Source organism: Semicossyphus pulcher, unplaced genomic scaffold (assembly GCF_022749685.1).
Source record: "Semicossyphus pulcher isolate SPU_LCO1_2020_fin unplaced genomic scaffold, fSemPul1.0.p SCAF_21, whole genome shotgun sequence".
In the NCBI taxonomy this organism is placed as follows: Eukaryota; Metazoa; Chordata; class Actinopteri; order Labriformes; family Labridae; genus Semicossyphus; species Semicossyphus pulcher.
Genome location: NW_027211695.1, coordinates 10,306,982 through 10,451,160, shown reverse-complemented (window position 1 = coordinate 10,451,160; position 144,179 = coordinate 10,306,982). Strand labels below are relative to the sequence as shown.

The 144,179-nt window shown below is 40.7% G+C and overlaps 2 protein-coding genes across 5 annotated transcripts; one reads left to right on the top strand and one right to left on the bottom strand.

The window, feature by feature from the left end:
• The first annotated feature begins 36,578 nt into the window (after positions 1-36,578).
• On the top strand, positions 36,579-105,661 carry LOC138600408 (protein O-GlcNAcase). 4 transcript variants are annotated; one of them, XM_069671826.1, is made up of 17 exons: positions 36,579-36,783; positions 45,934-45,985; positions 64,980-65,077; positions 66,933-67,063; positions 67,169-67,340; positions 67,433-67,531; positions 67,718-67,987; positions 68,361-68,447; positions 68,761-69,131; positions 69,240-69,414; positions 92,191-92,247; positions 92,589-92,674; positions 92,848-92,952; positions 93,487-93,578; positions 93,705-93,894; positions 99,302-99,461; positions 103,183-105,661. In XM_069671826.1, the coding sequence occupies exons 1-17, from the start codon at positions 36,744-36,746 to the stop codon at positions 103,317-103,319; spliced, it is 2,322 nt and encodes a 773-aa protein (XP_069527927.1). In that variant the 5' UTR covers positions 36,579-36,743; the 3' UTR covers positions 103,320-105,661. The 4 variants fall into 4 exon arrangements, with proteins under 4 accessions (XP_069527927.1, XP_069527926.1, XP_069527928.1 ...); XM_069671825.1 differs by having other exon boundaries at positions 68,668-69,131; XM_069671827.1 differs by lacking the exon at positions 92,848-92,952 and having other exon boundaries at positions 68,668-69,131.
• A 1,248-nt stretch (positions 105,662-106,909) lies between these two features.
• LOC138601140 (urea transporter 1) lies at positions 106,910-136,341 on the bottom strand. Its single transcript, XM_069672722.1, has 8 exons — positions 136,215-136,341; positions 135,536-135,725; positions 134,755-134,883; positions 133,252-133,441; positions 119,569-119,716; positions 108,940-109,074; positions 107,973-108,022; positions 106,910-107,175 (listed from the first exon to the last, which is right to left on the bottom strand). The coding sequence occupies exons 1-8, from the start codon at positions 136,339-136,341 to the stop codon at positions 106,993-106,995; spliced, it is 1,152 nt and encodes a 383-aa protein (XP_069528823.1). The 3' UTR covers positions 106,910-106,992.
• Between the last annotated feature and the right edge of the window lie 7,838 nt (positions 136,342-144,179).

Here is a 144,179-nt window from a genome sequence, read left to right as displayed (position 1 = left end):
AATTGAAGGCTCTACCTCCAACACTACTCTTAGAGACTTTAGGTACCACAAGCAGGCCTGCATCCTGGGAGCGCAAGAGGGGTAATAGGGCACTATGAGCTCTTTAAGATATGATGGTGCCTGACCATTAAGAGCTTTGTAAGTAAGAAGAAGGATTTTAAATTCAATTCTAGATTTTACAGGAAGCCAGTGCAGAGAGGCTAATACAGGAGCGACGTCATCTCTCTTTCTAGTTCTTGTCAGCACATGTGCTGCAGCATTTTGTACCAGCTGAAGAGTTTTTAGTGACTTATTAGGGCAGCCTGATAGTAACGAGTTACAATATTCCAACCTGGAAGTAACAAATGCATGGACTAGTTTTTCTGCATTGTTTTGAGACAAGGTGTGTTTGATTTTTGCTATGTTGCAAAGATGAAAGAAGGCTGTCCTTGATATTTGTTTTATGTGGGAGATGAAGGACATATCCTGATCAAATAGAACTCCCAGATTAGTAGTGCTGGATGCCAGGCTGATGCCATCTAGGGCAGTTATATCATTAGAGAAAGAATCCCTAAGGTGTTTTGGGCCGAGCACAATGACTTCAGTTTTGTCTGAATTAAGTAGCAGAAAGTTTCTAGTCATCCAGATCTTTATGTCCTTAAGGCATGCTTCTCGTTTAGATAGATGATTGGTTTCGTCTGGCTTCATTGATAAGTATAATTGAGTATCATCTGCGTAACAATGGAAATGAATGGAGTGTTTCCTCATGATATTACCCAGAGGAAGCATATATAGGGCAAAAAGAATATGTCCGAGCACAGAACCCTGTGGAACTCCATGACTAACTTTGGTGTGCATAGAGGACACATCATGAACACTAACAAACTGAGATCGATCTGATAAATAAGATTTAAACCAACTTAACGCAGATCCTGTAATGCCAATTAAATGTTCTAGTCTCTGTAACAGGATGTGATGGTCTATCATGTCGAAAGCAGCACAAAGATCTAACAGGACGAGTACAGAGAGGAAGTCCTCTGTCTGAAGCAATAAGTAAATCATTTAAAGCTCGCGCAAGGGCTGTCTCAGTGCTATGGTGGACTCTAAATCCTGACTGAAAGTCAAACTGTTGTTAAGAAGAAAGTCACATAATTGATTAGCGGCTGCTTTCTCGAGGATCTTTGAAATAAAAGGAAGGTTAGATACAGGTCTATAGTTAGTTAAGGTGCCTGAATCTAGGGTCGGCTTTTTAAGAAGTGGCTTAATTACAGCTAGTTTAAAAGACTGTGGTACATAGCCAGTCAGTAAATACATATTGATCATATCTAGTAAATAAGTGCCAATTGAGGGAAAGACTTCCTTAAGCAGCTTGGTTGGAATCGGGTCTAAAAGACAGGTTGATAGTTTAGACAAAGATTTCAGAGAATTTAGCTCAGGAAGGTCAATTGGAGAAAAACAGTCTAGGTAAACATCAGGTTTTTGAGCAGTTTCCAAAGATACATCTGCACCAGTTAACGGCAGGAGGTGAAAAATTTTGTCTCTTATCTTTAGGACTTTGGCATTAAAGAAGCTCATGAAATCATCACTGCTGAGCGCTATAGGAATACATGGCTCAGTGGAGCTCTGACTCTCTGTCAGACTGGCTACAGTGCTGAAAAGGTACCTGGGATTGTTTTTATTTTCTTCTATAAGGGAGGAGTAGTAGACACCTCGAGCATGCCATAGGGCCTTCCTGTATTTATTTAGACTATTTTGCCAGAGTAAACGAGACTCTTCTGTTTTGATGGAGCACCACATTCTTTCAAATTTATGCAACATTTGCTTCAGGTTACAAGTTTCTGAGTAATACCATGGAGATAGCCTCTGTTGTTTAATAATCTTCTTTTTTAAGGGGGCAATCGAATCTAGAGTATTCAGCAAACCTGCAGTACTATCAACAAACTGATCAAGCTGAGAGGGACTAACATTAGCATAATTGCTTTCTGTAGTAAAGAGATGTGGTGAAGAATTAAAAGCAGCTGGAATTACTTCCTTAAATTTAGATACATAACATCTTGTGAGTACATTTTTGTTAACTGGAGAGTAGACGGTTAATAGGACATCGAATGTTACTAAATGGTGATCTGATAAAAGAGAATTTTGTGAAAAGACAATTAAGTTTTCGGTATCAAGGCCGTAAGCTAGAACGAGGTTGAGGGTGTGGTTAAAGCGGTGAATAGGCTGGTTTACACTTTGAGTGAAACCAATAGAGTCCAAAAGGGACAAAAATGCCATGCAAAGACTATCGTTATCAACATCTACATGAATATTGAAGTCCCCTACAATAATTATTTTATCTGTACTCAGGACTAAATCTGATAAAAACTCTGAGAATTCAGTTAGAAAATCAGAGCATGGGCCAGGAGGGCGGTATACTATCACAAATAAAACAGGCTGTAAAGTTTTCCAGGCTGGGTGTGAAACTCAGAACAAGGCTTTCAAAAGAGCTGAAACTAAGTTTTGGTCTAGGGTTGATTAGGAGACTGGAACTGAAAATAGCTGCCACTCCACCATCTCGACCAGTTTCTCGAGGAATATGAGTATGAAAATGACGATGAGTGGATTCATTTAAGCTAAAATATTCAAGGCAGACACAGTTTCTATAACATTAACATTGAGACTGGAAAACTGCTCACAGGGAAGCGCAGAGGAGTGTGTAGGACTACAGCTCTGCCTCCTGGCCTGAACCAGGGTTGCCAGGTCCGCGGTTTTCCCACTGAATTGGGCCACTTTCTAAGTGTTGCTGGGGATGGACATTTTTGTCCGCTGGTTGGGTAGACCTGTTTTCGAGCAAATTACATAAATAATAGGCTATCTATAAATAGAAATCCTTAATTTTTAGTATTATTTTAGATTAAATAATTTATTTATACCCAAACCCTACCAAACAGACTCCAGGGGTCCGTTTCACAAAGCAGGTTTATTGAAAACTCTGAGTCTGTTAACCCTGAAATGAGGGAAACTCTGAGTTTTCCGTTTCACAAAGGGAGGTAACTCAAACCAGAGAAAGAGGGGTAACTCTAGCCTGTTTCACAGAGAGAGGTAACTTAAGCTCTCGGTCAGTTACTGTAGTAACAGACTCTATGAACCTAACCTGGTCGTGAGCAGGTTTTCTTCAGGAAACTCAGAGTTTCGCTCTGTCTCCTCCCTCTAGAATATAAAACCCTCATTCGACTTCCTCATTCATTCAGCCCGTCTCACGCGTGTGTTTGAGCGGTTACCGAATTAAAAGAAGAAAAGTTGCGTCTCTGTGCTGCTCTGACCGCTTTGCAAAAGTCTTTTATATTTATGATAAAAAAAATCAAAAGACAAATCTATGTCAAAGTCATCATTTTTAGATTTTCCACCACCACTGCCGAGAGCGCTCAAATAAGACGCCGTTAGTTATTGGATTTTTTTTTTTTGAAACTAACACATTCAGTTTAATCAACATGAATTATAATGTATGTGAAGTCAGCATCATGTTAGGGATAAAGCTGATGCACATTAAAACAGCCACTGAATGATATTTAATCTGTTTAATATTTAAAATATGATTGAAGTGCTTCCATTTACGTTTTTCTCCCGCTGGATTGCTCCTAAATTAATATAAATTTTAGCTTCCGGTCGTGATTAAGTATTAAATAAATAGACCAGTTCAAACTTGCAAATTTACTCGAGCAGCAGTTTCTTCCCACGCCGCTTCTCTCTCTTTTGCAGCTGCAGCCGTGTTACTTTATTTTTCTAAAAACATGCTCGTATTCGTTGAACGTCCGCATGAGGATTTCGAGCTCCGCTGGTGTGACGTACGAGGACCTCTTTTTGTGTACCGTTGCCATGGTGAATCGTGGTGTCAGGGCTCCATTAATGCTGGCTTTTTACAGTCAGCGTGCACGCACTTAACTCCGGGTGAACCTACTCAGAGTTGATTGAACTAACTCTGATCAGCTGTTCTGGAACCGAAAACTCAGAGTTTCCTATCTCAGAGTAGATCAACTCAGAGTCCAGGGTTAGACTCAGAGTTTGTTGAACCTTCTTTGTGAAACGGACCCCAGATCATTCAGCACTACACTTAATGGACATGGGACATGCATGCCCACATAACACAGACTCTACTTTGCCTGACACAGTTAGCGAACTTAAACTTCACACAGTCCGCATCCGTTCGGTGCACTGTGTGCAGTCAGCTAGCCAGCTATTGTCAGCAGTGACACCTGCAGCGGAATCCGTGAACACGCCGGACAATCCAAGCTAGCAACTCCGGCCGGGGAGAAACATGAAGAAATACACAAGAAACTGGTAAAGAGAAAACGGAATCAAAGAATGGATAGGACTTGTGGCTGGAGATAATACAAAAGCTTTTTGTCGGTACTGTAAAACCGAGATCGCAGGGGATGAGAGGAGTTGTCAGTGATGGATGCCAGCTTTGATAGCATCCTCCTCTCACCCACCTCTATGACCGTCTGAGTTTAATTAATCTGTGTATTTTATAATGCATTTGGCAATGATAGCAATGCTGTTAGACTTTAGAAGCAGTGTATATGGTTTGACATGGGGTACATTTTGAGTTCTAGTAATGGGCTGGTTTTTGGGCTGGTTTTAGGGCTGGTTTTATTGGCCATTGGGCTGGTTTTGTCACACAGACCTGGCAACCCTGGTCTGAACTCTGGTTTGTCAGGTTTTACAACTAACAAACTTGGCCATATTACGAGACAAAAGAGCTGCACCATCCAAAGTGGGATGAATTCCATCTCTTCCGATCAGACCAGGCTTTCCCCAGAATGTCGTTTGCTGGGCACCACCTCGACAGCTGGCGGTTGAATGATGACATGCGGCTATACATGTCATCACTTGTCAGATTAGGCAGGGGTCCAGAGAAAACTATGAGTCCGACATCGTATTTGTAAATGCACACACCGACTCAACATTAATTTAAGTGACTTCCGATTGGCGTAACCAAGAGTCATTAACACCGACATGAATTACAATCTTATCAAATTTACGATTATCCATTATCAGCAGTTTTAAATTGGACTCGAGAGAGCAGGAAGTAGGCGGAGACACGAGAGTGACGAGTGCGGTAGGAGTGAAAATTGTTTGGCGGATTGCATAAACTGTACTTTGACTGTAGCATCATGTCTACTACTTAGTGACAGGGAAATGGAGTGGATGTTTCCTCGGTCTGTGAGGCTGAAAAGGCGCATTGAGAAAGACGGGAGAGAGCGAGAAGTTGGTCTGATGAGAGTGAGGCTAGACCTTGCACTTACAAGAAATTAAGGAATAGCCCGAGAATGGGTATGCAAATGAATCAAATACAGACGTATGAATGGAAAGTAATGATTGAGTATAATCGTGATGGTGGACACTATCACCCGATCAAACTGACAAAAGCAATTGAGGATGACATTGGGAAAATCAAGTTTGCAAGGTTTATGAGCAACAAACCAGTGCTTATCCATGCAGTTAGCCAACAGCAACAGGAGAAGATTCACCAGATGGCATCACTGTTAGGGGAGAGAATGAAAGCTTATGTCCCTGGGACATTAGCTAAGCTCAGAGGAGTTATCTCAGGAATACCCCTGAGTATGTCCATGGAAGACGTAAAGAACGTAGTTGAAGGTGGTAAAGTAATTGAGACCACCAGCATTAAGAGCAGACGAGATGGAGTTCTAAAAGACACACAGTTAGTAATTCTACTGTTTCAGAAATCTCTCCCTAAATCAGTACAGGTGGGATACATGAACTACACTGTAAGAGAATTCATCCCCAAACCACTTAGGTGCTATGCATGCCAAAGAATGGGGCACACTGCCAAACAATGCAAAGGAAATCTAGATGCGCAAGATGTGGAGGTCAGCATGAGTATGGAAAATGTTGAAAAGATGCTAAGGTGAAATGCTGTAACTGCGGGGGTGAACACAGTGCTGCATTTGGAGGTTGTGTAGTGCAGAAAGAAGCCAGAGAAGCCCATAGAATCAAAATAATGGAAAAAGTCTCATATGCTGATGCTTTAAAGAAAGTAAGAGGAGAGGGAGCAAATAGCAGAAATGACAGGGAAAGGATTCAAAGAAATACAGTGCAGAAGGAAAATAATGCAAGAAAATCAGGCCCAAATCCATATGGATCCTGCTACCATGACCAGTGCCTGTACACACATATGCAAAATTGATGATAGAATAATGATAGTAAAGAAAGTGAACTTTGTGGCTTTTATCTGCCATACCATGAATGTCGCTGCACAGATGACAAAGAAAAGTGGTAAAATTAAGACAATAGTGGAGGCAGCTGGAAAGTTCCTTGACATGAAAGACATTAAAGCAGATCAGATTCATGATCTGCTGACAACAACTGGAGTCGGAGGAAATATTCAAGATGAGGATTGAAGTATTAATCATGATTTTGCACATACTCCAGTGGAACGCTAGGAGCCTCATAGCCAATGGTCAAGAACTTAAAAAGAATATTTTTGAGCTAGTAGTTCCTAATGTGATCTGTGTGCAGGAAACTTGGTTGCGTCCTCATTTAGATTTTATAATCCCTGGGTTCAGCTCAATAAGACATGACAAAGTAAATAAGCACATTGGAGGGGGATGTGCCACATTCATCAAAGACGGGCTGTCGTATAGGGAGATTTCCTCCCCTGAAGAGGTAGAGTGTGTTATTGTTGAGCTCTGTAGTCCAGAGAAAGATGGTAACATTAAGGTTATCAATTTTTATAACCCGTGTAAAAACCTAACCAGCGACATGTTAAAGGAAACAGCAGAGACAGAATATAGAAGAGAAATATGGTGTGGGGATTTTAATGCGCATGACAGCTTATGGGGCAGCAATCACACTGAAAGTGATGGGAATGTTGTTGAGGATATGATGGATGATAATTCATTAGTCTGCCTTAATGATGGACAGGGTACACGAATGAATGTAAATAGAAACACAGTATCCTGTATAGATCTTACACTGGTGTCAGATAATTTAGCAAACGCTTGAGAATGGTCTGTCAAAGGGGACTATACTCTAGGTAGTGATCATTTCCCAGTAGTCACTATCATAAATAAAAATGTATACAAAGAGGAGGGTCACACATTTACAAGATGGTGTTTTAATACAGTTGACTGGCAGAAATTTAGGACGTGTAGTGAGGAGACAACACATCTGATAACAATAGAGGGTAGTGTAGAGGAATGTACAGTCGAATAACTGAACATATTTTAAATGCTGCAAATCAGAGTATCCCAAAAAGAACAACTAAGGGGGATAAGAAGGTGGTTCCTTGGTGGAGTGGAGCAAAGTTATTAAAGAACGAAACAAGGCTTTCAGAGAACTACGGAAAATTATGACACCTGAGAATCTTATAGATTATCAAAGGAAAAGGGCAGTGGCTCATAGAACAATTAAAGAAACAAAAAAGAGGGCTGGGAGAGAATTCTGCTCAACCATAGGTAGAGAAGTTAAATTGAAAGATGTTTGGTCCATGTTCAAGCAAATGAGTGGGAAAAGGAAGTCAATTAAAATGCCAGCACTAATTAGTGGACAAAACATAGTTGTGTTAAATAAAGATAAGGCAGCCGTGAATAGTGGTGAGCATATTGACATCCCTCATAGACAGCAAAAGGAGCGGGTTCTCAGAGAGAATGTAGATGTTAGGGAGAAGAGGAAAGTCTTAACATCAACACTAGATACCAAGCTAACAATGGAAGAATTTAAAATAGCCTTAAAAGGTACTGGATATACAGCCCCAGGAGAGGATCAGTTATGTTATGCCATGTTCCGGCAGCTCCCAGATGCAACATTGAACAAAATATTAGAACTCTTTAATAAAATCTGGAGAGATGGGGTCATACCAAGCTGTTGGAAAAGAGCAATCATATCACCATTCAAAAAGCCAGGGAAGGATCCTACTAATCCTAATAATTATAGACCCATAGACCTGACATCTCAAATGTGTAAGTGGATGGAGAAAATAATATTTAACAGATTGACATATATATTAGAACAGAAAGGGATGGTTAGTAACTATCAGTGTGGATTTCGGAAAGGTCGATCGACAGTGGATGCTCTAGTCAGAGTTAGTAATGAGGTTGAACTGAAAATGAAAGAGTTAATGGCAATTGTGTTTTTTGAAAAGGCATATGATTCAAAGTGGAGGGAGGGGGTGCATATTAAGCTAAAGCAAATGGGTGTTGGTGGAAGGATGTACAACTGGATAATGGATTTTTTGACTGATAGGAAAATAAGAGTTAAGGTTGGAACAGATATCTCGAAAGATTTTTGGGTGGAAAATGGCATCCCACAGGGGAGTGCAATCAGTCCAGTGTTGTTCAATGTTATGATAAATGATATATTTACAAATTTGGACAGTTGCATTAAATCTGCATTATATGCAGATGATGGGGCCATATGGATGAGGGGTTGAAGAAATGTGTCACATGTGATAAAAACATAAAGAAAGCCATAATTAAAGTAGAAAAATGGTCGTATGAATGGGGGTTCAAACTAACAAGTCATGCTACATGATGTTCACAAATAAATGTAAGGAAAACACAGAGAAGCTTACATTGTACGGACAGCCGATGGAGATGGTGTCAGAATTTAAGTATCTTGGACTATGGCTAGATTGCAAATATACATGGAAAATACACATTGAACACATGGAAACAAAATGTAAAAAAGTTATACATTTACTAAGAGCTGTGGCCGGATGTGACTGGGGCGGCAGATACACAGTCATTAGTGGACATCTACAGAGCACTTATGAGATCAACTTTAGATTATGGGTGTATAGTTTATGGAGCAGCAGCTAAAACAACATTACAAAAAGTGGACAGATTACAGTACAGAGCACTGCGCATATGCACAGGAGCCATGAAGACAACCTCAGTGAATGCACTCTGAATAGAAGCAGATGAGATACCTCTTGAGCTAAGGAGAGAAAAACTTGCATTGGCATATTGGGTCAAGCTTAAAGAAAGTGGGGAAGAAAATCCAGCTTAAGTGGTTGGTGGTGAACCGTGTTCTTCGTCTTGCAGCTATGCTTACTTCTGAGAGTAACCCAGCCACTGCATCCCAGCTGCTCGGGGGTTGTCGGAGAAGAAGCTACGCTAGGTCGGCCCACCCCGGCTACTGGGTCTGGGGGCTTGCTGCTAACTACAGCAGCTAGCGATGCTTGGTTTTCCAAGGTGCGGAGCCACGTCTCCAATTCCGTGATCCTCGCCTCCATATCCAAAAATACCAAATTTAACACAAGTACCCTTATCCATAAAGGAGGTCGAGGTAGAAGTAAACATCTGACACATCGAATAGGGCAGATCAGGAGAGCAAGAGGGAGAAGGAGAGGCCATTTCAATGGATTAAGCTAGCTGCTAGGCTAATGGCTAAGAAAGTATAAAGTTAAGGGTTTAGCAGATATGTCGCTAATGCAACAACGAGAATGCTTAATGAAAACTAGTGTTTGATTCAGTACACAGCCGCTGAATAACCGCAGTGATGACAATTACAGCAGATTAATCGGTTTACCTCGAGCTCTAGCAACAGCACAGGACAACACAGTAGCAGCGAGAAAACAGGAAATAACGCAATAGGAGACATGAGACGTCCTTTCCGATGAAGCGTCATGTGCTGCGACGTCCGTTTGTGATGATCGCGTCAGCTGATCACCGCTGGATCAGCTGTAAGTCTGCTATAACAGCTGTTTGTGTCTGTACACATGTGCACTGTATTAATTCTAATAAAACACACAGTAACAGCGTTTTCTCTCTGTAACCTGTTACCTGTGTAACAAACACCTGCACATGAAGAACAGGCTGCAATCTGTGTTCCTGCTGCAGAGCCATATGGACATTTCTTACCAGCACTATGCCTTTATATTATTTGTTCATTATTTACATTTTTGATCACAGATAATCTGATCTGAATTAATTATTTAATAAGCCCAAATACTGTCTGTTCATGAACTATGAAAATGATTTATTAGGCTCAAAGTTTCAGGATAAATAGAAATCACGTCACGCTGATCAAACCCGACCTCATTGATAATCAGTCTCACACGAAGTGTTACCTGCTGACAGAGAGACTCTCCTGCTCCCTCTGAATTCATTCATAATGAAAGTTGAATCAATAAAAGTTAGCAGGGGAATAACTGATCATGACAAGAGGTATTTTTTTAGATTAAATTTAATAGAAATTAATCTGTTTGTGCTACTTTTGATTTTTAGACCAGTGGTTCTCAACTGGCCTGGCTTCGGGACCCACCATCACCCCTTAATGACAAGCCGCGACCCAAATCAAGGAAAATTTTCAACTTCTCAAATTTATTTAACTTAACATAACATAACACTTCAGTAACTGTATTATTAAACTATTCAGTCACTTATTCAGGCAATAAAAAATACATTTAAAAATAAATTAAAAAGTGCAACTATGACAACCAACACTGCACTATGGAATAAATTCAATTTCTTCAGTTTTGATCCACAAACTCAAAATAAACAAAAAGTGCAATTCAAAAAGATTCAAGTATACAAAATTAACTTTTCTTCTGATTACCTTATCAGTATGTAAATACTGAAAAAGCAGCACTAACTTACTGACATCATAGACCTGAGTTTGGAGGAGTTAATGGGAGAACTGGGGATGTTTTTTGCTCCTGACAAGAGTCTCAAAGTCTGGAGTTATAGTCGACAAAGCAACTCTGAGGTCATGCTCAATGTCCAGTCTGTTTCTGTGTTTTGTCTTCAGCTGAACCAGAGCTGAGAAGCCACACTCACAAAGATAGGTAGTGCTGAATGGTAGGAGGATTTTTACTGCTCGAGTGGCAAGGGAAGGATACTCGCTCATCACAGTGCTGCACCAGAAATGGGAGAGGTTTACCTCCGTGAATTGTTTTTTCAGCGTGCAGTCACATGACAGCTCCACCAGCTGACTCTCTTCGTTGCTTGGCAACGTGACGCTTTCCATGTCGATTTCAAAGGGGTCACGTATCCAGTCGTCATCTCTCTGTTTCTCGGGAAAATAATCATTAAACCGCTCCAGAAGTTTATTCAGATGTGTCTTGATCGTTTTCCTCATTACATCTTTTCCTGCCGTGTACAGTTGCTGTCCCTCATGACAGGCATTGGGGAACATGTCGAGTCGGTTTTTAGAAACATGGCATGCCCACACGGAGATCTTTTCTTTTCGATTTTGTCACATTGTTCAAAAATGTTGTGCCCCCTCCCCTGCATAGACACATTTAACGTGTTTAATTGTTCAAACACATCAGCGAGTTAGGCAACGTGTGCGAGCCACACGCTGTTGCTAAACAGGTCTGCAAGAGGCGAATTGTTCTGGGCAAGAAAGGCTGCGATTTCATCTCGTAGTTCATAAAAACGGGACAGTACCTTTCCCCTCGAAAGCCAGCGTACAACGGCATGATACAACACCTGTACGTGGTCACTTCCAAGATCTTGGCACAGTTTTTGAAAACATTGGGTGTTCTTTGCACTCCTTTTAATGTAGTTTACCACTTGGACGACATCTCTTAATGTTTCATGAAGCACTGGTACCATATCCTTTGCTGCCAGGGCCTCCCGATGCAAAAAACAATGCTTCCAAGTTGCATTCGGAGCTCTGTCAAGTATTCTCCTCACGACCCTCGAGTTTTTTCTTGTCATGGAGGCAGCACCATCAGTTGTGATACCGACGCACATGTCCGAGCTTAGGCCCACTGAACTTAAATACAAGTCCACGGAGCTGAAAATGTCCTCTGCAGTTGTAGTAGTAAGGAGCTCTCTTGTGCAGAGAAATTGTTCCTGTAAGTCCCTGTCCCACACATGTCTCACGTACACTAGTAAAACTGCTTTGTTTGTTATGTCTGTAGATTCGTCCATTTGTAATGCAAAATGACCACCAGGGGTCCACTCCCTGTCTAAAAATCATAAAGTCATGAATGAAGCTTAATTTAAATATAATCTAATGGCAAATGGATCGTTCCTCCAACATGAAAAATGCTTAGGTAGGCTACTAGGCCTGTTACAGAGCTCTCGTCAAGGAGGCCTAATTAAAGCAGAGAAAAACACAGTCATACTATGATACCCTCGCCACAGGAGGAGAAAAAAATGGTGCCAGTATATACGCAATATCTGCTCAGACACTTAATAATGCCTGTAATAGGCTGAAAAAAAGCAGTATTTCAATATGTCAAAGGATTATGACTACCAGAAATAAAAAGGTATATTGACAAAATCAATATTAGAGCTGCACAATATTGAAAAAAAAAATGAACATAGCAATTTATTATTTTTCTGCGATTATAGATACAGATACTTTTTTTTGTAATGTCTTTGTTCAGTATTTCTTACAATTTGGCCATAACTATCCCTGTGAGAGTAACATTTTAAAACCCCAGTGAGCGAAAAACTCCAGTAAGCCAGATGACTTCTGGCCGCTTGCACTGACATCACACATGATGAAGACTATGGAAGGGTTGCTGCTCCATCTCCTCAGACCCCAGGTCCATTATACATAAGATCCTCTGCAGTTGGCATACCAGGCGAAGGTGGGCGCGGACAACGTCATCCTGCTTCACAGGGCTTACTCTCACCTGGACATGGGAAGTGGCGCGGTGCTTCAACAACTTCAAGAAACTGCCGCTGATGTTTTACCAGGCTGTGGTGGCCAGTGTTCTCTTCTATGCTATGGTGTGTTGGGGAGAAAGCAGCAAGAAGAGGGACGCCACGTGGCTGGACAGACTGGTGAGGAGGGCGGGCTCTGTAGTGGGCACAGAGCTGGACTCCCTGGTGACAGTGGCAGAGAAAAGGACCCTGGATAAACTCTTATCCACCCTGGAAAATGGCCACCACCCTATGCACAGCGCATTCATCAGGTAGAGGAGGGTATTCAGCAGCAAGACTGCTGTCCCAGTCCTGCTCCACAGACAGACTCAGGAACTTTTGTCCCCCTGGCCATAAGACTGCCAGGGGTGATAGGTTGACATATGTGATTTCATATCTCTTGTAAGCTACTGGATGCCTACATTTGCCTCCGGATCAATAAAGTATCTATCTGTCTGTCTGTCTACATTAGACACAGAATCCTAAGGCATATGTTGGCTGCAGACCCATGTAGTAACACACTGAAAATGCATAGGAAGAGAAGCAAAAAGGTTCCCCTTTACTGCTGAATCGGACTCTTAATACAGCATTGTGCTAGCTAGCTGAGTTTGTGCAATCTTGATGTAAATTGTTGAAATGTCATGTCAAAGAGTCAATTGCATAGCATCTCGTAGGTGCATGCAATATTCATTTTTCCTAGTAGATGTCAGTAGCAGCTTTGATATATTATCAAATGGTGCTGTAGCCCACTCCCAGATAAACAAGGAGTGAGTCCAGTCGTAAAGCACAAGACAGTCGGGTTAGCAACAAAACAAGTTGATTTTTATACAAGTCTTTCTGCTATGTTTGCAGTTGCAGTGGCTGTGTATATAGACATATATTATTTGGAACCATATTGTCATCATTCAGTGTGTGTCACACTATACAGTTATCATTATTACATATTGAAAAAATGGTATTAAAAACATACCATTCAGGATGACTGTATATTAAAATGAATGTTACAATGGTCATGACACAATGTATTACAAAAAAATCACCTCCGATTAATCCTATGACCCCTGACTTGGACCCCTGTGTCTGTGGAGGCCTCAGAGGAGGTGTCAGTGGGATTGCAAGAGGAGATGTTAGGAAAGGTCTGACCATAGGAAAGGTGGTGTCCCAGGAGGCCTTGCTGAAGGCCTCACAAATTTTGACACAGAGGTCTGAGGTACTGCTGCAGATAAAGTTTCATCACCAATTTAATTCACTCATGGCTATAGTGTAAAAATAATTCATTTAAACTTGAGGGTGCTAGAATGTATAGAAATACAGTACTGTGCAAAAGTTTTAGGCAGGTGTGAAAAAATGCTATAAAATAAGAATGCTTTCAAAAATGAAAGTGTTAATAGTTTATTTTCACCAATTAACAAAATGCAGTGAATGAACAGAAGAGAAATCTAAATCAAATCAATATTTGGTGTGACCACCCTTCGCCTTCAAAACAGCATCAATACTTCTAGGAACACTTGCACACAGTTTTTGACGGAACTTGGCTGGTACATTGTTCCAAACATCTTGGAGAAATAACCACAGATCTTCTGTGGATGTAGGCTTCCTTAAATCCTTCCGTCTCTTCATGTTATCCCAGACAGACTCGATGATGTTGAGATCAGGGTTCTGTGGGGGCCATACCATCACTTCCAGGACTTCTTGTTCTTTACGCTGAAGATAGTTCTTAATGACATTGGCTGTATGTTTGGGGTCGTTGTCCTGCTGCAGAATAAATTTGGTGCCAATCATACGCCTCCCTGATGGTATTGCATGATGGATAAGTATCTGCCTGTATTTCTCAGCATTAAGGACACCATTAATCCTGACCAAATCTCCAACTCCATTTGCAGAAATGCAGCCCCAAACTTGCAACCTCCACCATGCTTCACTATTGCCTGCAGACACTCATTATTGTACTGCTCTCCAGCCCTTCAGCAAACAAACTGCCTTCTGCTACAGCCAAATATTTCAAATTTTGACTCATCAGTCCAGAGCACCTGCTGCCATTTTTCTGCACCCCAGTTCTTATGTTTTCTTGCATAGTTGAGTCGCTTGGCCTTGTTTCCATGTCAGAGGAATGGCTTTTTGGCTGCAACTCTTCCATGAAGACCACTTATGGTGACTTCTCCAGACAGTAGATGGGTGTACCTGAGTCCCACTGGTTTCTGCCAGTTCTTAGCTGATGACACTGATGGTCAACTTCAAAGGGAAATAAGCTTGATGTGTTTTTCATCTGCTGCACTAAGTTACCTTGGCTGACCACTGCGTCTATGATGCACAACGTTGCCCGTTTCTTTGTGCTTCTTCAAAAGAGCTTGAACAGCACATCTTGACACACCTTGCTGATGCAGTCAATCAATTAAATTTTATTTGTATAGTGCCAAATCATAACCAAACTTATCTCGAGACACTTTACAAAAGGAGCAGGGGTCCATTTCAGAAAGCGGGTTTAGTGAAAACTCCGAGTTTGTTAACCCTGAAATGAGGGAAACCTCGGGTTTGCCGTTTCAGAAAGAGAGGTAACTTTAACTCTGAGTTGGTTACTATGGTAACTGAGTCTGTGAACCTAACCTGGTCGCGAGCAGGTTTTCTTCAGGAAACTCATAGTTTCGCTCTGTCTCCTCCCTCTAGGCTTTAAAACCCTCATTCGACTTCCTCATTCATTCAGCCCGTAGCACACGCGTCTTAGAGTGATTACTGGAAAATTAAAAAAAACGTTTGTCTCTGTGACAAAGAAGATATTTGCGACCATGGCATGTCCATTTGTCGACGACATAGTTGACAAGGGGGCTGCACTTCTCCGCAGGGAGTTCAACCATCGTCAGGACAGGATGATAAGACCCTGATTAGATGTCTTTTCATTTCCAAACCACTTTTTATTTGAGCGTTACCGTTTTTCTTTACAGTCACTGCGTTATATGCACACTCTTCTGCAGCCGCACATCACAAATATCACCCACCGTGGACAAGCACTCACATCTGAGCAAATTCTTTGTGTTGCCTTACGTTTTTTTTGCGAATGGAAGTTTCTTTTATAATATTGGGGATGCAGAGCACCTCAGCAAAGCCACTGTCTGCAGGGCAGTGAGGAAAGTGTGTCTGGCTCTGAGACGTTTTTGCACATTTTTGTTAACTTCCCTGGCCACAAACCTCTGCGAGCCATGAAGGAGGAATTCCACAGGATTGCAGGTAAACGATGTACAAATCTGTTTTAAAGAATGATAATGTATTGTGTACTGTTAATGACATGTTGCTGTGACCTCAGACTATGATTACAAATTTCAGTTTATTCTAGGATTTCCCAATGTGATTGGGTGTGTCGATGGAACCCATATTCCCATCAGGGCTCCCTCTGAAAATGAGGGAGACTATGTAAATAGAAAGTCCATCCACAGCATTAATGTGCAGGTAGATATGACCACTGTGTCAAAATGTAAAAGACTGCATCATAACATAATGCGACATAATTGTGGCATGTGTTGTTCTCCATAATATTGCCACAATTAGAGGAGAGCAACACCCTGCCCTACAAATAGAGGCTGATGAAGACCCCATCCCTGCAGCTGACATGCAGGATGGAAGGGCAGTCAGAGATGTCATCTGCCACAATCATTTCGCTGTCTAAGACACGTTTTTTTTTACCTTACCTTATTTAGATCATTCATACTTTAAAGTCTTAGTTATACTTCTTAACTTCCAACTGCTTAGCCATTGTTCATATGTATGACCTTTGACCCATTTACGCAGTGCTTCTCAGATGAGGCCTGGGTAGTTTTCTACTTTCTGAAGCCCAAGGACACTGAGTACTCCTATCTCTATAAAATGCCTGTGTATTCACTAATTTCTTTATCATTTTTATTAGGCTCTCTTTGGTTGCCTCTCTGTTATGCTCTGACCCTTTGCAAAAGTCTTTTATTTTTTTTAAACAATATGTTTATTTCCTTTTAACAACATAGTTATAAGACATATCATATGAATGATATGAATGATATGAATTTCCCAGAGGGAGTCATCCCAAAGGGATCAATAAAGTTGAGTCTAAGTCTAAGTCTATATAAATAAGATATACCTTACACAAACTTAATATCAACAGCGTAAATAATAGGCATAGAAAGGACAAAACAACAAATAAGGATAATAATAATGACAAAAACATAAAAACTGGAAAAGAAGGTGAAGAAACAAACAGACAAACAAAAATAAATCAAATTAAATTAAAACCAAAAAAACAACAATTTTGGGGCAGGGACAACAATTTCCCAGACAACGCATATAATCACATCCCTAGAGGTGATCGGACCACAGACGATCACCGGCAGAATGGATCTGTTCCATTTATTCATTTTTAAATTTAAATTTATTTGCTTATTGTTCATTGTTTATCAAAAATTCAAAATCTTTGCCATATCTGGGGTAGAGCAAAGGGAACGAAAAGTCAATGATCATGTGCAGTCCCCCACAGTTGTTGACCAGATCTCTCATGGATTCACAGTGACATCCCTTTGTAGCAGACCTGACACACTAACATTCCCCAGTAGATGGGTGAAAGGGCCCCACATTTTTTCAAAGGTTTCACCTTTCCTTTTCAGGATATAAGTTATCTTCTCCATAGCATAACAATTACTCATTTCTCTGAGCCACTGGCCCACCTGTGGCCTTTGAGTATTCTTCAAGGATAAGGCAATTGAACGTTTTGCTTGGAGTAAACACATATTCATAAGAATTTGTTTATTTATTGAAATGACTAGGGTGGGAGGATATAACCCTAAAATAAACATTTAAGGATCAAGGGGTAGCTTTACAGCTAACATTTTATGTATTATTTGTGAAATCTCACACCAAAAAGTTGCAATCTCTTTGCAATCCCACATGCAGTGAAATAGTGTGCCTTTAAACTGTTTGCATTTAACACAAATATCTGGAATATTATTATTGAACTAATGTAATTTGGCAGGCGTTAGGTAGGATCGCATTAGCCAATTATATTGTAGTAATCTTAATCTCGTGTTTGCCGTTTGTCTATGTGCGTTAGTACATATCACACCCCAGTCATACAAGGCGATATCCTCCTGAATATCTTTCTTCCAGGCTTCTAGCCGGTCAGTAGAGGATTCAGGTGAGTTAGAGACCAACATATCATACAACACTGAAATACACCCTTTGCTATGACAATTCTCAGAGATCAAACGTTCCATTTCAGAAAGAGGTGGAGGAGTTAATAACTGATTACGGAAAGCGGTTATAAAGATTCTTACCTGCAAATATTTGAAAAAGTGGTTATTCAAAAGGTCATATTTAGTGCGTGGCTGTTCAAATGACATCAAATTTCCGTCTTGAAACATATCTCCTATTTTAGTAAGACCTTTTGTGGCCCAAAGACGAAAGCCTTGGTCCGCTTTTTACCCCAAATTGGACTAAAATGGGATATTAAGGAGTTTTCTCCAAGGAGCTCTCTAACATTGTACCAAACATTGATCATATTCAACACAAATGGGTTAGTTGTTTGTTCCCTAAGCTTTTTAATACTTGCAGAGTACATGTATGCGTTAAGTGTTAGTTTAGGTGTAAGTGAAAATGATTCAATGTCTACCCATGCTGGGGCTGACTCTGAGAAGAGGTAATACATTATAGTGCACAACTGCGCGGCCCAATAATACCACTGGAAGTTTGGAAGTTTGAGTCCCCCCCTGTCATTTGGCAAATATAATAATGTCAAACGTAGCCAGTGTTGTCTGTTATTCCAAATAAAATTCAAACATGTTTTCCTTAATTTAGAGAAGTAGGATAGTGGCAGGGGTAGAGGTATATTTTGAAACAGGTACAATAGTTTTGGTAGGACATTCATTTTTTCCGTTTATTCGCCCTATTAAAGAAATCGGCATATTAGAGCATCTTTCTATTGATTTATAAATTGACTCCAGAGTAGGATTATAAGTGGTTTGGACAATTTTCCCCACATCAGGAACTATGTGTACACCAAGATAGGTAAAATTATCTGTAGAGCTAAATGAGGAAATATAATCCATAGGGTTGCGCCTTTCTACTTCATTCAATAACATTATAGAGGACTTTGTATTATTGACCTTAAATCCTGAGAATAATCCAAATGTCTTAATTACATCTAATAAGGCCAGGATTGAGTTTGACAGATCCGTAAGGAACAGAATGACATCATCTGCAAAGAGAGCTATTCGATGATCTAACTGTCCTAGTCTGATCCCAGATATATTCTCGTGTGCTCTAATTGCCATGGCGAAGGGCTCTATAGCTAATGTAAATAAGAGGGGTGACAAGGGGCACCCTCTGTTGATATTAAATGGTTGAGAAATAACATTGTTAGCCAGAATTTCAGCAGTGGGACGAGTGTACAGTATCTTTACCCATTTACTGAAAGCTGACCCAAATCCAAACCGGTCCAGAGCTGCAAACAGAAAAGGCCATTCAATTCTATCAAACGCCTTTTCGGCATCGACTGAAAGCAAAGCTGTATTGGGGGCATCCTTTTTTCCATGTAGTATATTTAACACCCTACATACGTTCTGAAAACCTTGTCTCCCTTTAATAAACCCATTTTGATCCATCTCTATAATATTTGGGAGTACAGACTCTAATCTACGTGCTAAAACCTTGCAAAGAATTTTTATGTCCGAGTTCAAAAGGTAGATTGGGCGGTAAGATTGACATTTATGGGCCAGTTTGTTCGGTTTTAAAAGTAGAGTGATCATTGCTCCTCTCAATGAAGGAGGGAGTGAATCGTTGTTATAGGATTCCTGAAACATTTCCATAATTGGAGTTATAAGTTTATTTTTAAACTTTTTATAAATGTCAACTGGCAAGCCATCAGGGCCAGCTGCCTTACCGGTATTCATGGCATCAATTGCTTCTATAATTTCATTCATTGTCAAGTTAGAATCTAGATTGGTTTTTGCTTCTTTTGAGATGTTTGGAAATTTCAAACTGTCTAAAAAAAATGTCTGTGTGTCCGAGTTAGGTGGGTATTCTGAGTGGTATAGAGATTCATAGAACTCGCTAAAGGTGTCATTTATCTCTTTAGGGTCCACAGTCATTTCGCCCCTGATATTTTCAATTGCATTAATCGCTCTTTCCGATTGTAATTTCTTAATTTGCCAGGCTAGGAGCTTCCCTGGTTTCTCTCCTTGGTCATAAAAAGTCTGTTTCAGTCTCTGCAAGCTATTTGCAGCTCCCTCTGCAGATATTTTGTTGTATTCAGTCTTAAGTAGTAATAGTTCCTGATGTGGGTCTGCTGAACCATCTAAAAACTCATCCTTCTCTAATGATTTGATTTTAGAATCTAGCTGTTCTAGTTTTAGACGGGTGTGCCCTCAATTTTATATCTAATCTGTGTCGAGATTAAAAAGTAATCTATTCGCGGATACGTTTTGTGTGTGCCAGAGTGACAAGAATATTCTATAATGTTTGGGTTCAGTTCACGCCAAATTTCAGATAAGCTTAGATCTGTCATGAAATTCAATATAGATTTTCTTGCTCTAGTGTGAGATGTATGGGAACCTGTAGACTTGTCTTTTAGTTGGTCTAGGGTGACATTGAAATCACCCCCTATGATGAAATTCCCTGGGAGCGTTGACAGGGTCAGAAATAGATTATCAAAAGATGCAGGGTCATCCTCATTGGGACCATATACATTCACTAAGTTAAGTTTCTCGTACACTAAGATGCCCTGGAGAATAATGTATCTACCCTTGGAGTCAATTATTGAGTTTACTACCTGAAATGGAATTGTTTTATGGATTCAAATTAAGACGCCACGGGCGTGGGAGCTATAGGAGGCCGAATACACTTGTCCCTGCCACCTTTTTTTTATTTTAGATACATCACATATCATCATATGAGATTCCTGAAGAAAAACTATGTTTGAGTGTTTTTGTTTCAATCTACTGAGTACCTGTTTCACTTTAGTCAATTTTCCTAAACCCCTGCAGTTCCACGATGTCACCTTCATAGAACCAGACATACCTCGATCTCACAAAGCTTTTTGTCCACATTGTCGTCCTGTGACTGTGCACTATTTATAACGATATTCATTACTGCCCTCACAAAACACAAGTAAAAGTAGAAAGACACATATACTGACATACACATAGATCCCGCAACCTCTAACATGCATTTCCCCCTGAGAACTACATCTCCCCACCCTTGTAACACCTCCGACATGGCCAACCGACCACAAGTGAGGGACCATCTTATCACCTCCTGTATCACCCCCACAGCAGGCTACATACTCCCCTTAGTAGCTTAACAATTAAAGAACCCAGTTATCCCCACATATATCAACACCCCCCCCCCCCCCCCCCCCCTTCTCTATCACACTGTTTCCCAAAAGTCTATACAATAATATAACTTAACCAATCCTAATGCAAAAGTCTTTTATAGTTATAATAAAATAATCAAAAGACAAATCTGTGTCAAAGTCATCATTTGTAGATTTTCGTCCACCACTGCAGAGAGGACTCAAATAAGACAAATGAGTCACATTTTATTTGGTCCTCTTTATTTCCTACGAATACAAAAGCAGACGTTAATTAATGGAACAATATTTAAAAAATAAAATAACACAATTCACCTGTGACTATGCACCCACCTCTAACTTGTGTTGCAATATTTCAATATTTCGACTTTTTAATCTGGAGGTCCAGGAACAACATTTCTTTGTTGGTTTTTTCTATTTTTTTTTTTTAAAAGATGTCTCCTGTACAGTTCCTTTACAGGTAACTGGGAATACATAAGGATGACATTAAATCCTGCAGTTCATGCAGAATTAACCTCTGGCATTTAGTGACTGTGTTCAACTGTGCTGTTGACTCTGATGGACCCTCTGTTAAAAAGGATAAGAATGTATGTTCATACTTTAATGTAGGCTACATGCCACAATATTCCACACAAGAACTTCAAAGAGCAGTGAATGGGAAGATAACGCCAGATATCAGTGACATATCTTACCGTACTCTTTATTTCTTACATCTTATGAAAGAAATTGTGTCCTGGGTGGTGACAGGCTCAGATGAGCTCCCCCCAGGGATTCCCCCTGCCACTGGCCTCCCCGTGTTTTGGCTCAGGGCCAGCTCCTCTGCCTCAGTCTGTAAATTCTAACTAGTTCAGTTTACTTAAAAAAAGTCGGGAAACCGATTGTCTCACTTTTTTTAAGTACATTTCGAAGCCAAATTAAAGTTAAACTAATAAACAACTAAAAGTTAGGTGAACAGATTGTTTTCAAGTAGGTTTACTTAGATTTCAAGTAAGCTTACTGATTGACTGCAAGTAAGTTTACTCATAGATTTCAGGTAAGCTCACTGAATGACTGCAAGTACATTTACTCTTAGATTTCATGTAAGCTTACTGAATGACTGCAAGTAAGTTTACTCTTAGATTTCAAATAACATTACTGAATGACTGCAAGTAAGTTTACTCTTAGACCTTCATTTATCTTACTAAAGACAAGCTATGGTTACTTGGATAAAGTGAGGCAATCAGTTTCCTAACTTTTTTCAAGTAAACTGAATATGTTAGAATAAGTAGCCACAATTACCTTCAACTTTCAGTGGGTAAGCAGTCACAAAGTACAACCTTGAACTTTTACAAGAGTTTATTAACAAACCCATATGCGTAAACAGATGCATATGTGAACAACCTGTGCAGTGCTGTAGCCAGTAGAGTATATCAGGATAAAAGTCCGATCACAGTAAAATTCAAAGAAATAACTGTCTCTCAATGTATCTTATAAAATAGTGAAGTAGATAAAACATACAAATAGTTTTTTTTTTTTTTCTAGATCCGTATACAAAAAGGATCAAATGCAGGTACCGTTTCAAGAAGTTTCAATGCAAAAGTACTGGGTTACTTCAGTTGATACCTTAAAAAAAAGGTATTGACTACCATGTTATTGGTAAAAAAAAAATTGAGCATCCTTACTTTGGGTGTGTTCATAAATTCAATCTGAAATGGTCAGAGCAGCATCTGAGCTGTCATTCAGAAATGTATTCTTAGAGTGCTCAGAGAGGGCAGATTTAGTGATTTGGGGGGCTGCAATCGAAGTCTGTCTTGCTTTATTTCCACCCTAACTCTCACTGAATGTGGGTATTGGCAGTGGTAGAGGGAGCTTTTAATTGTTATACACTACCAGTCAAAAGTTTGGGGTCACTTTGAAATGTCCTTATTTTCATGAGAAAAATGTGGCGAATGACTATTATAGCTGGAAAAGGCTGATTTTTAAATTTTTCTTAATGGAATATCTACATAGGTGTACAGAGGCCCATTTTCAGAAACGATAACTCCTGAGTACCAGTGGCACAAACCCTTACACAATTATGTTATTGCTATAGAGGGCACTCCACATGCATATTTTCAACAAAACGTAGATTTTAAAGTGTTTGCACTAAAACGTCAAGATTTTGACCTGAATCAATGAAAAACACTACTAAATACCCAAATACGATGGTTTTCAGCTGTAAAAAAAAAAAAGGGTTCAGCTACTGTAATTGGTTTTGTTTGTTTTCTCTTAAAAAAGTTTTTTAAGTCAATAAGCAGTATCAGTACATAGGACTAGTTCTAGGCGCTATGACTTCAAATCAATATCACGATTATTTAAATTTTTTATTTTTTTTTGGTCACTGAAATTGTTTTTCTGCAGTGTTTACATTTGACTTTTCGATCTTTGTCATCTTCACTGAAGCCAAAATGTGTCCAAACCACAAACATAGGATTTTTTTTAGCTATCAGCTTGTCCCATTGAGGCTTATTTGTTAGCTCTGTTTGTGCTCATGTCATCAATGCCACCCACCTCCACTTTGAGTGAATGAGGGCTAGTTGGACGGAGCAGAGGTAGAACACATACATATTGAGGAAAGTATTAACCAGTTAACCTAGATGAGCAAGAACAAGTCGGTGAGAGGTTCTAAGTTTCGGCTTCAATACATTTTCAGTTTATTGCCCAACCCTAAGTAGTACCATTAAATTCTTAACGATACCTGCCCCTATCATTTAAAAATGAGATCGCATAGACGTATGTATTGAAGTTAATCATACTACTACAACCACAACTCTTTTCAAAATGACAACTTTCTTCTTTTATGCCCTGACTTCAAAACTAAGTCATACAAATAACTGTTTGTGAATTACACTAATATGAATGACACTAATGAAATAACATGACTTACAAAGCATGCCCGGAAAAACTGTTCTGGGTCATCCCCAAGAAGGACTGGAAGGCCACGGAGAACCGCTGTGCGCTGTTCTGTTACATCAGATGTCTAAGAGGGAGGGAGAGAGAGACTGTGGGGTGAGTGTGGATAAAGAGAGCAAGACAGACAGACAGTGTCATTTTCGGGCAAGGTCTTTAATGGTATTTGTAGTAGATAAGAAATGCATAACTCAAGCCTTCAAGAAAAACATTCAACTTTAACATCTTCTTCCTATATCTTAAACTGTTCAGAAGTTATTATATTACAAACATTTTGTGGAATAACAATAATAATTATGGAGAAGTAAATGAGTGCCAGACTTTTGAGCCGGTTTGTCCCAAGAATTCGTGTAGAATTTTCCCCTGTGCACCACCTTTACACCGGAATAACTCCAGGAAGCGTGCTGTGTGGAGATCAAGGGCTGTGTAGAATTCTTGCTTTAGATTTTTCGCAGAAATTCGGCAAAGCAAAAATCTAAGCACAAACATTATTTTTATTAACAATCTAGAAACCAATTCATAAAAGTTCTTTGGATTGTAACACTATCAAATTATAAAATTTGAGTGGGAAAGACTACCTGGTTCTCTGTGAAGAGCCCTGGCCACCTCTCCAAGATCTCACCGACAGGTGGCTCGGAGTGGACCAGCTCCTTCCTCCTCATAGCAAACGTGTAGCTCATTCGCTGCTCAATCATGGTCAGGTTTGGAAACTTTTTTTTCATTTCTTCAACAGCTTCCACTCTCTTTGACTCTAGACTGTCTTCATTCTCACCTTCTGGGAAATTTGGCAAGAAATTTAACTCACATCTCTTTGGTTTTTTAATGCCTCTGTTGTACTGTAGACACTTTTGCCTGATGATTCTCCCCCTCGTTTTAATGCCATGTCACTGCAGCCATGCTTCCTCATTTTGGTCCTGTAGTTTGCCATCTTAAATTTTATACTGTTCTTCCAGCCAATCCAGCCAGTTGAGGAGCCTGGTTCTGTTAAGCAGGGATGAGTCTTGATCAAGGCTTCAGCAACTTGACTGAAGTTGTCCTAGCTGGAATATTCCTTGTATGTGTACATTGTTCCAGCTAGTCCTTCCAGAATGTCATGCTTCAAATCTCTCCCCACGTCTAGACGTTTCCATCGCTCAGGAAGGCAGCATTCCCTTGACGGAGCCGGTGTTCCACGTTAACAGAGAATCTTGGTATTTCTTGGTAAGTTCTCTGGCCATTCTTTTTTAAGTTCTGTTGACGATGATTGATCAGATAATTGATCAGAATGCACCGATTCTCCCTGACTGGAGCTAGGTATAGGAACAGGCGACATAAGAACGGGGAATATCTTCAGTGTTGCTCTCTCGGGTAAATCACTGATGTCAGTAAGGTTACACAAGGCATTATTGAAGTCAGGGTCTTCATATTGGATGGTGAATTTATATTTAAGTTCCAGACGCTCTTCCAACAGCTTTATCAGTGTGTCAATGTCATCTGGCTTTTCAGGAAGAGTGATTTTTCGTATATCACTATCTTGGACAATTACTCGAATGATCATCACCATGGTTACAAGATATTCTGTAAAAAAACAAGAAAATAAATGAAAAGGGTTATAATGAGAGTTTCAGGATATTTACTTCATTCACGTATAAGGCCTCACCATTTAGCAGTTGATATAGTGCTTCAAAGTGACAAGTAACCTACCCTGGATTTGGTAAGGTGCTAAAGGGAACGGATCATTCAGTTCAGAGGGCTGAACAACTGACAGAGAGTGCAACCTGCCGCACAATTCAAAAGAGCGCAATGCTCAATTTACCATGCAGTCTGAGGTCTGCAGAGAAACAGAATGTCTGAATTTACTGTCAAAATCTTCAAGATTTGCATGAAGTCTGGGAGACCTGAACACAATCCAACCGATACGATCATGTTTGGGCAGTACTGGATGCCATCAATGTGAACATTAGATGCAACAAGCACAGTACTACATCCAGTGCTCTTCAGACGTAGATGTTCCTGAATATCGTCAGGGAATGATGTGATGAGTGAACTGCTGACCCTGTCCATTTGGACCTTTGGCTTGAAAAATGAGCTGGCATCCATGTGATAGGCTATCATCCTTTGATGCTTGTTTGCCAGTGTTAAGGGGACATTTTTGAAGTTCTGAGCATCTCTGATCACTTTCTTAAAGAATCTGTGATTGCATTCAAATCGGATTGTCCACATATTTCTGACTGGTCCATACATCCTTATCAACTGAGGATAGTGTTCTATGTAATGGTGTTTTGGACGCAGTTTAAAGTTTGGAAAAACTTCTCTAAGCAAAGCCCTGTGTTCTGAAATCTTGCAATCCAAAAACTGAATTGAGTCCTCAGTAAACTGGAAAGACACCGCCTTGTCTTTCAGTAGCATTAAGATTTCCCATGTCTTGTCATTCTCTACAACACAATCACCTATCAAGAGTGGAAGTGGAAGAAGGAGTCTCAGGAGGGTCCAATTTTCGTGACTATTTCCCCCTATGGTTCCCTTGGTTGCATAGGATTTTGGGATAGGCTGTGGCTTATCAGTCCTGTCAGAAAATGTGTACTTGAATTTTTTGATTGCACTGTTGAAGGACTCCAAGGAAAAGTAACCTTTTGATATCAAATCCTTCAAACATATAGCCATCTCCACAGGAACAATGCCCTCCAACAGATCATGCAATAGATCTGGAGGGAAACCACCAGCTACATGAAAGTGGTCCAAATGATCACTCAATGTACAGCTGCTCTTCACACCATACTGCCTCACTAATGCACTGTCCTGCAGAACCTCTTGAACTTGCTGGTCATGATTTTCTTTTGTCCTGTGTTCAAATGAGCCTGATCGAACCCCCTCGATTTGAATGTCCTCCCTTGTGGCCATACAAAATCGGCAAGGCAGATTTACATTAAAACTTTCTTGAAAACCTGCGAGTGAATGAGCACCCAAATTATCTGCCAAGACACGTAGCACAGTTCCTTTTACACTTGCTCCTAACTGTTGGACATATACTCCTTGCTGCTCAAGATTTTTCAGATCCTGAATCAGTGGGTGAAGCACTTTTGAGTAGTAGTGTTCCTTGACCACATTAGTTTTGCACAGAAGAGCTAACTGAATAGCATGCAAAGATGATGTGTGTTTTGCTGGCAGGTTGGCAAGAACCCAGTAGATGGCACAAATCTTGTGTTTGTTCCGAGATGTCCCGAGTGGATTAGCCACTTCAAAATTATCAATGTAAAGGTTAAGAGCTATTCTACATTCGTCTTCCAGGAAAAATGAGTTTTCTTTGTAATGCGTGCCATCCTTGTAACTCTTGTATTGCCCTGAGGGATCATCTGATGTCAGCACCTTGTCCAGAATTTCTGGTTTATTCAACAATTTCTGTAGCATCTGAAGAATTGGGACATAAACACAGGACTGATCATCTCCATCTATCTTATATTCAACAGGCATGACAACTGGAGATTCTGTCAAAAAATATGATGCTCTCCTACTGACAGTTGAAAGAGGCCCATCGTCTTTGGTACAATGAACTAGCACATTGTTGCCAGCAACTGCTTTGACGAGCTCTTTTACCAATGTGCTGTCTACATCCATTGAGTGCTCACTGAATATCTTCTGTATAGCCCCACATATCACAGAAAGCAAATGAATTTGATTCAACTGCTGGACTATTTCTTGTGTTGCACTGCCTGAAATATGCATGACTGTCTGCATTTCAGGAAAAGAGAAGCCAAGTTGTGTTCTAGCTGATGTTTTAACTCATCCAAGTTGTCTTTTCCTTCTTCACTTCCAAGTTCATCTTCACTGCCTGAACTGTCATTGAAGACAATACTCTCCTGTGTGCCTTCATTCACATCATTATTGTTAATATTTGAAACAATTCCTGATCTAAATTGCTCACTCCATTGCTGTTGATGCATCTTACTTTTATGCGCATTAAAAGTTGAATAGACATTTGTCTCAAAAGAATAGTCTTAGAAGGGACACTGAACTTTCTGGTTAGCCTTCAAGTGTTTACGCAAATGTGAAAAATAATCTGCCTCTGTGCATGGCTCAATAAAGTCACAAAGATGGCACTGGTAAGATAATTGAGCTTGCGCAGGTGTACTTGATTCACCACCCTGTTGTGAATGAGTTCTACTTAAGTGCACTTTCAATGCATTGAAAGACTTAAAAGTGCAAAGATATTCTGAATGGAGGCATGGTATAGGCGCAATCCGTGAGTATGTTCCATGACTTAGACGATAATGTTTGAAAAGCTGTGCTCTCTTGTCAGAAGAAAATGAGCAAAACTTACATTTCCACTGCATGGCACCACATCCATAGAAAGGTGACTCTGCATAACAGAAAGCACATCAAATTATCATGTTTGTGCAAATCATATCAATGGCTTGAAATAAATAATGCACTATTATGCAAGCAGTGGCTACCACAAGAAGGAACGAGCTGAAGATATAAAGTGTTCTCACACTCAGGGCAAAGCCCTACGGCGTGCCTCAAAACCATTTAACACACACCTAACAGTTAATGGTTGACTAACCCTTACATAAAACATTTTCAGAAACATATTTTAGCTCACTGTTTAACCAAAAATGAGAAGGTTTGTAACCATCCCCGTCAATTTTGTTTTGGTCTACTCCCTTTTTGCACCTTTAAGTTCAACCAAATAAGTACTGTTACATTCAATAAAGTCCTTATTTTTACAATGAATCAACTTGATATTGTCATGTCAATTATGTTAAATTAATTTAATTTCAATGCATAAATAGTTCACTGAAATGTTAGATTACTTTTAAACCATACAGTTGCATGGAACCACAATTGACATAACTTTCTTGAGTAAACTCACACTTAACACAACATTCTGAAGTAACAGAGTTAAATTTGTTCTACTAAAAATCCCTTCTCTGTTAAACAGGAAAAATATAAGTCTGCATTTATTTAACAGTGTCCATTACAGTGTCCAAAAATATGTATTTAATAACTATCCTGAAACACAAGTTGCTATCGCACAATTTTGCTACCTTCAACATCAAATCTTTACTTTACTGAATGCACTTAATACTCCTTTGAAAGTTAACCCTCTTAACCCTGCAATTAAACTAAATCCGCCTTGATTTATTTTGCTTTTTATGGTTGTAGAATTGACAGAATTGTGCAATGAGTGAGTGCTTTTGCTCATTTTTACAATAAAACTTCAACTTTCAATACCTGGCAGTTATTCAATATTTTCTATGTCTTTTGACTGTGTAATAACAGATAAAAGCAAAAACGAAATTGGAATTTTCAATTTTATAACAACATAGGAACTCTGAAATGACATGAACAAACAATTTGAAATGAACAGTTTGAACTTTGAACTATTTTACATATGTACAAAGCATTGTGTCAGTCCTGGGCTTTCAGAAGTCCCTTTTTCAGCCTGCTATCACAAACATTGTCCAGGCTTATTTTATGCAGTTTATGATAGTCCTTGAAACAGTTCCTCTCTAACTGCAAACAAAGGCCAACATTGCAGACCAGACACTGCCAGAATATGCTCCTGTTGCACAGAGCACACTGCCTGGTCCCCATGCTGGCTCTCTGTGCCTCCTCCTGCTCCCTGCTGGTTGGAGTGGGAAGTGAGCGGGGGGTCCTGTGGCCTGCCGGCCAGTGGGACACCGCAATGACTGGTGTATCCGGTGTATCCCATCGGAAAGCTCCGGTTCTCTGCTCTCAGAAACCGTCGTAATTTTTTCGATTGCATCATTGGTTCAGGAGTTACGGTACTAAAAAGCTCATATTACAAACATGTGACACACCGGGGAATCTTCTGTGATTGGACGGTCGAAGTGTCAGTAGTCCTACATGTTACCGTAATGGCACTGTATATAGGGGCAGAGCTCCGGTTTCTCCGGTTTCAGACACTTTTTAAAGTTTCTGAAAATCATAAACGGTCACGGAGATATCGTTATGTAAAGTAGGCATGCCGGATCCTGTCGGCGCCAACATCGTCGGTGTAACAGGATGACCACATGCTCAATTCTTTTCAAATAACTTAACTAGTTCCATTTTTCTTGAAAAAAAAACTTCATCAAGTATATCAGACAAAAGAGGATCATTTAAGATTAGCAACAATTAGATTCATTTTTAGAATTAAAACAATTTCCTTGTCCTGTTCGCGCTCAAAAATGTTGTTTCCTCCTCTTCGACAATGCAAGCTGTGCATGGGCTGTGTGTGTGAGTGGAAAATATTGCAGTTCAAACGTGAAGACGAAGCTACTTCTCCTGCGCCTTCTTTAACTGAGATTTACCTCCATGATGGGTATTATCGCCACCTACTGTTCATTATTCCAACTGACAACTCAGACTCTGAGTAAGTTAACTTGAATAATACCATTTCTGTGAGCTAGTGCCACCTTTATGTTTACAACACTTAACCACTGATAGTAAACTCAACATTGTGGTTAAAATCTAGTAAACTTACTTTTTTATTTCTAGTAAGGTATACTATTTGCTTTCACAGTGAGAGGTGGTGGTGCTGGTCCTCCACCCGTTTTGCGGGCCTCTGCCTTCTTTCTGTTGGCTGAGCAGAATTTAAATGTATTGAGGCCTAATAAATTAAATGTATGTGAAATCAGCATTATGTTAGGGATAAAGCGGCACAAAAACTGCCACTGAATGATATTTACTTTTATATTTTAAATATGATTGAAGTAAGGTTCAGACATGAGCCCATTTTTCCTAAGGCTTACCTGTTTGAATGATGTTCTTATGCTTCATTTTTAGCTGCTTCCATGTGCGTTTTGGTCCCGCTGGATTGCACCTACATTAATATAAATTTTAGCTTCTATTCCGTGAGATTCCGCAAATAAATTAGCGAGAGAAGAATAGTAATGATAACAGGCTTATAATAATGAATTTGCAAGAACAGCATAGTAATGATAAAGGCTGTAGTAATGGTAATTGTAACAGTTGGAGTTAACAGGTCTACTATTAGCATCAGCATTACACAACCTCACCTTGGTAGCAGAGTTTGGCTGTTCCTCACCCAGTTCCTCCCGACACAGCTGTTGCAGTTTCAGTTAATGACTGTGTTTCAACCTACATGTGAAATTGATGATCATTAGCACCTGTTTAGTATAACTGGTTGATCATACACCTGACTATAATCCTACAAAATCCCTGACTTTGTGCAAGTGTATCTATAAGAATTGATGCTGGTTTGAAAGCAAAGGGTAGTAACACCAAATACTGATTTGAATTCGATTTTTCTTTTGTTCGCTCACTTATCATTTTGTAAATTGATAAAATAAATAATAATAATTTATATTTTTGAAAGCATTCTTAGTTTATAGCATTATAGCATTATTTTTTCACACCTGCCTAAAACTTTTGCACAGTAATGTATATTTATATAATCCCTGTTAAAAAGCAGGATGGGGTTACTTGATACATCTTGCCCAATGACAGAGTCTCGCAGTGAAGGAACATTTTGCTCTTCATCATTGTTGTCCTTTCTGTTTAAAGCCTTGAAGTTGTCAGACTTTGTTTCCCTCTGCCTCTTTTTCCTTCTTCAGATAAATTATTTAAACAGTGCGCCCTCACGAATGTGTTGACCATCAACTCCGCCTTTTCGTTATTCGTTACTGCAGTGTCATTACCTTCACTCAGAGCTGGGTAACCTCACTCCCTCCTGTCTCCTCCCAACTTTTTTTTGTCATCCCCCACACCTCCCCTTCCTAAGTTGTATTACCAATTGTATCACAGTACCAATTGTACCCCCCTCTTTCCCTCCCTCATAGTCTGCTATGTGCATTAAAATCACCACACCACACAATGTTGCAACTGTTCTGCCCTTCTATCGCCTCAAGCTTGTTTAACTAGTCTTCAGCCCACACCTTCACTACTACATATTCTTGTTCACTTCCTACGGCTCATACTCTACAAGGGATGCCTTGCTTTCAAAAAGTGACACATCCTCCTCCTCTCTCCTCTTCCCCATCTTTCTCACTGCCACATACCCATATAAACAAAATCCAGGTTAGATTTTAACCAAGTCTACTGCCCCAAGGCCTCCAGCTCCCTTTTTATAAATGTTGGGTGATACCAAGAGTCAACAATCTTCATTTTAAAATCAATTAACTATGACGAGATGAATATGCAGTCTGCTAGCTAAACATATGAAATAAAAATACAAACATACAAAACACATTTCAGGTAAATACCTATTCAAAATGTAATTTAAAATACAATTCTTTTTTTAACAATACTAAACACCCCCCACCTCTACCAAACATGGAGCCTTCCAATGGGAACATCCCCTTTAAAGCCAATGGTAGGCTTCCCCTCTGTTTTGCAGTTTCTGGTCTGAACAGTGTTGTAAGCATGACAGAGGGGGAACGGGTAACAAGGCTCCAGTAAAGGCTTGGGATTTGCTGTTCTAATGGATACAGCGTTAAGTGTATTTAATGTTAGTATTTAGTATAGTAATACATAATGTAAAAAGTGCTATTTCAAAAATGAAGGGCTATGGAAGGGACAGAACTGAGAAAGTAGCATGGTTTGGAATGATGTTTTCCAAACCATGCTTTTTTTTAAAAAACTGTCTAGTTCTGTTTTGAGTCTAACACGCCTATTTCCCATAGAGTGTTTAAGAAACTAGCCCATTTGAACACTGCCCTGGTAGAATTGGAGCCTAGACGCTCTGATCGAGTCCTTTTAGGGTTGATGTATGGAACTTTGTCCCCAGTGCCATAACCCTGAAAACCCCTGCTCATTAACACAATGACGGGGCTATGGCAACTTTGGTATATCGTAGTGCTAATTGAGGAGAAGATAGAAGAGACTATAGTTCACAACGCTTTACCAGGCATTGCGGCTTGCTCATTGTGGGAATTGCACTGTCTATGATCAAAATATTATAGGATGCCCCCTCACCTGTTTCATAAGTATGTACCACGCAAAGTGCAATAAAGGTCTTTAAAGGTTTAAAGGTCTAAAGCAGGGTCTCCAATGCAGTGCCTGAGGTTCTCACGCAGCATGTTCTAAAAATCAGCTTGATCTTAGTCTTAAACACTTTTTTCTAACCTGCCTGTTAAAAGGAAGTTTTTCTGCCAATGTGCCGAATATTGCTAAGTGCTACTCACGGTGATTCATGTTGGGCCTCTCTTTAAATAACATAACAAAGAGTCGGTCTAGACCTGCTCTTTTTGTAAAGTGTCCCGAGATAACTCTGGTTATGATTTGGCGCTATACAAATAAAATGTTATCGATTTGAGTGTACAAATTTCCCTTATGTAATTTGCATATATTACTGAAATATATTTAAGTATTAAAAAATATATTGAAACTAGCCTTATATGTCCTCAGTTGAAACCATGCTTCCTAAGTCTACCATTGTGCACTTGCTTGGCATTATCTAAGTCCCAAATGGTGGCCGAAGCTCTACTATCAGTTGTATTGGTTGAAAATAATAACTCATAAATACACAGTGCATTCAGGGAGGAAGATATAAGGAGTGTAGGGGCTTTAAGGGATCAAGCTCACATTGGGCTGTGAGTTGAAAATTAATATTAAAATAAAAAAGAAACTCAAATTAATAACATAAATTAGATAAAAAAATGTAAACAAAAAGATATCAAAGGATACATGTAAATATATTAAATGATAATAATTATCTCTCTAATTGCTGTATCTCTCTCTATCTCCCCTCTGTCTTTTCTCTCTACCCAACCGGTCAAGATGGTATTGATAGAAATTACTGCCAGTTTCACTGAGCCAGATCCTTAGACTACCTCTGCAATAAGAGCCGTCTCTTTTGGCTTCCAAATGGCTCTCCATTAAGTACCACTTAGGGATTTTATACTTACTCAAATTTAGCAATTTTCTGACCTTTGATTGGTATGGGTGCACATTAATCACTTAAAATATTGAATCTATATTAATATTTACTGAGCCTTGTTATTTGCAGAATACCATGATTTTGTATTATGTTTGGCATAAAAACTTAAATGAAAAATATGAAATATTATTAAATATATTTATTGATTCATAACTTTTTTGTATTTGTTGCAGGAAATAAATATCTAAGATAAAGAAGTCATAAAGTTGATTAAAAAATGAGAAAGGTCAAATATAATATTGTAATGTTATATTTGACCTTTCCCATTTTTTAATGGAGGATTGTGCTTTAATAATATACAAGAAAGAGTACACAACTCTGTATAGACATATATACAGCAGTATACTGCACATATACTGTATATATAGAGAGATATATCTATATCTATATATATATGCTGAAAATATGTCTGTACAGAGTTGTGTAATTTTTTCTTGCAATTAAATTTGTTTTTCCAAAAAGTACACCTCACCATACTTGGATAAGAATGTTATATATGAAGTGAGATGTTTCTAGATAATCTTTAATAACTATATTATAGAATCACCCGTTAATTATGCCTTGTATCAATTTATACAAAGGGGGAAAAAATGCCCTCAGATGTGTGCCGGCCCCCCTTATTACTATAAACGAACTGGCTCTTAAAGCCAACTCATTCACGACCAAAACTCAAGGATTTTTTTCTGTTAAAAGGAAATTTGTCCTTACCGTTGTTGCCATGTAGCCTACTTGCTTATGTTGAATTTAGATTTTCAATTGTCTTTTGTTCTGTTACATTTGCATTAAAGACTGATATTCTTCTCTTGAAGAAAATAAAAACGTATGACTAATAAACTAGACTAATAAAGAGTCTGCTTAATGAAAATTAAATTGTAACATTGTAATTAAGTCTCCTATGAGTGCCAGAAAAAAATTCCTGTTTGCATATCAAAAGCAAAACTCTTTTCAGCTCAATACATATCACAGTTTCTATATTCCAACCTACAGGTCTTTTTCGCTTTACTCCAAATGCAGCATAAACACACAAATAAAAAAAACTTTTTTATGCAAGAATGTATAATTCTTGTAAATAGTTTACCACAGTTATTTAGACTAATCTGTATTCACAACAGAAAGACATTGTGTAAGCATCTGAGATAAATTTCAAGAGACAATAAATAAATAAATATGAAATCAAACTACAGTTAGTTGACTAACCTAACCTTGTACTATCCAATCGACCAATCAGAGAGCCGCCGAACATGAATGCAAGGCAGAGAAATGTAAACACTAAAGGTTAAGAGCATTAGCTTGGGCTTACCAGAGCTACACTGAATGTAGCCTTCAGTACTCTATCGAAACTTTAAGTACTTTAAACAGTGCACAATAACATTCATAAGCGAGATGCACTATCCCATTGGTGAAAGAGGGTTGGAGCAATGTCTTTATACTATACATGATGTGTGCTGAAGAAGGAAATTCGGTTGTTTCTGCAGAACTCACACAATTCTTTTTTAATAAAGATCTTCAACTTCAACCTTTTTCTCTTTGGCCTTTTTTGTTTGCAACATTTGCTACTACATGTGTTTCCCAGTGTCTGCAGCATATCCCACTTTTCTATAACTCACACCCTCACTTTCAAATATGAACTGTCCAGACTACTACTGCACATGCATGACCTTCCCTCAAGGGGGAGATAGCAGTGTAAATGGACAGCAGAGCAAGAGCTGTGTTCTGTAAAAGCTATTGAGGAAAAACATAATAAGAGGACATTGCCTCTGAGGATCTTTAACTAAAATGTCTAATATTTGTAAAATTATGAAGGACCATGCACGAAATACATTCCAATATCTCATCTAGTTAGAATATGCTTATGCAAGTGGCTTAAACATGTGATAAAATGTCAGAATTTCTGCTGTATTCCCCAGCTTTGGCATGGGCTAGGTTTTGTTAACTACCTCTGTAATCGCATATTTATCAAAAATCAAAAAATAGGGGATATGCAGAAGTTTCCTTAACAGATTATACATTTTGGCAGTTTCCACTATAGTATAAGTGTCATGCACTGCACACATTTAAATAGTTTTTAAACTTATACTTGTGTGCTTTTTAAAACTTGAATCTATTTTTGACTGTTACACTAATCAGGTTTACCAAATTAACCTGATTTGTGGCATGGAAAACTCAGAGACAAATATATTTGTAAGGCTACAGACACATATTACAAATCAGGTGACATTTGACTAAGAAAAATGTAGCGTGGCCACGAGATAGTAATAGCAATGTATGACCACGCGTTATGTCTCATATAAACAGCTCCCACATGCGTTGAGTGCGCATCGATGTAGGCCCATCCGCTCGTCACCTGAATGTACCCTCACTAATGTGACACAATGTTAAGCCTCGGACAGCCCCGTACTGACAACAAAAAACATCCACAACAATTCCGCCTCTGGAAGACCTTAAACTAAATTGTCAATTAATACAGTGTGTAAATATTACTTTGACATTACTATTATTGTTATAATCCCGGGTTAAATGTAGGCTACAGGGCTGTCCAAGCCTTAACCCCGGCACAAACAGGTACATTTGCACCACCAGACGGATAGAGCAGAGACGCCAACAAGGGCAGCTCGTCCAGATAAACACTCGCGTCGCGCGTAACAGCATGCGCGCTCACAGAAAAAAAGGGGTGTTTTACGCGCATATTAGTACAGAAGTCAAAGTACGAAAGGCTTATCCCTATAATATTTTTGTTTAAAAAAAACGTGATATACACTTTTTTTTTGCAGGGTGTTAGTATTCAGCTTGCCTTTTTTTAAAAATGTGCATTGGGTGCTCGAAGGTTGGAGTTTTCGCTGAGCTCCTGAACGCAGCAGAGAGCTCCAGCGATGTAGAGGGAAGCTGAGGGAAAGGAGGAGCTCGAGGCAGATCGAGGAGAAACATGAAGAGTATCCCGTTATCTAAGCTGACGCAGTGAGCATATCATCTTCCCTCGCTCGTTAGGGGTCGACTGGAAGCGAAGAGGGGCAGCCGGGCTGGGGTCCGGATGGAGGAGAAGAAGCAGTTTCTTTGTGGGGTGGTGGAAGGTAAGAGCGGCCCACTTCATCACTGACCTCCTGTCGGATCACGTGATTTTCGTCTTACGTCGGTGAGATAATTTTGAACAGACCACCGTTTGATCTATATTTTTGTCACCTAGCCTACTGTTGGTGAGAAGGTTGTGGTGGAGAAGTAATATGTTTAAGTGCAATGACGTGGTAGGATGAAAAGGTCTTTATGCTCAGTGATGCCGATCAGCCAGACATGAAGTGGAGATCGAAAGGCAGGCGGTAAAAAGTATTCAACAATGTCTAGTTCAAAGGCTGCAGCCTTTGGGAAGAAAAATAGGTAACTCTGGTTAATGACTTGAGGTAATGATGATGGGGGAGATCATGATGCTAATTATACAAACGGAGACGAATGTGATGACGACGACGACAATGATTGAGAAAATGACGATGATATGATGATATTGTTGGATGGTATGACAGTATATGATGCTGATGGAGATGGTGAGAGGATAAGGGCAAAACCACAACACAAGGGCTAACAGCTACAAGTTACACAAACATACATACAAATATATGTAAGCATTGAAGGGTGGATGACTTGACATGGTCTTTTTGTGGTTCCAGGCATCAAACATAAATAAATAAAAAAAAGAAAAGTTATCAAAATTGTTTTTTAATTGTTCATAACATTGTGCTGAATGTGAACATACATTTGTGCAATCCCTTTTTAACTTTTTCACAATTTTTAACCAACATGGAAGAGCTTTGGGGGGGGCTGTGTCTCAGTGGTTGAGTCAGTCGTCTCTCAATTGGAAGGTTTGGGGTTTGATCCCTGACTGCTACAGTCTACATGTCGAAGTGTCCTTGGGCAAGACACTGAACCCCAAATTGTGCCCGCTGGCATAGCCATTGGGTATGAATGCACAGAATTTAATTAGAAAATTAAACTGTAAATGCAAAAGTAATGCAGCCCTACTCTTCAAAGGACAGCAAGAACACTGATGTCTACTTGTCAGTCTTTGAGTTTCAAAGTCTCGGTACAGTATTTGTGTCAGCTCTGATCAAAAAGAAATTGCCCCCAAAATATGGTGTGACACAATATTGTGATATTTTAATAGGCAATTGTTCTGTGACCTTTGGGGAGGAGGTCCCCATGTTAGGCCACATAGTACAGAAAACAAGTTCCCTCTGTGTCCTTTGGTGTAATGCTTTTTACTAGGGCTGTCAATCGAAATATTTAATCGCGACTAATCGCATGGTTGTCCATAGTTAACTCGTGATTAATCGCACGTTTTTTACCTGTTATAAATTTACCTTAAAGAGATATTTTTAAGTTTTTAATCCTTTTATCAACAAGAGAATGGACAACTATGCTTCCTTTATGCAAATGTATGTTTATTATTATTGCAACATTCCAAAACAATGACAAATACCGCCAGAATATTCTACAGAATAACCTCAAAGGTACTGCATGCTCAAAAAATATGCTGATAGCATAACATGGCAATCATCGTATATATCAATGATTTCTGTGAGAAGCACATCACATGTAGACTTACTCAGTCTGGATTACCCTCTTTCTAGGTGCTTATTTCTTCCTTCCACAGTTCAATTGAACTCTCTTCTTCACCTTCAGTCACGTTTCAATTCACAATCTACTTTAATCTGATCACTTTGCTTTGCTTCAGTCCCCCCAAGACACCTGCACCTCTGGTCTCTGCATAGCTTCTGGCCCCGCCCCCTCTTTCTGTCCGTCTCTGTCTGCTTAGTTGACTGTCTTCATCAGCAGTTGATTTAATTAAGTCACAAAAGTTACATATTTTCTCCCGCAATTCAGTTCTCACTGCACGTGAGCCGCGTGTACACGAGGGACGTTATTAATGACGTATATGATCGAACGTGACCGAATGACATCTGCACCTTTTATAAGCTTTATAAACAACGACAATCAATGCATTTACAATAGGGACATACAGAGATACACAGTAGGAATGTTCACATTGCGTTACAGAACTGCATATGATTGTGTGTGGACAATGAGCATCCTGATGTCCTGTGATTCCTGCTCTTCCTCAACAAGGAGAGCGGGCGAACAACCGTTCATTTGGAGCGTAGTCGTTTAATTGCACAGAAACCTGAAGCAGCGGCGGTGCCGCGGCAAAATGTATGTAGCGTAACCCCTGCTGGTGGTAACTCAGTTCACATTGCCAGTAAAAACAAATAACTTTTCTCTTGTCCAGAGAACCATCTAGCAGAGTTTTGAGGCTGAATTTGCCATTTCTGCATGCTATCCACAACATTGCTGCTGCATCGCTTCCTGATTTCTCAAACTATAGGGCGGGCGGAGGGTCATAATGATAGAACCACGTGCATTAATCGCGCGTAAAAATAATTAGTGGCATTAAAGGGAATGTGCGTTAATGTGTTGACTTTGACCGTAATGTTCTGTGTAACCTGTTTGTTTGTTTTAATTTGATCTGTGTTCACTTCCTGTTTTATTTTATATCCTGGTGCTTGTGTATCATGTCTAGTGTTACTTCCTGCCTTTGTTCAGTTTCCCGCCAGTTTATTTCCCTACACCTGTATCCCATTGGTAATTAGTCCAGCCTGTATATATACCCCTGTGTTTCCACTCACCCTCTGCCAGATTGTCATTGTCACCCTCGTGTGTTCATGTTTTCCAGCCGGTTTTTGAACCCTGTTTGGATTTTTGGATTTTGGTTTTTGTGGATTGCCCGTTTTTGATTGTTCTGCCCTCGCTGATGGATTTTCTGTGTATAACCTATGAACGTTTTCAGTAAAGTAGTTTTCCTGCTACTGGATTTTTGTGTTCTGGATTTTTTCTCTGCATTTGAGTATCCTTGGTTTAGGATTGTTACAGTACAATCTGGCCATGACAGACTCAGCAGAGGAAGACACTGTTCGCTTGGCTCTAAGTGCTCAAGGGAAAAGACTTCATGATCATGAGCAGCAGCTGTCCTCTCTCGTGGGTGGCGTGCATGAACTACATGTGCGACAAGACACTTTTCAAGTTGCCATGACAAACCAGTTTCAGGAGCTTTCCGTTCAGATGCAGCAGATGCTCACCCTCCTGAGACCCTCTACGCCTGCTCCCCCTGCTCAGCCTTCTCCTTTGCCCCAGGCAGCTCAGCCATCTTTTCGACCTGAGCCCCGTCTTCCCAACATTGAGAGGTATGATGGTAATCCCTCTACCTGTCGCTCCTTCCTGTCTCTGTGCTCAATGACTTTTGAACTGCAACCTAACTCTTATCCCTCGGAGAGTTCACGTGTAGCCTTCATTATAACTCACCTCACAGGAAGAGCTAGAGAGTGGGCTACAGCGGAGCGGGATAAGCAATCCCTGTCATGCAGTACTGTTAGGAATTTTTCTGATGCCCTTCGCAAAGTTTTTGACCACCGCACTCCTGGCAGAGAGGCAGCTCGGGGGCTGCTGGCCCTGCGTCAAGGAAATAGTCGAGTTGCGGATCATTCTATTCACTTCCGCACCTTGGCAGCAGAGAGCGAGTGGGATGAGAATTCTCTATCAAATACATTCCTACATAGTTTGTCTGAGGACGTTAAGGGTCACCTGGCTCCACCAGATCTGCCCCCTGACTTTGACTCTTTGGTGGCCCTAGCAATAAAGATCGACAACCGACTTCATGAGAGGAGACTGGAGAAGGCTCGAGCTGTCCGGAGACCACCAGACCGCTGGGAGCGGTCTACACTCTCATCCGTTCCTGCTCCTCTCTCTGTTCCTGCTATGCCACAGAACAATGCTACAGTGCCTCCCGGTGGACGGGAGGAGCCCATGCAGCTGGGACGCACTCGTCTCTCCCCAGAGGAACGTCAGCGCCGTCTTAAGGAGGGAAGGTGCATCTACTGTGGCCAGTTGGGTCACTTCTTGGCTGTGTGTCCAGTAAAAGACAGGGCTCATTAATAGAGCGGGGGTTATTGGTGAGTCAAACCTCAACTTCTTTAAATCCCTCCAGACCTTCATCTCATGCTTGTTTGACCATTTCTGGGTGTTCTCTGGAGCTAGCGGTTTTTGTTGATTCAGGAGCTGACGAAAGCTTTATGGACAGGGGACCAGCTAAACAGCTTCAGTTGACCCTGGAACCTCTGCCTTGTCCTCGGGAGGCCAACGCCCTGAATGGACGACGACTCTGCTGTATTACCCACCGCACTCCCGCTTTGAGTCTAACCATGTCAGGTAATCACTCAGAGATGCTCTCATTTTTAATAATTGACTCACCTGAATGTCCACTGGTTCTGGGTCATCCTTGGTTAAAAAGACACAATCCACACATTGACTGGACAACTGGACAAATTTTGGGGTGGAACAAGTTTTGCCACTCATCCTGCCTTGTTTCTGCTTCACCTAGTATCTCTAGTAAGAGCTCTGACCCCTCAGACTTTCCAGATCTCTCCTGTGTCCCTCCCATCTATCTGGATTTAAAGGAAGTCTTTAACAAGTCCCGTGCTACCTCCTTACCTCCGCATCGGCCTTACGACTGCGCCATTGACCTCCTCCCTGGGGCCTCTCCTCCGAAGGGTCGTCTCTACTCCCTGTCTGCCCCGGAGAGGGAGGCAATGAACAAGTACATCCAGAGTTCCCTGGCTGCAGGTATAATTCGTCCCTCCTCCTCTCCTGCTGGAGCAGGTTTCTTTTTTGTGGATAAGAAGGACAAGTCGTTACGCCCCTGCATAGACTACAGAGGCCTGAATAATGTCACGGTCAAGAACAGGTACCCTCTTCCACTCATATCCTCATTTGAACTCTTACAAGGAGCTACCATTTTCTCTAAATTGGATTTAAGGAATGCTTATCATCTAGTTCGCATACGAGAGGGGGATGAATGGAAAACTGCATTTAGCACTCCAAGTGGCCACTATGAATATCTTGTCATGCCATTCGGTTTCACTAATGCTCCAGCAGTTTTTCAGGCCCTGGTTAATGACATTCTAAGAGACATGTTAAACACATTTGTTTTTGTTTATCTTGATGACATTTTGATTTTTTCAAAGTCTGAGGAGGAGCACGTGCAACACGTCCAGCGGGTTCTTCAGCGATTGCTGGAGAATAAACTATTTGTCAAGGCAGAAAAATGCGAGTTCCACCAACGCTCTGTTTCTTTCTTGGGGTTCATTGTGGCACCTGACAGTTTCAAGATGGACCCTGATAAGGTTAGTGCTGTCACTGATTGGCCTGTCCCCACTGATAGAAAGCAGCTGCAGAGATTTTTGGGCTTTGCTAACTTCTATAGATGCTTTATTAGGAGCTATAGTTCTGTTGCAGCCCCTCTCCATGTTCTCTCGTCCCCAAAGATCAGGTTCGCATGGAACCCTCAAGCTGAGGAGGCTTTTCAATCCCTCAAGCGGCGGTTCTGCTCTGCTCCCATACTCACCCTGCCAGATCCCAAGCTCCAGTTCATCGTCGAGGTTGATGCCTCTGATGTGGGAGTGGGGGCGGTCCTCTCCCAACGCTTCCCCAAGGACAACAAGGTTCACCCCTGTGCTTTCTTTTCTAGAAAACTTTCCCCTGCTGAACAGAACTATGATGTGGGCAACCGGGAGCTACTGGCCGTCAAGCTGGCTCTGAAAGAGTGGAGGCACTGGCTGGAGGGGGCTGAGCAGCCATTTCTGGTGTGCACTGACCACAAAAACCTGGAATACATTAAGACTGCTAAAAGATTGAACTCTCGTCAAGCAAGGTGGGCACTGTTTTTCAATCGATTTGATTTCACCCTGTCTTACCGTCCTGGTTCTAGAAACGTCAAGCCAGATGCCCTGTCCCGGCAGTTTCAGCGAGAGGAAACCCCTGAAACTCCTGCCACCATTCTTCCACCCTCCTGTGTCATCGGAGCAGTGACGTGGGGCATAGTTGACGAGGTCACCCAGGCGCTGGAGGGGGAGGAGATTCCTGAAACCTGCCCTGAAAATCGGCTTTATGTCCTGCCCGCCCTCCGTCCACGGGTCCTGCAGTGGGGGCACTCCTCTAACCTTAGCTGTCACCCGGGGGTCGCTCGCTCCATCAGTTTCCTTCAACAGCGTTTCTGGTGGCCAACGCTGGAGGAGGATGTCCAGGAGTTTATAGCTGCCTACCCTGTCTGTGCCCAGAATAAGACCTCCCACCTGCGGCCTCCTGGTTTGCTCCATGTTTCCAAGGTCAAGCCCGTCAGAACCAGTCCTCTGGTTCCCTCCTCCAGACCCCCTCCACCCCCCCGGGTTATTGATGGGGGGCCTGTTTACACTGTAAAGCGCCTGCTGGCAGTCCGCCGCAGGGGCCGTGGACTTCAGTACCTTGGTGACTGGGAGGGATATGGACCTGAGGAGAGGTCTTGGGTCCCTTCAAGAGACATTATTGATGAGACACTTATCAGAGACTTTAAACGGCATCACCCTGATCAACCTGGGACGTCTGGAGCCGTCCCTTGAGGGGGGGGTACTGTAATGTTCTGTGTAACCTGTTTGTTTGTTTTAATTTGATCTGTGTTCACTTCCTGTTTTATTTTATATCCTGGTGCTTGTGTATCATGTCTAGTGTTACTTCCTGCCTTTGTTCAGTTTCCCGCCAGTTTATTTCCCTACACCTGTATCCCATTGGTAATTAGTCCAGCCTGTATATATACCCCTGTGTTTCCACTCACCCTCTGCCAGATTGTCATTGTCACCCTTGTGTGTTCATGTTTTCCAGCCGGTTTTTGAACCCTGTTTGGATTTTTGGATTTTGGTTTTTGTGGATTGCCCGTTTTTGATTGTTCTGCCCTTGCTGATGGATTTTCTGTGTATAACCTATGAACGTTTTCAGTAAAGTAGTTTTCCTGCTACTGGATTTTTGTGTTCTGGATTTTTTCTCTGCATTTGAGTATCCTTGGTTTAGGATTGTTACATTGACAGCCCTACCTTTTACATAAAAATGAAAATTCTAATGACTTCTTTGTTTTTATAATATGTAAACCTATGTTATCATGTTGCTGTAGGTATGCTGTTAGCAAAATTGTTCTGAAACCAAAAACTCAGAGTTTCCTATCTCAGAGCAGATCAACTCAGTGTTCAGGGTAAGACTCAGAGTTTGTTGAACCTGCTTTGTGAAACGGACCCCGGGGGCTGTTCCAGAACAGCTGATGAGTTAGTTCAATCAACTCTGAGTAGGTTCACCCGGAGTTAAGTGCGTGCATGCTGACTATAAAAAGCCAGCATTAATGGAACCCCGATACCACGAGTCACCATGGCAACGGTACACAAAAAGAGGTCCTCCTACGTCACACCAGTGGAGCTCGAAATCCTCATGCGGACGTTCAGCGAATACGAGCATGTTTTTAGAAAAATAAAGTAACACGGCTGCAGCTGCAAAAGAGAGAGAAGCGGCGTAGGAAGAAACTGCTGCTCGAGTAAATGCGCAAGTTTGAACTGGTCTATTTATTTTATACTTAATCACGACCGGAAGCTAAAATTTATGTTAATTTAGGAGCAATCCAGCGGGAGAAAAAAACATACATGGAAGCACTTCAATCATATTTTAAATATTAAACTAATTAAATATCATTCAGTGGCTGTTTTAATGTGCATTAGCTTTATCCCTAACATGATGCTGACTTCACATACATTATAATTCATGTTGATTAAACTGAATGTGTTAGTTTCAAAAAAAAAAAATCCAATAACTTACGGCGTCTTATTTGAGTGCTCTCGGCAGTGGTGGTGGAAAATCTAAAAATGATGACTTTGACATAGATTTGTCTCTTGATTTTTTTAATCATAATTATAAAAGACTTTTGCAAAGGGGTCAGAGCAGCACAGAGACGCAAGGGCTGAGGTAATCGTAATTGTAACAGTTGAAGTCAACAGGTCTACTATTCCTATTACTCGTTATACTCGACACTTTATCCACAAAAATGTTCATGTCACACCATATGACAACATGAGGCACTTATGTAACATTGTGCTGAATTAATTGAGAATCTAAAAAAATCTTTTAAAGACCACATATATTTTTGGAAATCTAAGAGTCAGATCTCAATAATTGCCATGCCTAATATTTGAACTTTAAAAAAAACTTTTTTTCAGGCTTATATGTCACCCACCCTGAACCAGAAAATTCAACAAAAATAGTGTTAACTGCGTTGTAAAATCACAACAAAAACACACTCAATATATCTATAATACAGATTACAAACTAGTGGTTAGAAACCAAATATTGGGTCACCTCTGAATATGAAGGTTATCAAAAGGCATCTGTGAAATGACAGAAAGTTACCAGAGTTACCAAAGGTGTCACTTTTAAATGCTTTTTGTCAACACCAGTCAAAAACACCAAACTTTAGGAGTTAGTAATCGAGTTGGCTTACTGTGAAGCACTCTCTGTTGTACACACATGCACACAGGTAGATGTCATTCCCATGCACACCAAAATTCAAGTATTCACAGGCAGGAAGCAGTTTGTTGTAGTGAATCTTATTTACCTCACAATGACCCATTTACTGTACACACATTCACACAGATCCAAACCAAAAAATACTACAGAAAGCCATATGCAATGGAATTACTATATAAACAATGCTTTTTGAACATGGAAAGTATTGGTAGTTACACTGACTTTATGAGCTTACACAGTTGAACTTATATGTATTACACACAGTAATGATCAATAAAAAAGAAATGTACTATATAAAAAGGATTTCCACCAACCATAAAAGCACATTATTATAGACAGATCAGTTATATAAGTGTGCATGGCCTCCTGCATGGCCTTATGCATGTAAGAATACTTTAAGTATTTAATTATTTCAGGGGTGCTGCACAGTGGTGCAATGGTTAGCGCTGTTGCCTCACAGCTAGAAGGTTCATGTGCATGCGTGGTTTCTCTCTGGGTACTCCGGCATCCACCCACCCCTAAGACATGCTCGTTAGGTTAATTGGTGACCCCAAAATTGCACGTAGGTGTGAATGTGCATGAAAGGTTGTCTGTCTCTTTGTGTCAGCCCTATGATTGACTGGCGATCAGTCCAGGGTGTACCTCGCCTCTCGCCCAAATACAGTTGGGATTGGCTCCAGCCCCCCTGCAACCCTGAACTGGATAAGCTGTATAGATAATTGATGGATGGATATTATTTCAGGGAACTAATATATGTAAAGGTGTACATTTCTACTATCCACTACTTTCCTTTTATTTTTACTTTGCAGGTTTCTATGGGAGGCCTTGGTCTATGGATCAGAGGAAAGTTCTCTTTCAATGGTAAGTCTATCACCACTTTCACAGTAATTTAGAATAAACCTGGTGTCTGCAAGATTGCATGTACTGTGCTGTAAATACATTACCACAGGTGTCACATATGTGTTACTAACTTCGTCAGTGAGGATGTGGATAGTGTGAGGTCAGAAGAAAAGGATCTGATTCCTGTGGGCTGAACCCAGTTGTATGCCTGTATTTTAGTGTCAGGCAGTCTCATCCTCACTTCTGAGGCTCAGCCAGAGATGACGGGGGGCGCGATGGAGCAGATGCTGCATTTTGTTACATGCAAATCCAGGGAATTACTGGAAATTGACAAGCCACCATTACTGCGGTGGCGTCAAGATGTCCTAAGAAGTGAACAATTTCCTTACTGTTGATAATGATCTAAAGGACATTGGGAAGAACCTGTGGATTTCTCAGCTGCTCCAACAGTTGTGACAAGCCTTTACGTCATGAAGAGTCACCTTGTATGAGACATTTCCTGACATTATCTGGGTGGCCTGCATGTGTGAATGCAAACAGCCGATTTTTTTACCCCGACTTTACCCCGACTTTCTCCTGCCAGCGACCTAGTATCATGTCGGGAGAAATGGTGAGCAAGTGACGGGGGGTATAGCAGCGAACAATACATCACCCTATTTAAAGAAAGTTATATCGTATTTCCATTATAACTGTGCTTCATTCTTCTCTACCATATATAAGTGTTTGTTCACAAAACTACTTTAACCTGCTCACCTTGCTTCTCTTCAGTTTTTTCTCCCCACACACCTTCTGCTGTAACTGCACACAGAGGCTCTTTCTACATATCTCTTCCGACATGTATCTGCTCTGTTTACATCCATCAGGAGCTGTACGCTTTACAAAGTTACCCCAAAAAGTTTTTCACCTGGGATCTCATTTTCACAGCAGCAGGTGAGCTGCGCATGAAGGAGGCTTGTTATTACGTGTCAAAAAGATCCAACCTGACTAATGACCGACACTACACAGCTGCACCTAAAATCTTTTAAAACAGAATAAAGAGGTCAGTATTTAACAGAAAACGTCACACCTCAATCAGTGCATTTACAGGAGGGACCAGCGAATGTCAGTATGTATGTGTGTGTGTCCAGTAAGTTTATCGATCGTGGATGACAATCTTTTTGACAGATAAAAAAAAGATACATGACAGAATTACTCGCCAAATAAACTTTATTTCCTGTTTTGATAAAAATGACACAAATAGACTTAATTTCGATCATAAAAGTAACATGAGCGAGGTAAAACAGTTTTGTGAAGATCGGTGTGCTTCTATATGAATGTAAGTAGTTACCAGTTGCATGTGTATCATTTGTCAATTGGTTCAAACTATCTACTGTTATTTTGGCACTTTCAAACTGTTGTAGTATGCTAAGCAATTCAGCTAATATCGTGCCAAGCTTAAGCTAATGCTACAAACACATCCAGTGAACACTAGCATATCAGTGCTGCCCTGTGTCTGTTTACTGCATCTAGCTGTTGGTATTTCAGTTGTTTGTTAGACATTATTCAGTGCGGATTAATACTTTAAAGCTTTAAGTTTGCATGTAAAGTCTGTATTAGCGTAATACCTGGCTAACAGGTGGTATCCAATGTAAAGTTTATAGACATGCTCCAGTCCTTATGTTGGAGTTTCACTTTGTAAAATGATTATAGTACTGCAGCTAAATTCTGTTGCTCAATTCTGCCCACCTTTAATGTGGATTTTAAGTGATTGGCGGTTAGCCCATTCTGAATAAGTATATTTAGACAGCTCCATTTAATTTTGTGGTATTTTTTGTATACTTTACATCCTGGTAATATTCTGTTGTATTTTACTTCTTATTGCAGAACCACACCATTATATTCACAACAAACATACATCTACAGTTCCATGGTAGTATAAAATAAAGAATGTTGCCCACGTATTCCTTCTGACCGAGGAAGAGTCAGATGTTGCACTTCCACCAGCAATTAGACGCACCCTGTGCTTTACAAAGTGGTCCTTCGAGCCGGATTTGCTTCACCTGTATTCAGACAACATGACTGCATCCAGAGATTGGAATTAACCACAAAGTCCCCGTCCCAGCCGGATCCGTCAAATCCCCAGACATCTGGAAGACTATGAGTTTTTCCATCCAACACGTCGTCACACACCACCACCTACCATGCATAAGGAACACGGTTCAGAATTGTTGGATCCCAACTTCACCAAGCAGCAGGACATGAGTGAATTTGGCTGCCAAAGGATGGAGGAATGCTGGAAAGGCATTCAATATCAGATGAGGGAGCTCCAATTGACTGTGGGAGAGTTACTCAAACTCAAAAAACGAGTGCAGCATCTGTAGCAGATCACTTCTCCCTGGCATGAAGTATCCATCCAACCTTATGCAGAGTGAAACCAAACAGACTCAGGACCTCATGTTGGCATAATCATTGAGCGCTTAATCCCACAGAGCTGCTAGCATGACTGCAGATTGCAGTATCTTGATTTAGTTACATCACCTCCTACTCCTCTAAAGCGTCTTGATTGGAGATTGCCATGGGTCAAACCCAAAATTTAACATATCGGTACCATCTCTTAAAGTAATGAACTACTGTCATTCAAAATCAGGAAAGTGCCTTCACTTGAAATCATCTTTCTTTCTTTATATCCACTCCCCGGACTGCTGGCCATCTATAGATACTTGTAATAAGCTCCTCAGTACTTTTTGAAGTAACAATATCTAATACACAGATATTTAAGCTACCTTTACAGGTCTGAATCAGTGCAATGTATTTTCTAATCATGGATACTTTCTCACAAATCATTATTCTTTTTCCTAATACCTTATTTTATTTTTGTACAGCCAAAACATTTTGCTTTAAAGTGAAAAAAAGCTAATTTGTTTGTTATATTTTTATTGCTAATTGAGTTACTTTAATAGTTCAGTCAGACAACTCACATTGTTATAGTTTGAAATGTTTATTGCTGCAGCATAGCTTTTGTGTAGCGTCTAGGCTCTGACCTCATCACTCCTCGCTGATTTATTTTCCATGCAGAAATTGAGGAGTGATGAGCTAATATCTTAACGCCCCCATTCGGGGCCTGCAGGTGGATGCTGTGGTGGTGGTGGGTCTGAAAGTAAGAGCGCAGTACTTGTGCAGGGCAGTGATGGCAATGACAGAGCAGAGGGAGAGACAGGAAATCTTGCAGCTTAAATAGACCCCCAATTGGGAGGAAGTTTTTGTCAAGTTAAGTGGAAGTGACGTATATCAGTTATTAAATCAGTGCAGCTTGAGTTGTCTGCCTGAACTAGCTCGCAGGGCGCCCCATTTAACACATGTATTGTTTGTTACAGGCCATCCAAAATTGTTTGGGTTGAGATATATACTGCCTGTCAGCTGCCCTATTCACAGCAGTCACTAGCTAGGCTAGCTCTGAATTTGATTGAACATAAGATACTTGTGTCCTAATGATAAAGATAAGCGCTCAGTGAAGAAACCCTTCCCCTTGTGCCCTCATCCCAATACTTATAATTAACCTACCACATGGCCCTTAGTCATCACTGCGACCCAAGCAGCCTTGCCAACTTCAACAGATCCAGGCTCTGTTCATATGAGCTGCAGGTAGTGATACAATAGTGTTTTAAACACAAAAGATAAAAATAGAAGGACAAGGACAGAGAGAAGAGTTTGTAGAGAGTGGTGTGTTAGAAAGAGGACAGGGAAGGCAGAGCCAGGGTGAGGTGCCCTGTCCGTTGCTAGCACTCACCTCGGCTGGATCAGGCTGTACGTTCTACCTCCCCGTACGTCCTCACTTTCATGAGGGAAGAGAGGAGAGAAGAGAGAGCAAGGAAGATGGGGGATTAAGGCAAGGGTAGGGGGTAACCCTAACCCCAAGTAAGGTATTACCTACCCTACCACATGGCTTTTAACGGCCCCTACAACTCAAAGTAGTAGTTAGATGCCAGCTCATCAACAGGGTTATCAAGCGGGCACCTCCCTTCACCAGTGTTTCGTCAAGTTAGGCCCATGACACCTCAGGGAGCCTCAACAGTTAGCTCTGGCGTCCCAGAGCCACTCCCCTTGATGCTAGCTCTCACCGCCCATCAAAACCTTGTGCTATCAAATCCTGAACAATTGCACCGCAACAAAAACAATGCAACTATTCCTGATGCCAACGTTATGAAGAAGGAACAGCATAGAAGAAGGATTACTATTACATTTCTTTTGGTCCCTAACTGACATTATTTCTCCTCATCCAAATCCACTGACTTGTTTTAACTGCTTCATCTGACATCTTCTTTACTGCCTTACACAGACTGTCTACATAGTCCCATTTCTCCCAGTAATGAGATAGTTGATCGTGCTATTAACCCTCTACATCCCACTTTTACCAGACAAACCATAACCTTCCATCCTTGCTGTTCAGCTTCTGCTGCCGAATCTGTACATTTAAGCTTTTTCCTTTCATATGTTTTCTCCACTGAGTCCTCCCAGGGCACCATCAGTTCTATAAAATAAACCGCTGACTCGCAGACCATAACACTGTGGCCTCAAGTGAGAGCAAACTATTTCCTGTGGAAGAACAAGTCTTCCTCCCAAGTCTATCTGCATCTCCCAATCATTAGCACCCTTTAGGTGGCCTGACTCTTGTCTGCTTAAACCCCTACCTCCTTTACATTTCTCCCCTTCACAGACAAATTGCACTCTTTTCAATCAATCAATCAAATTTTATTTGTATAGCGCCAAATCATAACCAGGGTTATCTCGAGACACTTTACAGAAAGAGCAGGTCTAGACCGACTCTTTGTTAAGTTATTCAAAGAGAGGCCCAACATGAATCCACCATGAGTAGCACTAAGCAATTCGGCACATTGGCAAGGAAAAACTTCCTTTTAACAGGCAGAAACCTCGAGCAGAACCAGACTCATGTTGAACAGCCATCTGCCTCGACTGGATGGGCCGAAAATGGGATAGAAGGAGATGCAGGATAGAGACAGGCAAAGAGAGCAACGACAACATATGTTCTTGTTACCACAACAACATATGTCCTTGTTACATGAACAACAACAGACACATACTTATGGTTACAATGCCAATAATAGTGGTAGACTAGGGTGAAGATTGGCTAAATAAATAAATAAATAAATAAATAAATAAATTAGCAAGAGAAGCAGAGTAATGATAAAGGCTGAGGTAATCGTAATTGTAACAGTTGAAGTCAACAGGTCTACTATTTAGCATTAGCAGCAACAATAATGATACTATGGGGAAGGCTGATGTTAGTAGTTGTTGCAGTCGAGCAGGTCCACAGCAGCAGGTGGTCTGCAGCAACGATCCTCAGGAACCTTCAAGACAAGGGAGCACAAGAACTCCCGGGAAGATATGTGGTTAGTAATGTTAATGGGACCAGAAGATACAGAGTTAATGAGCTGCATTGATATGACAGAGAGAGAGAGAGAGAGAGAGAGAGAGAGAGAGAGAGAGAGAGAGAGAGAAGCTTGGTGTGTCAGATCCCCCCGGCAGTCTAAACCTATAGCAGCATAACTATGGGCTAGTCCAAGCCTGAGCCAGCCCTAGCTATAAGCTTTGTCAAAGAGGAAAGTTTTAAGTCTACTCTTAAAAGAAGAGAGGGTGTCTGCCTCCCGGACCTTGACTGGTAGATTGTTCCAGAGGAGGGGGGCCTGGTAATTGAAGGCTCTACCTCCAACACTACTCTTGGAGACTTTAGGTATCACAAGCAGGCCTGCATCCTGGGAGCGCAATGTTCTAGAGGGGTAATATGGCACTATGAGCTCTTTAAGATATGATGGTGCCTGACCATTAAGAGCTTTGTAAGTAAGAAGAAGGATTTTAAATTCTATTCTAGATTTTACAGGAAGCCAGTGCAGAGAGGCTAATACAGGAGAGATGTGATCTCTCTTCCTAGTTCATTTTGTACCAGCTGCAGAGTTTTTAGTGACTTATTAGGGCAGCCTGATAGTAACGAGTTACAATAATCCAACCTGGAAGTAACGAATGCATGGACTAGTTTTTCTGCATCGTTTTGAGACAAGATGTGTCTGATTTTTGCTATGTTGCGAAGATGAAAGAAGGCTGTCCTTGATATTTGTTTTATGTGGGAGATGAAGGACATATCCTGATCAAATAGAACTCCCAGATTCCTAACAGTAGTGCTGGATGCCAGGCTGATGCCATCTAGGGCAGCTATATCATTAGAGAAAGAATCTCTAAGGTGTTTTGGGCCGAGCACAATAACTTCAGTTTTGTCTGCATTAAGTAGCAGAAAGTTTCTAGTCATCCAGATCTTTATGTCCTTAAGGCATGCTTCTAGTTTAGATAGCTGATTGGTTTCGTCTGGCTTCATAGATAAGTATAATTGAGTATCATCTGCATAACAATGAAAATTAATGGAGTGTTTCCTCATGATATTACCAAGAGGAAGCATATATAAGGTAAAAAGAATCGGTCCGAGCACAGAACCTTGTGGAACTCCATGACTAACTTTGGTTTGCATAGAGGACACATCATGAACATTAACAAACTGAGATCGATCTGATAGATAAGATTTAAACCAACTTAGTGCAGATCCTGTAATGCCAATTAAATTTTCTAATCTCTGTAACAGGATGTGATGGTCTATCGTGTCGAAAGCGGCACTAAGATCTAACAGGACGAGTACAGAGAGAAGTCCTCTGTCTGAAGCAGTAAGTAGATCATTTGAAACTCGCACAAGTGCTGTCTCAGTGCTATGGTGGACTCTAAATCCTGACTGAAAGTCCTCAAATAAACTGTTGTTATGAAGAAAGTCACATAATTGATTAGCGACTGCTTTCTCAAGGATCTTTGAGATAAAAGGAAGGTTAGATATAGGTCTATAGTTAGCTAAGGTGCCTGAATCTAGGGTAGGCTTTTTAAGAAGTGGCTTAATTACAGCTAAACACAGCCCGTCGATAAAGACATATTGATCATATCTAGTAAAGAAGTGCTAATTGAGGGAAAGACTTCCTTAAGCAGCTTGGTTGGAATCGGGTCTAAAAGACAGGTTGATGGTTTAGACGAAGATATCAGAGAATTTAGCTCAGGAATGTCAATTGGAGAAAAACAGTCTTTTTTAAGGGGGCAATCGAGTCTAGAGTACTTCTCAGCAAACCTGCAGTACTATCAACAAACTGATCAAGCTGAGAGGGACTAACATTAGCATAAGAGCTTTCTGTAGTAAACAGATATGGTAAAGAATTAAAAGCAGCTGGAATTGTTTCCTTAAATTTAGCTACAGTCCTATCAGACAAACATCTTGTGAGTACAATTTTGTTAACTGGAGAGTAGTCGGTTAATAGGACATCGAATGTTACTAAATAGTGATCTGATAAAAGAGGATTTTGTGGGAAGACAATTAAGTTTTCGGTTTCAAGGCCATAAGCTAGAACAAGGTCGAGGGTATGATTAAAGCGGTGAGTAGGCTGGTTTACACTTTGAGTGAAACCAATAGAGTCCAAAAGGGACATAAATGCCATGCTAAGACTATCATTATCAACATCAACATGAATATTGAAGTCCCCTACAATAATTATTTGATCTGAACTCAGGACTAAATCTGATAAAAACTCTGAGAATTCAGTTAGAAAATCAGAGTATGCGCCAGGAGGGCGGTATACTATCAAAAATGAAACAGGCTGTAAAGTTTTACAGGCTGGGTGTGAAAAACTCAGAACAAGGCTTTCAAAAGAGCAGAAACTAAGTTTTGGTCTAGGTTTGATTAGAAGACTAGAACTGAAGATAGCTGCCACTCCACCACCTCGACCAGTGTCTCGAGGAATATGAGTATTAAGATGACTGGGAGGAGTGGATTCATTTAAGCTGACATATTCTTCCTGACACAGCCAAGTCTCAGTTAAAGAGAATAAATCAATATGATAATCTGATATCAGATCGTTCACTAATAGAGCTTTAGATGACAGGGATCTGATATTTAACAGACCACATTTAATTCTCATATTTTTTTGGCATAACTTTGGTTGTTGTTTTAATTTTTATTAAATTTTTTTGATTTACTCCTTTTTTATTTGAGTTTGAATTAACTGTAATAAAAGGCCTGGGTTGGGGGGCAGACACAGTCTCTATAACATTAACATTGTGGCTGGGAAACTGCTCACAGGGAAGCTCAGAGGAGTGTGTAGGACTACAGCTCTGCCTCCTGGTCTCAACTCTGGTTTGTCAGGTTTTACGACTAACAAACTTAGCCATATTACGAGACAAAAGAGCTGCACCATCCAAAGTGGGATGAATGCCGTCTCTTCCGATAAGACCAGGCTTTCCCCAGAATGTCTGCCAGTTATCTATGAAGCCCACATCGTTTGCTGGGCACCACCTCGACAGCCAGCGGTTGAATGAAGACATGCGGCTATACATGTCATCACTCGTCAGATTGGGCAGGGGTCCAGAGAAAACTACGGAGTCCGACATCGTCTTTGCAAATGCACACACCGACTCAACATTAATTTTAGTGACTTCCGACTGACGTAACCGGGAGTCATTAACGGCGACATGAATTACAATCTTATCAAATTTACGATTATCCTTTGTCAGCAGTTTTAAATTTGACTCGATGTCGCCCGCTCTGGCCCCAGGAATACATTTCACTATGGCCGCTGGCTTCGCTAACTTCACGTTTCTGACTATGGAGCTGCCAATAACCAGAGTTGGTTTCTTAGCGGGTGTGTCGCTGAGTGGGGAAAACTTGTTCGAAACGTGAAGTGGTTGGTGGTGAACCGTGTGCTTCGTCTTGCGGCTATGCTTCCCTCTGAGAGTAACCCAGCCACTGCATCCCGGCTGCTCGGGAGTTGCCGGGGAAGAAACTACGCTAGGTCGGCCCGCACCGGCTACTGGCCCTGGGGGCTTGCTGCTGACTACAGCAGCTAGCGATGCTTGGTTTTCCAAGGTGCGGAGCCGCGTCTCTAATTCCGTGATCCTCGCCTCCATAGCTCCAAAAATACTACATTTCATACAAGTACCCTTATCCGTAAAGGAGGTCGAGGTAGAGCTAAACATCTGACACACCGAACAGGGCAGATCAGGAGAGCAGGAGGGAGAAGGAGAAGACATTTCAATTGATTAAGCTAGCTGCTAAGCTAACGGCTAAGCGAGTATAAAGTTAATGGTTTAGCAGATATGACGCTAATGCAACAACGAGAGTGCTTGATGAAAACTAGTGTCTGTTTAAGTACACAGCAGCTGAATAACCACAGTGATGATAATTACAGCAGATTAATCGATTTAGCTCGAGCTCTAGCAGCAGCTACAAACAGCACAGGACAACACAGTAGCAGCGAGAAAACAGGAAATGACGCTCACCTGACGCCACCTGATTGCATCCTAAATTCACCTGTTGCCTTCTACCTTCTGCTGCTAAACTGTTCAAAACCTGGTTATGTCGCCATGTGTACCTACCTTGCAACAGACTAATCTCACAACCTGACAGAATATGCCTTAGGTGGCCGTCTCTGAACACAATGTGCGCGATGGGTCCCCCTCTACCCAACGTTTTAGGTTCTGGGTCGATGGCAACACATCATAAGTAGCACCTATCGGGAATTTGATACGACTATCCTCCATACTCCACAGGCCCCTCCAGCTAAGCTTCCCCTTTTCTACACTTTCCCAGTTCATCCACTGTCCCAGCTTAGCCTGAGCTACAGCCTTAGTACACCTTACAACTTCTGCTTGTTGACAAACCTGCTCCATTACCAGTTCCACATTGGTTTACTCGAGCTAAGCCCCAAGCCTCCGAGGCCTTGCTGCCTGTTGCTGACAATCTCTGTATGCCTTAGAGCTTCCTTTGATTCCTGTACTGCTTGGGTTCCATTTCCTCCCTCTCATTGGATTTGGGACCAATTAACTCACTGCCATGTCTCTGCTCCCTTCAAACAACAATTATGTAGTGACCTTTGTTCAATCCTTGGTCAAATCTTGTTTAATTTGTATATGCTCCCCCTAGGTCGTGTTATTTGGCAGTTAAAGATTGTTGCCTACCATTCTCATGCAGATGACACCCAGCCCTGTGTTTCATTCAAATCTTACGACCTTAAAAACCTTGATACTCTACACTGTTGCCTTAGTGCTATCAAAGACTGGATGTCACAGAACACAGAACTAAACACGGACAAAACTGAAATCTTGGTCATTGGCCCAGACCAAATTTGAAATAACAAGAGTCCAAACCTCGGGCATTTAGCAGGGAATGTAAAACCATATTCTAGGAATCTTGGTGTTGTTTTTGATCATAACTTGAGTTTTTACCATCACATAAGCAAATTGGTTCAGACTTGCTTTTTACAACTCAGGAATATTTCTAAAATCTGTTCAACTTTGCCCAAGAGCATCGTAGAGCAAATCACCCATGCTTTTATCTCTTCCCGACTGGATTATTGTAACGCCCTTTTTTCTTGTTTTAGTGAATCTGCAACTGGTAGATTGCAATTGGTGCAAAACACCACTTCCAGGCTTTGGACAAACACTAGACGAAGAGAGCATATTACCCCTATTCTAGCCGACTTACCCCTTAGCCCTCATGTCAGGTTGGATGAGTCTGTTCCACAATTTAAAAACCTTTTAAAAACCCACTTATACATGCTGGCGTTTTAATAAGTTTCTTGATTGCAATGTCATTGGTTGGATTTGCCTTTTAATAATTTTTTATTATTATTATTATTTTCATTGCTTTTACTGTGGAGTATCTTCTTCCATTTTTATAATGTGCATTTTAATTTTATTTTAGTTGTCTTCATGCTGCTTTTATGCATTTCTGTTATTAACTGTGAAGCACTTTGGAACTGCTGTTTTGAAAAGTGCTATATAAATAAGCTCCGATCTGTCCAGTGCATCAACAACCACAGTATGTGCAGCCTTCAGTGTGCGCCACATGCACTGCAACAACTTGTGCATCAGTTTAGTCTGCATCCAGTGCCCCCACAGCCTCTGTGTGCGCCACCTTAGCCTGCGCCACATGCACTGCAACCACCTGTGTCTCAGTATGGTCCGTTGCTAGCACATGCTTAACAGCCACCTGATCTTGAGGGCCCAAACTACAACATGTTGGAGATGATGATTGCATCTTCCTATGGCATCCCTAAACCTAAACTCACAGTATTCAGCTCAGGAAAAGAGAGTGACTTCGCCTTGCTAAAGAAAGGACTGGACAGTGTGCTTGGGCCTCACAGGCACAGACTACAAATATGAGATCTTAGATCATTCAAAGTTTCCAGTGCATACCAAGTTGCTAAACACTACATACATGACCCTGCCCCCTACACCAGTGCTATGCAGGCTCTTGAGCTGAAGTATGGACAGCCCAGGCGGTTCAATCCTGCACTCCCTGCCTATAAAAGCAGGTGATGCTCAAGCTTTTGAAGACTTCGCCCTGGCTGTGGCCGGTCTAGTGGGACTGCTTAACACAGTGTAGGGAGTGAGCTGCATTGTGGCTCCCACATGGACCGACTACTAGCTAAACTGCCATCAGGTCATCGAGACAACTTTGCTGAGTACTGTCTTAACTGAGGCATCATACGAACTGAATCTAATCGCGCTTACACCCTCTTTGACCTTGCAGAATGGTTAGAGCTTAAGTCCCAACCCATACAGGTGTCCAGGCAGGCCACAGAGTTGTACACCCCAGACAAGCAGTACTCTGAACGGAAGGATTTCAAGCCACCTAGAGCAAAAGCAAGTCTACTGCCATTTACTATGGACCCAGCTGCATCACAACTACCTGCTAAGGGCTGCTATAAGCCCTACTGTTCTTTCTGTGAAGGGACCGAACATTACCTAAGTGCAATTTTGCTAAGCTAGACATCACTGCTATTGCTGCCTGGATCAGGGAGAATAACGAGTGCTGGCGATGTGGACGGAAGCACTCCCCTGTCAACTGCACATTGAAGAAGGCCTGCAGTACTTGTGGCGAACAGCATCTACTCATACTGCACAACCTTGCTAAGGCCAGAGAGCAGAATCCTAATATCCTTACCGTCTGTACTGTGTCCACTGTTATCTGTGTCCACTGTTATCTGTGTTGACCATTCTAGTCACTCTGGCAAAGTGATGTTGAAAGTTGGTTGGATTCAACTCCACAACGGGAAGAAGAGCATGGACACCTTTGCAGTGCTCGACGATGGTTCTGAGAGGACAATTATACTCCCTGCAGCAGTTGACTTATGGACAAGATGAGGAAGCTATTAGCTGCTGGAGGATTTGAGATAAGACAGTGGGCCAACAATGTACCTGAAGTGGTGTCACATCTTCCTACCACTGCAAGGTCAGACACTTGTGAGCTCTGGCTGACATTCTACAAAGCCCAAGAGTCAACTCCAACCAAGAGGGCAAGGTATCACCCTACCACAGTGCTTCATGCCATCCTGTGCGGACTCTTTAGCCTCGGCCTTTGTAATGCATATCCTCTGTAATGCATTGGAAAAGGCTTATGGATCTGTAGCTTACGTGAGAGTTACAGATGCTCACGGAGACATCTGCACCTCATTCCTAATGGCCAGATCCCCCATTGCTCCACGAAAGCAGTTGTCTATGCTTTGCAGCCGAAGATGGAGGCAAAACTAAGACAGAAGTGGCGAAGTACTACGAATGACCTCACTGTGGGTGAGGTAGTTATGATAGTGGACTCCCAGTTGCCGAGAGGCATGTGGCCAGTTGGCAAGGTCACCAAGATGTTCCCTGGACCGTACCTCCGCTCGACCAGTGGTCAAGCTGATTGTTTTGCCGAAGATGCCTGATGAGGATAACATCACCACGTAGTTTAACAGGGACTTTGTCGGATGTGTTTTTGCAACACAAATACAGGGGTGGTTGTCGAAAACTCCCTGTTATCATTGGAGAGCTACATTTCCCAGCAGCCCTATTTCATCATGCGATGCTGTTTCAAGTGCAGTTACGTTAGTCTGTTCCAGCCTCCAAAGCAGCGAGCCACTTGCCCGCTGCTCAGTCTGTTTAAGTTTCACTTTCTGTTTTGTGAATCTCAGTGTGTCTAAGCAATTCAGCTAATATCGTGCCAAGCTTAAGCTAATGCTACAAACACATGTAGTGAACACTAGTATATCAGTGCTGCCCTGTGTCTGTTTACTGCATCTAGCTGTTGGTATTTCGGTTGTTTGTTGGACATTATTCAGTGCCGGTTCGTACTTTAAAGCTTTAAGTTTGCATGTAAAGTCTGTATTAGTGTAATACCTGGCTAACAGGTGCAATCCAATGTAAAGTTTATAGACATGCTCCATTCCTTATGTTGGAGCTCCACCTTGTGGAATGTTTATAGTACTGCAGCTAAATTCTGTTGCTCATTTCTGCCCACCTTTAATGTGGATTTTAAGTGATTGGCGGTTAGCCCATTCTGAATAAGTATATTTAGACAGCCCCATTTAATTTTGTGGCATTTTTTGTATACTTGTATACTAAATCCTGGTAATATTCTGTTGTATTTTACTTCTTATTGCAGAACCACACCCTTATATTCACAACAAACATGCCTCTACTGTTCCTTCATGGTATTACACAATAAAGAATGTTATTGACTATAGTCCGTGGATGCCCGCATATTCCTTCTGACCGAGGAAGAGTCAGGTATTGCACCAGCAATTAGATGCACCCTGTGCTTTACAACCTCACCTTTCTCCCAGTTCAGCGAACCTAGTCCGAGCCTCTAGCCAAGTGTAGAGGCTCTGATGGCTCTCAGCCTTATATTAAACTGTTTTATTACCTGCCTGTACTTGCTGAATCAAAGTAAAGTTTATTACCTACGATGCGTGCCTTAAGTGTGCTGCATTTGGGTCTGAAACCCACCCGTTACAGTGAAAGTTTTTTCACCGACTATTTGAAGACACTAATTACAGGTTTATGTTTAGACCAGACTTAAGCAGGAAATTTACTTCTGTCAAAAGATTCAACACACATAATGACGGCGATTTTTGAGTCACATCTCGTATAGTAATCACCAACGAAAAGAGTGCAAACAAGTGTAAGCTTGCATTCTATCTCACGAGAATTGCATTCAAGTTCGGCATGCAAATTTTAGCAGGAGCAGAGCAAAGTGCAGTTTGAATAATTACTCTACTCTCAAGCATGAAGGGTCATTAACGCAGAAGTATACACCAATCAGCCATAACATTATGACCTGCCTAAAATTGTGTAGGTCCACCTTCTGCTGCCAAAACAGCCTTTAACGGTTGAGGCATGGACTCCACTCGACCTCTGAAGGTGTGCTGAGGTATCTGACGTGAAGATGTTAGCAGCATATCCTGTAAGTTGTGAGGTGGGGCCTCCATGGATCTGAATTGTTTGTCCAGCACATCCCACAGATGCTCAATTGGATTGATTTCTGGGGAATTTTGGGGCCGAGTCAACACCTTGAACACGTGTTCCTCAAACCATTCCTGAAACATTTTTGCAGTGTCGCAGGGCGCATCATCCTGCTGAAGACGCCACTGCCATTGGGGAATGTTTCCATGAAGGGGGTGTACTTGGTCTGCAACAATGTTTAGGTAGGTGGTACAAATTGAAATAATTGGCAGGACCTAAGGTTTCCGAGCCTCCGGTTCTGATGCTCACGTATCCATTGTAGGTGCTTTCAGCGGTGGACAGCCGGGGGAGATTCACTTCAGTTGACCTAAAGGACGCATATATTAACATACCAATATATGCTCTTCACAGGAAATTACTGAGATTTGCCTTCTAAGGCACAATCTATGAGTATATTTTTGGGACCTCACCATGTGGCTCAAAGAAAGGAGTGGCCTACATGGAAAATGAGAAGCCTGACCAAAATGTACTACAAGGAGTAAAGCACCACAATGACTCAATATCCCAGAATGCTCCTTCCTCCGCACCTACTGTAGGTGTGAAATGAGGGAGAGAGTGAAATTATCTTCCTCCATTGGAGGAGAGCTGAGGGAACCCCAGGGAGTCCCTGTGACACAGCCAGGATTTCATGGTATGTTTGCCGATGTTGCTCTTCTTTACGAAATCACATTAGATCCCAAAGACAACTTACCCCACACATTTGTGCTACTCGTCATGCTTTCCATGGACGGTGACTTCTTATGAGAAGAAAGGTAATTATCTACCCATTTTTATTCTTAATAAGACTGAACGTAAGATGTTGTTAGCCTCTCTGCTAGCCCGCTTGCTCGATTTAGCTTGTTATTTAGCATCGATTAAACTGGTGTCTATTAAACAAATAAATCATTTTTTACTACGTTTTCCAGGGAGTGTACACGAAGCCAGCGTTCTTAAACACTCTCATCTGGATTCCCTCAGTGACAGGGAGTTGCTGGGGCAAAACAAAGTGACCATCTCCAGCTGTGATGTTGGACACTACCTGATCGGTGGCCCGCCGGCGTACCCAATGCAATGTTGGCTCATGAAACCTTTTTCAGATACTGGCAGACTGAAACCTGCTGTGTACTTCTACATATGTGGCGAACATGGCGATAACTTCACATAAGAAGGGACGAGTTACATTTTTCTTACTCAAAACTACACAGTCTAACAAACCTGTTCTTTTTGTGTTAAAGCGTTTAATATTGTCATTATTTGTTTCTCTATTGATTAAAAAAGTACTGAATCACAGACGGGCCTCTTTTCTCATTTTTATTTTTTAAATAACGTTTATACACGTGTACAAGCTTTATACTACATGGATTTTAACTAGCTAGCTAGCTGTTGGTGAGCTAACATTACCCAAATATGACTACAGGGTTTAATGTAACATCGATTTAAAAATGAGTAGCATGCCAAACACAGCCTAGTAATGCATGTCTGTTAACAAGGCAAACAAAAACATAACTTACCTTTATCAGTAGAGCTCTGAAAGTGCAACAAGTCCACCACCATCGACTCCACGACCGTCACCGAGTTTAAAGCCCTGGTGAGTCGGCACGCCGGTCTGTCACCCAAACTGCAAGGAGGCAGCTTGTCTCCTCGGCCGACCACTGCTTCACATTTATATCCATATATATCATTGTTATTGTGAGAGAAAGTTGCTGCTGGGAAAAGCGGTCACGTATAGAGTGACGTCATGACGTGGCTCTTCCACAGGCTCCAGCGGGCAGAAAAACAAACTGGTTCCGAGTTGGTTCACAAGTTGAACCAGCACGGCCCTGAATTAGAACCAGGTTCGCGTTGGTGGAAAAGGGGTAACACATTTCCGTTTAGGTAACTCACACATACCTTAAAGGTACAGATTGCGTGGACACAAAGCTTTGTCCATGCCATCTTGTGTAGTACACCAGTCCAGGCCACACACATCTTATTTGTTCAATTTACACAGACTTAGTCTGGCATTTTGAACACACCACTTGGTCTGCTATCTTGGCTCTCTCTCTGTATTTGTGCACAGAAGAGGCTGTTGCTCCTCTCAGACAGCAGGGCATACGCATAGCCATGTACACTGATGATACAAGGGACCAATTGCTCCTGCAACACCTGAGAGTTTAGGGTTCAGGGTGAATCAGGGAAAGTGTGTGCTGACTCCAAGTCAAACAATCACTGGTCTGTCTCCAGACTCCGTTTCGCTCAGAGCCCACCTGTCAATCAATCAATCAATCAATCAAATTTTATTTGTATAGCGCCAAATCATAACCAGGGTTATCTCGAGACACTTTACAGAAAGAGCAGGTCTAGACCGACTCTTTGTTAAGTTATTCAAAGAGAGGCCCAACATCAATCCACCATGAGTAGCACTTAGCAATTCGGCACATTGGCAAGGAAAAACTTCCTTTTAACAGGCAGAAACCTCGAGCAGAACCAGACTCATGTTGAACAGCCATCTGCCTCGACTGGATGGGCCGAAAATGGGATAGAAGGAGATGCAGGATAGAGACAGGCAAAGAGAGCAACAACAACATATGTTCTTGTTACCACAACAACATATGTCCTTGTTACATGAACAACAACAGACACATACTTATGGTTACAATGCCAATAATAGTGGTAGACTAGGGTGAAGATTGGCTAAATAATTAATAAATAAATAAATTAGCGAGAGAAGCAGAGTAATGATAAAGGCTGAGGTAATCGTAATTGTAACAGTTGAAGTCAACAGGTCTACTATTAGCATTAGCAGCAACAATGCCAGCAGAGAGTGAGAGCATTTTCAGCATGGGGAATGTGTTACCCTTTAGGACATAGTGGCTATACCATTAGGCCATCTGTTCATGAGGGGTTTTCAACGCTGGGTTGCATCCCTCGGTCTGGAACGCTCACTTCACAGGAATCGCTGTGTGAGGGTTTCATTGGAATGTGTGGCAGCACTTCACCAGTGGAAACTCCCCATATTTTTGACAAAGGTTCCTGTCTTAACCAGGAAGGTGGTCACGACAGAGCATTAATCATGTATAAGCATTCTTGAGGCACCACTGTGCCTAACCTCAGTCTCAGGTATTTAAACTCTGTACCAATGGAGAAATGTCAGCACTGGTAATTATGGTGTCTAACAGAAAATCAATGCCAAGACTTTTAGACGCACAAGAACTTTCCTCCAGAATAATATGTTGGATTGCATGCTCTCACATACTCTGTTGCCCTTTAATGTAGGATTCGGAAAGGTTTTTCAGCCCATTGCCTTTCACTTGGATCAATATATTTATGTCATCAAACACAGAATGTATTTTTCTGGGTCATTTAAGCCTTTACATAGAAAAAAAGATTTTGCTATTTTCTTCATGGCTCTTTATTAAGCAATTTTTTCCCCCATGCAGAGGCCTTACATTGGGATGGTGTTCAACATAAAAACACTTCAGTTGGTGCCCACAGAATGTGGAGTTTGTGTTTGCATAATAAATAGATAAACAAGATAAAATCATATTTCAAATGCCCTTTTCAGAGTTTATTAACTAAGGCTGTCCCAACAGTTTTCATTAGCTTACAATGAGAAATAAGCTCTTTCAGCATGAAACTGCTGATTTCCATGACAGTAACCTACAGTAGAATTCTAAAAGATTACAATCTAAGTTACATTTTAAGAAATCCTTATCACATTCATAAAAATGAAAATATGAACACACTTAGAGGGGTAAAATGTGGTAGCTATGAACTGTTGCGCTGTACAGTATATCTAGTTGTAAGAAGAGAAAAAAGTAATTCTTGATAAGACACTCTTCTTAAAAATCAATCCCTGATGGTAACTGGCAAAGTTTTGTTGTATAACCGTGAATAGTAACAGCTAACTCCATCCCTGGTGATAAATTGCTCCCACTGCTCTTGAAGATACGGACAAAATCATTATTACATGTGGTTTCTTTCCCTATGATAAATCATATAATACTTTACATATTAAAAAAACATACAATCTACTAACCATGGCAAAGTTACTTTAATGTGTCCTTACGCTTCTATACCCTTTATGCTTAATGATCCATTTACAGAAGCACTGATGGCGATAACACTTTGTTAAACTTGCCATTAATTATTTATGAAGAGGTGATGGGGATTAATTTGATTTCCAAAACTCAAGTGTAGCAGCAACTGAATGTGTGGGATCCAGATTTATTTATAGATTGTCGATTTTAGACTCAGTGTGGGATGGAGGTACAATTCATAAACTGAGTGTTGCATAAGTCTAGCAGAGTAGGGCTGTGGATGTGTGTACAGTATGTATGCGTAGTGTATCTGATTGTGCTTTTGAGGGAGGTAGCATTGTGGAGGCGACTTACATGCCATCTGTCCAGGAAATGGAGTAGGGAGAGTCCATCCATAAATTATAGGCAAGACAGGAGCTGGGTTGTGTCCAACAAGAGAGAGCCATATTCATGGTTTGTATTCGTTGTAATGCAGATATTGTTTCACTTCTAGAATCATGCTCTATAGTTCAGGAGATCACCTCCTGTAACCAAGATTGCCATGGAGCCCCATGATTAATACAGTGGTTCCATATTCTTGATGATTCATTAATGGGATTACTTACAACTTCAATTACATGTTTCTTCCCTTTGTGTCCTCAACCCATGTCTTCCTGTACCAGGATGCAATATTGGGGGTTAAACACCTACCTGTACGGCCCAAAAGATGACCTCAAACACAGACTGTTGTGGAGAGAAGTCTATTCTCCTGAAGAAGAAGGTAACAAGATTCTATCTATCTATCTATCTATCTATCTATCTATCTATCTATCTATCTATCTATCTATCGATCGATCTGCTCTCTGTCTGTCTGTCTGTCTACTTTTCCTACTAAATAACATACATTTCAAATCAATGTATGTGAATCAGCAACTTTGAGCCTAAATTAGTCAATACATATATACCAGTATGTCCATTTCTGCCATGCTTTGGCAAAGAAGAATGAGGCATGGAAACCAGGGACTATGTGTACATTGCTAGCTTGTAAATTGCATCCACATTTCCAACATTGCATGTTTGCCTTGCATATTTAGCCCCCTCTACCGGGGATGAACCGAGAAACGCAATGAAACACTGCAAGGAGTGAGGAAACAAGGAAATATGTTTTAAGTAGAATGAGACTTCCTGTCTTCTAAAATGTTGTGAAGCAATAACCATTTCCTATGACAGAGTCAGCTGTTAACAGCTGAATGGACTGTTTATCAGCTTTAGCAGCTGTTTGTGTCTGAACACATGCACCATATTATACTCAAAGAGACGCATAGATAGGGTTTCCTCTTTGTAGACCGCAACCTGTTTATCAAACACTGCGCATAAATAAAATCCTGTTATCTGTATTTATACTGTGATCTGTGTCCTGCTTAGAGCCACACAAAACATCTCTACTAGAACAATGCTTTTATGGCATCTTATATTATATATCTATTTTAGTGTCTCTATTTACTGATAATGTCCTTGTGAATTTATTATTAAATAACCCAAAATATGTTTACGTTTTTGCTTTAGGGTCAGGAAATTATTTATTAGGCTAAAAGCTTCAGGAAAATAATAATCATTCAATTCATTATTGAATTACTGATGCTCAGAAATGATCAGCCTTACAGGTGACTAAATAGAAATGACGATAAATGGATAAAGGGGTTCTTGCAGACATACAGCCTCTAATACTCTCTCTGACTTTAATCTTATCAATTGTATTGTATAATTGTGTCAACTGAAAATAATTAATGTTGGTATTATGTGCAATACATGTATAAAATGTCCAACCATTTTGTGCACTGTGTGCGCTGTATTGTATTTTCTCTATAGCTTAAAATGTTTGAAACGTGTTTAATTTTTATTGTGCACTGTATACTTCTTGTCTTTCCTATTTACTGCGGTGTAACATTGAACATTTCCCTGTTGTGGGTTCAATAAAGATTTATCTAATCTAATCTATCCATAATAAAAGTTAAGGGGCTAAATTAAAGATCAGGAATAGAACAATCTTTCTGTAAAGTGTTGAACTTATGTTTAATAGATTTGTGCTCCTTTTGTTGTTTACACAATAGATTTATTAATCAAATATACATCTTGGGAGTTGTCTGTGAAGGTTCTCAGTCATCCAGGTCATGGTATTTCAGTAACAAGCTTCATCCAAAAGCCAAAGGTTATGGACATTTATTTTGTTCTTAATCCCATGAATATCCAACGGGTTCTCATGCCAGGTCATCAAATACAGACATTTGTTTAGCTTCTGTTTCAAAGCACCCTCTAGTTTCTGTTTTAAGGTCTGCTTTCTTCCTTTCTTGCTTATGAAACTCCAGTGATGTTTGATGCATCAGATCAGCCCTGATGTGCTGCGCCCACACTCCACATCTCCGCTCCACGCCCTTGGAAAAATAAAAACTTTCAGACAGCATGCAAGAAGATTTTATATTTTGAGCCAAGTTGAGTTCCCTGATAGATTACATGAAAGTGAGATCAAAGAGAAGCATTTATTGATCAGAAGGTTGTTGTGATTTATTCTCTGTTTTTTCAACCATAGTATTTTTTCATATCTTCATTTATTCTCCTCTACTTTCCTCCTCCTTTAGGTCAGTTGCGTACTCTCATATTAGAGGCCCAGTCTAGAGGCCTGAGGTTTGTTTATGCCCTCTCGCCTGGTCAGGATATTGTCTTCTCTTCTGCCTGTGACCTGACCCTACTCAAACGCAAGCTGAGACAAGTATGAGACACAATAAGATAATATTTATTGCAGCAATGCAACTTTTTAAAGTTTAAGTTTCAGTTTTTTCTCCTCTATGATACACAACTGAATTTCTCTCTCAAGGTATCTGACCTAGGTTGCCAGGCATTTGCCATTCTCTTTGATGACATCGATCACTCCATGTGTCAGGCTGACAGTGAGACCTTTTCTTCATTTGCTCATGCTCAGGTCACTGTAACTAATGAAATCTTTCGGTTCTTGGGGGAACCACCCATCTTCCTATTCTGTCCCACAGGTAGGGAACACAGAACTTGGTAAAAAATTGACCTGAGCAGTTTTTACTGCCTGTCTGAAATATAGCTCTCTTTCTGTCTTCTTCTTCTGCAGAGTACTGTGGTTCACTGTGTTCTCCCAGTGTATCAAAGTCTCCATACCTGCAGACTGTTGGAGAGGACCTGCTGCCCAACATAACAGTGGTATGGACAGGTGAGACACATGCACATGTAAGAATATAAATGAAATTATGTGATTAACATAATATATAATAATAATATAAGTTAGTGGTCTAAGTAATTACTAAGACCTCTTGTGCTCCAGATTTTGATGTGGCAAAGTCTGTTTGTCAAACTTTAGGGTTCAACGCGTGTCATCCTTTTCCCTTCACTCCCACAGGCAGTAAGGTAATTTCCAGGAGACTGTCTGTAGACTGCCTGGCTGAGGTGGAGTCTGTCCTTCAGCGTCCCCCGCTCATCTGGGACAACCTGCACGCTAATGACTATGACTCTAGGCGTCTCTTCCTGGGGCCATTTAAGGGCAGAGAGCTTCAGCTGAGGAGCCACCTGAGAGGCTTGTTACTCAACCCCAATTGCGAGTTTGAAGCCAACTATGTCCCACTTCATACGCTGGGAAGCTGGTACAGAGCTGGAAAAAATGAGAACAAAGGTGAGGGATGTAGGGAAGGTGGTGGCTTAAAAGGCAAAAGTATAAATAGGATGTTGGAAGGAAAGAAGAAGTAGCACTGAGATGTTTTGAGCAAAGAGATGTCACAAGTAACTAAACTAATACTGGCTCTGCCAACCATGTGCATTTACTCCCATTGCTTTCTAGAGAAATGTTGCTTGGCAACTAGTACAGTTTTATCATCATATTATCATATTATTTTTTAAAAATGTGTTACTTTGTAGGAATTAAAGCTCCATTTGTTGGCCGGACAAAGTTGTTCAATAAACTTGTGAGCTACAGTTAACAGAATAGAAGTGTTTTTTTTTATCTGTGCTGCATCCTCATACATAGTAACACGTTATTTATGTTTTAGATAAAGAGTGGGAATACTGTCCTGATGAAGCTCTGTCAGCTGCACTACATGATTGGATGGAGGAAATCAATCAACCACTACAAGCAGGTAAACCATGATGATTGCTGTGCTTGTGTGTGTTCACATTAAACTGGACTCACTCACTAATGAAATTTGCGTTGACAAATGAAATCAATAAGTTCCATAACTGCATTATTAAAGTTCGCTTTTGACTGCAAACTAAAATTTTGAAGATTGCAAAAAAATTTTGTTAGCCACAGTTAGATATTTGTGCTTGAAATCATAACAATTTTTTTTGTCATTACAGGTCGTCAGGGCACACAAGCAGACCAACGTTTATCTGCTCAAGCATCTCACCCCAAAACTCCAGACAGATCTGACTGCCCTTTCACTTTCATAGGAACCTCTGCCGTGGCCAAACTTCCTGTTTTCCCCCTGAAGTCCAGCTCACCCCCATCATCACCAACTATGGTCAAGGTAGAGAGGGAGGGAAGAGAAGGGGAAATGAAGAGGTCAAACCAGCCAAGTCAACCCAATAAACAACTTCCAGGATCCAAGACTGGAGCACCTTCAGGCGGAGGCAGGGGACAGAAAGCTGCATATGGTGGGAAGGGCCTACTTAGTGAGTCCCAGGTGCGGCTGCTGATTGGTCTTCATTATCTGCCCCATGAGCATGGTCTCTCTGCCCAGAAACTGCTGCAGGACCTGACCTGGCTAAAAACAAACTGCCAGCTGGTCAGTTGTAATGGCGATATGGCACCACCTCAGAGGGTTAGTCCATGTTTTTTTGTATATATATTTTGCTGAAATTGAAATTGTGAAATGTTTAATTGATGAATGTAAGTAACTTTGCACCTATTTCCCTATGAATGCCCTCAGATTGATGAGTGGCATGGGCGGGCCTCCAGGTTCCTGTCCCTCTGTGATGACATAGCACAACTACATTGCAGTGTAGTGGGTGGGGCCAACAGGGCTGTGCTCTATGACCTTTACCCTTATGTGTGGGACCTGAGAAACACGGCTCTGGTGGCAAAAGCATTTATATGTTGGCTGGGTGAGTATTTAGAGAGATGAAAGCAATCTACAGTATATGATAAGACTATTTTGTAATATGTTGCACTTTTTTGTATAGTGTCAACCGTATTGTGACTTATTGGGGGCCTCCCTCCTTCAGCTAAGTGACAAACTCATCTTCCAAAATGGCGCCTGGCTAGCCTTCAGCTAAGTGACAAACTTATCTTGTTGTAGCAGCTCCCAGTGCCTTGTTGTTATTAGATTATTTTTATCTTATTTTATTGTATATTTTTATTTATTCAGAAGCCTGCTGTGCACTGTTTTATGCCTCTGACATTACAAAATGCACTTGATTTGGTTAGGTGATTTGGTTACTATTTATTGCCACTAATCAATAACTCCTTATCACGAGAAGCCATATCTGCGAAAACGCCACCAACATTGTTAACACACACAACAACCTGTTCGCCCTGAGGTTCCGACCAACTATTGTTGCCGATTAAAAGCCAACAATTACGGAGAAGACAATGTAATAAAATGTGGGTTTTGATTATTACTTAGATGAAAATGTGAAAATTCTGCTATTTGTGTTTGCGTACACAACGCAATGATAGGGAGCACAAAACAACAATCTTAATTAAATCACAAAATACATATTTCATCTCTTTAAAATGTGTGTGTGCGTGTGTGCGTGGGGGGGGGGGGGGGATCTGGATCTGGGGGAAAACTGAAATCGGTCCAGTAGATGGACTCCAATGTAGCCGGGATATGGCAACAATATTATCTCCTGGGGCAATTGCGCACGATCACAGTACGTCCACTAAAAGTGCTTGTTTTTACCACGGACAGGCTCAGATTGTTACTCCAGGTGTCCGACAACATTATGGAAATGTATAGTCCATGGGCCAAGACCCAAATTTTTACATATCGGTACCATTTGGGAGGGCAAATTCTAGTTGTGATTTTTTAATTCCTATACATTCCTAGATTATGTTTTGATATGATAGACTTTGCTGACTGGCAGCCATTAGTGGTTATCACCTCTTAAAGTAATGGACTGCTGTCATTCAATATCAGGAAAGTGACTTCACTTGAAATTGTCTTTCTTTCTTTCTATCCTCTCCCTGGACTGCTGGCCATCTCTAGATACTTGTAATAAGCTCCTCACTACAGTTTGAAGAAACAATATCTAATACATAGATATTTAAGCTACCTTTGGCAGATTTATAGGTCTGAATCAGTGCAATGTATTTTCTTTTTCACAAATCATAATTTTTGTTTCCTAATACCTTATTTAGTTTGTGTAGAGCCCAAGTATTTTGCAAGTCAAAAACTGTGTTTGTTAAATGACATTTTTTATTGCTTATTGGATTACTTTAATACAATTACAATTACACATTGTTTGTTGCAGGCCATCCAAAATTGTTTAGGTTGAGATATATACTGCCCGTCAGCTGCCCTATTCACAGCAGTCCCTCGCTAGGCTAGCTCTGAATTTGAATTAAACACAAGACACTTGTGTCCTAATGATAAGGATAAGCGCTCAATGAAGAAACCCCTCCCCTTGCACCCTCATCCCAATACTTATAATTAACCTACCACATGACCCATAGTCATCACCACAACCCAAGCAGCATTGCCAACTTCAACAGACCTAGGCTCCGTTCATACAAGCTGTAGGTATTGACAACGCCAATAATACAGTAATGTTTTAAACACACACAAGAAAAATAGAGAGAAGAGTTTGTAGAGAGAGGTGTGTTAGAAAGAAGACGGGGAAGGCAGAGCCATGGTGAGGTGCCCTGTCCAGGGCTAGCACTCACCCCCATTTGATCGGGTTGCCCCCCTACTCCCAACATTATATACAAAGAAGGAACGACATTAAAGAAAGGATTACTTTTACATTTGTTTTGGCCCCCAACTGACATTATTTCTCCTCATCCAAATCCACTGACTTGTTGTAACTGCTTCGTCTGATATCTCCGTTACTGCCTTTCACAGGCTCTGTCCACGCACTCCCAGTTCTCCCAGTAATGAGATAGCGCTATGAACCCTCTACATCCCACTTCTACAGGACAAACCCTAACCTTCCATCTTCGCTGTTCAGCTTCTGCTCCAAAATCTGCATCAAAGCTTTTTCCTGTCATACGCTTCCTTCCACTGTTGTCTTCTACCTTCAATTCCTGCCGCTAAACTTTCCGAATCCTGGTTATGTCAGCATGTATACCAACCTTGCGACGGACTAACCTTACAACCTGACAGAATATGCCTCAAAGTGTCTGTCTCTGAACACAATGGTCCCCCTCTATCCAACACTTTAGGTTCTGGGGTGATGGCAGCACATCATAAGTAGCCCCTATCAGGAACATGGTATGACTGTCCTCCACACTCCACAGGTATAGATTCCTCTTCTCTACACTCTCTCAGTTCATCCACTGTCCCTGCTGAGCCTGAGCCACAGCCTTTGTACACCTTAGAACTTCCGCTTTTCCATGTACCTGCTCAAATACCAGCTTCCTTCTTTCTCTGGGACTTGCTTTGTTCCACATTGGTTTACTCGAGCTAAGCCCCAAGCCCCCCCAGCCTTGCACCACGTTGCCTACAATCTCTGTATGCCTCAGAACTGCCTGCTTCCTGTACTGCTTGGGTTCCATTTCCTCCCTCTCGTTGGATTTGGGACCAGTTTACTCACTACCATGTCTTTGCTCCCTAAAAACACAATTCTGTCCTGACCTTTGCAACATAAACCCCTCTTTTAAGCTAGTTATTGGTAGCTGGAGTATGCCTTTCCCACATGACCCCACACTACTGAGACAACAAGGAACTCCAAGCCATTTCGTAATATACAAATAACCAACCTCTCTAGCCTTTCCACCTTTGGTATCGGTATTTCATAGACTGACAGTGGCCACATTAGCCTAGGGAATAGTCCGAACTGCAAACACCTTAACTTTAGCATGCCTGGTAGGCCTGACTTCTCTATCCTTCCTATCCCCTCTGCAACATCTTTCAAATGAAGTGGCTGTCCCAATTTGCCAGGATTACACTGTACTGCAATAATGGCAAACTGCTACACATGTCAACAAAATCACATTAAAAAAAAGATTAATGTGAATGTGAACCATTACATCTCATAACTATATAACAACTACATACTACCACTTGGTACCCACAGAATACTATGTAGCTACTTACCATCACAGTTCACTGCAGAGTTAAATATGATGTTCTATGCCTCCTGAAGAGATGTCATGGCCGCAGAACCCATATAGCCTATATAGCGTTTTTTTTTTTTTGATCACATATTTGCTTATGATGACCTCAGTGTTGATTTTTAGTATGTAGGATGTTAGTATATACATGCAGATATAAATGATTAAGCTTAATGTCCCACTTTATTCACCCTATAGTACTTATTTAAACAGCATTTTAATTTCATTTCAAAACAACAAAATGTCTATAGTCATTTAAATACATTGCTTAAATTGCTGTGAACAACCTTTATTAATGTTTCAGTTGCCTTAGGTTCAAGATTACATCACTGTTTATATGATATTGGCTGTTTCTGTGCTTTTTGCAAATCATTCAAATGCGCAAACCTGCTGCTCCTGTAGAAAGGCTATCATATTTTAATTTACTTCTATTGACCCTATAGACAATTTAGGATAGGTACGGTTTTGCCCACCGATATCTGGTCTGGCACATGGACTAGTAGGTGTATTTGATTTATCCTCCTCTGCCTGTTGCCCCCCTCCTTGTTCTCTCTTCAATTTCTATGAGCTCTTCGTCGTATGCTCTGGCTCAAATAAATAGGGACGGCCATTGAATTCAAATGCCTCATCTTCATCATTGAAATCAGGTTAATATTCAGCCATGCCTTTTGAAATATATTTTTGTTGGCAGTCCTGTACGTAAACAAATCCTCTCTCCAACTAAAACTCACGTTCCGGTAACACCTCACCTCGTGAGATATCAGAGCGAGACTTCTCCTTGAGCGAGCCTTTTGTTTCTGGTTACACAAAAAGGATCTTACTCTTTAAAAAAAGGGCGATCTTTGAAGGGATCATTTCCGTAATGTTGTTGGACACCTGCACTGTAAAAAAATTTTTTTTGTTTTTTTACGGACATTTTCCTTTTTATTTTACAGATATTCACAGTATTTTTGAAAGACATAAAAAATATAAAATATAAATACAATTACAAAAATATAATTTACATATATAATGTAAAATAACACGAAAAACTTAACTTAACTTAACGAATAATCATACAATTTCCATTTTTATGAATAAATTGCTTTTTTTCTGCACATAAAATAAACCTGATTACCAGCTTTACAACAGTATTTTCACATTTTTTAAAAGGCAAATCAAATGTTTAATGGGTCGTATATTGTTTAATACATTTTAATATTGATTAAACATACACGATTTTTTTCATTAAATTATATAATAAAACCCAACTAATAACGGCACTGTTCTTTAATTTTAAGCCTGATGAGTTGTATTATAGCAGTGTTCAATCCTATTTATAGGTGTTGTTACATAGGTAATTTAATTGATTTTACAGGTGTTAATATCCTTCATTGAACATTATAAAGGCAAAAAAATAAACAAGGTCCCATGTTCAGTTAAGGCTAAAAACTAATTTAATTATTGATTCACTGTATTTTTATGAGATTCATGAGATTGTTTTACAGTGTCTCCACACTGTAAAAAAAATATGTTAAATAAAAATTCTGAGCCTGTCAGTGGTAAAAACAAGCACTTTTAGCGGACGTACTTTGATTGGGCCCCAGGGGATTATGCTGCGCCCGTATAGCAGCAATGGCAGAGTCCATCTACTGGACTGATTCCAAAAGTTTTTGTTCCTATGAGTCATTTCGTAATGCAGATCTTTATAAATGAAGAATTTATTAACTAAACTAATAAATACATGAGATAAATGAATATGGTGATGAGCATGAAAATGATTAATAACAGGATGAAGACGATGAAAAATGGACTGAAAATGAAACCTGTTAAGGGAGCACGGTGCAGCAGCTGAGATATTGGGAGGTATCTTTGCTAAAGTTCTACTCTAACCCCTAATACCCTTAATACTACCACATCAACTCCGATATACAGTTCAGCCAAGTTAGACCTACGCTGATGAAGGAGAGGGTCAATCGCGCTGTAGGTGAGGCGTGTGGAGGCCGTCAGACTGGTGTGGTCTGGAGCTTCAGGTGCCCTGGGCTTCAACCCGGGTAACATCCCTCGGAGCGGCGCCGCTTGGCCAGTTCGGTCTCTCTAGATGACGATGTGCAGGTCACTCTGTGTTGTGACCAGAGCTGGATGTAGGCTGGGTGCGTCTTCTGGGCTCTGGGTCTGAGACTTGTCAGAGTGCAAGGATTGGAGCAAAAAGAGAGCTGTTGTCTTCAGTTCGTGGAACACAGGGCTAGAACAGCTTGAAGTTTACTTGGAGCAATGTCTACTTGCGAGGTCTTCAGCGCTGCAAGGCGCACGCAGGCTCTGGGCCTTCTTGCGGGGCAAAACTTAAAAGATAAAGAAAGGGTTAAAATTTCCAGAGGCAGGGTGTAGCGCTCGTCAGCTGCCGAGTCGAAGAGGATGCAGGAACGCGAAGGGTGAAAAGAGAGAAAAGGGGGTATGAGCGTAAGAGAGAGATCTTGGGGTGTCGTCTCTTATTTAAAGGGACTCTTCTCCCAACGGCAGTGTCCAAGCAAACGGCGTGAAGTTGACCACTCCTTTGTCCAAAACTTTCTTATCATATTAACTATTTCTTCCTAAACTTAAAGTAGTTAATCTGGACTTCCGGTTTGGCAATGTAGGAGGAAGACGTAGAGTAGGAAAGCTCCCGACTAATTATTTTAATTACGCGAATAACTGACACAATTTCACCAAGAGTTTACTGTGTGGTTGAAAGCTGAGTTTATGAACTCTAAATACAACGAAATGAGAAACTCCAAGCCGCAGAGACAAACGAACACACAAACTCCGGCCACGCGAGCCAACGTTAGCCTAGCTGGTAAGCTAGCGACCATGGCGGCAGCAGCTAACACTGTAGACAACACGGATGGTGGCAAATCTGGGGATTCTCTCTCCATGAAACAATTGGTTACGGAACAACGTTCGAGTCTGAAGGAAGACATGGCCACACTAATCCAGGAATCAATCAAGCCCCTACAAACTTCGGTAGATGGACTACGTGACATAGTGAACTCTTTCCAAGGCCGTCTAACCTCAACAGAAACTTTAGCGAGCGATAATTTTGACCGGCTTTTCACAGCCGAAGCTACCATCAAATCTCTCCAGGCCCAGAATACGTCTTTGTCGGACCGTCTTGAAAATCTGGAAAATAGGTCTCGCAGAGCTAACCTACGCATCTTAAACATACCTGAAGGCGAGGAAAACGGCCAAGATCCCGCAAAGTTTGTATCCAAGCTGCTGACAGAAGCCATGGGGACCGATGTATTTGAGTCTCCTCCAGAACTCGACAGGGCGCATCGCTCACTTGGTGCAAAGCCAGCAGAAGGACGGTCCCCAAGGCCCTTCATCGTGTGCTTCCATCGATACCGGGAGAAGGACCTCGCTTTGAGATGGTCCAGACAACACGAAGTGAAGTATAAGGGAACGACACTCAGAATATATCCGGATCTCAGTACCATCCTCGCCAAAAAACGATCCGCGTTCAATGGAGTTAAACAGGCTCTCTACCAAAAAGGAATACAATTCCGCCTGCTTTTTACGGCCCGTCTCAGGATCTCATTTGAAGGTGAAAGTCTCTTATTTGAGACGCCAGAAGAGGCACAAGCTTTCTACAACGACCGTGTTGCAAAGTGAGTTATCATCAGCAATTTAACCATTTGTTTTCATCAGAGACCTGGAGGTGCGACAGGTGCTTGTGTGTGCATGCGCACGCCCTCCCCCCGCCTGTTTCCTTTTTTGTGACTGCCTGGAACGCACTTTTAACCGGACAGCTTTAATACAGGACCGTTATTTTTACTTTGGCAGCATTTTGTTTTGTTTTTCTCTTTCTCTCTCTCTTTTTATTTTTTTATTTTTGCTGTTGTTTGAGAGAAGACTGATTTTCAACTCTTGGTACACTTTTGGATTGAATATTATCAGTTTGATGTAATGTGCATCAATAGTAAGGTAAGGAAAACTATCCTTTGGACTATTAATCCATATTCCTTTAAGTCTGACAAGATTATACGAAATAAGTAAAATGTCATGATGTATTGCTTTGGTCATCATTATACTCTGTAATCTTTACCACTTGATATGATAATCAGACTTAGATAAATGAAAACCAAAGCTTGAAAGGTCATTATATTTTGTTGTGAAATCTAAAGTGCTGCAATGATAGACCCTGGCCAGGTGGGGATACTGGTATGGCTTGGCTTGGGGTCACTTCACAGACTTAAAGAGTGGTTGTAAGGATAAGATCATGATTGTCATGATTTTGACGCTTTTTATTTCATTGAATATTTTCCTTTTTCCTATGTTATTGCAATAGCATACAGGTGTAAGCACGCACACCAAGTTTGTTTGTGCCCAAAGTTAAACTGTTGGGTTTAAAGTGAAATATTGGTGAAATATTTGTACAAAAAGTTAGTTGGGAGCGCTCTCAGTTCAGTTAGAGTGAGAATGGTCTACCGGAAGACCAGCGATTTGAACAGGGAACAGCAGTTTGCCTCAGTTGGGGAGGCACGCATATGGGAAGAGTGGGTTCTAAGGGATTATAGCATGTTTACTGCCAAGGGGATTATGTCGTTTTTATGTTTTTGTCTTTTCATACAACTGTTTAATCTGGTGGACTATACAACATTCTATCTTTTGATAGGCTATCCATCAATGTCACTGGGCTGGAAAGTAAGAGTGAAACAACACGATGATGACTGATGCATCAAATAGTAAAGCAAAAATAACAGGTTTAGCAGTTCGCTTTACGAGCTGGAATGTGAAAGGCTTGAGGGGACCAGTTAAACGGGCTAAAATATTCGCTCACCTTAAAAAATTAAAAACGGAGATAGCATTCATGCAAGAAACACACCTGATAACAACAGATCATATCAAACTTAAAAAAACATGGGTAGGACAGATTTATCATTCACATTTTAACTCTAAAGCAAGAGGAACAGCAATATTAATTCACAAAAAAGTACAATTTATTCTTAATGAAACATTCTCAGATCCGCAAGGCCGATTTGTAATAGTGACTGGCTCCCTCTTTAACACTCCAGTCATCCTTGCTTGTGTATATGCCCCAAACTGGGATGATGTTAGTTTTATAAACAGGCAAATCTCCATAATACCCAACATGAACACGCATCACCTGATCTTTGGGGGTGACCTGAACTGCGTTATAAATCCGGCCATAGATCGTTCAAGTTCGAAATTAGCATCTCCATCCAAGATGGCTCGCGCTCTGTCAACATTTATGAACGAAACTGGCTGTATAGATCCATGGCGTTTTCTTTTTCCACACAACAAAGAGTTTTCGTATTTTTCACATGTACATCACTCATACTCTAGAATCGATTATTTTTTTATAGACAGAGCTCTTTTACACTCCGTAAAGAAAACTGAATATACAGCCATTGTAGAATCAGACCATTCACCGGTATTGCTTGACTTATGTTTTGCCCTTAACCGCACAGAACATCCCAGTTGGAGATTGGATTTAACTTTATTGACAGATAAAGATTTTTGTGGATTGATATCCACCGCTATAGAAGATTTCTTACAAATAAATAAATCAGACTCAATATCGCCATCTATTTTATGGGAGACGCTTAAGGTTGTTATCAGAGGAGAGATAATATCATATACTGCGAGGCGCAACAAATCCAGAAAGCTAAGGCAGGAGCAACTCATTGACTCGATACTTGAATTGGATCATAGATACTCCACATCGCCCTCCCCTGAGCTATATAAAGAAAGACTGGGCTTACAAACGCAATATAACATATTATCAACAGATAAAACTGAACAGCACTTACTACGGTCCCGAGGTTATATGTACGAGCATGGTGAAAAGGCGGGCCGGCTTTTGGCCCACCAGCTGAAATGTAGATCTGCTGCCCAACATATACCACAGATCCGGAAAACTGATGATGAGCTGACAGTCAGCCCTGCTGAAATAAATAATACTTTTAAAACATATTATTCAAACTTATATACATCTGAATTCCCAGAGGATGACTCAAATATGCTCAAATTCCTAGATAATTTAGAGTCTCCTGTCATTGATCCTGACAGAGAGGAAGACCTGGATAGGCCCTTTACACTGGAGGAGGTCATTAAGTCAATCACAGCAATGCAAAGTGGCAAGGCCCCCGGACCAGATGGCTACCCCATTGAATTCTATAAGAAATTCTCATCTAAGTTAGCTCCTCTTCTGTTGGAGATGTATGAACATTCCCTGGTCCAGGGGGCCTTGCCACAAACACTCACAGAGGCCACAATAACACTTCTATTAAAACCTGGCAAAGACGCTAAAGATTGTGGCTCATATCGTCCGATATCACTTTTAAACAGTGATGTAAAGATACTAGCAAAGCTCCTTGCCACTAGGTTGGACACTGTTATGACAGACATAATTTCCACAGATCAAACAGGCTTTATCAGGGGTCGCCCTTCTTTTACCAACATACGCAGACTCCTTGGTGTCATCAACTCCTCCCCATCCTCGGGGGCTCCCGAGGTGGTGGTCTCCCTGGATGCGGAGAAGGCATTTGACCGAGTTGAGTGGCCTTATTTGTTTGCGGTGTTGGGGAAATTTGGATTTGGGCCAAAACTTATATCTTGGATTCGATTGTTATATGCCTCACCTAAAGCATCAGTAATGACTAATAAACTGTGTTCCAGGCCCTTTCAACTGTCGAGTGCTACGCGACAGGGATGCCCTCTTAGTCCACTCCTTTTTACTTTGGCCATTGAGCCACTCTCTATTATGCTCAAAACATCACAACACTTCAGTGGGATATACAGGAATAATATAGAACATAAAGTGTCCTTATATGTAGACGACCTCTTATTATACATTTCAAACCCTAGGCCGTGTGCCCTTGACATTGTGAATATGCTACATCAATTCGGCTGCTTTTCCGGTTATAAATTAAATTTTTCAAAAAGTGAATGTTTTCCAGTCAACAACTCAGCCCTCCAAATTGGTGAGGAGGACTTGCCCTTTCCTCTCTCTAAGTCGGGATTTAAATATTTGGGAATTAATATCACCCGTACGCTTTCTAGCCTTTATGACAAGAACTATATACCCTTGATTAACACTCTGAAAACTGACATCCAAAAATGGAGTGCATTAAACTTATCCCTAGTAGGCAAAATTGCGTGTGTGTGGATGAACATACTGCCCAGATTTTTGTATCTGTTCCAGAGCATCCCAGTCTTTCTCCCAAAATCTTTTTTCAAGTTTGTTGATAAGTTGATATCCTCATTTTTATGGGGTAACAAGCATCCCAGAGTTCGTAAGGTGCTTCTTCAGAGGCAGAGGGCAGAGGGCGGTTTGGCTTTGCCCAATCTGATGTACTATTATTGGGCGGCAAACCTACAAAAAATAGTTTATTGGATTCAAACCCCAAATGCTGATTGGTGCCACTCAGAAGCGAACACCTGTATATCATCATCACTCCCTGCATTGGTAACTGCCAAGCTTCCTTTATCACCCGAACGTTACTCATCATGCCCTATAGTTACTTCAACTCTCAGGATCTGGTCTCAGTTTAGACAAAATTTTAATCTGAAGGATTTTTCTGTTTATAGCCCTATATCTAACAATCATGGTTTCCTCCCAGCTAAATCAGATTCTGTATTTGCCCAATGGCAAAGGGTAGGCCTCGATAAATTCAGTGATCTCTATATAGACGGCACTTTTGCCACTTTTAATGCCCTTTCCGCCAAATTTAAATTACAACGCTCTAGCCTTTTCCGTTATTTCCAGGTCGGACATTTTGTTCAAACAATTAGCCCATCTTTTCCCAATCTACCACCAAGAACCGGACTAGATGCTGTCTTACAAACCACTGCTCACCTTAAAGGACTTATCTCAAATATTTATAACACTATCATGTCATTCAGTAATCTAACTCTTGATAAGATTCGTACAGATTGGATAGAAGAGCTCGGAATGGATTTAGCTGATGAAACATGGAAAAATGCACAAGACAGGGTAAATAGTTCAACCTCATGTGCTCGCCTTAGCTTAATTCAGTTCAAGGTTCTTCATCGAACTCATTACTGTAAGGCCAGACTTTCCAAGATATACCCAAATGTAAACAAACTATGTGATCGTTGTCATACAGAAAAGGCAGATCTATCTCATATGTTCTGGTACTGTAACAAGCTGAACAACTACTGGTCCTTGGTATTTCAGACATTATCTAAAGCTTTTGAGAGGGATATTCAGCCCAGTGCTGAAATGGCAATATTTGGAGTCCCTGGAGAGGGTGTATTAATGACAAAGAAAATCAGAAATGTGATTGCCTTTGCAACTCTTCTTGCGAGAAGAAGGATTTTGTTAGAGTGGAAGTCGGAACAACCACCCAAAGCTTCAGCTTGGATGAATGACCTGATGCTATTCCTTAAGTTGGAAAAGATAAAGTATTCCATTAGAGGGTCAACACAAAAATTCCATACAACGTGGGACCCTCTAGTAATTTATTTTGAAAGACTTAAGACCCTTCCCCAAAATTGAACAGGGAATTTTGATTTCCTTCTTATGGGTGGTCCTCTCCAGGGACTATTCACTGTGCTTTTAACTCACTAGAGTAAAGCACTGAAAATAAACTAGCCTTTACAAAGTAACATCCACCGATTATATGTACGGCTATTTATTTATGTAAAAGTTGTTTATGTGATTTGTTTATCTTTCTGTTATTGTATATATGTATACTATTTCAATTTCCTGCAAAATATTATTTTACATACTGTATATGTATATATATGTATGTATGTACATGTATGTCCCTCTGTAGGCAGTAAGGGGGAAGTGGGAGGGGGGTAAGAGGAAGGGAAAAAAAAAAAAAAAATGTTGTCAAAATGTATTTACAATGCTCCTTTTTTTCAAATAAAAACACATTTAAAAAAAAAAAAGTAGTTAATCTCATCTATATAACACCCCCCCCCCCCCCCCCTCCTTTCTAAAGGAGGCAGCAAACCTCCCTGCCTAACACAGGAACAACTAACACCCTGTTCTGACTGTCTTCATCGCCGGCAGTTCTAAACAACTGCGTACGACACCCTCCCTCCCAAAAGAGTTCGAGCTACAGCAATGTGGTGCTCCTCGCATCTGCCCAGTCTTTCATGAGTGTCTCTCTCACTTGCAATCAGTCACACATATACTCAATTACCCCGGTGTTCCTGACGATCACTACATCACTGACTCGCGCAGTTGGCTCCCACAGCTGATTGACATCACAATAAGAAGGAGAAGAAGAGGACGCAAAGCTGGGGTTTAAGGGAGGTCAAAGAAACTGAGGGAATTTACCAGTGTACTTGTCATTACTGTTTACATTCCTCCATCTCGAATCGTGGCAGCAACCTTTGACAGTATCCACAGAGTTCCTGCAGGTCTACAGACAACAAAACATTCAGGTGCCTTCATCTTCATCAAAGGTGATTTTTGCCTCCCTTTCCTTCACACTTCCCAATTTCCACCAAGTTGTCAATGCACCACCAGAGAAAAGGATCTCCTTTATGCAAATGCTAAAGATGCCTACAGTTGCACTGCCCTTCCCCCACTGGGCAAGTCAGACTGGTAACCCGACAAACCCTGGGTTACCAGTGAAAAGAAAAGGGCCTTTGGTCAGGGGACAGAGCTGAACTATGTGGTGTATCACAGCACAACATGAGAGTTTCCGTTGCTTCAATCCGCCTGTTTAGTTTAGTTTCACATTCCACCTCTGAGCTGGCTTTTCTACAATTACACAATGTTAAAATTTCATTTAGCAGATGCTTTTGTCCACAGCGACGTACATCTGAGAGTTAATGATCTATGCATTCATGGCTATGGCTGTGCTATGCCACCGGGAGCAATTTGGGCTTCAGTGTCTTGCCCAAGGACACTTCGACACGACTGTAGCAGTCAGGGATCAAACCCCTAACCTTCTGATTGAGAGACGATGATTCTGCCACTGGGCCACAGCCGCCCATCTGGCTCTTTGGACACACCATCTCCTGGTTCTCTCTTTGAAGAACTCACTGGATCCTGCGAAGGCTACAGGACAATCTTCACTGCCGGTACCGGAGGACACTTTGACTGTGTCGGAGGAGGGTTTGTTTTGCTTTAATCAAAGAGGTTTGAGAGCTTTACACTTCTATGTAGAACATGTCAGTACAGATTAGCACACTTCATATCAGCAGTTTGCTCATCATAAGACCCCCAGCAGTTTGTGTACCAGCCCCATGTAGGTGTGGATGACACAATTATATATCTACGTGCAGAGAGCATACTCCTCAATGGAAAGATCCGACAGTACAGAAATTGGAGTAAATGCTGATAGAAACCCCCTGGTCTCTTGGATCGAGAACTACCAATTGGGAAGGCCACAGTTTTTAGGGTACAGAGCTTTGTGTCGATGCATCTGGTGAGTAACACTGGGCCCCTCAGGGAACTGTTCTATCTCTCTTTCTCTTCACCACCTACTCATCAGACTTCAAATACATCTCTTAACTCATGTCACCCACAAAAATGTCAGATGACACTGCCATTGTGGAGTGTATTGAAGGTGGACAGGAGGAGTGTGGGTGGAGCAGTTTGTGAGGTGATATGTGGAAAATCACCTGCAGCTAAACGTAGTGAAAACAAAGGAGATCGTGGTGGACCTTTGTAGAAACAAGACCTGGGTGTACAACTGGATGACAGACTGGAGTAGTCTACCAACACAGGAGGGCCTAAGCCGGCTGCTCCTCCTGAGGAGGCTCAGGCCTAAATGCGACGCGTCACGTCTGGAGGAAACCAGTCACTGGTCATCACCTGGCCAATACCAACCCTACGGTGAAGCATGGTGGTAGCATCATGCTGTGAAAATGTATTTCAGCGACAGGAAGTAGGCGATTAGTCCGGATAGAGGGAAAGATGAATGCAGCAAAGTAAAGAGAGATCTTTGATGAAAACCTGATCCAGAGCGCTCTGGACCTTAGATGGGGGCGAAGGTTCTCCTTCCAACTGGACAACGACCCTAGGCACACAGCTAAGATAACAAAGGAGTGATTTCGGGACAAGTCTGATTATTCTTGAGTGGTCCAGCCAGAGCCCAGACTTTAACCTGATCGAGCATCTATGAAGATACCTGAAAATAGCTGAGCACCCGCCTTCACCATTAAACCTGATGGAACTTGAGAGGATCTGCAGGGATAGATTTGCCAAGCTTATAGCATCATACCCAAGAATACTTCAGGCCATAATCGCTGCTTCAACAAAGTACTAAGTTAAGGGTGTGAATACTTATGTACATGTGATATTTTGTCTGTTTTTTATTTTCAATACATTTGCAAAAATGTCTAAAAACCTGTTTTCACTGTCATTATGGGCTATTGTGGGTGGAGTTTTTTTTTTTTTTGAAACTTTATTTTTATTAAGTTTTCAGTTCTTTTTTCCAACAGTAAAAGACAAACACAGAAACAAAAAACAAAGAAAGAACAAACATAGACAGAGTATTAATGAACAGACAGGTTGACATATGTAATAGGCCATACAGTAATGCAAAATGGAGTGAATATTCACGCAGGCAATGAGTTACACTTTAGAGAATATGAAGTCCACCTTTCCCAGTACTTTGTGTACTGTTCAGTCCGTAGTCTTAGGGTAAAGGTCAATCTTTCCATGCATTGTATTTCGTTAACAATGGTGATCCAGTCATTCCTTGATGGTAGATTTGTCTGTAGCCATTTCCGCGTAATGGCCTTCTTGCTTGCAGCCAAAAGCACTTTATAAAGATAGTTGTCCTGGGCCATAAGTCCAACTGGGATTTTACCCAAATACAGTGTAATAAAAGAGAAATCAACTCTCAAACCAAAGATAGAATGAATTTCTCCAGCAAAATCGTGCCAGTATGGTTGAATAAGGGGGCAGGCCCAAAATATATGGAAGTGGTCAGCCATGGTCTGTCCACATTGTCGCCAACATTTGTCTTGTCCCTGGCAACCCTGCTGCTTAGATTTCAATTTAGGAGTGAGAAAAAATCTTATTAAGTTCTTCCAGCAGAATTCACGCCAGGCTCTGGAGTTGGTGGTTTTAACTTGGCCTGCCCAGACAGTTCTCCAATCATCTTCAGATATTTCCAGGTCAGCCTCCCTCTCCCATTTTTGCTTAACCTGAAGAGTAGAATGGTTCTTTGAGTTTTGTAGTTTTTTATAAATCTGTGATATTAAATGTTTGCTATCTTTAGCCTTATATGCGTCCGTAAATATACTGATCAGATTTGAATCCCTGTTGTCTGTTTGCTTGATTTCCTTGTTGAAGTAGTCTCTGACCTGGAAATATCTGAACATATCCTCTCTTCCCAGTCTGTATGATTCAGAGATATGGGTAAAAGACTGTAGGCCATCCTTATCAGCTATGGTACAGTAAGCTGTAATACCATTATGTGCCCACTGCTTGAATCGTTTATCTAGACCTGATGGTATAAACTCTGAGTCGTGTGTCACCCATTTCAATATTTTTGCATGTTTTTCGAGATGAAGTTTTTTACAGGTGTTAAACCACACCTTAAGGGCAGCCCTGGTCCAGCAATTTAATTTTTCCAGCTGATGATCATCACGGTGTTGACAATTACCTAAAAAAGACTGTGCTGGCGTTTCAGATTGCTTTAACTCCAAATCTTTCCATTTAGCGGAATAGCAATAACCAGCAAGCTAGAGGTTTTAGCTGGGCAGCAATGTAATAGTCCTCCACACATGGTAGAGAAAGTCCACCCTCGTCTTTAGCTAGCTGCAAGGTCTTATATTTAATTCGAGGTTTCTTACTGTTCCAGACAAATCTTGATATCATTCTATTCTATTCCCTAAAGTCCTTAGGGGGGACCTCTACAGAAAGTGACTGGAATAGGTACAGGAGTCGGGGGAGGACATTCATTTTTATCGTTTCAATTCTATTGGACATGTCTAGAGGCAGTACAGTCCATCTATCTAGATCTGCTTTAATTGTTTTAATAACTGGATCATAATTTGTCTTATATATTTTGGAGATGTCTTTTGGAATCCAGACCCCCAGATATTTAATAGCAGGGGCGTCCCATTTAAAATCAAATCTGCTTTTCAAGTCAATATTCGGCGTGAAATTATATGTGAGTATCTGAGTCTTGTGTGTATTCAATTTATACCCAGAATATGAGCCAAACAGTCTCAAAAGGGACATCAATTTAGGTGCACTTCTCTGTACGTCAGTCAAAGTGAGCAAAATGTCGTCTGCAAATAGACTTATCTTGTATTCATCGTCTCCAATTGAAATGCCTTTAATCTCTGGATCTTCCCTAATTGCCTGAGCTAGGGGCTCTATGAAGAGCGCAAAGAGGGCGGGGCTTAGTGGACAGCCTTGGCGACAACCTCTCTCTAGCTTGATGGGTTGAGGTGGGTGGCCATTAATTCTTACTCTGGCAGTGGGATTCGAATAAAGTGATCTAATACACTGAACAGATTTTTCATTAAAGCCAAAACGTTGCAGTACTTGGTAGAGGAAGCCCCATCCAACCGAATCAAACGCTTTCTCAGCATCTAGACTAATCAGTGTTGTGCTAATATTTCCCTTAATCACATAGTCGACCAAATGGAGTGTTCGTTTTATATTGTCCTGTGTTTGTCTTTCTCGGACAAACCCTGTTTGGTCTGGATCTATCATTTCAGAGACTATGTTTTCTATCCTTTTGGCCATAATTGAGGCAAATAGCTTATAGTCCGTATTCAAAATGGATATCGGCCTATAAGAACTACATTCTCCCTTATCCTTGCCTTCCTTAGGTATAATTGATATTACTGCCTCGCTCCATGATTGGGGCATCTGGCCTTCCTTAAGGGTGTGGTTAAAGCATCTGAGAAGAAGAGGCATTAACTCAAGTTTGAATGTTTTGTACCATTCACTAACAAATCCATCTGACCCTGGTGTTTTGTTGGTCTTTAAGCGGGAAACAGCACCAGTCAGTTCTGCAGTTGTAATTTCAGCTGTGAATGCATTATTCTGATGTTCTCCTATTGAGGGAAGATCCAGAGATTTTAAGAACTCGTCAACTACAGAGTCATCAGCTTTGTCAGGTTGAGTATATAAGTCCTTGTAGTAGGTTTCAAAGGCTTGTTGAATTTCTTCTAGCTTTTGGCAGACTTTGTTGTTTTTTGGGTTTCTTATTTTGTAAACAGCTCTTTCTGCTTGTTGCTTACGTAGTCTCCAAGACAGGAGTTTCATCGCCTTTGGGCCGGTTTCATAATATTTTTGTCTAGTAAACCTCATTTTTTTCTCATTTTCTTCATCATAAATCTGATTTATTTATTGTTTAGTACACTTTAGTTGGGCCCAAATTTGTGGATCTCTTCGAGTCGAATGTTGAGTTTCCAGGTTTTTCAGTTTTGCCTGAAGCTCCACTAAATGTTTATGTTTCTCCTTTTTCCTGTGGGCTGCAAAGGCTAGAAGTTTACCCCTAAGTACGGCCTTCCAGGCATCCCACAGGACATTTGGTGATACTGTTCCATTATCATTATTTTGCAAGTATTCTTTTAATTCTTCTTTTATATATTCCTTACAAACTCTATCATTCAACAAGCTAGTATTGAGCCTCCATAGAGTATTCTTCCTTTTGTTATTTAGATGCAGAGAGAGGTATACTCCTGAATGGTCTGAGACATCTCTAACACCTATCTTACATTCACTTATTCTATGTCTATCTGAAGCTGGGATAAAAAAATAATCCAATCTGGAATATTCTGCGTGGCAAGGGGAGTAGTAGGTAAATTGCTTTTCTGTAGGGTGTAGATCCCTCCATATGTCTATCATACCAAATTCCCTTAGCATTTTCCGCATGAATACTGAGTTTTGGTTTCTCCTTTTGTGTAAATTTGTTGTGTCAAGTTTGGGTTGCAATTGCATGTTTAAGTCACCCCCACAGATTAATGTTCCTGATGACTCTTGGGTTAATAAATCAAATATTATTTTAATAAATGATCTGTCATGCCCTGGTGGCATATATATATTTAACAGGGTAACTTCTTTGTGGTCAATCTTGCCTTTGACTAAGATATAGCGACCCTCCTTGTCTTTAATTTGAGCAGTTAATTCGAAGTGTATCTTGTTTGAGAGTAAAATTGCTACTCCCCTTTTACGTCCAGATTTGTGAGAGGATTAAAACGTGCTAGTAAACCCCATCTTTTTTAATTTTTCATTTTCTGAGTTAGAGAGATGTGTCTCTTGCCAAAAAGCCACATGAATGTTTTCCCTTTTAATTTTAGCAATAACTTTGCTCCTTTTTACTGGATCATGTAACCCATTCACATTAAGTGTTATTATCTTATATTCCTGGTAGTCCATTTGCTTTGTTTCTTTTTGTCAATAATGGCCTGTTGCAACCTGTAACACCAAACCCTTGAACATGGGTAGAAACTAAAATATGTACAGAACAAGTTGGCTTCCACAACAAGAGAACTTACATGCCCTTTAAAGCTGAGGGGAAAGCCTGATTTAGCAAAAGGGCCCCTCTTTGAAGTTACAAAAGTTACTTCAGTTGACATAGTATTCTACTATGGCAGGCTTCCACCAGTCCACTCTCCCTTTATCAACAAATTTGCTCATCTCAAGCTAAAAGTCTGACTTCAAGTCAACGTGGGAGGGAGAAACATAAACAAAAGGGGGAGGTGGGGAGAGGAAAACAGTTGTTAAGAGTCATTTACTAATTATCAATTCACCTGACGATGCCGAGGGGGATCAGACACATTCAGACCCTGGCATTGGGGTCAGGTCTCCTGGGGATTGTGGGGAAAAGCGCGCAGCTTCTCTCGTATCTGCTCCGGGTGGGATGCTCGTTGACGACGCTTGTCCCCGGCTCTCTCCCACGCTGTGGTGCGAGGTGCTGGAGCTGGTCCGGGCTCGTTGTTGTCAATGGGAAAACCCCTTTTCCGCAGGTCGTCAGCGGCTTCTCTTGCGTCGTTGTAAACCCTGGGTCCACCGTCGAAAAACACCTTGAGCTTGGCAGGCGGGGGGGTCTGGAACCGCACCCCCTTATCCTTGAGCACTCTCCTTATTTCTGCATACTCTCTTCTTTTCTTAACTATCTCTGTCGGATAATCATGGTCAAAGTAAACTCTTGTGCCTTTGTAAAAGACCTCTTTCTTCTTCCAAGCAGACGACAGGATCAGCTCTTTAGTTTTATACTCTTGAAAGTTTATTACTATGGAACGCGGCGGAGCTTCCCGTGCTGGTCGCGGAACCAGAGCTCTGTGGCAGCTCTGTATTTTCAGGTCGAGCTCGCCGGGAGTGGCCAGCTCTGACTTCAGTAGTTTAACCACAAAGTCCATCATGTTATTTCCTTCCTCACCTTCAGCTATTCCATAGATGCGGATATTGTTTCGCCGTGACCAAGCCTCCATGTCTGTCATTTTTGTTTGCATAGATTCTTGTTTCTGCTGCATTTGTTGGAGCGAGTCCTCGAGGTCGAGGTTGCGCTCCTCCAGCTCGGTCACACGCTGTTCAGCTTCCTCGACTCTCGTCGTTGTGCTTTTCAAGTCCCCCCGGATATCTCCCAGGGCCAGATTAATCTCGTCTCGAAGTTCACTAAGCTCCCTCTTCACGTCCTCTCTCAGCGTAGACTGGAATGAGTGCAGCTCGTTCTTTACATTGGAGCGCATCGCTTTGATTTCAGTGTGAATGCTAGCTAGCATGCTAGCTTCAGCCGGATCAGGCCCGACTGGGCTAGCGGGGCTAGCATTAGCGTCGTCGTCACTCTCCGTGAATACTCTATCATGTTTTCCAGACCTTGTGTTCATTTTTCTTTCAGCTTTGCTGGTTTTGTCCCCTTCTTTAGTATAACCACTAATTGCCGTTTCAAAGCACTTGAATCTGGGGAAATAGCCTGGGATTTGGGGAGAGCGTTAGGTCAGCCTGCCATTTTGTTTGCGTGCCCACCGGAAGTCTTGTGGGTGGAGTTTTGAGAAGAAAAAAAAAGTCTAGGTAGGTTTGTGTTTCTGTTAACATTTCTCACTACTTCCAAATAAAATATCTTCATTTAGGTCTTTTATTTGCAGAAAATGACAACTGGTTAAGATAACAAAAAGATGCAAAAACTATGTATTTTTCACCTTGAATAATACAAAGAAAACAAGTTGATATACATTTTTGAACAACAGAATATTAATGTTTTAACTTAGGAAAAGTTCAGAAATCAATACTTGGTGGAATAACCCTGTTTTTAATTCCAGCTAACATTGCTGTTGGGTGTCGTAATGCCACTCTGCGCAAAAATTCAAGGAGCTCTGCTTTGTTCGATAGCTTGTAAATCAAATCAAATCAAATCTTATTTGTATAGCGCCAAATCATAACCAGAGTTATCTCGAGACACTTTAAAAAAAGAGCAGGTTTAGACCGACTCTTTGTTATGTTATTTAAAGAGAGGCCCAACATGAATCACCATGGGTAGCACTTAGCAATATTCGGCACATTGGCAAGGAAAAACTTCCTTTTAACAGGCAGAAACCTCGAGCAGAACCAGACTCATGTTGAACAGCCATCTGCCTCGACTGGATGGGCCAAAAATGGGATAGAAGGAGATGCAGGATAGAGACAGGCAAAGAGAGCAACAACATATGTTCTTGTTACAACAACAACAACCTATGTCCTTGTTACATGAACAACAACAGACACAGACAGGGTGAAGATTAACAAAATAAATAAATAAATAAATTAGCGAGAGAAGCAGACTAATGATAAAGGCTGAGGTAATCGTAATTGTAACAGTTGAAGTCAACAGGTCTACTATTAGCATTAGCAGCAACAATAATGATACTATGGGGAAGGCTGATGTTAGTAGTTGTTGCAGTCAAGCAGGTCCACAGAGGCAGGAGGTCTGCAGCAATAATCCCCAGGAACCTTCAAGACAAGGGAGCACAAGAACTCCCGGGAAGATATATGGTTAGTAATGTTCATGGGACCAGAAGGACAGAGAGGGAGAGAGAGAGAGAGACACAGAGAAACAGAGAGAGAGAGAGAGAGAGAGAGGAGCTTGGTTTGTCAGATCCCCCCGGCAGTCTAAACCTATAGCAGCGCAACTATGGGCTAGTCCAAGCCTGAGCCAGCCCTAACTATAAGCTTTATCAAAGAGGAAAGTTTTAAGTCTACTCTTAAAAGAAGAGAGGGTGTCTGCCTCCCGGACCTTGACTGGTAGATTGTTCCAGAGGAGGGGGGCCTGGTAATTGAAGGCTCTACCTCCAATGCTACTTAGGTACCACAAGCAGGCCTGCATCCGGGGAGCGCAATGTTCTAGACGGGTAATATAGCACTATGAGCTCTTTAAAATATGATGGTGCCTGACCATTAAGAGCTTTGTAAGTAAGACAAGGATTTTAAATTATATTCTAGATTTTACAGGAAGCCAGTGCAGAGAGGCTAATACAGGAGAGATGTGATCTCTCTTCCTAGTTCTTGTCAGTACATGTGCTGCAGCATTTTGTACCAGCTGCAGAGTTTTTAGTGACTTATTAGGGCAGCCTGATAGTAACGAGTTACAATAATCCAACCTGGAAGTAACGAATGCATGGACTAGTTTTTCTGCATCGTTTTGAGACAAGATGTGTCTGATTTTTGCTATGTTGCGAGAAAGAAAGAAGCCTGTCCTTGATATTTGTTTTATGTGGGAGATGAAGGACATATCCTGATCAAATAGAACTCCCAGATTCCTAACAGTAGTGCTGGATGCCAGGCTGATGCCATCTAGGGCAGCTATATCATTAGAGAAAGAATCTCTAAGGTGTTTTGGGCCGAGCACAATGACTTCAGTTTTGTCTGAATTAAGTAGCAAAAAGTTTCTAGTCATCCAGATCTTTATGTCCTTAAGGCATGCTTCTAGTTTAGATAGCTGATTGGTTTCGTCTGGCTTCATAGATAAGTATAATTGAGTATCATCTGCATAACAATGAAAATTAATGGAGTGTTTCCTCATGATATTACCAAGAGGAAGCATATATAAGGTAAAAAGAATCGGTCCGAGCACAGAACCTTGTGGAACTCCATGACTTTGGTGTGCATAGAGGACACATCATGAACATTATATTGTAAACATCCATGTTCCTCTTGAGTTGAATGGTGTTCGGATCTGGACTGGGCTGGCCATGACATGAAGAGAGAGATTTTTTAGATGAAAGAACGCCACCTTCAACTATCCAAGACTGAGCTCCATGTCATCCCAGCTAGTCCCTCTATGCAAAGTAAAAACCCTGTTGCTCGCTGACAAAACAGCAACAAAAAAGGCTCCTACCTACCCGAACACCCTCATCCAGGTCTACATTTCCTCCAGCCCACTACGCTCTGCCAATGAAAGGCGCCTGGTACTCCCACCACAACAGGGCCCTAAGTTGCTAACTAAACTCTTTGTTGGCACTTACTGACTTTGTTCCCTCCTGTCTTGATTGTTGCCTGTGTTGTATTAACTCTCAGATGTATGTCGCTTTGGACAAAAGAGTCTACTACATGAAATTGTAACACTGTAACTTTTAAGGAAAATTTGGAGTGGTCTCTTATATTTATAATTATGCAATGCTCTTTATTTTTGACTATACCAGCATAACATAACATATACTATAATCCAACCCCTCTCGTATCTTTCTCTCAGATGGACGAGTGTTGAGTGATGGCTCCTCCCTTGGCACATGGAAGAACTGTTTCCACTGTAAGTAGGCATGACCTCTTTGTATTTGTCTGAAAAATTTCAAATATTTAACCCAACATCAAATCATTATTTCTCAGCACTAGTGTAGTGGAGCTCAGCAGAAAATTGCACAGTGAACTCTGAGGAACAAGTTATACTTCAGATATTTTTGGCGCTAGCATAAAAACTAAAAAACAAGTTCATGTTGGCCAACATCTCTTAATAAAGGGTTAAACACTGAAGCTAAAAAGATGATTTAACTATGCAATAATTTTCCATCATCAATGATAACTGTCATGGCATTTCATTGGCCTTAATCACTTGATGCCTTCATACCGATATTTGGTTTTTGTTTGTGGTAGGGTGTGGAAAGTCCTCAGGGGCGGACCTACTAGGAGTAGAGTCAGAGCCATGGGTGTTCAAAGGGGGCGTGTCTGGGGAGGTACAGGTAGGGTGTGTGTTTGCGCAACGTTATATTGCATGAATTTTATAATTACCTCTCTTGTTTTTATGGTGCTGATCTGAAGTTCTGTGTTCTATCTCTTAATAAAAATGTACACTGAAGTTCCATCATAACTGCCTATGTGTATGTGTTTGTTTGTTTGTGTGTTTTGTTGGTAGATGCTTCTCCCATTAGGCAGCAGCAGCGAACTCTTTTGTCATCCTCCTCCTCTCTTCCCTACCTCACGTCTCTATAACATCAGGCCCTATCATAACAAGGACAAGGTAGAATAAGTCACAGTTAATCATGCTATAGTTTTACACATAATGCCTTGATAACTAAGTAAATGTCATGGAGGTCAAATGAGATGCATTTGAGATGGGGAAAGTCAGGTACATTTTGTGTAAGTTTTTTAGATTAACACAACAATCACTGCATTAAACCCTAGTAAAGCTGCTTTGGAATTCACACCACTCTCAAACTCAAACAACATGGAAACCAACCAGGAAGTTAGAACGCTTGGTCACATTGTAAGAGACTATCTCTCAATACGATAGAGAACATGTTTTAGGTCATCTTAGGCACTCTGACTTAGTGTTGGGAAGAGTTGAAAAAACTTAGGAAACTTTCTGTCAGTGCCACAGTTGGCGCCTTATCTGGAGGTGTATTGTGTAATTAACAGAGACCGGGATTTTGTCAATTAAATGCTGATTTTTATTTTGCAGTTGTGTGGGGTAACATACAGTATAACACAATAAAGCCCTCTCTTAAACGATAATATCTTGTGAATAATTTTTTCATTTTATATTTGTATGTAGGTGGAGTTGTATCGGATGGTGCGCCAACTCCAATTTAGGACTCAAGATGGCCAAGAGTCCAGTACTGCTCACCCAGATGTGATAGGAGACAGGTGTGTGAAAGAGAGAAAGAGGAGTTAGATGAATCCTCTGCATTGCAATAGGTGATATTTATTGTATGAGCAAACTGTTTTAAGTATTATAGAAAAAAGTTCATTATTTTCTTTTCTTTTCCATAGATGTCTCGGGCCGTGCCTGGCATTGTGCCCAGAGTACAGCTTCACCCTAGAGGATGAGCTGAGTGTGTGTGGCTGTGTGTTGGGCATATTGGATGTCCGCTCTTTTGCCAAACGCTGCCAGGCCAGCTGGCTGCCTGCCATGAGGGACAAATACGTACCCAAAGGGGGTAACACACACCTCAACACACAGGTTAATATGTTGAGTCATTAAACATCTTTTGTTAACTATTCATTCTGTACAGGCACAGAGTGTCCCATGTTACATACTTGCACATAAAGAGTTAATGACACTCCCACATCACACAGGAGAAATCATTCACAAAAATATAAAAGAAAATTTCTACCTGCAGTTACACTATAAGGACTTGACTTTGATTAATTAATCCCTGACTACTGTGGGGGGATTAATCTAATTGTGTCAAGGTGCATACTGACAGTCCTAAGATCATTCAATTTCCAGAGACAGATAAGACAGTATTAAGGTACAAAAGTTTTCCAGATGAATTGTTTTCTGATTGCTGTTAATTAATGTTCAGTTAGCCAACCAGAGTTGTTAAATGTTTGAATAGGATCTGTTGCTGCTTTATTAGGCCCCCATAATGACAATCAAAATCTTGCCAAGGGGAACAAAATGGCTAAAGCCGCTCCTAAGAGAGAGATCAAGAGAGTGCGAAAAAGAGAGTAAGAGACGTCTTTTGGTATTATCTCTACCCTGATTATTTTTCAATTTCACCAACAAATATACCCCAAGGTTACCCTGTCATTCTTGTAAAATCACTGATGGATGTAAACTATCAACATGCACTAATTCTCATCCTGCTGATGTCACACTACCGCCATCCATAATCACACATTATGTTGATAACATGGGAGCTCTTGTTACATCTGTGCATATGGTTTACTAATCCAGGGTCAGGGAGGTGAGGAAGATGTGTAAGGTATATTTGCTTCTTCTGGCAGTGCTGCTTCTTATTTCCCAATCAAAATGTATTTATTGACTGATTGAAACTTTTATTTTAACAGGAAAAACATACTGTTTTGCAACTGTGACATGCCTAAACAATAATATAGTTTTAAACATCACATTTTAAGAAACATGGCTATAAAGAGGGGGTGCAAAACAAGCAAAACCATGCAAATTGTAACTACCTGCTTCAGAAATGAATTGTGTATTTGTAAGTTGCCATGCATGACAGAGAAAACATTTTGATGAAAATTAGACTAGCTTGAAGATCCAGCGAAGATTTCCTTTTCCACGTGCTGCACTGTTTACAGAAAAAGATATGTTTTTCTTGTGATTTACTTGTAATTAACGGGTCTTGCCTTTTCCAAACATCAGGATGCAGATTTGTTAAAAGAAACAATACAAGCTTTGTCAGGTCTGTCCTCTAGTGGAGAAGAAAACAAATTTTAAGCTTGTTTGTTAAATGGAAGTCTAAACAATCATTTCTGATGCATTCAAGGGAGTTGGGATTATCTGAATGCTGAACGGCTGTTACAAACTAATGTTGTTTTTGTCCGTTTTGGCTCTTGTTTGTGGTATTCTGACTATGTGTTTGCCCTACAATATGGCACAAGCCCACAGCTCTTTGGGGAATGCCCATAGTTGTCATTTAATGATAATCACCTGCTATTTGATTTCTGTCACCTGTTGCCACCTAGATGTCTGCAATTGAATACAATGAATACAGTAGTTATACAGCCTTGAGAGGCTTGTTGCATTTGCAATAAATCTTGTCAAGCTTTAACAGTAAATAAGTATCATAGTTTAATTGGCATTGTAACCATAAGTATGTGTCTGTTGTTGTTCATGTAACAAGGACATATGTTGTTGTTGTAACAAGAACATATGTTGTTGTTTCTCTCTTTGCCTGTCTCTGTCCTGCATCTCCTTCTATCCCATTTTCGGTCCATCCAGTCGAGGCAGATGGCTGTTCAACATGAGTCTGGTTCTGCTCGAGGTTTCTGCCTGTTAAAAGGAAGTTTTTCCTTGCCAATGTGCCGAATTGCTAAGTGCTACTCATGGTGGATTGATGTTGGGCCTCTCTTTGAATAACTTAACAAAGAGTCGGTCTAGACCTGCTCTTTCTGTAAAGTGTCTCGAGATAACCCTGGTTATGATTTGGCGCTATACAAATAAAATTTGATTGATGATTGATTGATTGAGAGTGCTTTATTGTGTATATGTGAGTTGAGCTCATAGGACTTGATGTTACAATGCCTTAGAATAATCAGCACTTGCTATATGTGTGGTGACTTAAGTGGGGGAGAGGTTATTACTTCATTGGGGTCATCAGGTGGGCACCCTCTTTCATTGTTGTTTCGTTGATAGGCCCATGATACCTCCTCAGGGCTGTGTCATAGGCCTATCAGAGGGCTCAACGGCGACACTTGGCGTCCCAGGTGTGCCCCCCTCTGCTTTGACCCCTCATGCTGTCATGCTGGACAACGTGCAGCACAGTGGTGTCGTTCCTTTTCCTCCAGAGCCAGCTGCTGCTTCGCTCAGCCTCTGATTGGGTCTTGACGGCTTGTCGGAGGACTTGTCCTCGTACCCCCATACCCCCATACCCCCCTTGCTTCCACTCTTACAGATGGTTGTACTGGTAACTGTCCTGCTCTTACAAAGGGGGTGTTGTTCCAGTATCCAGGCTTTTGAGGGGAAGGGTATTGGTAGTAATTCTCCTTCCTTCCAATGTGGTCACCAGTTGGTATAGGACCTGGTTGTGCCTACAGGTGTAGCAGCCTTGGGAAAGACTGGTTTTGCAGCCAGTGAGGATGTGCCTTAATGTTGCTGGAGTTTGGCAGAGAACACATGATGGATCTTCTCCAGTCCACTGGTTTAGGTTCTTGGGTGTGGGAAGAACATCGTAGGTGGCTCTGATGATTAAGCTGATTTGGCTTCCTTCCATCTCCCAGGGACCCTTCCAGGTGAGCTTACGATGCTCCAGGTAGGGACGTGGTAGACTGTTAAAGGCCACATCAGACGGGGAAGCAGTCCAAACTGCAGACACCACAGTTTCAACTGGCTAGGAAGCGAGGTCTTGTCTATGGTGACGAGGCCTTTGATGGTTTCCTCCTGTGGGTCACTCTGGTCCGAGTCTTCAAGGCTCGTGTTGTACCACCTTCCTAAGCTCTTGACTGGCTGCTCTGACACCATTGGAATGGGTGTTTCATTGATGTTGAATCTCTGGTTAACGAGTTTTCCTTTGATGATGGATATGCTCAGGGATTTGATGGGTTTCAACTTCATCCGTGCCCATTTTATGTTAGCATGAAGCTTCTCCAACAATGCTTGGTACATGGGATGGTTGAGGTCAGGGTGGTGATGTCATCTATGTAGGCACGAATAGGAGGTAGCTGCTGTCCAGCCTGCAGACGTTCTCCTCCTACGACCCATTTGGAAGCTAGGATGGTCACTTCCATTTCCATGGTGAAGGCTGGAGATGGTGCATCCTGCCATTATTCCCACTTCCAATGATTTCCATGATGTTGTGTAGTCTGTTGTCGTAACACAGAATTGCAAATCTTGGAAGTAGTTTCTGACCAGGTTTGGGATGTTCTTTGGCACATGAAAAAAGTCGAAGGCTGTCCAGATGAGAGAGTGGGGGACGGATCCAAAAGCATTGGATCCTCACTCCCTTTTTGCAGACTAGATTTGCTTTGGTGTTCAAAGCATCTGGAGAAGCCTGGTATACCAGCTTTCTGTACCTACGTGTCAATCAGGCAGTTCTGTTTCAAACACATCACTGATGATTTTCAGTTTTCGTCTCATATAAACTGCGGTAAAAATGGTTTTATACGTGGGTAGTTCATCACAGCCACCAACAAAAATACATTTACAAAAAGTATTTGCAGGCATGTGTCAACCTGGTTTCGATCTCACCTGAGCAATAATATAATGTTCCGTACCCACCCACTTCGCTGCGAGCCAAAGAGATTTGACATTAGCTTGGTCCCTGTCACATATTAACTAATTAATTACGTCAGCTTTCAGGTAACATCTCGTTTTCGGCTCATCTGAAACAACTGGTTACCTTGAGCTTGTGTCAGGAAATACCCGAACATATTTAGTACTGTTTTTCTATAAACTAAGGCTATTTTAACCCAGCATTGCAGCACCACACAACACTTCACAGTACAACAAATACTTTCTAACAGTGATGATCTAACTCAGGTAACTCGGTTAAAATTAAAAAAATAACTCTTACCACGGAGCGATGGAGAACACCTGGTTACGGAAACCAGTTAGGGTAGCAACCAGTAGGGCGATAACACCGGGCTAGCAAGAGCATTGTTGTCTAAGCTATTATTTAGGTTGGTTAAATTGATTTTTAGTTATTTTAGGAACCTTGATAACGGTCTGCCGATTGAGCTAAAACCACGTAATGTAATTATGAACTTGCAGCTAATACTAGTTTAAAACACAAAGTGAAATTAGCTTTAGGTAGCCAAAGTTAGTCATACAGTGTAATGTTTTTATTGTGTAGTGGTTGTGACACATTTGAATCTCCCACCAATTACCACTGTTACCCAGATTTTCACCCCCATGCCATGGCACAAGGCAAACAGATGAGTGGAGGATACAGCTGAAAGGCCCTCCGTAATGAAAGGAGAGAGGAGACCATATCTGCCTTGTATTATATGTAAAAGTTAGGCGTAAAATGGACTGTATTTATATAGCGCTTTTCTAATCTTTGCGACCACTCTTTAACACTACATATCACATTTACCCATTCACACACACATTCATACACTGATGGCAGAGGCTGCTACGAAAGGTGCCCAACTGTCAATCAGTTATCACATTCATACCTGTTGGCTATGCCCTCGGGAGCAATTTGGGGTTCAGTGTCTTGCCCAAGGACACTTCGACATGTAGCCTGAGGGAGCTGGGGATTGAACTTCTGACCTTCCGATTGAAAGACTACCGACTCTACCACATTAACAGTGGTAATCGTCTTTCAATCGGAAGGTCGGGGTTCGATCCCCAGCTCCCGCACACATGTCGAAGCCCCACTAGCATTGTAAAATCCATACAATAGCCGTGATATTCTTACGGTCCAGTAAGCCAGCTTGAATTCAAATTCATATTATCATTAACAGCGAATAAGCTATCAGGCAAAACGTTACTCTTGGTTGTCGCCAATTACAGCATTCACGTAACACTTTGAATTCATCAGTTTACTAATGCATCCAGGAGAAGCAAAGCCAAGTCCGGTTCAAGGTCAAGCTGAGCGCAGCGTAGGATTCTCCATTTGGATATGCAGTCCAATGTTGAGTCGAGTCTTGTGTCTTCTGAAGTTTTTTAGGCAAAACAAAGTATTTTATTCGGTTTGGAAAGTCTAATGAGTCTCCCTGAGTTTTACTCTTGCAACAACACTCCGCCTTTATGCCTCTGAAACGCCGTGCCCGAGTAGGCGGGGCCATCTCTGTTCCTCTGACACACATGCGGGGCGAACCAGGAGGAAGGATTAGCGAAGAATGATATATTTATATGGGATATATTTGATGTGTAAAATCACATATTAAGCTTTTAAAGGACAGGATCAGCAACACATTGTAAGGCTATCCTTATGTCTCTACTTTCCTCTGTGTAGGACTTGATCCAGCTGATGGAGGAGGACCAGGGAGAGTACCCCGACTCTCTCCTCTATCACTTCCCCTCTCAGCTGCGACTGGATGCCCTGCCTGAGCTGGTGGATGTCAGTGTCAGCCGCACCCTCCTCACCGCCCTCCTCACTGCACTCAAGGCCAATGGTAAGGACAGGGTGTACTTTTTTTGCTTTAAAGGTGATGTTGTGAATCTAAACCAAGACACTTATTGTTGAATGGTCTGCTAATCAGTTTTTTGTGGCCTGGCTCTGTCTATGGAAGACAGAGAAAATTGGACAATATGCAATGATGATTTTGCCATCACTGACTGCAGACCGAATGAAATGATATTTGATGTCGATATGTTTACATCTCTGACGACACACTGGGTTCTTTGACAAAGCAGTTGCACCTTGATTTTCCTCAAACATTTTCACTGGTGCATATTCACATTCATTGTCCATCCGTTCAGTAACTGTACAAGGTGCAAACTTTCCTGTGCAGTAGCTGCCAGTGCCATGTATTCTGCTTCACATTGAGATAAAGCGACTGTTGACTGTTTCTTTCTCTTAAATAACAGGTCCATGTTTAGTTAAACTAAAACAGTACCCTGTTGTGCTGCTTCTGTCATCTGCTGGCCAATCAGCATCACTGTATGCTACAAGTTTGAGTTTTTCTTCTCTTTTCTTGTAACACAACTCCTGGTTAACTATACCTTCAAGATATCTCAACACATGTTAATCTGTTATCCAGTGTTGTTCCTTTGGCTCAGAAAGATATTGGACAAGCTTACTAACAATCCAGCTTAGGCCACGTCCACACGTACATGGGTATTTTTCAAAACACAGCTCTTTCTCTGGTTTTGGCCTTTGGTCCATACTCAAAGGCCGTTTTAGGTCACTGAAATGGATCTTTTGTAAAACTCCGGCCAGGGTGCAGACTTTTAGAAACTCTGTTTCCGCGGAGACGGGGTAAATGGCGTTTTTGGCTTGTGACGTCAGGCTGTACTCCGTTATCTCCATGGTGACGCGTCACTAATGAGGCGACAGTCCTTGCAAAATGACGGACGTGACAAAAACTGCGATGCTTAACCATTACTTTTTACATGTTTACCATATATGTACAGTTACTCATCTATGATATTGAGGAACAAAGGCGTTGGGATCGATTTTTTCAGACTTTTGACTTGCCGCGATTCTTCTTCTTCTTCTTTGCATAACTGGGTTCTATCGCCGCCTGTTGGTGTGGCATTCTAATGACAGTGTTTCTTTTGTGTTTTTGCGTTTTTGTTTGGACAGGGATTTTTTACAACCGTGCTTGTGTGGACGGGATTTTTTTTGGAAACGAAGGACGCCATTACTCAGTTTTAAATAATACCTGTGTACATGTAGACATGGCCTTAGATCAGGTCTTATACATGTCATTACATAGATCAAACTGCCTACCACTTCATGATAACTCTTTAGGTCAACAGATTCACCATCATCGTCAAAAGCTTGTTTATGTTCACATGGAGTTGATCTTGCCTTAAAGTCATGCCAAACTTCGCCAATATCTTTTCTATGTGCCTTTTCTGGGTCATCTTTATTTAACATTAAACATTTCCTTTACATTGTTGAGTATGTCACTGTTACTTGCTGCGATAATCAGATCATCAACCCAGATCGTCAATATTATTCTCCCATTTGTTTGCTGTAGACACAATGGTCAGCTACATTTTGTGCAAAACCTTTTTCACTGAGAAAATCATGCAGCATTTTATTCCAGTTTCTTCCAGATTGTTTCAAACCGTACAGTGACTTGTTAAGCTTGCAGACTAGTTTTTCACTTGTCTCTGACTTAACTTCAAAACCTTCAGGTTGCTCCATATACACCTCACAATCGATTGGAGCATGGCCGTTTTAACGTCCATCTGGTGTAACTCAAGATCGTACTGAGCTGCCATCTGCATTAGGCTGCGTACAGATCATACTTGCAGTTGGAGAAAAGTCTCCTTGTAGTCCGTTCCTGACACTTGGCTATAACTCTTTGTAACATATCTTGCCTTGTATGTCTTTGTTTCATCTGTGTTTTCTTTGACTGTATAGACCACTTTCCCCCCACTGCATTTTTGCCCTCTGGCAGTGTGGTCAATTTAAATCATTTTATTTCTCCTCTTCAGCCTGTGTGATGTACTTTGTCTCGTGTACAGATGAAATGTATGTGCAAGTATCTTTTAGTGTTTGAGGTACATTACACATGACTCGATAGCAATAGTCAACGTTTGTTAGTACCTGCTCATTATCACATTCTACTTTGCACTCATAGTCTTTTAATACTGTGGTGCTTTTCTCTCCCTGCTTGGATAGTGTATGGTTTGATTATTTTCACTTGGTCCTGTTGCAGTGATTTTGTCTTTTTCAGAAGCTTCTGTTTGAGATTTCTGTGTCTCTTCTAAGATCAGATTTGTTATGCATTTTTTCACCTCATGCAGTTCAACTTCATCCGTTTCCTGACCAGGTCTGTGTCTGATGCTCAGCTACACCTTTTGTGAGAAACTTCACTAGCCTGTATTTAAGGACTCTTCCTGGGTAGTGTAGACTGGATATGATGGGCTGTTTTTATCATAGCCGACAAAAATCCCTTTCTTACATCATCAGTCTAACTTTTTCTTGTCTTGTTTGTATGCGTAGCATATTGATCCAAATTTCCTCATCTTTGAAAGATCAGGCTTCCTCCCTGTCAACATGTATATGTATTCAATATTCAATTAACAATTAACAAACCTCAGTCAGCAGATACTCTAGATTCCAGAGTAACAGGTGACACGTTGGAAAACACTGCAAGTCTGAACAGCACATGATGCCTCGCTGAACAGCTTCTGCTTCAGCTTCGGCTGCCAGCAACCAGCCCTGAAACACAGAGCAAGGGCAGATCCTCTGCAGATACAGACACCAGCTCACACTTCTCCTGGATTATGAGTAATGATTAAGAGGGAATATTTAATATGGAAAATCCTGCTCATTAAGCCTTTCATTACTATTAACAGAATATCAAATGAGCTGGTATGTATTCAGTGACTTGTTTCTGTAGCAGCAAAGTGTGTATCGGTCAGGCTCTGTTGAGAACTAAAATTAGTGCTTAAGTGCTCACAGGCTCATGGCTGAACAGAAGCAAAACAATATGAAGGGTTGAATCAGTGTTGTAATACCAATTAACACACTCCATTAATGTCAGCAGGGATCTAGTATTAATCAATCAATCAATCAATTTGTATTTATAGAGCGCTAAATCAACAGTTATCTTAGGACACTTTACAAAAAGCAGATCTAGACTGTAATCTTTGTTATATTATTTAGAGAGAGACCCTACATATAATCCAGCATGAGCAAGTACTTTGCAACAGTGGTAATGAAAAACTTACTTTTAACAGGCATAAACCTTGAGCAGAAATAGACTCATTGGTGGACTGCCATCTCCTGCAAACAGATGGGCTGAGAAAGTGGGATAGGCAGAAAAATGGAACAGTCAAACAGAAAGACAGACAGACAAACATACATACACACAGCAACATAAACAATAACAGATACTACAGACTAATGGTCATAATGCCAATAATACCAGTAGAAATATGTCTAATATTATCAATTACAACTATAATAATGATTATATAAAAATGACTGATAATAATGATGATTGTTGCAGTCAAGCAGGTCAATGGCAGCAGGCAGTCCGCAACAATAATATCCAGGAACCTGTGAGACAAGGGCTTAAAAAACAAATGCCTTTGGATGTTATCAGCCAGTCTACCAGGGAGCTGATAAGAAGCCGATCGATAATATCCTCATTTTAAAAAAATAGTTTATTACATGTTCACTCATTCATTATTTTTTTATGAAATCACCAGGTTCTCAGGGTGTGTTCTGCGAGGTGCAGCCAACAGACCGTCAGAGGCTGGAGTTCTTGACAAAATTGGGCTTCTTGGAGATCCTCAGAGGAGAAGCCAGGAGCAGAGAGGGAGTGGTGCTGGGAAGACTGCTCTGAAAAGAACAAACACAAAGCTACAAATATACACACAAGGTCATGAAGTTACACACCACCAGAAACATTTATGGACAATAGATATATGTTAGAAAAAACAAATTATCTACAGCACAGCTCAGAGATGGATACATTTTGGAAAAAAGCAGGATGTGTATTTACTCCAAGTGAGAAAACCTTTTTAAGGGCCAATCCTGGCAGTATAAGAATGAACCAAGAAATTTCTAAGGGTTTAAGAGATTACAAAAAACTTTGAAATTGGATTCCACCTCAGGCTACAAATGACTTTAGTCAAGTTACTAAGAGTTAAGAAAGTCAGAAGTGTGAGATGGGAGCAGAGCAGTAGATCAAAGTCCTCTGAATGTTGGTATGTTTTATTTACAAAGAAAATATGTATCTTTTAGTTTAAAGTGGCTCCAATCAGTTTTTTACCAAATATATCACCATTGTCAGGTGACCAGAAATAACTCCAATAAATAACAACTCCAAATGAATAGTAGAATTACATGGATGTTTCTCTGCACCAGTTGGATGTGTAAGTAGACTTTTTTTTTTACTTTCACCATATCATCTCTATAGGGTAACTTTATATACTGTAATGTTCACAACTTGTCTCACAAGTGGCAAAAAAAAATCAGGTTTAAATAGGTTTCAAATGCAATACTTATTCCAATGCACTATGGATGTAAGATAACATAAGATATCTGCACCAAAATTACATAAGAGCGAACATTTTATACAGAGGGCATATGCACATTTTCTGTACTGTATATCATTGGGAAACAATTTATTAAATGCTCACTTGAGGGACATGGGCTTATTTAAGTTGATATCAAGTAGAATGGGTATAACAGAAAGCAGCAGTTCTTGATAATAAGTGGACTGAGCCTCAAGGATGCCCTGCTGAAGTGATACTAAAGCAAGGCATTAAATTCTTAGGAGCCTCAGAGTTACTTAGCTGACCTGACATCTGACCTAACTGAAGAGGGACTAATCCTAAACATGTAACACTTAAAACCAGAATTATGTGACTATTTCTTGGTCAGACACTGTAAATTTGTGGACTCTTGTTATTTATAAGTGTGTGGTTGCCAGGCAATGAGCTGAGACAATTAATTTCCATCCATCCATCCATTTTCTATACCGCTCATCCCGTTTAGAGGGTGGGGGGCTGGAACCTATCCCAGCTGTCATTGGGTGAGAGGCCGGGTACACCCTGGACTGGTCGCCAGTCAAGCACAGGGCTGAAACATAGAAACAGACAACTTTTCACGCTCACATTCACACAGGCACGGGCAATTTTACAGTCACCAATTAACCTGATGAACATGTCTTTGGACTGTGGGAGGAAGCCGGAGTACCCGGAGGAAACCCACGCATGCACGGGGAGAACATGCAAACTCCAAACAGAAAGGCCCACTTTGTTTGAACCGGAGTTAGAACTAGGAACCCTCTCACTGTGGGCAACACCGCAAACCACTGCACCACCATGCAACCACAATACACTTTTTAAAGATTAAAAAAAGACTAAATGTGTCAACTATCGTGATAGATTTGTTAACTTTGGACAGGCCAGGTTTACCATTTCCCCGTTTTCAGTATTTGTGGCTTCAAATTTTACGTACAAACATATTCTGATCTAACATAGTGGTATTTCCTAGGTTGGTTAGCCCTTTAAACTGAGATAAAAGAATCCCCGCAGTATAAACGCAAAATGAATCTGCTCCTGATGATCTCGTGCTCTGCTCTCTATGCTTTGTTCATAAATCAGAATGTATTTCTGAAAAAGTTTGGATGTTGTTTTCTAGCTGTTGTCCTGTTGGTTACTATAGTCTGTAAACACCAGACAAGACACAGTGTCACTGTTTACACTTTCCTTGTTTAGATGAATGTTAAAATGCATGAAGAACAAAACATTGTGGGGCTATTCACATGGTAGGTTTCCATGCATACGGACATCGCGATGAACATACGTATAATTTAAATCTGATGCTGTAACACGGGAACATTAATAAAGAATATATCTGGACTTTAGTCAGCCATACCAGATGGAAAATCTGAGGTGAAAAAAATAAAATGCAAGAGCATGGATGATAATTATCAACCAGGAGTTTCTTTGCATGAAAATAATCATGCAGGATACATTACACACACAGCGTAAACATGCACACAAAGGCAAACATACATACTCACACTTGAATTACACTAGGATATAACAATGAAACAACAGATACCTCTCCCTTTCGTTGTTATATACTGTAAGCATCACCAGTGAGTATGTATAGTGTTATGCGTCTGTACTCTGTGTGTGTGTGTGTGTGTGTGTGTGTGTGTGTGTGTGTGTGTGCAAAATTAAGCTTTATCATTAAGCCTTTATTCTAAACCATAATGAACACAAGCAAACACACACACTAATGCACACAAAGCCATGCCAAAAGAAGCACAAAACATCTTAAACTGAAAGTAAGTAGATTTACGATTGTTCATTATTTTTCTCTTTGTGCAAATATTAATATTTCTTCTTTCTAAATATCCGTACTTGTTACCAACCATGTCATTTCCGTGTGTGGCAGTTCACGGTAAACAATTATACAGCCAAATCCCCCCCAATAAAACAAAACAAAGAAATAAACCTTCCAAAGGAACTGAAAAAGTATGCATGATGTGAAGAAATGTTTTAGAAAATACATCATTGTTCATGTATGTCACTTGGTGTGTATGAAAAACAAATAATTTAATATCTAACTTTTTTTAAACTTTACACTGGGATGCATGGTTTTGTTTGAGTATGTAGAAGTGTGTGATTGGGAAAATAAATGTTGGGAAACACGTGAAAATAATACACACATGCAACACTAAGCACTGTTAAAAAGGACAAAGTCTTGGGCCACGGCTAACAATGTAAACTTTTCATTAATGAGTAATAATGATAATAATAACTATTATATTTATATGAATACTATTAATTCGATTTATATTTGTTAGTATTATTATTCCAACAAAAATGATAGTAACAATAATTCAAGATGCAAACAGTTGCCTTTAAGCAGCTGACCATTTAAAAAACACATTTCTTGTCATCTGAGTGTACTTAATGTCTCACTCTACACCTGCATATAATTACATGTACAGTTTGGTTTTACAATGAGTTACAGTTGTTTGCAATGTATGTAGTATGTCAATGCAGGCTATTAAAGGGGTAAAAAAAAAAAATCACAACTGATTTTTGAATGTGTTTTTATTGTTAACAGTTGACATTTTGCCAAAAAATGATTGATTATATTGACATGTTGATTTCCTCACTAATAAAATAAGTTGTTTCTCCTTTAAATTGTCTGCTGTTTGGGCTTTTTTGTGCCTCTGTCAGTAATACTGCAACACAGATGGCATAGATGTAGAAAACTTAATATATATAACGCATTTAATAGAAATCGTAGGGTTTAAAAAAAAAAAAAAGGCTGTGATAGGTCATGAACATTTTCTACATCTTTTTGCCGAACATCCTTTTCCACCTTGTAGAGAAAACGTGGCCTATTCTAAAACTGAGGTGTGTATCTAAGAATCTTTTCTAAAATGTTTACATTGTAATTGTATATGAATTATTTCTAGTGCAGACAATCCAACTCAGAAATTCAAAGTTCTGATACAGTAGTTTCTGTGTACATGTTTCCGGGAGCTACACATCAGTGCTCTCCCTTTCTGCAGTGTTCCCAGCGTCCCATTGGCTACGAGACTGCAAGTTTTGTTCAGGTGCCATGACTTGACCAATTGGGATGCGATAAGCTGCTAAACTGCCAGTCAGCAATAACATCAGTGTGGCTATCAGGGTAGCTGCCCAACTGCATGCTGGAAGACCAACCTAGTGAAAGAGAGTCAGTGAGGCTTCTGAAAAAAATGTAACAGTTTAATACATGTAAAAAGACTTAAGAGCATAAGCCTATATATTTACTTTTGTCAAAGAATGTTTAAAAGATAGGAAGTGAGACAGAAATTTTAGGAGATATGTTTTTTATTTTTAGGCAGTAATTACTGCTTTACTGTCATTTTGCTGTAAATCTTCAACAGCTAGAAAGCAGAACATTCATGTAATTACATGTCTTGTAATGTAGCTTAATGTTTGTCAATACAACAAAAAAAGTACCTTGAATACCAAATTCCTTAAGTTTTCAAATGCTCACAAATAAAAAATACTGATCAGACAGGTCACATAAGAAACATCTCAGTTAGGTAGTAACTAGAAAAAAGCCTAGGAACAAAGACCTGTATATTGGGATGAAAATGTGCCTTAGCAGTTGTTATGGAGTAATGTATTTTTTGACATTAATGTTTTGTTTGTCTGGTATCTTTTGGCTTAAAGGATTAATAAATTATGTTTTCACACTGGTTGAAATGCCTGCTTTTCTTGTCCTGTAATTTATTTTTTTTCATAAAACCATGTAATGTAATTATATCACTATAGTTTTCAAGTAAATATCTAGTTCCCCCCCATTTATGAAGCTGAATAATGTTCAGGAACAACATTTACAATATTTTTAATATATACAGTACATTTGACATTTTTAACTGATTCTAAAATTGAATCATCCTTGGGGTAAAAAAAAGAAAATATGTATTGAAGGCCTCTTAGAGTTGCTTGCTTTAGGTGTGTTTACTTACAGATCCTAGTAGTTTACTTAAAGCAATGTCAGCATATGCAGAGAGAAAAGCTGCGGGCAGAGGAAAAGTTGGTCAAAACTAATATTCATGGTGCTCCATCTACAATTTCAGATGTGCTGTGTGATATAGTGCTGTGCAAATATTTTTGTGCACAGCGGTGGAGTCCCTTCATACTAATGAGCAGGCTAATCATTTACCAACAGATGATTAGATTAACCATAATTTTTGACTTTCTGAGGCAGGGTACACCCTGAACAGAGCTGTCCATAACAGGACATAATGTCTCTTTGATATACACTCCTTTGCATTTGATTGCTTCAGCACAAAGGACAGAGACAATGGGGAGATGTCACCCTCTGATGGCTGAGTACTGTCACCACAAGAATAATGACAAATGCACACAGATTTGGACATTCTTTTCTTCTGGACTGTTTTTATATTCCTGCATTATAAAATGAACTAATCTCCTCCTCTCCTGGTTCATTTTATTCTGCTTAAAACTATTTAGAGTGAAGTGAATTTCCCTTTAGGGATCAATAAAGTTATTGTTATTGTTATTGTTATTGTTATGACATCGTTTTGGCCTTAGGTATGCAAAAGTTTTGATTATACAACAAATGCAAATGTTTGACTCCCACATTTTTCTACATTTCATGACACAAAGTTAAACCACAAATACCAGACTGTATTATACGTATTGCTTTTTATATTTTTATTCTTATTCCTATTTTTTATTTTATTCTATTTAAGTCTTTTACTTCATTTTTTTCTAGTTCTGTTCTGCACCAAAATCACCAAAACAAATTCCTTGTATGTGTAAATCTACTTGGCAATAAACACCGATTCTGATTCTGATTCTGATTCAAACATCAATAAAAAATAACGGGACAACAGTGGGGGCAATTTTAGCCAAAAAATTATATAGCAAGCGTATGTTTATGTTTATCTGTATGTGTTCGTATGTCACCGCTTGTAATGGCAAAGAGGTGAGTCCTCCAGCTGAAGGTGAAGAAGAGTCCTCCAACAGCCATGCAGCCCAGAGCACCATTAAACCCCGACAGGCCCGAGTAGAGAGAATCGTGACGCACCACCATGGATAATCCTACCACACACACAGATGAGATTTAATTCTTAACAAGTCAGATTACAAAAACAATTGAGTCACTGCGGTTGACAGAGCTGGGAATCACAAAGAAAAACATATTTACTTTAATGAGCAGTCAAATCTGCTGAACTAGAATTATCCATGGTCATGGTATGGGTCCAGACACACACCATTGTATGCTTGCGTTCTGTTAAAATTTTGCATGAAACCTAAGATGCATATATTTCTGTGTCCGTCTTACTTTTCCCCAATAGCCACTTAGAAGGAATATGAAAATCTGTTCCAACATGGAAAATGACCCTTTCGTTCATGCTTTCAAAAACATCATAGTATTGCAGGTCTGACAGTATAAAATTAGTTTGGAGTCTTGGGTGATCATATGTACAGGATATGATGCATGACTAAGAAGTTGCTGAGATGCACTTTATCTGCTTTGCCTTTGAATATGATGTCATTCGTTAATGAGAGCTCATCTCAATGATTTCAACACTCTGCTATGCTCTGAAGACATGGTATTCTCTGCTCAGGCCATCTGTCTTAGTAGCATCAGCTGTGTATCTTTTTCTGTCTCTGTTCTTATTTCTATTAACTTTGTTTTACTGACAGGCAAGCTTCTATAAACTGTGTGTACCTGCATGTCAATGCCTTCTCTCAGGCTGTCATCCTGGTCAGACAGTGACTTTCCGGAGAGGCTGTCTGCAACAGCAATGTCCTTGCCTGATGATAGTGAAGTCATACCTCTAGTTGAAGTATCATCCTCTGTTGCCTTGGAGGTGCTGCTGCAAGTGGTTTTTGCGGTGGTCACTTTCTATTATGATGTGACAGCCATAGACATACTAGTGGAAATGTTTGGATCCAAACAAAATGGCCCCCCTTTTTAATCTGAGCATAGCTGACTTTACTGTCAGTCTGAGATTTAGAAGCATAGCCCATGGGCTTGCCGTCTTGAAGTAATACTGCACCTAGTCCATATTTTGACGCATCAACAAGTAGTCATAGCTCTTTTCTGAGGTCAAAATATGTTAGAACTGGACTCTCGTGTGACTGGCTCTTTCATTTCTCTGAGTGTTTTGTCATTTTGAGCATCCTAAATTAATTCGACAGACTCTTTTAACAGGTGACGCATGGTTGCATTAATGTCTGAAAGCTTAGGGGCAAACTTTAATAGTTAACCCTGCCAAGAATAGTTTCCAGCTCACATATGTCTTTTGGTGGCTCCTCTCTTTAGCTGCAATCTTGGCTGGATCTGGTTGATCCTTTGTGATGAGGTGCCCAAAGTAGCTAATCTCAGAAGGACAGATTATGCTATTATCTGGGTTGAATTTAATTCCTCGCTCTCTGGAGCGCTGCAGCATAACACAAAGGTTTTTATCATGCTCCCCCTTTTTTCTGCCATAAATGAGAACATCGTCAACTATTGCAGTAACTCCCTGTAGACATTCATAAGTCTCATCAACTTTCCGCTGAAGACTTCCGGGTTGATGGCGTGCTGAGCGGACGCATGGAGGAGAGCTCCCGAGCATAGTTCGTTTTAGTTTGATATTTACGCCTACAAAGTGACCATAACCTTACACCAACGAGATTCTCAGGTTAAATTAACGTTCGGGATGTCGGAAAAAAACAGAAAGGAGAAGCTGGCGACCAAAAGTACCGAGGAAGGAGCACGAGCGACGCGCACAACGGTGGCGGCGGCGAAGCAGCTAACGTTGGCTACATTGGTGACCGAGCTTGAGAAAGTCCGAAGCAACATCACGGAAGAGCTAAGGGCCGTGCTTTTGCCGATTCAGACAGCACTTGAAGCTGCTAAACGCCAGGTTGAGTCGTTTGAGACCCGTTTTACTGGGGCGGAGGACGCACTCTCAGACCACAGTGACCGGATCACCATGCTGGAGACATCTGTAGAGGAGCTGAAATCCACCGTGCAGGACCTTGCCAAAGAAAACGAAGGATTAAAAGATACGCTGGATGGATATGAAAACAGGCAGAGGCGTATGAACCTGAGGGTCCTCGGTGTCACCGAGGACAGCGAGCGAGGTCAGTGTCCCCTGAAATTTATGTCCGAACTTCTGGTGAAAGTGCTGAACGACGAAAGCTTTACAAATCCACCGGAGCTGGAGAGATGTCACCGAGCCCTGACGGCCAAACCGAGCCCCGATGTACGTGTATGCTTTCACCGTTATCAGGAGAGGGAACGGGTGCTCCAGTTGGCGATACAGAAATGCCAACTCTCCTACGAGGGTAAGAAAATCCTTATTTTCCCGGACTTCAGTGCCCGGCTGGCGGCCAAACGCAGCGCTTACAAGAAGGTGAAATCACAGCTGTACGAGAAGGATATCAAGTTCAGCCTGCGATACCCTGCAACGCTCGTGGTGTACTTCAAAGGATCTCGGCACTCATTCAGCACCGCTGGGGCGGCGGAGGCCTTTTTCAGCACCTCGGCTCAGATGCCGGAGTCTGATCCGGCTCTGACTGAAGGCTGATCTTTCATCCACAGGAGGTCGATCTTGGATAGACTTTCACCCAGCGGATTATTATCAGCCAGCAGCCTCTTCCTATTGCCATGACGGACGATTATTATGGCAACTGAACACCGTAAGAGCCTTACTCTTTGAACTGACTTCTCTACATATAAGGTATAGCACTTTAATGCACAGGACTATTTAGGTTTTGTATAACATTGGCTGCTCTTAGTTCATTACATTTTATTTATTTATGTTCTCACTTGTTACTACCGGACTATTTATGTGGACAATACAACACAAGTGCCTCATTCTCAGAACTGATTTAAGAGAAATTCATTTAGTGGGAGGCTTTCTGCCAATGTGTTTTTATTTTATTTGGGTGTTATTTTATTTCCCATCCTGAAAAGGCACTCTAATACGCAACATTATTCCGGTTTAATATGTTATTGGCCACTCAACTTTTCTTCTCGTTATATTATACTCCGTGGCTTGTTGGGTATTTTTGGTTGAATTGCTATATTTTCTTTCTTTTTTTAAGATGACCAGTTATTTTTCATGAGAACTTCAGACAGTCGGTGGTTACCCTCTGGTCAGCAGTCATCACTACATCGCTGTGTCTCCATATTGATTTGACTGAATAACTGAGATGTGAGGAGACGGGGACAAAATTAATCTGATATTGGTACTACTAAAGACTTAAGACTATTTGAGATAAGAGAAGATACTCTTTACTTTCAAATCCCGTTTCCAACTCCGTTTCATTCCGTTATTATTACATAATTTTACTCTCGTTCTTTTCTCTCTCTTTTGGTGTATATTGATACTGATCTTAGTGTTTTATGTTAAGAATGAACGCTCGGGAGCTCTACCAGGTAGGGTAGATAGCTCAAGATGGTTACAAGGAAGTTGTGTGTTTATCACAGAAGGGAGGGGGGGTGGGGGAGCACTCAGGGATGTTATATTCATCGTGTCATAGCAGGATTACATCTCACTCTGATTAGAGGTTACCTGGATGGCTAACTACACTATACTATCCCTCAATGTTAGAGGGTTAAACTCACCATTTAAGCGCTCAAAAGTCTCAGAATTATTGAGAAGGAAAAATGTTGATGTGGCTCTCCTATCTGAGACTCATTTAGAACCGACTAATGTCCGTCGTATGCAGAACAAACACTACAGAACGGTAGCATCCTCGGAGGATGGATCCAAGACCAAGGGGGTTATGATTCTAATGAAACGTAAACTAAATCTGGCAATTGAGAAAATTAGTTCTAATAATTCAGGGAGATTGGCTTATTGGGGGGTTTCTATCCAAGGGAAAAAAATAGCCATTGCAAGTATATATGCGCCCACAATCTTTGATCCATCTTATTTTCCTTGGTAAACTAAAGAGTTACTGTGTCTCTCTAACTACTCACTTATTGTAGGATCAGACATGAATAAATTTTTCGATCGTAGTCTGGATAGATCTAATCCATCCATTACGCATTTACAGGCTTTATCCTCTGACGCTTTAAAGAACTTTGCTAAGGACATTAATTTGGTCGATATCTGGAGGGTTCAGAATCCTACAGCCAGAGATTACACATACTTTTCCCCATATCATAAAATGTTCTCAAGAATAGACTATATCCTAGCCACACCAAACCTGATTCCAGCTGCAGATGGGGTTGTATTCCTACCTCGTAATATCTCTGATCATAATGCGATAATAACCTCATTTAATTTGGATTCCCTACAAGGTACTCCGTCCAGGTGGAGGTTCAATACAACCCTTCTCAGAAACGGAAAATACCTCGCACAAGTTAAAACCAGATTGGAAGAATTTATTAATATTAACAAGGATTCAGTCTCGGATAACGCAATTGTATGGTCAGCGATCAAAGGCTTTCTACGTCACAATGCGATTGGTTTCTCATCTTATCTTAAAAAATGTAGTCTGCAAAAGATTTCTCAGTTGGAACAGGCTTGCAATGATTTAGAGAGAGAGCTTAAGGACAACTATAGTAATGAGGTGGAAACAAAGCTTAAATCAGTGAGGGCAGAATTGGATGATATACTTAGACAGCGGGTTGAATTTATGATGCACATCACCAAACATAGATATTACACTGATAGCAGTAAACCAAGTCGTCTCCTTGCACTTACATTGAAACGGCAAGAAAACCAATTCAACATTCCATCTATAAACTGTCCGGTGAAGGGTCTGGTCACTAAAACAGCCGACATTAATAATACATTCAAGTCATTTTTTGAGAATCTATACTCCTCAGAGGACAGACTTTCACAGGAATTATTCGACTCATTCTTTGACAATCTGAATTTACCCACGCTTTCTGACAATGAATCTAGAGAACTGGATGCCCCGATAACTTTAGATGAACTACACACAGCAGTTAAATTAACCAACAGGGGGCGCTCCCCAGGAATTGATGGGATCCCTGCTGAGCTATGTTTAGAACTATGGAATATTGTAGGGCCCATTTGGTTAGACACTATTAATTCCGCTATAAGAAAGGGTTATTTCCACAAAGATCTTAACACAGCACTTATTTCAGTGCTTCATAAACCTGGCAAGGATCCCCAGAATTGTTCAAGTTACCGTCCTATATCGCTAATTAACGCAGACATCAAAATTTACTCCAAAGTTATTGCTATGCGTCTGGACAAAGTCATCGGGAAGTTAATCAATCCGGACCAAACCGGTTTCCTCAAAGGGCGATTGGCATCAGACAATGTCCGCCGGCTTTTGCATGTCATCGCTGATACCAAAAAGACAGGCTCGCCAGGTGGACTCCTATTTCTCGATGCGGAAAAAGCATTTGATCGCCTGGAATGGGGATATTTGTGGAAAGTCCTAGAAAAATTTAAATTCGGTCCAAATTTTATTAAAATGATACAGGTTTTGTATTCTAATCCCTCCGCTAGGGTTGTCACAGCTGGGCAACTTTCCGATCTTTTCAGTATAGGTCGCGGTTCTAGACAGGGGTGCCCAGCATCTCCCTCCATTTTCAATTTGTCGCTCGAACCGTTAGCCCAATACATACGACAAAGTACATTAGTTACTCCAATTAAAATAGGGTCCACATCACATTCCATCTCAATGTACGCTGATGATACACTTGTTTACCTCTCCGACCTACAACAGTCCCTCCCAAACGTGCTGAAAATTATAGAACGCTTTGGTATACTATCTGGTTATAAGATTAACTACTCCAAGTCGATCCTACTACTGTTGAACACAGATCTGAAGAAATTGAACATCCAATCATGCATACCGGTCGCGCAAAAGGCGGTATATTTAGGTATAGAAGTTAGTCCTTGTGTCCAGGCAATAGCGAGAAATAATTACTCGTCCATTTTGAAGAAAGTTGAGGATGACCTTGAGAGATGGGCAGCACTCCCTTCGTCAATGCCCGCCCGTTTAGCTACAATCAAAATGAATGTGCTTCCACGCATAAACTTTGTAAGTTCTATGCTCCCTTTACCAACCCCAGCGGGGTATTGGCGGAAACTTGACTCAAAGCTTAAAAAGTTTATTTGGAATGGAAAGAAATCTCGCATCAAATGGTCAACATTACAACGGGACAAACCCCACAACTTTAAGTTATATCATTGTGCTGCGTTCTTTGAAACACTGGTTTGATGCAGAAGTGGCTTCACTCTGGATGACGCTAGAACAGGAGCTGGTTCATCCCTTAAGACTTCAAGATGTAGCTTTCTCTGGACTCAAACATAGGAAGTGTTATTCTCAATTTGGACCAATAGTATCATACATAATACAAACTACGGTGAGTGTGGACATGGCACAAACACTCCCCTATTTGGCATAACGTCAATTTATTGACAGGTGGCGAAACATTCATTTCACAATCATGGGCTCAACATGGCATTTGGACATTGGGGGATATCTCGGGCCAAAACTCAATTTTGGATTTCCAGGATCTAATGTCCCATTTCGGTATCCCAAGAAGCTCACAGTTCCTCTATTTTAGAATAAGGTCAGCACTTAGTTCACTCAAGGTTCCTTGGGGGGCTGAATTGAGGACTCACCCTTTAATATCATTGATGGAGAGTGCTCCCCGAAAGAAAACAGTCTCCTATATTTATAATAATCTCATGTCACACACCCCTACAGAATCATCTGAATGCAGATCATGGGAGGCAGATATAAATCTAGGAACGGAGACCATTGATTGGGATGCTGTGTGGGAAAATGTCTTTCGGTCATCTAAAAACCCAAATCACCAGCTAATCCACTACAAAATTTGTCACAGGACCTACTTAACACAACGTAAAAGACATTTGATGGGTTTAGCTCCCAATCCTGACTGCACATTTTGTAATCAGGGCGTTTTGGGTACATTGATGCATGTCCTGTGGGAGTGTCCAGATGTACAAAGGTTCTGGGTTGAAGTTGTGGATAAGGTGTCTGATCTGATAGGGGAGAAACTTCCACTGGAACCCGCACTTCTTCTCTTAAATGATGACTCCAGGTTCAAGATTGCTGAGGCAGAACATAAACTCTGGTTGGCTGGCATGACTGCAGCAAAAAAAATTATAGTTTTAAGGTGGCTTCCACCACACCAGTTACCAATAAAACATTGGCTACGAGCTCTCCTCGAGGTGATCTACCTGGAGTGGTCATCAGCTCGCATTAATAATTCTAAACCACGAACGTTGGAGATGTGGAAAAAAGCCGCAGAGGATGTTAAAACATTATTGTCATGACTTTTGTGGCTCATCTGTGGTAACGCTGTATGTTTAGTTTTGTAATCCTGTTTATCACTCTGTCTTATCCGATTATTTTGACTTTGACTTTGTTAATATTTCTATGTTGGTCTGTGTGCTCCGCGGTGGGGGGGTGGAGGGACAGGGGGGGTTGTTCTGTGTGTTCAGTATATGTGTTTTGTATTTGTGTCATTATTGTCTAAAATTAAAAATTAAAAAAAGTTGATTACAAAAAAAAAAACTTTCCACTGAAACTCATCTTTGGCAAATTTTATCCAAAAGGTCGGCGAAGGAATCTGTAACGTCCAAAAACAGTGTTGAATTTTGTCAACTTAGATGACTCCTCTGTGAGTTTAATAGCCCAGTAGCTTCATCTAGCATCCATGAAGCTGAAGTAACAGGCTCCTGCCAACTTGGATGTGATATACTCTAGGGCAGGTAAAGGATAGTCTGGTCGTTTTGCCACATTTGTGACAGGTTTCTTTAATAAACCTACAGTCGCCAGCCCTGTGCTGCTCACTACGACACCTGTAACAAATCTTAACCTGGTGCTGCTGCTTACTGGGGCCTGGCCTTGCCGACATTTTGTGCACTGCCTGAGGTGTCCTCACGTGCAAGGGCGCAGACTCCAGCAACTCTTACTCTTTCCCATCCTTGCTGGCTGTCTCAACAGCCTGGGCGAGCTTCAGTGCAGACGGCTCCGACAACAACCGCCTCTGTACGCGATCATCACTGATCCCACAAACCAGTCTGTCACATAGCATTTCTGATCATTTATCTCCAAAGTTGCAGTCTTGTGCTAATATTCTCAGTAAAGCGACATATTCCATGACTGTTTCTCCCAACTTCCTATTTCTGGAGTTAAATCTGTAGCATTGCACATTTCACTGTGTTTGGGGTTGAAATGGTCCTTTAAAAGCGTAACAAGCTCAATACATGTCATTTCTCCCAGAAGGGCTGACCAGGTTCCTCACAAGACTGTATGTCTGGCTGCCCACCAAACTAAGCAAAATAGCTTTCTGTCCTTAAGATGTCAACAAGGTGTTAGCGCACTTCTTGCTACCGTAACTGGTTCCGTAAGGCGGCTGTTTCTGTGTGTATTTAACAGCTGCAGTTGTTTTCTGCTCTGCCGCTGGATTCGCCACACATTCACAAACATATCACTGATGAATTTCAATGTATGCTGATGTAATTAATTAATATGTGAAAGGGACCATTTTCAACATAAAATCATGGTGGCTCACAGAGGTAAGAGGGTGGATAAAAGGAACATTATATTATTGCTCAGGTGAGATCAAAACCAGGTTGGCACGTGCTTGCAAATACTTTACTTTCTTACATTTATTTATTTTCATTGGTGGCTGTGATGAACTGCTCACAAAAACAACCATTTATATGAGATGGGAGTTGAAATTCGTCAGTGATATATAAGATCGATGACCACAGATACAACTTCAAAAATAAGTGAAAATCAAGTGTGTGACAAAGGGAGCTAGCCGTAGATGTCTGGTTAAACATCAATCCGTGCTTCGACATACAGTATATCGTACAGTGACCTGTGTTTTTTTCTGGGTGTGCAGGGGCACAGTGGAAAGGAAGAACTTAAATATGCCGGTCCGAGCCTGGTTTATATAAGAAGCATGACTGAAATCTACCATGTAAATAGCAACACACGTGCCTGCAGGCACACCTGACTCTTAAAGGGAATGAGAGCTGACATTCTGGTTTGATTCATGAAATGCGAAAACACACCTATGAATAATACAGGAACTTAAGCCAACCTTTTTGCACCATGCGCCTCGGTTTGAGCCCAGTTTGTGTTCTGTACAAATAGCAAAATTGTGTTGAGATAAAGATAAAAAAAACATGGTGTTGAACAGAACAGAGCTCAAAGTTAGATAGAAAAGTTTGCTATGTTGCCCTTATGAATGTAGCCTGGCTGTCAAGCTCCATCAGGCTATATGCTTTGTGGCCTGCATAACATTCTTAAAATTACATTTCTGTCATTCAGTTGATTTTATAACGGCAGTGTGCTTATATAGTGTCACTGCCACTGCTATGTGTCCACAGGTTTGTGCAATTGTGTGGATGTATAAGCTCACTCCTGTTTTTATTCACAGTATGACTCATAGCTACAAACAGACTTATTACACAAGTATTTTGAGACACTGTATTGTACTATAGCAGCAGAAGGAAGAAAGGTGGCGAGTTCTTTTCTCAGTTCGCCTTTCTCCTGCTCTGTCACTAAAACAGTCACAGATGTAAAGGTACACACAAAATGAAGACCAGTGTATTTGTATGTAATTCAATGATTGACTTTCCCCCCACTACAGAAGAATGCTTCCATCTATATATAGAGTCTATATTGAGTAGATTATGGACATAACCACTGTGAAGTCACCTTCTGAATACACAGACTGCTGTTTAATTGATACACAGCCTTGTCATTGGCGTCATCCAAGTCATCTGGTCTTGAATCTTTGATCTAGCCTTTTGTGTTTGTAAGGCAACCCTTTCATTACAGTTAATGGTGACATTACAAAACTGGTAGCTTACTTATTTAAGGTTCTCCAGTCATTTATTATTGCACATCTTTGCCATAATTTTGGAGGTGACATGTTTCTACATCCGCCTGCTTGGGGAATAGCTTTTGTTTTCTTCCACATAACAATAGATGGATCAACAGACACAATAGGGAATGTGGCTTAGGGATTAAGTTAAGGACCCAGTTCAAGTCTGCCTCTTGCGTCTAAGATCATAAAAATGCCACTAAGAGGCTTAGTGGGCTCTTCACTGTGATGTGTCCGTACACAAAAAAAACAGATGTGTTTAACTGTTTTATAAAACAAAGGACTATAACCAAATTCTAACACAAAAAGCAAACCTTAATGTGGCGTGACGGTCAACAGAAAATATCTTAACTCACTCACCCTCTCTGTCTGGCTCCTGCCACACAGCAGAATAGGTAGAAATAATGTGAAACCCCACCCAAATGCGAAATAACAGAAATAATAAACCCATAAAAGGAGTGCAACAAAACATAATCAACATTAAACATGTTGTTTAATAAATAATAAAGGCACAGAAATGATTTAAACACTAAAAAAGCAGTGTTAATGATTAAAACAGCAGTGGGACAAGGTCTAAAAACATCGGATCCTTCCGCCAGTAATGCAGCGAATACCTTCTTTTTGTAAGATCCTTTACAAATATGACCAACAAAAGAATCAGGAAATGTCCCCACTTCACTAACTCTCGCACATCTCCCACGCAAACAAACACAACACTGGAGACTCACCAGCTAGCGTTCCAATTGCTGATCCCAGCAAAGCATGGATGGCCAGCAGAGGGGAGTAGAGTAGGATGGCTCCCAGGATGATGAGGGAGGGGCCAACAGCTGCACAGGCAAAGATCTGACCCACACCAAGAGGGATGCCACGTATTAACTGGCATGAACGAGATGGTAGAGAAGGTTTTGAAAAGACTTTACACGTTTACACACTTATTTAAATGAAACCCACAAAAAACATAATGACAAAATATGTGGCTCTCTACCAAGTAAATTCATCCAGTTAAACACAACACACACACACACACACACACACAGTTGAGAAGCGAGTAGTTTCCATGGCAACGTGATTCGTGCCCCTGCCTGTCACTGATATTTGGACTTTAATATTCCTACTACACAACTGCAAATTGCATTTAAGTGTATACACCTGTATGTGTGTGAACAAATGTGTGTTTTTGCGTGCAGAAAGATGAATTATGCTATTGTGCTGGTACAGCCAGAGCACCATCCAGAGTGAAAGCTGAAGACATAAAATATAAATAGGACCAACGTCATAGGAGTCTCTGGAGAAAACCAGAGTAAGGACGAGAAAAGAAGCGACCGAAGAAGGAAATGCAGAGGGTGAAAGAAAAGGAAGGAAAAAAGCAACAAAAAAAGCAACATTGGAATAAAAAGTTCAAAATAGAAGAAGAGGGGGAAGAAGCAAAAGAAGGCATGTGATTGTTCTGAAAAAGGCACATGAAAATGTAATAAAGTAAAGATGAAAAGAACCAGACTATGGGACAGGCAAGACAGGTTGGAAGCGCAAGAGAGGTAACAGAAAGAAGTAAGTAAGGTAAGGTAAGAAGAAATAAAGCTGCAAGGTCATACTGGAGAAAGACACAAATGTGTCTTTCCATAACACATCACTGATATATTATCAACCTATTAAGTGAATATTGTAAGTGTATTTACACAAAATCAAACAAAAACACACAAAAAAATCTTTTAACAGGAACATGAGCATTCATCAGTTGTAATGTACAATAAGAGATCAGATAGCACCATAAATTGTGCATCACTTGCAAAATGCGCCCCAAACTGCGCTGCAGAGCCAACAGTGTCCCCAACCGATATTTTAAAGTTGATATTTGGTTTAAAACAGCACGACATCAGATCTAAAGCCTCTTTTCAACCATTTTTCAAATGGCTAAATACAGTTACAACATCAACTTGTCAGAAAATTCATTTTTGTTTTATAATTATGATAACTGGTTCATTTTAGGGTTGAAAAGAGGACAGAAATTAATATTGTAATGGCATTCCTCCGAGGTCATTTTCCAACAGCATATAGCCTAGGTAAAATCCAATCCACGCAAAGACATAGGCCTAATTTCAACACATTTAATGTTTAATAAAAATACTAAATACAGTGCTTCATACGGTTGCCCTGAAGTGCAAAACACAACAGCAAATCACAAATCACGCCAGCATTTCAGAAATCACTACAGCAATTCAGAAATCACACCAGCATTTCAGTAAACACGGCAGCATTTCAGAAATCATGCCAGCATTTCAGAAAACATGCCAGCATTTCAGAAATCTCGCACACCAGCAATTCAGAAATCGCGCACGCCACTATTTCAGAAATCACGTACGCCAGCATTTCAGAAATAATGCCAGCATTTCAGAAAACACTCCAGCATTTCAGAAATCACGCCAGCATTTCAGAAATCACGCCAGCATTTCAGAAAACACGCCAGCAATTTCAGAAATCACGCCAGCATTTCAGAAAACACACCAGCAATTTCAAAAAACACGCCAGCATTTCAGAAAACATGGCAGCATTTCAGAAATCACGCACGCCAGCATTTCAGAAATCACGCACACCAGCATTTCAGAAATCAATACAGCATTTCAGAAATCACATCAAATTCATATAAGGTGCAACATAATGTCCTCACTTTATCAAATGAGAGGGAATTATTGCTGAAAAATGAAAGTCCTTTTTGGCCTCTCCGTCACTTATACTGTAACTCCAATAATAGACAAGCATCAAAAGTCAAGTGGCGGCTGAGGGGTGGCTGGCTTGACCACTGCTCACAAATGACGGCTCACTTGACTGCAGTGAAATGCTGGTGTGTTTTGTGAAATGCTGGGGCGGGGGAGGAAAGCAGGAATTTCGCCACAGGACGGAGAAAGAAAAATACCTCAAGCTTCAACAGTCTCGCAAAGCCCTCGATAAAGAAATAAAAAGTACTGGCTAAACATACCGGATATTTCCACAGCCAGCCCCGTCCAGAACTAATCTCTCCGTAAGGTGCCAGAAGTGACTATTTGCAGGAAGTTCAGGATCTGTGGCCAAATCGGCCAAGAAGGACAGTGTGACATGTTGTCATTCACAAACCTCGTGCACAAGATAGAGAGTGGGCTCCGCAAGGGTCATGGTGAGTCAGAAGTCATTGAGGCAGTAATACTGTAAGAGCCATCAGCCCAGGTTTAAAGCTGCATGACATGCTAGAAATAAAAACTGATTTGACCCTGTCTCAGCTGAAAATCATATTAAAGGGACATTACAAAGAAGATGACACATCAGATCTGTACCAAACTGATCAACATTTCCCAAGAGTCAAAAGAGTCAGCACAAGATTTCTTGTTCAGAGCTGTTGAACTAAAAGACACTCTTCTTTGCATCCAAGGGGAGAGGGTCTGAGGAACACTACAGTGCAGATGTAGTTAAAAACAAATTTCTGAGCTTGGGACAGGACTGATCAACAACAATATCAAATACCAGATTAAGCCCCTACTGGATAACCCAGATGTGATAGATGAAACCCTGATTGGCAGCTAACCTTGAGGTTGAGAGGCTCAATAAATTAAAGAGGGACGACCCAAAGACATCTAGAATGAATGAGCTGCAGACATCCAGCAACGATTGGGGCAGTTCACAGGGATCCCTCCTCAATCCAGAACCTGAGGGAAGCACCACAGAACTGCTCAGCCACAGTATATTGCTCAAAAACATGCCAGAAGTATCAATGGTAGAAACACAAACCCCCGTGTAGAGCAGTCAGGCTAGTTGTGGAACACTTAGCAGAGGAAGAGGCACATAAGAAAAAGTTACCAGAAATCTGCAAAGTGGATTTACCTCTCAGCAAAACTAGGTAAAAGGCTCATCAAACTAATTGGTGCTCAAGCAACTGTAATAAATGACAAATGCCGAGTAGAGCATCTACCCATCAGAGCAATAGATGAACTGTTAGGGCCAGAATCACTTAAGGGACTTGCTGCAATCAGACTAAAACACCATTTGTGGGATGGATACCTGTAGAGTTTAAACTTAGTGGGTCAGATGCCTCCAGTGCTAACCTGCTAGTGCCACTACTGGTTTCCAGTGATCCCAATGTGGCAGAAGAGCCTATTATCGGCTTGTATGTAATAGAGGTAATGAACAGTTTAAACAACAAAGGGACGTTGCAGCGAGTGGCGTTGCTACAGAAATTGTCAGTGGTGCCTTTGACACTGATTCTCTTGTACTTTTGTCCAGCTGATGCACACTCATCAAGCTACAAGTGAGGAGACTATAGTTAAACAGGCAAGAGTAGACTTGTCTTAAATCCAGGTGAAGTAACCACATTGAAATATCGCGCACACACACAGACTGATAAAGACACTGGAAATCTTTTCTGCCCCGATATGAGCCCAAAGTTACCTGAGGGATTACATATTCAAGAAGTACTGTTTACCATGTAAAGTGGGGAACTCACCAAAAACTAACAATAATCTTACTTGACCTCTCACAAATGCACCACATTAATACTGTCAATTTATAAATAAAATTTGATTTCTTGGTTACCATAAAAGTTTATGATTAAGCAGAACTGCTTAATACACACACACGACGTGAAAACACATGACAACACAAAGATGCACCTCGACCCTAGTGTTTACCTAAAAGAGACTATTATGATTGACAGGTTGGAAAAAAAGGACGAGTGAATTGCAGCTTTTAAAGGAGCAAACACTTGCAGCTTTACCAAGACAACCACCACTAACAACAGCTAACATGGATGCACCCGACATCAGATGTGGAGACAGAGAGAACTTTGAAAGGTTTGCAGATCAGAGCTCTGGTTTGTATGCTGAATACACTGGGTCAAGAAGGAGAGGTAGAAATAAGTTGTGGTTCACATGTGTCACAACTCCTTAGCAAGCTACCATGAGACGAGGTCTGAGTTCTGGAGACACATGTGCCAACGGCCAGGAGTGGTGTATAACCTCACAGACTTCTCTGACTGACTGCAGCTGGAAACATGGATACCCATAAGCCGGAGCGTTGGCGGGATTTGAAGCTAGCTCCTCATGCAGTGACAACACTCCATGGCTCAGGGGACGTGCCAACCAAGCAGTCAACTGCCTCAGTAACTGGTCAACCAGCTGAGCAGAGCAAGAAGAAAGGACAATCTAAAGCCTACTGTCCTTATTGTGACACAAAGGATAATTACCTAAGCCAGTGTGCAACCTTCAAATGCTTAGACAGGGCCCAACACATAGACTGGATCATAACCAATAGGCATTGCTGGCGATGTGGGAGATCGCATCAAGCAGCACAAGGTACGTTGGGAAAAGCCTGCAGCATATGTCAAGGCAAACACCTTCAGATACTGCATAAGGTCAACACGAAAAGTGTAAAGGTGGCTGAGCTCACCAGGCAGGTACGCCTGGTGAGCTCAGCCACTGAAACTCTTCATCTGAATAAACCTTCAGACTCCTCTCATGTTCTTCTCAAAGTCACCAGAGTAAGTGGACACAGATGCAGTCTTAGATGATGGCTCTCATCGCACTATGCTGCTCTCAGCTGCCGCACAGAAACTGGGTCTAACTGGGACCCCAGAAAACACAGAAAACAGAAAAGAGTCGGTCGTCTTTCAATCAGAAGGTCGGAGGTTTGATACATGTCGAAGTGTCCTTGGGCAAGACACTGAACCCCAAATTGCTCCCGGTGGCATAGCCAACGGGTATGAATGTGATATCTGATTGACAGTTGGGCACTTTACGTAGCAGCCTCTGCCATCAGTGTGTGAATGGGTGAATGTGATATGTAGTGTAAAAAGCAGCTTTGAGTGGTCGCAAAGACTAGAAAAGTGCTATATAAGTACAGTTAACATTTACAATTCGTCAGGACATCCAAACACTGCATGGTGCCTCCATTTCCTTCCAAGTCTCACCTATATTGCATCTGCAGGCAGACAGTCAATGCCTTCACTAGCCTTATGTTCTGCTTGTCCTACACTGAAGAAGAGATACCAACACCTTGCCTCTACACCCCCTCTATCGTGTTTCACCTTTGCTGACCACCCAAACCTTTTAAGCCCTACAGGGCCTGTACGCTTTGGACCTCCAGGATGCCCAGCAGCAATACAACTGAGATGGACACGACAAGGACCAGCAGAGGTTCTTGATTCACAAATACAACCCTCTTCACCTCCCTTGATGGCCTTCAGAAGGTTCATTGCAAAACGTGGGAAGCCAGCAGAAGTCCACACTGACCAAGGGACGAATTTCAAAGGCGGAGAAAGGGCGCTCAGAGAGCCACTCTCCAACATGTGTTCAGACCTTCAGCAGCAACTGGCGAAGCAACAGGTCAGTTTTCGCATCATCAAGGCCAGAGGCGGTTGTGCTGCTGATGGACCCACGTGGCCACATCAGTTCTGCAGAGGTAAAGATACAGGACAAAATATACTCAACCAATAGTACGCCTGTTTAACTAGTTTATTATTTACTGTGTATTTAGTAACAGGCATATGAATACATTTGCTATTGTAACTGGTTTATGGTAACGTCATTATTGTTTCTTGTTAAATATTATTATTGCAGCTCATTATAGACCACACACACATACCTTCAAAGACCCATCACTGTAAGTCTCATTAGCTGCAATGCTCTGCTGTTGTGTCCTAAGAAGACAGTAAAGTATCAAACATATCTGACCATCCTGTGTGTTCTTACTTGACACACCAAGGCCAACATCACTTCTGGTAACCAACACTTATACAGACCTAAATGAATGAAGATTTTTCAGCATTTATCCACATTTAAACACACAACATATGTTGAGTCAATTTAAGAAAGAGCCTCTTCTACTGAGTCTATAAACATATAAACAGACAGAACAGAAGAGTTATATTGTTTTAACTGTACAGCCTGTACTGTACGTTTCAGCTGTAGACCGCATTACAATGAGAGCTGCATGCTCCCACGAGGTGCATGCAGTTCTTAGCGAGCATGCTTTTTGTCCGCACAACACTGGATTGCTGGTGTCCGGTACCTGCAGAACAAGTTGAGGCGACTGGCAAAGTAAACATAATGCTACACTACATTAAGTGCAACACAACAAATTAGACTTTAAAAAACATTATATAACACAAATTATGCTGCAGACTCGCAGCACTAAGAAGGGGAGAGCACCGGCACAGAGGGAGGGAGCGGGAGATCACGGAATGAAGCGATGACAGGATATACAACTTAGTTGCCTGATGATCCTCTACAGCTCTGTGTGAAATACAGTATACACAGCAGATTGGAGTCTCTGTCAACAGTGACAGACAGACAGACAGAAAGATCCGCGTGATTAACACAGATCCACTTTATTAAACATCTGTGTCCTCCACGCTGCGTTATTATAAACTATGAAGTGATCACAGGTAACAGCTCCTGCTCGTGTCATTCACAGCATGTGGAGAGATGTACTTTATACTTTATAGTAACTATAACTCAACGATTCGGGTCAGCCCTATGTGTCTTCAACACAATACACGCGTTTGCGTCTCTCTGTTTCAAATTTGCAGAGCATGTGTGACTTTTAGTAGTCTGAAACCTATATATATGGTTAATGGAATGGACTGTACTTATATAGCGCTTTTCTAGTCTTTGCAACCACTCAAAGCTGCTTTTACACATGTCACATTCACCCATTCACACACACATTCATACACTGATGGCAGAGGCTGCTACGTACAGTGCCCAACTGTCAATCAGTTAATCACATTCATACCCGTTGGTTATGCCAGCGGGAGTGATTTGGGGTTCAGTGTCTTGCCCAAGGACACTTCGACAAGTAGCCTGAGGGAGCTGGGAATCGAACTTCCGACCTACCGATTGAAAGACGACTGACTCTACCACTATATATATAATAATCAGAACGAACATGTGGGGAGGGGCTTGAATGAGGGGCCACTAGTTAATCAATCGCAGAGGCCGGAAATGGGTCACCAAATATACTAAGACCATAAACGCCAATCCTGTGGGTGCTTTGGGGACCGTGCGTGTGGGAAATAGTAGAGTTTGGCGCTCGGGCCCCAGAGCACCCATGGGATCGGCGCCTATGAGTATGCGTAGGCTAAGACGGATTTTAAAATGCATGGGGCTTTACAGGAGAAAGAATCAGTCTGATCCTCTGGAGGTTGCATCTTTTCTCATTGATCAGCTGGAGGGGCATGGGAGGCTCCATGGATACAAGCTACACCATCTCAGCTGCATCCAAGCTGGGTATGTGGTGACCCTTAGCACAGTGATGCATTTGTTAAAATTTCTAGACCCCCGTGGTGTCGAGCAAAGAAGCAGAAATCGCCTGATGCGACGCATAATAACGAATGACAGTGTCATCCACTGTGCTCAGTAACAGCCGAATCTCGCCATGTCTCAACCCAAGCATAGAACTTTATCAAATCCTGTAAATGAGCCATGTTTTCCAATTTGTCCGTCCACGTTTCCTCACTCAAACATCAGTTTAATGTTAAACAATATAATTCATCAGGTTATAACGTGGTAAGTTTCATGTTATAACAATAAATGACTATGTTATAACTAGGGCTGTCAAAGTTAACGTGTTAATAATGTCAAAGTTAACGCGTTAACATTCCCTTTAACACCACTAACTATTTTAACGCGCGATTAACACACACGCGTTCTATTATTATGACCCTCCACCTGCCCTTTAGTTTGAGAAATCAGGAAGCGATACAGCCGCAATGTTGTGGATAGCATGCAGAAACATAGGATGTGTCCGAAACCGCATACTATATTACTAATCGTACTAACCGTGACGTAAAATTGAGTATGTCATGCGTTCCCAACTCATAGTATGCAATTTTGTGTATGTGAGAAATGCCCGGATGTATACTAGATCGGGCCCGGATGTTTGAGTCAATGACTGTATATATAGATGGACAACGCATCTCCATCTGCTCCCATTGTACGAAATTGATGCCAAAATAGGATATCAGACCGGACATACGTAAACGATTAAGTCACATGATAGACGGCTCTGAGTATGATGCAAACTGCATCCTAATAGTCAGGTTAGTAGGCAGTATGCAGTACATACTGTTTGAGTATGTAGTAGGCAGTACGTTAGTATGCTGTTTCGGACACAGCCAAACTTTTAATTGGCAAATTCAGCCTCAGAGCCCTACTAGATGGTTCCCTGGCAAGACAAAAGTGACAAAAGTGAATCAAGACAAAAGTTATTTGTATTTACTGTCGATGTGAACTGATTAACCATCGGCAGTGTTTCCACTACATACACTTTGCCGCGGCACCGAAGCTGCTTCAGTTTTCTGTGAAATGAAACGACTACGCTCCAAATGAACAGTCGTTCGCTCGCTATTCTTGTTGAGTAAGAGCAATGAAACAGTGACAGGAGTCACAGGATATCAGGACTCTCTCTGTCCGCACACAATCATATGCAGTTCTGTAACGCAATGTAAACACTCCTACTGTGTATCTCAGTATGTCCCTATTGTAAACGTCATTAATAACGTCCCTTGTGTACACACGGCTCATGTGCTGTGAGAAATGAATTGCAAGAGAAAATATGTTACTTTTGTGACTTGAACAGACTGCTGATGAAGACAGTCAACTCAGCAGACAGAGACAGACAGAAAGAGGGGGTGGGGACAGAAGCTATGCAGAGAGCAGAGGTGCAGGTTGTTGGGGGGACTGAAGCAAAGCAAAGTGATCAGATTAAAGTAGATTGTGGATTAAAACGTGAATTAAGGTGAAGAAGAGAGTACAATTATACTGTGGAAGGAAGAAATAAGCACCTAGAAAGAGGGTAATCCAGACTGAGTAAGTCTACATGTGAAGTGCTTCTCACAGAAATCTTATATGCGATGACTGCCATGTTATGCTTTCAGCTTATTTTTTGAGCATGCAGTACCTTTGAGGTTATTCTGCAGAATATTCTGGACAGTATTTGTCATTGTTTTGAATTGTTGCAATAATAATAAACATACATTTGCATAAGGGAAGCATATTTGTCCATTCCCATGTTGATAAGAGTATTAAAAACTTGTCTTTAAAGTACATTTACAACAGGTAAAAATGTGCGATTAATCTGAGATTAGTCACGAGTTAACTATGGACAAACATGCAAACGTGAAACTGATCTTTTTTATTTATTTCGGGGTGACGGCAATACGCTTCCGTATCTTTAAGTATAAACTGTTAATGTAAGTTTTTAACTTCAAATGTGCTGGTGTTTTGCTAGACATCCTGGAATGTAAAAAAATATACAAATTATAATCTAGATTAGAAAAAAAACTGCTTATTGTGATCCATTTAAGATGGACAGATGCGATCACTTTAATAGTTTTCACAGAATTTCTCTTATTATCTGCAAAATTAAGCATTGCACCAGTTAGTTGCTCACTTTCTCTGTTTGTTGTCAGGTGCTGGGCAGCTAATGAACATTTGGTTTATGAAAATCTTTTTCAACATCTATCTCCTATTAGATTATTGAGAGCAGTGAGAGGGAAACAAACAGTAAAAGTTGTGGGCATGAGGGAACTGTATTTGGCTGGTAATTATCTCTGGGTTAGACTATAATGTGGTATTATGCTGAAATACTGAAATATTGAGTATTCATTGCTTTTTTTTTTGCGCATCCACAGTATACAGTATATACCATTGCAAAAATGTGTTCTTCTTTGGTTCTACTATTCATAAGTTTGTGTTTATGTAAAATGAGCTGTTGTTTTATTCTATACACCATATCTCCCTACTTCCAAACAAAATAATCTCTTTTAGGTATTTTATTTGCAGAAAATGACAATGGTTATGATCAAGAAAAATGCAAAAAAGATTTTTTTCAGACCTTGAATAATGCAAAAAAAACAAGTTCATGTTCTTTTTTAAACAACATACTTGGTGGAATAACCCTGGTTTATCATTACATCCTTCATGCATCTTGGCATGCTCTCCACCTCCGTCTTTCACACTGCTGTTGGATGACAGTATGCCACCGTGGAAACAAAAATTCAAGCAGCACAGCTTTCTTTGATGGCTTGTGAGCATACATCTTCCTCTTGATCAGATTCATGAGGTTTTCATTGGGGTTCAGATCTGGATGGGCTGGCCATGACAAGTAGAGAGAGATGCTGAAATTTGGAGTCTATGGTGGTGTATTTTGATGTATATGTACATGGTAGTTTTTGTTGTTCATGTTATCAGCACATACTGTCAAAGTGTACAACAAGTTGTCACTATATACAGGCTACGTAGACAGGTACAGTTTATTTGATTGAAATCACATGAATCTATTCTGCATGTTTGCAAACAAAAGCAAAGAGTGTAAAACTCAGTCACTTTTCTATTGTCACAATGCCAGCTGGCACACAGAGATCAAAAGCCAACTGCAGCAACTATAGCGAGAGTCTGGATTATTTTGCCAATACTTGAATGCAACCAAAGGCACAGTTGATGAGTTTACTATAATATTAAAAGGGTCTTTCTTCACTCACAGACACTAACAATAAACTTCCTAAGATAGAGTTTATGCAATGTAGTGCTGCGCCTCTTACCATCTGCTACTCTCTCTTCTCTTTCTCTCCATCATTTATGCTGTCTCACTCCTCTCTCTCGCTTTCTCTCTCTCTCTCTCTCTCTCTCACATGCTGCTGTTGCTCTTTCCCTCCATTTCTATTACATGCTGTCTGTCTGTCTGTCTGTCTGTCTGTCTGTCTGTCTGTCTGTCTGTCTGTCTGTCCGTCCGTCTGTATCATGTGTGGTTAGACAGGTAGTGCAAGCTATGTACTACTGCTGCTGTAGCACGTGTGCTGACAAGAACTAGGAAGAGAGATCACATCTCTCCTGTATTAACCTCTCTGCACTGGCTTCCTGTAAAATCTAGAATAGAATTTAAAATCCTTCTTCTTACTTACAAAGCTCTTAATGGTCAGGCACCATCATATCTTAAAGAGCTCATAGTGCCATATTACCCCTCTAGAACATTGCGCTCCCAAGATGCAGGCCTGCTTGTGGTACCTAAAGTGTCTGAGAGTAGTGTTGGAGGTAGAGCCTTCAATTACCAGGCCCCCCTCCTCTGGAACAATCTACCAGTCAAGGTCCGGGAGGCAGACACCCTCTCTTCTTTTAAGAGTAGACTTAAAACTTTCCTCTTTGATAAAGCTTATAGTTAGGGCTGGCTCAGGCCTGGACTAGCCCATAGTTATGCTGCTATAGGTTTAGACTGCCGGGGGGATCTGACACACCAAGCTTCTCTCTCTCTCTCTCTCTCTCTGTCAGCTCATTAACTCTGTATTTTCTGGTCCCATTAACATTACTAACCACATATCTTCCCGGGAGTTCTTGTGCTCCCTTGTCTTGAAGGTTCCTGGGGATCGTTGCTGCAGACCACCTGCTGCTGTGGACCTGCTCGACTGCAACAACTACTAACATCAGCCTTCCCCATAGTATCAGTATTGTTGCTGCTATCATTATTGTTGCTGCTAATGCTAATAGTAGACCTGTTGACTTCAACTGTTACAATTACCTCAGCCTTTATCATTACTCTGCTTCTCTCGCTAATTAATTAATTAATTTATTTATTTAGCCAATCTTCACCCTAGTCTACCACTATTATTGGCATTGTAACCACAAGTATGTGTCTGTTGCTGTTCATGTAACAAGGACATATGTTGTTGTGGTAACAAGAACATATGTTGTTGTTGCTCTCTTTGCCTGTCTCTATCCTGCATCTCCTTCTATCCCATTTTCGGCCCATCCAGTCGAGGCAGATGGCTGTTCAACATGAGTCTGGTTCTGCTCGAGGTTTCTGCCTGTTAAAAGGAAGTTTTTCCTTGCCAATGTGCCGAATTGCTAAGTGCTACTCATGGTGGATTCATGTTGGGCCTCTCTTTAAATAACTTAACAAAGAGTCGGTCTAGATCTGCTCTTTCTGTAAAGTGTCTGGCGCTATACAAATAAAATTTGATTGATTGATTGATGATGTAGACAACAGAATGTACATTACCCTCCCCTCTATTAAAAGTTGGAGTTCATGTTTTTCCACCTGGACCTGAATGCATCTCTCCCCTACTCTCGTTGTACCCTGTTGCCGGGAAGTGCACAGTGAGTGAGTGGTCAAGAAAGTAAGAGAGAGAGAGTGGCAGAGTGACGGTAACTGCGAGTGGAGCAGAGAAAGGTTGGGAGTGAAGGTGTCAATCTTACAGCAGGCTTGAATTTTAACATCAGGGCTAAATTAAAAACGTTTGAGGCTCAATCCAGTGCCCCCCAGAGAATCGCGCCCTAAGCGACCGCCTATATCGCCTATGCCTTGATCACAGTCCACAGAAACATGACAAAACAGCATGAACATTTTATTTTAAGCGTAACAGCTTCATCTCCACTAAGTTTTCAATCCCAAAATATTTTAATAAAAAAACAGTTTATGTTGTTGTATGTATATAATTTATGAACAGGATCTCTATCAGCCACTGTTGCTAAGTAACTGGTGAGCCATAAAAAGCTGAGCTGATTCATATTGTGTTCCTATCATTTACTTTACTGTGGACATCAAGCTGCAACAAAACAGAGACACAAAGGACACATTTGGCCTTGTGTTTTGATTTTATTATCTTCATCATACACATCACTTATAATAGTTCCCACTGAGCCTACTGACTATCTGCATCTGTTTTGTGATAATCAATCAAAATGTAACTCAGATATACGTCGCTTTGGACAAAACGCGTCCACTAAATGAAATTGTAGCTTTGTAACATCAAATATCTAAAAATGTAACTCGGACAGACACCCTCATGTTAAAATGCTTGCAAAGGAAAAGTGCCTGTTAGTGTTCTTTCCTTCCCTATTTGAGCAGGAAAAACCATAGGGGACACAAAATCTGCCTCATGCCTGTTCAATCAACATTTTTTGTTTTTTGATCTTGAAAGGAAATTAGAAAAAAAACATCGATAATTTTAATTATTTAAAGACGATGGTTTAATGCCATTGTGCCAGGGAAAATGAAGTCACCTCTCTTAGAGGAACGTGGCCTGAACTCACTGCCAGACATACAGTGTATAGAAAATGATAACAATTCCTTCAAAGCTTTTACATTTAAAATTTCATTTATCAAAGTAGGAGATCTTTTGCTCTGACCCAACAGCATACCATATAAATGCACTGAAATGAGGGGTAGGTAAATCTGTGTGCAAGCGCTCCAGTATGTCTGATTCTGAATAGTGAGGCAAACTGCTTACTTTGCTGCTACTTTGGCAACTTTCTGAATTTTCTTTGGCTGTAAATAAGAAATTATAATAAAAAAAAAATGTAATTTTCACGACACTTCCTGTACCTGCTTATACAGGTATCAAATCGCTTTTCCTCTTGTTTCTCTCAAGTCTCACATAATTCTTATCGCCTTACCTCTACAGCAACAAGCGTGGTGTCATTTGGATTCAGGACCCCTGCAGGTATAGCTGGGTGATGTGGGAAATAGGGGTGATCTGGGCCAGTACAAAGGAGGTAGAGGACAATGATGATGTTGAAGGGAAACACAGCAACAGGCAAGTCCCAGCGGTCCAACACTGAGGAGAGACCACTGTACAAAAAGACACTGGAGATGGAATGAGGTTTGAGACAATGAAAGGGGACCTTTACACTTGTTTCAAAAATGAACAAAATGCATCCACATTGCCATATGTGCTAGCTGCTGGTCAAACAGACAACTGGCTGCTCGACTAAGTGCTGCTGGCTGCTTTATTTTTTAAAATGTTTGATTTCTAATCAAATTACTAAGCTCATATTTTACAACCACCGGCCTCTGCCTCAAAACAGAGTGTCCATGATGATAGAGAAACATGGCTATTCTTTTTTGTCTGTTCTGCCCTTGTATGTTCTATATGAATGAGTGTGTGTGCTTTGTAGAAAGGTTGTGTTCTGCCAGATATAAAGTTGTATAGAGCAGTTCTCTTCAGTGTTAAAATAAATGCAAAATAATGGATGACAAAACACGTGAAGAGTTGCAATGATTGCACACACGTGGGGCATCCTTATTAAACAGGCTTCTTTAAGAATACCAGAAAACATTGGGGACACCAATATGACGATTGTGGAGAAAGCATAAATCATATTAATTAAATTAATCAATGCAATATCTTTATTTAGTTTGCGCTTATTACAGCAGAGCCTTTTGTAAGATGTATTGCAATTGAAAACAAATACAGGCAAATCAACTGCAGTTTGCACATTTTTAATTACCGAAGTTGAGGAAAGGCAACTAGTTTAATATATAATATTATAATATATTTAATATATAATTATTATATATTATATAGTGGCTTAAACTTACCGGAAGCTTAATTGCACCTTACTCACTAAGATATTAAAATGTGCAGTAATTCAAATCAGTATTGGAATTAGAATGTGCCAGAGTCTGCAACATTTGGACTTTAAGGTTATATTTTTATGTATAAACTTGCATTACACTGTCCAAACATGGTTAAGTACAGCCTATTTTATGAAAAAATAGATTTAAATACAAAATGTATGACATAGAAGGTTATGAAATATCGATACTTTTTGATACCACACATTTTTAAACTATAATAATGTTTTGGGTTTTTTTTAGAACCGAAGCTTTAAAAAAATAAAACGAGATCTACAACAATCTTATGTTAACCAGTCAAATTAAGTAGATTTTAAATGACTTCTTCTTAATTGACTTCTTTTAATACTATTTTTCCTTTTCAAACACATCTTTTTGCAGGATGTATGTTAAAGAGGTCATGTATGTATTTGTGGCTAACTAAAATGACTAAGTGTTATATGACAAAGTTAAAATTTTGTAAACTTTATTTAAAGACCTGGTAATGAGAACAATCATTAAGTGTGTGTGTGTGTGTGTGTGTGTGTGTGTGTGTTTCTTACCTTGCAGCTGACCCTAAGCAGATGGGCAGCAGAAGCCACCAGTACCAGTCTCCAGCAGAGCTAAACACTCCCATCAGCAGAGACACCAACATGCTGTTAAAACCATGGAGACCTCCAGATATCTCAGCACTACACACAAAAACACACATAGAGTATGACGATTTATAAATTAAACTACACCTTGCACTTTCTCATAGTACTATCTTATCTTATCTTATCCTTGGAAGAAAAATAAATATTTCTGGTATACACCACTGTACAGTAATGCCCTTAAAACTCATTATTGGAGTGGTACACATTATAGTGTGGCTTTTTATTGGTCTTCATGTAACAAACTGGTTAGTATCGATGAGCAGAGGCCTAAGGATGACACTTACATGTCTGATATAAAAATATCAGGAGCCCCATTTCAGCCGGAATTTGTTCCTAAATATAAAACCATGGTTGCTGGTTGCTTAATATAATATTCCACTGTAAATGGCATGAATATTGTTACGGCACCTAAATGAAAAGTTGCTTTGCAGTGAGTGTAAGTAAATGCATTTAGATGATTCTGATTCTTTAGCTGAATATGGAATAGAACCCTATATCAACCTTTAAGATCAAGCTTGTGTTAGAAGGTTGCCCTCTAAGCCACAGGTTTTTATTGAGTTTTTTTTTTTGACAATTTTCTGTGCTTTTAAAGATCAAGATAATTCAATATTTACATACAAATGTGCTCTTTCTTTAAGCCTCTGAGTACTATTTATGTAGATTTTCTTAAATATTACTATCATTCCACCTGTCTTGCCCAATGATAACAGCTGTTAGCGTAGAGGCCAGTACACCCAGAGTTCCCAGCAGGCCCTGCCAGGGGGAGGCCCAGTACAGTGCAGCCAAGATGAGAGCACCACTGAGAGGGTTGTTTGCAAGAGTCACCCTGGTCACCCCTCTCAGGCAACACACCACCAGCTGCAGAACAATAAACTTGTCTGAGGATACAGAAAGAAAAAAACAACAACACATTTTCTTTGACAGCAATTCTCCCCAAAAACTTAATACATCCAGCTATTTGTTATCTAATATATAGTAAAACTGGAACCAAAGAGGTAAATTCTTCCTCAGTTGGATCTCTTGGTGCCAACACAGATTGTTTTTAAATAATCAAGATGTGAGTTTGTTGTCATGTATGTTGGGGCAGGAGTGCACAACTCTCCAATGAGATTTGAGTGATGATTACATCAGCATATCATAATCGCAGTTAAAGCATTCTTCATTCACAAAATTTAATTACTTCAGCCTAACAAATTTCTAGTTATAAGAAACATTCTCGTTGGAAAACTTGAATGAGTGATCACATCATGAGAATGCTCAGGGTAGATAATCAATGCCTTAACCATTCATATTTTGAATGGCCATACAATATATTTCAGTTTATATATTTTTTGGGGTGTAGAAGTGTATTGTGAGAGTATTCCTACCCTTCATGTACTTATCCAAGTGTTCCATGTCCCCAGTGCACAACAGCAGAGCATTCCACACACGCTGACTGAGGCTGGAACGACTCCTGCTGGCCTCCACTGCCTCTGTTTTTGTATCCATCCACATCCGTGCAGCTGCTAGATCACAAATAATTAATGTTGGAAAAACAACCAGGTTCCCCCTTTCTTTGTTGCTTCTTTTGTTCCTTTTTACCCCAAAGTTTGTTCTCCAGTTTCTTTCTCCTCTTCCTCTGCAGCACCTTCTGATCCCTTTTTTCTCCTCTCCCTCTTTTCTCATCGGTAAGGAGGGGAGGTGGCTTAACAATGTTGACATAAAAACTGTTGAACCGGGTAACACATTAGACCATGCCAGAAGAGAACAATGTTTACCACCATCAACAATATTTGGTTAAAGGGAGAAAGATTTGTCAAGCTGTTAATCCTCTTCTCGTAAAACATTTCACAGTGACCTTGTTCCTCTGTTTTTGCTTTACCATGTTCTTTTCTAGCCCCACTGTGATATATTGTCACCTATTGTTTGTCCATCAAAGCTACTCTCTACCTATCGTGTTATATAAATAAATGGATTGGATTGGATTGCAGCAAGAGTCTGAATGTTTGTCTTTCCTTCATTTGTTATGCCATTAGTGAGCATTGTGGGTGTCTTTCTTTTCCCCGAAGGTGTTACCAAGCTATCTCTGCAGCTTTGTCCTTTTATTGAGAATACTGTTGACCCCAGTTTTTTTACTTTAGTCACACTGCGTCTTTAGATGATTTTTCCTTTTATTTGCCACTTTCAGAGCAGGTGAGAAGAAAAGATGGATGTAGGTGTCTGTTTGCATAAATACTTGCAATTGTGCCTCTTGGTGTCACATTTACTCACTTTTGGACAGACACCTAACTCACTGAATGTATTTGGTGTCACAAAAAATGACTTCACACAGTGCGTACATGTAGGGCCTGTAGATGTAGAAGTAAAGGCAGCAAAGGCATGTCAGATACCATCACATTTTTACATCGGCTCCCGGTTCACCTCCAACCCTCGACCATTTGGTGTTTGTGTCATCCCCACTCTCTTTTCTAACTTGTCACTCTTCACTGTCCAATCAAATGGCATCTGATACAGATGCACAACCTTTGAGTGATTGTATAAGTTGCAGCAGGCCATTCATTTACTCCAATATTAAACCACCTGTGGCGTCACAGGCTGCATCACCTGTCCTGCATCAGTCCAATTGGAGAAGGTATGGCCCCTTTTGCGGCAAAGAATCACGCTTTAACTAAACTAGAGAAATAGGCATATGCTGAAAGGCAGTTGTGTAGTGGGTTGTTAAACAATAAAACCTATGCGTGGCTATTTACAGACCACACTTATCGAACAATACCTGGTAATTTTAAAAAAAAATGTACAGATGTCCAAATAAGCAGTTTAATCAATGCGTCATTGATCTGGAAATGGATAGGTAAAATTTAAGGGGCATGATATCTTATAAAACAGCCACCATTCAAGGCAAATGTTTCAGTTGAGGTAAGATTGCAACAGATAGTTTATCAATTATTGACTGCATACAAACTTGTATGCATTCAAACAAGGCTGTAATCCAACAAAAAGTACAACAAAGATTTTTGCAAAATGTACCCAGATGTGCTAGTCAGCTGAGCTAAGATCTACATTTTTTTTGCTCAACAGTGCACACAATCCTCAGCCACCATTGCTATTGAAAAGCATTTATTTAGAATATGAGAGGTAATTGATTCATAGAGCTAAATGTTTCCTCAGCTGTCTACAAATCGCTATAAAAAAATAATTCTTAAATACAGCTTAAAGGTGTCGAGGGTATAAGTGTTGTACAAAGTTCAGCCTGCTAAGTGTTATTGTTTACTGTAAAATAGAGTGTAAACAGAAACACTGTAGAACAGAAACACTGTAAATAGAGTGTAAAATGATAAAAGGAAAAACTGAGAATATTTTTTTTACCTCATACCTCTACAAACATTACTTAATAGAGATTAAATTGATTTGGGGAACGACAATCAAAAGGGCAGAGAGTAAGCCACATTGCAAAAAAACATGGATATACCCAATGGGATAGCAAAAACAGGTTGAGCCCTGTCTTATTTGTGGTACAGGACTTCACAGGAGATTGTTAGGGAGAGGAGTGGAGCTCTTCTTTGTCAATGCTAACATCCTATGTCATTCATAACTTGTGGAAGACTGATGTGCAATGAGTGCGCAGGCAGAGTGAATACAGGTACATAAGTAGTCAGGCTGGTTGGGCGACTAGTCAGCTACAAAGGAGACAAGATTAAAGAACCTTTTGATTTTGTTAAGATGATCATTATTTTTTTCTGCTGCACAATTACCAGTTTTGAGGGCTTAGAATCCTCGAAAGCATACATTTCATGTTAGGAACCCAGAATGGATTCAGTTTCCATTTTTGTCAACATGACATTAAGCAAGGCAATTCTGACCTCCCCTGTTAAACCCATAAATGTTTGAAGCTCTCACCAAACAGTTTAATTTGTTGGTGGAGTACAGAGAGAGACTAAACCTCAAAACTTTAGTCGAGTTCACCACTTAATTTATTTAGTTCCCTTTATTTAGTTTCATTTAAAACATTAGTATTGGATAGTAATGTTTGATGCACACAAAGTTACGAATTTCATCTTTTTTCTCTCTTTTGAAAAAAGTATATTAAACGGAATGAATAGACTAATAATTTGATCCAGGTGTTTATGTCTTAAATAACTCAATAAAACATGTGCAACACTACCTCTGCTGTTAGATATGTACATTTTCCTCCGTCTAAACTGTTTATCGTTTTTTTCGTCTCATGAAGTCTTGATTAGAAGTCCTTCATCCTGAAATAGTATGTTATTGAGTTCATGTCAGCTGTTGGATCGCAGGCTTAATGACAAATTAAAATATAGTTATTTCATCCACTTAAAATGACCCCTTGAAGCTAAATGCAGTACCTTCACAGCCCACAAGGGGGCTGCAGCTATACTTGGGAAATCACTGTTTTAGAGTACATTCAGGCAGGTAAAAAACTCAAGAATAAAACAATAGAAAAAAACAAATCCTAGTAAAGTGTTGGTTACATTTTTTGTGATCAGTTTCAATGTGTCTTTACATGGATTTTATAAGTCTTTGGTACTCTCCTAGAGGGATTAAACACCAATTCTTCAAGAGATATTCTCTCATTTTGTGTTTTGATGATGGTGGGTGGACCATGTCATGTAGAACAATCTTCTATTGGTGTTCATTTGAGTTGAAATCTGGTTACAGCCAAGGTAATAGCAAATTATTTGTATCCTTTTCATACTCAACAACCTATTCAGTGACCCCATTTCACTAGCCATTTTGGTGCCCTAGGTGAGATTTGGTATCCCTTCCCAAATATCTGTACTGCCCCTGATTACCCCTGTGATAAGTTAACGTAACTGTTACTTTTGTGTGACGACCCTCCCAGTCTGTCTGCCTCCCAGTGTTTGCTTCCTTATTTCAGCCATGTAGGTGGAGCTGGGAGAGGTCGTTAGCTGAGCCTGCCCACCTGAGCTGGGCCTCCAGAAAGGCATAAAGGCCTGCCTTCTTGGTAGCTCTCTCTCAGCTGGGCCTGCTGCATCCTCCTCATCCTTTTCTCTTTGTTTGGTTTTCTGCACCATCACATGCATCATACAGCATTTCTACTCATCCAGACACTTCAGACATGACTGATTACTCTCATATTACAACATATCATTAAGTATCTGTTATGTTTGTTAATTTAAGTTAAAATAAATCTGAGGCTGATTGCTTTATCTGTGTGTGGCCTCCCTTTTTGTTACTGGCCCTGAGCCAGGCGATAACATTTGCGATGCAAGGTGTAAAAAAAATGCATGTCAGCTTTCCACACAGTTATCCATTACAGAGCAAATTTTCTGATTTATTATGTTATGAGGGGATTTTTAGGAGGGGCTTGGTACAGGGGTGGAGTAGAGATTTATATAGGCGAGTTTAGAATTTGGTGCCCCAAACCTCAAATAGTAAAACTTTCTGCCACATGCACTGTAAATAACAGTTATCTTGATTAAAATATTTCATATTACAACAAAGATTTCTACAATGTGTTGTTGTGGGGGCTTAGACCCCAACAGGGGGGTCTGGAGGATTCTCCCCCAGGATTTTTGACGTTAAAACACTTTATTTTGATGAAATGTCATGCACTCTTTGTCATTCAAAGTAATCACTTTCACTGATTTTAAAAAGTTTGGCTCAACTGGTATCAATTAACATTTATTGACTAGAGTTGGAAAAAAGTTTAATTTATTTGTTACCATTAGTTTATTGTGATATTAAAAAGGTGTATCTTCATTCATAGAAACAATACACATTCTCAGCTAGAGTTTAGTGCTGCACCCATCATCATCTATCTCTTCTCTCCTTTCCTCTCCATCATTTGTTCTGTCTCTTTCCTCTCTCTCCATCACATTCTGCTGTATTTCTTCTTTCCTTTCTCTTTTATATGCTGTCTGTCTGTCAGCATCACATACAATGCTGTGGGATTAGATGAGTAGGTCAAGCTAATAAAGAAACAGAACGTACAATTGGCCTATATGTTCATCAAAACACAAATCAACATTACTGAAGAAGGACAGAGACTGACTTCTTACCATCCAGACTAATAACAGATCGAGTTCGAGTTTTTAAACCTGGACATGAACGCTCGGACGTGTCTCCTTTTCTCTCGTAGTCTGTGTCGGCAAGAGCGCAGTGAGTGGTCGAGCAAGTGAGAGCGGCAGCAGCCCCCCAGCCAGCATTCATGACAAGGTCCGTTTCTGCACACACGTAACTTTACTCCACTCCAGCTCTCTTCTCTTCGCTGGCCCAGTGAGATGGTCAAACGGTTGTGATTGGCATGATTGCCATTCAGTCAATCTAACTTGGGGGGATGGAATTATGTTTAATCAATCTCTCGGGTGCGACGCGCCGGGCTTGGTAAGGCTTACGGGGGATCCTCCACTGGGAACCTTTTAGATAAACAACCTTTATTTTAATGGTATTTCACACATTCAGCAAAGTATTTACATTTAAAGTACACATCTTAATCTTCGAAATTGAAATATGTACCGTAAAAAATGCTACATTAACCCAAGATGGTTAAATGATACCATTAGTTTATTGTAATAAAATGTTTTTTTTTTCCTTATTCATACACATTTCCGGACACAGGTAATGCCACAAAATTCACTCCATGGTTGTGAGGTTTGGGGTTCTTCTTCTGATTTGTCATCTGTCTGTTTCCATTCATTACAACATTAAATAAATGTTGATGTAATTTAAATTTAAATCTCATTGTCCTCCATTCCTACAATGAAAGTCTAGTTGTTTTTTATACAAAAAAATAGTACTCTATTACTCCCTTAAAAATGAGCCCTTTCTCCATAACTGATCTGAAATTACACATTTGATTAACCCCTAACTACTCTCTTAAAATAAATTCTATTTCCTTGCATTTGCAAATGTATAAAGGCTTAATCATCTCACAAAGCAGCTCAAGTCCATGACAATTTAACTAGTAGATAAAGAAAAGGAATCATTACAGAGTTTTATACCTAACCATTAACTCTTAATGTATGTGTTTGTCTTCCTGCTATCTGTTTTGTGTATCTCTACCTTTGTCCTTAAAGGATGGCCATTTACATAGTAAATAATTAGACCGTGCTCTTCCCCTGCACTCACTTTTGCTGCAAAGTTGGATCTTATTCAAAGTCAAATTGAAAATGCATTTGAAGTTGCATCTTTAAGGGGCATTCCACTGCATTCCAAAGGAAATCCAGTTTCAGTCTTTTCCTCGCCTCTGGGATGCAGGTTTTCTTTCATTCACACATGCACATTCTACTTGCCTGTCCGTCTCTTTCTTTCTCCGCCCAACCAGTTGGATGATGTAATGTATATCATTTGTGCTTCATAGAAGAGTGGAAGTTACTGAGACCACAAAAGAACTATCAATTCAAGCCTCAATTTACATTGTATAGACTCGGTATTTCTTGAAAATCTTTTCGGTAAACTCTAATGCTGTTTAACCTTACAGAAAAGTATTAGAATATAAAAGTGCACAACCTTGATCATTTTGAATTTGATAGTAATTATTATGGTGGCAATTTCTCATGACGAGACCAATAGTTTTTTGGGAAACATAGATGTCTTTTGATGTCATTTAATTGAAGAATATTAAAGATGAGTAAAAGCAATTAACAACTCGAGCTGGGAGACCAGTACTACACAGAACAAGGTTCACAATGTATTTTATACATTACATAAAGAACTCCCTCTCACAGAGACAAAGCAAGGTTTTGTTGTTATGGGTTTAGCTGAGGCGCCTGACTATCTAGAGTTTACCCCTTGCCCTGGAGCTCTCAGCCCAGACAAGGCCACCAACTATCTCTCTAAGACAGAAGGAGCGACAGTAAATCATACACAAGACCCTGGAGAGGAGTAGACAATACATATCCTTAAAATTAACCTTAGCTGATTATACCATGATTATTAAAGAAATTTAAATATATGAGCAAACAGGTTAACATAAATATTTCCTTCAAAATTATGTTTGAGAAAAACCCTTTTGCAGCAAATCTAGAAACCAACTAGCATATTTCAGCTTCTTATGGACTTCTCATGATGCATATGAACCTGCACAATGCAGCACCTCCCTACAATCAGTTTGATGTTTGTGACTGTGAAACACATTAAGTCATTTCTAATTAAAAGTTTTAAAAAACTGTTTTATAAAAGATTAACTTTGTGAATAATAATAACAATACTGAAAGATCATACGGTGAGCAAGAGAAAGGAAGGGATCGAAAGGTAGTTTTTTCTCTCCCTTCATCATTTCCCCCCCTTCGCCATTCGGGCTGTTAACAGCACATACAATTTTCACCAATCTCACACACTTTCCACTTTGTTGCTCTTTTGAGCTTCTGCTCTCTTCCTCCCTGCAGACCAGTAGCAAATCTTCCATCTGTCTAGCTGTAGTTTAGCTGTGGTAGAAGAAATACAACAATGAAGGGTGTCTGTAAGAGACTCAACCTGAGAAACAAAAATGTATTTTAATTTTTCTTCGTGATAAATGGTAACTGACTCAAATTCTCAAAAAATATTCCTTAAAAACAGCAAAACCTGAGACCCCACCTCCCAATCAAGTTGTCATGACTGCTATCTCTCATCAAAACAGACACAACATCATCAGTAAAGCTATGCATAACTATGCAGTAATTTCTTCTATCATTCACTCAGACCTAACTGGCTCTAATAAAGTAGAGCGAGTAGAGTAAGTATTATCGAACAATCTACGCAGACTGTTTAAGTTGATCCATTGCCCATCAAACACAAACTTACTTACAGCTATAGTCTTTTAAGATGCAAAAATGCATTTGGCAAAGTCAATTGGGAATTTTTCATTTTACACACTGCTTTCAGTGAATTTGTTTATTCACTGGATGAATGTTTTGTACACATCACCAATTGCCCGATCACATCCAATGGGATAATATCACAACCTTTCACTTTGCACAAGGGTAAGAGGCAAGGAATCCCACTCTCACCATCATTATTTGCTCTTTTCAGTGTTTTGTTGTGTTTTGTTTTGATTATAACCTGCGGAACCAGGAACCTGAAAAAACAAAACACCACCAAATCCAAAACAAAATATGCACCATAAGATAAGCCTATGTTCTATTTTACCAATAAAATCCTTCATCTTACTTATCTGAAAGAAACTGACACAAATGTTTTTCTAAGGCTTCTAAAGCTTCTAAATCTCACTCCACCTTTCTATCTGTACACTGGTAATGTCACATATTTAAGACCCAACATTTCTTCCAGTCTGTCAGGGTCATATAATCTTAACCTTGACCCTTTCTTTAAAACAGCAGAGGACAATGTTTAATATTAGATAAAACAACCCTCATCATCCCACATAGGCA

Bases quoted from the DNA above. Each gene is read 5' to 3' on its own strand.
- LOC138600408 (XM_069671825.1), top strand. From the start codon at position 36,744: ATGGAGGAGAAGAAGCAGTTTCTTTGTGGGGTGGTGGAAG. The intron at 67,532-67,717 runs GTGAGACACATG...TCACTCCCACAG, and splicing joins CATAACAGTGGTATGGACAG to GCAGTAAGGTAATTTCCAGG. The intron at 93,579-93,704 runs GTGTGTGAAAGA...TCTTTTCCATAG, and splicing joins CCAGATGTGATAGGAGACAG to ATGTCTCGGGCCGTGCCTGG.
- LOC138601140 (XM_069672722.1), bottom strand. From the start codon at position 136,341: ATGTGGATGGATACAAAAACAGAGGCAGTGGAGGCCAGCAGGAGTCGT. The intron at 133,442-134,754 runs GTAAGAAACACA...TTCCATCTCCAG, and splicing joins TGCTTAGGGTCAGCTGCAAG to TGTCTTTTTGTACAGTGGTC. The intron at 119,717-133,251 runs GTAAGGCGATAA...CGTTCATGCCAG, and splicing joins CCACGCTTGTTGCTGTAGAG to TTAATACGTGGCATCCCTCT.